This window comes from Antechinus flavipes, chromosome 4, assembly GCF_016432865.1.
Source record: "Antechinus flavipes isolate AdamAnt ecotype Samford, QLD, Australia chromosome 4, AdamAnt_v2, whole genome shotgun sequence".
NCBI lineage: Eukaryota > Metazoa > Chordata > Mammalia > Dasyuromorphia > Dasyuridae > Antechinus > Antechinus flavipes.
Genome location: NC_067401.1, coordinates 185,435,281 through 185,542,159, shown reverse-complemented (window position 1 = coordinate 185,542,159; position 106,879 = coordinate 185,435,281). Strand labels below are relative to the sequence as shown.

At 40.9% G+C, this 106,879-nt stretch overlaps 8 protein-coding genes and 1 long non-coding RNA gene across 19 annotated transcripts; 7 read left to right on the top strand and 2 right to left on the bottom strand.

Annotated features, from left to right (window-relative positions):
- Positions 1–23,869: 23,869 nt before the first annotated feature.
- On the top strand, positions 23,870–26,453 carry SPEM2 (SPEM family member 2). 6 transcript variants are annotated; one of them, XM_051995821.1, is made up of 4 exons: positions 23,878–24,544; positions 24,770–24,827; positions 25,061–26,281; positions 26,352–26,453. In XM_051995821.1, the coding sequence occupies exons 1-4, from the start codon at positions 24,353–24,355 to the stop codon at positions 26,369–26,371; spliced, it is 1,491 nt and encodes a 496-aa protein (XP_051851781.1). In that variant the 5' UTR covers positions 23,878–24,352; the 3' UTR covers positions 26,372–26,453. The 6 variants fall into 6 exon arrangements, with proteins under 6 accessions (XP_051851784.1, XP_051851780.1, XP_051851781.1 ...); XM_051995824.1 differs by having other exon boundaries at positions 23,870–24,544; positions 25,370–26,453; XM_051995820.1 differs by having other exon boundaries at positions 23,877–24,532; positions 25,061–26,453.
- A 937-nt stretch (positions 26,454–27,390) lies between these two features.
- On the top strand, positions 27,391–31,732 carry LOC127560887 (spermatid maturation protein 1-like). The gene is made up of 3 exons (XM_051995828.1): positions 27,391–27,608; positions 27,871–27,928; positions 28,077–31,732. The coding sequence occupies exons 1-3, from the start codon at positions 27,417–27,419 to the stop codon at positions 29,237–29,239; spliced, it is 1,413 nt and encodes a 470-aa protein (XP_051851788.1). The 5' UTR covers positions 27,391–27,416; the 3' UTR covers positions 29,240–31,732.
- Positions 31,733–32,633: 901 nt separating this feature from the next.
- TMEM102 (transmembrane protein 102) lies at positions 32,634–35,862 on the top strand. 2 transcript variants are annotated; one of them, XM_051995825.1, is made up of 3 exons: positions 32,634–33,702; positions 34,027–34,252; positions 34,355–35,862. In XM_051995825.1, exons 2-3 carry the CDS (start codon positions 34,039–34,041, stop codon positions 35,662–35,664), a joined length of 1,524 nt encoding a protein of 507 aa, XP_051851785.1. In that variant the 5' UTR covers positions 32,634–33,702; positions 34,027–34,038; the 3' UTR covers positions 35,665–35,862. The 2 variants fall into 2 exon arrangements, with proteins under 2 accessions (XP_051851785.1, XP_051851786.1); XM_051995826.1 differs by lacking the exon at positions 32,634–33,702 and having other exon boundaries at positions 33,720–34,252.
- Positions 35,687–40,043, bottom strand: LOC127560891 (uncharacterized). Its single transcript, XR_007953420.1, has 2 exons — positions 39,375–40,043; positions 35,687–35,799 (listed from the first exon to the last, which is right to left on the bottom strand). It is a non-coding gene; the product is annotated as an uncharacterized LOC127560891 (long non-coding RNA).
- Positions 36,415–45,237, top strand: FGF11 (fibroblast growth factor 11). Of its 2 annotated transcripts, XM_051995832.1 has the most exons (6): positions 36,416–37,956; positions 38,062–38,107; positions 40,050–40,160; positions 40,528–40,631; positions 42,769–42,967; positions 43,654–45,237. In XM_051995832.1, exons 1-6 carry the CDS (start codon positions 37,915–37,917, stop codon positions 43,746–43,748), a joined length of 597 nt encoding a protein of 198 aa, XP_051851792.1. In that variant the 5' UTR covers positions 36,416–37,914; the 3' UTR covers positions 43,749–45,237. The 2 variants fall into 2 exon arrangements, with proteins under 2 accessions (XP_051851791.1, XP_051851792.1); XM_051995831.1 differs by having other exon boundaries at positions 36,415–38,107.
- Positions 45,238–45,328: 91 nt separating this feature from the next.
- Positions 45,329–52,849, top strand: CHRNB1 (cholinergic receptor nicotinic beta 1 subunit). Its single transcript, XM_051995827.1, has 11 exons — positions 45,329–45,568; positions 45,676–45,815; positions 46,174–46,218; positions 46,978–47,087; positions 47,236–47,344; positions 47,690–47,837; positions 48,066–48,275; positions 48,757–48,980; positions 49,803–49,978; positions 50,321–50,471; positions 50,931–52,849. The coding sequence occupies exons 1-11, from the start codon at positions 45,514–45,516 to the stop codon at positions 51,069–51,071; spliced, it is 1,509 nt and encodes a 502-aa protein (XP_051851787.1). The 5' UTR covers positions 45,329–45,513; the 3' UTR covers positions 51,072–52,849.
- Positions 52,371–73,572, bottom strand: ZBTB4 (zinc finger and BTB domain containing 4). Of its 4 annotated transcripts, none has more exons than XM_051995818.1 (4): positions 73,552–73,572; positions 59,522–59,580; positions 57,470–58,566; positions 52,371–56,962 (listed from the first exon to the last, which is right to left on the bottom strand). In XM_051995818.1, the coding sequence occupies exons 3-4, from the start codon at positions 58,555–58,557 to the stop codon at positions 55,003–55,005; spliced, it is 3,048 nt and encodes a 1,015-aa protein (XP_051851778.1). In that variant the 5' UTR covers positions 58,558–58,566; positions 59,522–59,580; positions 73,552–73,572; the 3' UTR covers positions 52,371–55,002. The 4 variants fall into 4 exon arrangements, with proteins under 4 accessions (XP_051851778.1, XP_051851775.1, XP_051851776.1 ...); XM_051995815.1 differs by lacking the exon at positions 73,552–73,572 and adding an exon at positions 71,491–71,512; XM_051995816.1 differs by lacking the exon at positions 73,552–73,572 and adding an exon at positions 71,141–71,180.
- SLC35G6 (solute carrier family 35 member G6) lies at positions 72,666–74,978 on the top strand. Its single transcript, XM_051995830.1, has 2 exons — positions 72,666–72,821; positions 73,458–74,978. The coding sequence occupies exons 1-2, from the start codon at positions 72,819–72,821 to the stop codon at positions 74,493–74,495; spliced, it is 1,041 nt and encodes a 346-aa protein (XP_051851790.1). The 5' UTR covers positions 72,666–72,818; the 3' UTR covers positions 74,496–74,978.
- Positions 74,979–75,834: 856 nt separating this feature from the next.
- POLR2A (RNA polymerase II subunit A) lies at positions 75,835–100,398 on the top strand. Its single transcript, XM_051995814.1, has 29 exons — positions 75,835–76,397; positions 85,098–85,230; positions 85,394–85,530; positions 85,620–85,793; positions 86,038–86,319; positions 86,426–86,587; positions 86,771–86,991; positions 87,286–87,418; positions 87,712–87,836; positions 87,949–88,159; positions 88,418–88,627; positions 88,715–88,883; positions 89,117–89,211; positions 89,431–89,634; positions 89,944–90,166; positions 90,570–90,753; positions 92,417–92,588; positions 92,730–92,835; positions 92,960–93,165; positions 94,904–95,128; positions 95,365–95,611; positions 96,124–96,224; positions 96,382–96,486; positions 96,566–96,748; positions 97,456–97,659; positions 97,874–98,060; positions 98,175–98,288; positions 98,546–98,695; positions 98,793–100,398. The coding sequence occupies exons 1-29, from the start codon at positions 76,305–76,307 to the stop codon at positions 99,947–99,949; spliced, it is 5,913 nt and encodes a 1,970-aa protein (XP_051851774.1). The 5' UTR covers positions 75,835–76,304; the 3' UTR covers positions 99,950–100,398.
- Positions 100,399–106,879: the final 6,481 nt, after the last annotated feature.

The window sequence follows — 106,879 nt, the reverse complement described above, 5'->3', positions numbered from 1 at the left end:
AAAGTCATCAGTCTCATTATCTCTTCTAGAGTTCTTGAAATTCAGTGACAGGACAGAAGTCAAAATGACTGGTGATGGCTTGGGATACAATCGATAATCTTGACATCTTCAATGTCTGACCAGGCGCTAAGCGTTATATAGCACCTGCTTCAATACCATTGGAACAAAATGCTCTCATCTGCCCATTCCACCAGAGCAGACTTCCCTTGGTTGGGGTAGATATCTCCCTAACTCACCAATGAGTTTGAGGTCTGTCAGTTTCCTTCAACCTTGTTTAGTCTTCTACTGAGACAGTATGTATAGGGTATTGAAAGAGGTCTAGCATCTCCAGTGTGAAGACTTGCTGAGTGAGCCCTTCTTCAGGGCTGCTCATCCCTCTTTGATGTTTGCCTCTTACTAACTCCTCTGTGATTCCAAAAAGCTGTCCAGCAGCCAGACCTTGTGGAATAGTTTTGGGAAAGACCCAGATGATTCCAGGCACAATCTGGACTAAACTTCTTATTATCTAAGAAGGAACCCCAGAGTTTTATTTGGGTTTTAGAGAATCCATATTCCCCACCTGAATATGCTGATGACCACCATTTCCCACATCTGCCTCTTTCAAGTTGGGACAAATAATAGCTCTCTAAGACCTAAAGTAGGTGAGGCAGCACTGGCCCTAAAGTCAGGAAGACCTGAATTTAGCCTCAGATACTTTTTTTTTTTTTTCTTCTGAGGCAATTGGGGTGACACAGGGTCACACAGCTAGGAAGTGTTAAGTGTCTGAAGTCACATTTGAACTCAAGTCCTCTTGACTTCAGGGCTGGTGCTCTATGCACTGTGGCATCTAGCTGCCCCTCAGATACTTTACATTTAACTAGCTATGTGTCCCTGAGTAAGTCACTTCTCTCTCCTTGGGTTCTCATTTATCTAGAGATATCTATCCACAAAGATCAGACTGAATAGTCTCTTTAGCAGACACCAAAAAAATCAGAATGAGCAGCCTTTAGGCTTCTACGTTGCAATTCACCAAAAAGGCCACTTACCATACAGTTTTTGAAAAACAGTTGCTAAGTGCTTCTGAACAGATAACCCAAGATCATACAACCATCTTTTGTCCAGAGTTGCCTATTACAGGTTGAATGGTGCAAGAAAATTCCTTTAACAAGTCTGGTAGGTCACAGGGGGCTTCTAGCCTTAAATGGAAATGGTACATTCAAAATCATATTTACCTGTGTTCTTCCAGTGTTAGTGCCATTCATGGAGAAGTGATTTATGTCAGACATAGAGACCTCCAGTACAGACCTTGGAATCCTGCTTCCTTCTCTGTTTTAATGGCCTCCTACTGATGAGGTTTAGGTTTTGGGGTTCCCTTTTGTAGAGGGTGATAAGGTCTAGATTTAGGGAACTAAAATGAGATTAAGGTTTCTGGTGGTCAGGAATTTAAATGAGATGGAGAGAAAGTATCATGCAAATAACTGATATGAACTTCTAGGGATAGTAGAGGATATGAACTTTAATTGAATAGGATTGGAATTCTTTTGCTCAGGACTGAACTGACCCCACCTAGATAACAGAATGAAACTGTTTGTCTTGTTTCCCTCTGGCGGGGTCCCTCACAGAAGAGTTGAAGGAAATTTTCTCCTTCAAAGAGTTTGAGTTTTGGGGACCCTTCTTCACCACTAGAAGTGTTCTGAATCTCAAATATTATATAAAGTGCTCTGCAAGCCTTAAAGTTCTTTCTCATAGATTGCACTCCTGGAATTCATTGTGGTCTCCAGAAACTCATCATTCTGCAGGATAATATCAACTCTGAAACTTAGGTGTTTTCAATACCCAGTAATACTGGGGATCATCTGATTGGAGAAGGTAAAGGGTGAATACCAGAGAGTTCTTTCTAGATCTGCCATTTAGGAAGGGCACCCCATGGCAGCTATCTCATCATTTCTCACTCAGACTGCAACTTGTCTAGATTTTATCACAATTCTACCAAGTTAGGCCTGGAGTCAAGAAGACTCAATTTCCCAAGTTAAAATCCGATTACTAGATAGGTAATCCTGTGCAAGTCATATAATCTATAAAATGAGCTAGACAAAAAAAGTGGTAAACTGTTCCAGTATCTTTAATAAGAAAACCCCAAAAGCAGTTGTGAAGAGTCAGAAACAACTAAACAACAAAAACAAGGAAGTTCCACCATCTTTGCTATATTTTTGATGTTGCTAGTGTCACTCCCACTTAAGTTTACTTTTTAAAAATACTATTAATGGCAAAGATTTGACATTACCCATTATATGGATTTCTCATTTAGACACAGGATGCAGACATCACCAGATTTCAGGCAGATTCAATCATCTTTAGGGAGCTGTTCCAATTGTTGGGTTTGTTTTGTTTTTGCTGTTACATCCATCTTAGTTTCTCTTTCTTCTTTAGTACTTTCTATGAGGCTTCAGTGAGTACTAGGAGGTACTGTTGGCAGACTACTGGAAATGTTAGGGCTATAAGAAATTTTCAAGAACAAATTGTTAAATTTTCAGTGTGAACATTTTACACCTTAAATTGACATTGCTACAAATCAATGCTTAATTTATTGTTTTGTTGATTGTCTGGATTTAAGAAAATGTTCACAATGTAGATGAAATTTAAATGTTAGTAGGAGGCCCAAGGAATGAAGTTATCACTAGACATAATAACAATAAACATTTATGTAGCACTTTAAAGTTGGCAAAATGTTTTACATGTATTTCCTAATTTATTAAGCTCACTATATTTCTGTGGAAAATCCTCTAGAAAACAGTGTCAAACATAAATAAAGATGGGGGCCACTAGATACATATAAATATAGATGGGTCCCTATGAACTATATTGACTGAGAAAACCACATGTATGTTATAGTATTTTTATTTTGTTAAATATTTCCCAATTCATTTTAATCTGGTTTATGCATTGAATCAAAGTTCAGTAGAATATTGTGAATTTGCATGTGGTTTGTTGGAGCATTTTAACCTCAATACTCTGGAGTACCTTAAGGACCTTACCAACAAGGACTAAAGTATGGTAAGAACAATATTCTAAGATCTTTCCTTGTGCAAGTTTAACAAATTTTTCTTTTAAAAGTATTGAAACCCAAAACAAAACAACAACCAGATTCAGATGGAAACATTTAGCAAATATAAATTAAAATGTATACATTAAAAAAAAAATATATTGAAACTATCCCCAGAATTTGATTGCTTCAAGGGACTGAAGGTTCATCCTATTGACACCACTTCCTGATTATTATTTGTGTTCAGTCCTTCAGTCATATTTGACTCTGGATCCAAGCATGCTAGGCCCTTCTTATCCTCTACTATCCCTAGAAGTTCATATCAGTTATTTGCATGATACTTTCTCTCCATATCATTCTCTGCACCCCCCTTTCCTTCAATCTTTTCCACCATCAGGGTCTTTCCCAATAGGTCCTATCTCCTCATTATGTAGCTATGCTTTAGTGTTTGAATTTCTAGTGAATATCCTGAATTAACTTCTTTTGGTATTAACTGATTTGATCTCTTTAATATTCAAGGGATTCTCAAAAGTCTTCTCCTGCACCACAATTCAAAAATGTTGATTCTGAGCTGTTCCTACAGAAAAAAACAGTTTTGACTCTATGAGCTTTAGTTAGCAAAGTGATATCTCTGCTTTGTAGTATGCTATTCAAATTTGTCAGTTTTCCTTCTAAGGAGCAAACATCTTTTAATTTCATGACCACAGTCACCATCTGCAGTGATCTTTGAGACCAAGAACATAAAATCTGACACTGTTTTCATTTCTTCTCCTTCTATTTGCCAGGGAAGTGATGGGACCAGTTGCCAAGATCTTAGCATTTTGTTTTTGTTTTTTTGATGTTAAGCTTCAAGCCAGCTTTGTAAACTCTCCTTTTTCTTCCCCATTAAGAGACTTCTTAATTCTCTTCACTTTCACAATATCTTCTGCATATCTGAGATTATTGATATTTCTCCTAGCAACCTTAATTCCAGCTTTTGATTCATCCAGCCTGGAATTTCACATGATGTGATAAGTTAAATAAATAAGGGGACAATAGACAGCTTTATCATATTCTTTTTCAAATTTTAATCAGTTGTTCCATGTTTGGTTCTTATTTTTTGGCCCATATACTGGTTTCTCAGGCCCATATACAGGTGCTCCCATCTCTTTGAAGATTAGCCATATTTTGTTGGGATCCACAGAGTCAGGCTTTCCTCTAGTCAATGAATCAAAAATAGATGTTTTTCTGGAACTCTCTTGTCAGCAAATGTAGGCAATTTGGTCTCTTATTCTCTACCTCTTCAAAAAACGGCCTGCTTTTCTAGTAATTCTCTGTTGCTGAGATCTGGTTTACAGAATCTTAAGCATAACCTTGCTGGCATATGAAATAAGCATAATTATTCAATAAATGGATCTTTTTCAATATAGTGATCACTGTTGTGTTTTCCAAATTTGCTGGCATATTGAATGCAAGTGCATTAACAACATCTTTCAGTGTTGTTTTTTGTTTGTTTGTTTGTTTGTTTTGCAGAGGCAATTGACTTGCCCAGGGTCACGTAGCTAGGAAGTGTCTAAGGCCAGATTTGAACTTTAGGGCTGGTACTCTATCCACTGTGCCACCTAGTTGCCCCCATCTTTTAATGTTTTAAATAGCTCAGCTGGAATTCTAGTCTAGCTTTATTGTTAACAATGCTTTTTAAGCCACTTGACTTTATTCACTAGAACATCTGACTCTAGATAAGTACCCACACTATCATGGTTATTGATGTTAAGATGTTTCTCATGAGGGCAGCTAGGTGGCGCAGTGGATAGAGCACTAGTCCTGAAGTCAGGAGGACCAGAGTTCAAATCCAGCCTCAGACTCTTAACACTTCCTAGCTGTGTGACCCTAGGCAAGTCACTTAACCCCAACTGCCTCAGGAAAAAAAAAAAAAAAGATCTTTCTTATGTAGGTATTTTGTATATTCTTATCACATCTTCTTAATCTTTTCTTCTTCTGTTAAATTCCTACTATTCCTGATTTTTATCATGCCCAGTATTTCTTTGATAGCTCTAATTTTCTTGAACAGATCTCTTGTTTTTCTCATTCTAGTGTTTTCTTCTACTTCTTTGCATTATTTATTTATGAAAATCTTATTTCTCCTTGCTGTTCTGTGGAATTCTGCAATTTAGTTAGGTATATCTTCCCTTTTCTCATTTTCCTTTCTTCAACTATTTGTAAAGCTCATCAGGCAGCCATTTGCTTTCTTGCTCTTTTTCTTTGGAATGTATTTGTTGTTATACTCTATAATTTTTTAGGCAGTCTATCTAGCAGATCTAATCCCTTAAATCTATCCATCATCTCCACTTTATATTCATAAGGGATGTTATTTAAGTCATGCCTATATATACCATATCTATATAATAGATTTTCCCTACGGTCTTCATTTTAAGTCTGAATTTTACTACAAGTTCATGATTTTACTATTTTCTCTTCTTTTCCCCCTTTCTTGTGATTTTCCCCTTTTGTTTTGAGTCTTCTTTCATAGCATGACTAATGTGTAAATATATTTTAACATGATTACACATGTATAATTATAATGTATAATATATACATGAATAATGATTCAGATTGCTTGCTATCTTGGGGAAGAGGGAAGGAAGGAAAAGAGGGAGAAAAATTTGGAGCTTAAAATCTTACAAAGATGAATGCTGAAAATTATTTTACATGTAATTGGGGGAAAATAAAATTCTATTAAGGAAAAATAAAACCAAAAGATTGTGGAAATAAGAAAGAGGAAGAGAAGAGAGAGAAGGAGAATGAAAAGAAGAAAGAAGAAGAGGAGCAGCAGGAGGAGGAGGAGGAGAAGTGGTTGCTCATGATCTGAGCCACAGGCAGTCCCAGCTCTTGTTTTAACTGACTATATAGAACTTTTCCACTTTAAGCTGAAAAGTATATAATCAATCTGATTTCTATATTGATCATCTAATGATAGTCACATATTTTTGGGTGGTTGAGTTATCTTAACAGAGCTCTGTTAGTTTCTGCCCTATTTCATTTTGTATTCTAAGGCCAAGCTTGCTTGTTATTCCAATTTGATTTCTAACTTTAGCATTCCAATCCCCTACCATGGATGTTGTTATAGGCCAGAATTCTCTACTTGAAGCAAAGATTCTTATGAGGTGTTAAGTCAGTGGAATTGATAAGACAATGGTCATGTAGTTTAGCATAGTTCAGTACATGTACTTAGTATTTAATATAGTTCTACAAGATTCACACCTATGACATATTTTGATGGAAGTGGATGTCTTTGACAAAGAGACCTGAGTTTCAATTGATAAATGACGGACAAAAGGAGCTACACCCAAAGAAAGAACACTGGGAAACGAATGTGAACTATCTGCATTTTTGTTTTTCTTCCCGGATTATTTATACCTTCTGAATCCAATTCTCCCTACGCAACAAGAGAACTGTTCGGTTCTGCAAACATATATTGTATCTAGGATATACTGCAACATATCCAACATATAAAGGACTGCTTGCCATCTAGGGGAGGGGGTGGAGGGAGGGAGGGGAAAAAAATCGGAACAGAAATGAGTGTCAATATAATGTAATTATTAAATAAAAAATTAAAAAAAAAAAAAAAAGATTCACACCTATGATAATGTAATTAAAATAGAGCATATCAGTGGGACAGACTCAGAGACAGATTCACTTTATCTCATACCACCTGGTATGAGAGGCTGGCCTCCTGCACTTCCCCTACTGAGACCAAGGCTGGTCTGCAAGGCTCTCAAGAAAGCTAATCTAGGTCTAAGGCAAGAAGACAATAAAGAATTTGGACTTTGGGCTTTAACACCTGGCTATTCTCGTGGTGATTACTTGGCTGAAATGAAGGCTGCTCCAAGACCTCCAGAAAACCAATAAGAACATTACAGAATGTGACATCTTTTTTGATGTTGTTTCTAGAAAATGTATATCTTCAAGAACTTATAAATTTTAGCGTCTTTGACATCAGTGGTTGATTTATGTTATTCTGATATTGATTTATGTTATTGTGATATTGAACAGCCCTGAACTTGAACAGGTTTAATTTGGCCATTTTTGAGATTATATCCCAATACTACTTTTCTCATTCTTTTATGAGGGTTAACTTATTTCTTCTAAGGAATTCTTGCCCACAGAAATGTATGTAGTGATCATTTGAATTAAAGTCATCCATTCTCATTCATTTTGGTTCACTGATACCCAATATGTTTACATTTCATTTTTCATCTCTTCTTTGAGCATATCCACAGTTTACCTTGGTTTATAGATTTTATATTCCAAGTTCCTATGCAATACTAATTTTTACAGTATCAGATTTTCCTTTCATCACCAGGCACATACACAGTTCAATCTCCTTTTGGCTTTGGCTCAGTCTCTTCATTGGCACTGAAGCTGCTTGTAGTTATCTTCTACTCTTCCCCAGCAGCATATTGGACATATTTCTAGCTGAGGGACTCATCTTCTGATGTCCTCTACAATTTTAGTATTGTCCACTGGTTTTCTTGGCAAAAATACGAATGAAGTGGTTTGCCATTTTCTTCTCCAGTGATTCACATTTTGTCAGAAGTCTGCATTATGAACTGTCCATCTTGGGTAATTCTGCATGGCATAGTTTATGGTTTCATTGAGTTACACAAGGCACTCTGTCATGAGAAGGCAGTGATTCAGGAAGGGACTTCCTGGTCATCCAAGTACAAAACAGTCATGAATTTCAGGTATTCACTCTTATGATTGGTTGGTGGGAAATAATGGGTAACTCAGAAAAAAGAATTTTGCTCAATTGAATCATTTTGATAATTTTTCTAAGATTATGGCTGAAAAAGGTAGGGTATTTGAATAATAGTTTCTGGGGATGTTAGCAACTAATGAATTTTTTTTAAGAAGGAGACTTAGTAATGTTTGAAGGTGATAGGAAAGGAACTAGTAGATAAAAAGAGATTGATGACTGAGGTTGTAATAATATGCTGGAGAAAGGAATGGAGAGGATATATACAGATTGGCCTTGGCAAATTAAATAAAAGAGCTACCTTATTTTCAGAGACTAGATGAAAAGAGAAGAGATAGATGATGTTAAAGGTAAGAACCTTGCCTCATACTTAACTGAAAAAAATTAAGGCATTGCATAGAGAGCTCCCTGTCTCATATCACACAGATGCCTTCTGCTACCAACTTCTTCTCACACCTATCACACATAATGAGGTTGCCCTTCTCCTTGCTAAAACAAATCCTTCTACCTAAACTACTTATCTCATTCCATCCCACCAGATTGCCTGTTCTAACATTCATATTTTCTCATTAATTCTTCCGTTTTTCCTTGGCTGTTTTCCTATTGCCTACAAACATGCTCATGTTTCTCCCAACATCCAAAAACCCTCAATTGACTCACAAATCCCCACTAGCTATCTTCTCACATCTTTCCTCTCTTTTTTCCCACTAAATAACTTGAGAAGGCAGTTTACAATAGATGCCTCCATTTCCTTTCCTCTCATTCCCTTATTCTCTTCTGTTTGATTTCCAATACATTATTTATTTATTTATTTTTAATAACTTTTTATTGACAGAACCAATGCCAGGGTAATTTTTTTACAGCATTCCTGTATAATATATATATATATATTATATATATATATATATATATATATATATATAGTGTGTGTATGTGTGTGTATGTGTATATATATATTTATAATATATATTATTATAGAGTATAAGGGGTTTCTTTGTGTTTGCCCTTCTTTTTAAACCTATATAAGAGAGTCAAGAAGACCTGGGTTCTCCAATGATCCTTTTAATTCTTTAGGGATTTGCTATGGAGAGCTGGTGCTGACCTCCACTAGGTCAGTGAGTTTCCTCATCCAGGTATTCCCTACACCAATTAAAGCATAGGACCAGACCTAATCCTTTTGTTGCTTTTTTCTTCAACAAAATGATTTCTCCACCAAGAATAAACACATTAAAAAAAAAAGATAAAACCGTGAAAAATAGATGGTAATTTTAATGAACTAAACATAAGCTTGATGTCAGAAAAAAATTTTTTTCCTAGCAATTAGTGTTGTTAAAAAGTAGAATGGGAGGTGGTGAATTCTCCCTCATTTAAGGTCGTTGAGTAGATAACTCCTGGATAACTCCTGGTCAGGTATGTTATAGAGAAGATTCCTTTTGTTTATGGGCTAAATTAGATGGCTCTGAATTCAGGGATTCTGTATGAGCCCTCACCAAGAACTACTTGTTTGGGGTATGCTTATGAAGTGTTAAAAGGGTACCACACTAAAAGAATTTTGCACTTTGCTATTGACTCTGATGTGATTTAGGATTCTGGGGAAGGTATTCAGAAAAGAGAACAAATATAAACCTATATGCCTTTTTGAAACTTGGGTGCTTCCCCATATAGCTAAAGAAATACCTGGGATGGAGGCAGCTAGCTGGTGTAGTAGGTAGAGCACCAGTCCTGAAATTCATATTCTGGTCTCAGATACTTAACACACTTCCTAGCTGTGTGACCTTGGGCAAATCATTTAGCCCCAATTGCCTCAGGGAGAAAAAAAAAGACACCTAGGAGTTATGAACTGGTCCAACCATTCTGGAGAGGATTATGGAACTATACCCAAAGGGCTATCAAACTGGGAATATCTTTCCATCCATCAGTGTCTCTATTGGGCTTGTATCCCAAAGAAATCATAAAAAAAGGGAAAAGGACCCACATGTGCAAAAAAGTTTATAGCAGCCCTTTCTGTAGTGTAAAGGAATTGGAAACTGAATGGATACCCATCATCTAGAGAATGGCTGAAAAAATTATGGTAAATGAATGTTATAGAATATTATTGTTTTATTACAAATTTATCAGCAGGATGATTTCAGAAAGGCCTGGAGAGACTTATATGTACTAATACTAAGTGAAATGAGCAGAACCAAAAGAATATTGTACATAGCAACAAGAAGATTATGCGATGATCAACTGTGATAGGCCTCTTTTCAACAGTGAGGTGATTCAGGCTAATTCCAATAGGACTTACAATGAAGAGAGCCATCTGTATCTAGAAAGAGGGCTGTGGGGACTGAATATGGATCACAACATAGTATTTTCATAGTTTTTTTTTGTTTGCTTCTTTCCTTTTTTCCTTTTTGAGCTGATTTTTCTTCTGCAGCATGACAAATGTAGAAATGTGTATAGAAAAATTGCATATGTTTAACATATATTAGAATTACTTGCTATCTAGGGTAGCGGGTAGAGGAAAGGAAGGGAGAAAATTTTGGAACACAAGGTTTTGCAAGGGTGAATGTTGAAAACTATCTATGCATGTATTTTGAAAATAAAAAGCTGTTATTTTTTAAAAATAAAGAAATTGCCATGCACCTCAGCCTCCAATAACCATCATCCTAATTAGTCAGCAGCCATCAATATCATGGAAAGACCCTCTACCAGCATAAAGATTACATCTTGCTGAAGGTTCAGATAATGATTAACATTTTTAGCAATAAGATATTTTAAATTTTAAAAAAAGAAATAACTGGAAAATGGGGCACTTTGAAATTAATTACTAATTCTTCCTTTTCTGATCATTTCTGATGTCAGTCCAAGAGAATGCAGGATGGATTGTGGATTATGAAAGATCCTGCTAGGGAATGTAATACTCTCTCATTCAAATGTCTGATACCAGCTGAGGTTTAGTCTCAGCCTTTGAGTCATGCTAACAATCAAGCAGTACAATCCAAGTGTGTCCACTACAAAAAAATGATTATTTTCAAGGGGAAGGATACATTTGGTACCTGACTCAAATTACCACTAGATATGAAGCAGGGATGGCTAAGAGGATCAAGTGATTAGAGAACTTGAGGGGATCTGTCTTTAAGACTACATAGCTACCCGGCAATACAATATTGCAAATGACAATATTAGAATGTTCACAATTGTTGAATTAAACAATTTGGTACTTCTAATAGTATAAAGAGCATGTATCATTGTGAATCTATTCACAAGACAAAGAGAATCTCTCTAACTTTGTACTAAGATCAGATAAGTTGTTCCAGAGACCACTGACCAAACATGGAGTATATAAATTACAAAAAATTGACCCAAGGGATTAGGAATTAGATATTTTAAATTTCAAACTACAACTATTCCACCATTAGCTTCAGGAACTCCCAGGTCCTACAACTTGATCAGGTTGAATGGGAAAGGAAATATGAAAGAATGACTTGAGAGAACACTCAAAGGTGAATGAGATAGATAATCAGTGGCCCAAAGCAACCCCCTCTACAATAAGCTACTTAGACCAAAACAGCTGTTAACTCAGATCAAACAGATCTCATGGAAGGAGCCAAGGAATCTGGGAATCAAATTGTTGTTCAAAGTGACAGCTTATAAAAGGACAAGAGAGAGATCTAGTTTTAGAGGCAGGGGCCACCTAATTTAGAAACCAAATAAAAGATATGTTCTCAAATAGAATAGTAATATTGCTACAATTATAGACAAGATTCTCATGCATGTTAGATTTATTCAAAATCAGATTTGTTTGCTAGATGGTTACCAAAATATATCAGAACAGAGGATTTGGACACCAGACTCCTAAAAAATCTCTGCCCATAAATCTTTCCTTGTTCCTTTCCAACTGGACTGATAGGCCTCTGTGTACCAATGGATTGAAAGCATTGACAGCTTGATGTACTTGACACTGGATCCCAAGGTAACAATTCTATTCCAGTTGTTTTATGAAGATTACTGGAGACATTTCTAGCACTCGTGTAAGGATATGGTCTGTCTATATTTGAGTTACATATTGTATATCTGGAGTTTCCTAATGGGGTTCTACATAACAAGAGAGAAGTAGAATCTATTTATGTGTAGAGCCAGGAAATCCATTTGGTATTTTTGTCTTTTATTTGGAATAATTCTACTAGTATTAGTTCTAGTAGAATGGTTTTGTATGTGAGCGAGGTCTCAACATTTAATATTTATATAGCCTTTCTATTCACTGCAGAGAATAGCAAGAATAATGGACACTAAGAAAATATGAAATCCTTTATTGCAGGGTTGGATCAGGGAAGATCCACTTTGGAGATTTTATAATATCAAAAGAATACAAGACACATCTGAAGATGCAAATTAATCAATTATTCAACAAGTATTTATTAACTATGTGTCTGGCATTTTTTAGGCAAAGAAAGAATAAAGAATCCCTGCTTTAAAGCAGTGGTGTCAAATTCAGATAGAAGAAATAGATCCCTGTTGATAGCATATTAACTTGGAAAATAACAAATTAATAACTCTCACACACTCTTTTCAATTTTTTAATGTTTTGTCTTTGATTAGAATATAATCTTCTTGAAAATAGAATTTTTTTAAATTTGTATTTCCAACATTTAGCATAATACCTGGTACAGAGTAAGCACTTAACAATAATTTATCTTTATGTAGGAAGAGTAAAGTCTATGATAACTACAAGCAGAGAATCAAATGGAAAATAATGGGTTTTCCCTACTTAGACAACATGAAGCAAGAGATTTAAAAAGTGAAATAAAATTTCTAGAAGAATTAGGAGAATAAATAACTTTGAAAAAAATGGCAAACCTTACCCTTAAAAAAGTAAAACAGAACAAATATAAATGATGCATAATATGGCCAAAAAAATTAAAACAAAAAAAATCAAAGATAAAAAAAAAAAAGAAAATTTAAGATAGCTACCATCAGAAGCAACTGACTTAAAAATACTTCTGGGAGAAAATATTTAAATCAAAAGACTCCCTTAAAAAAACATAATATTTTTTTAAAAGTCTTTACCAAAAAAAAATCATAAACAAAAATTAATCAGATCTTTTAGAATCAGAGAGGAAAGCTAAAATAGAAAGAATGTTCTGATCAACTCCTTTAAAAAGTCCCCCCCCCCCAACAAAGTTCTAGGAATATCTTCCAAAGCTTTTGTGTCAAAAAGAAATGCTACAAAATAGGCAAAAAGAAAAAGCTGAAGTACCAAGGAGTTAGCTAAGTCAGGATTCACATAAGGCTTAGAAGCTTTGGCTATAAAGAAGAAATCTTGGAATATATTTCAAAAAGCCACTGACTAGAGGAAAAAACCAGAGCAGAGAAAGAATTTTGAAATGCTAACACAAAAATCAAGAGAAACTTAGGAAGGTAAATTTATTTCAGCATTTGGAAGGAACTGTATTATGAAGAAAGGCTCATATTCTAATAGAAGAAAAAAATATATTCCTTCACATCCTTAATGTCTTCAAGGAAGTTAAGATAAACAGGATCTGAAAGTGGGTTAGGTCTACTGTGAGGGTTTTGAGAAAATAAAGTGGAGAGTAAAAAATGGATGCAGTGGTGTAGAGAGAAGGAAGGGATGAAATTTACCATTCTCTTAATTGAGGTGGGTGAGAATTTTATAAACACTGAGAAGGAAGTGATTGGAAGAACATCAAATAGCCCATTCTTACCTGAACTGGGACAATAGTATGTTAAACACACACACACACACACACACACACACACACACACACACACACACACACACACCCCTAAAAAGAGTTTGGTATATAAATATATCAGACTTAACAGGGAAACAGGTAGGGATAGGGAGAGTTGGATTTAAGAAAGAAAATACTGTTAATGGCAGTGACAAGCCAAACAAACTTTCTGATCCTTAAGAAATAAAAAAGAAAAGAAAAAAGAAGAAAATAACTAGAAATTAAAGGGGCATCCATTAATTGAGGAATAAATATGTGAAATAAATATATGGACAAGTTATATTTTTGAATGTAGTAGAATATTATTGTACTCTAATAAATGATGAACCTTCTGGGAAGTATGAATTAAAGAGTAAAGTGAGAATAATAATTTACATAATGGCATTACAAAGAAAAATATTTAGTTCAATAGTATTTTATTTTCTGGTTGCATGTAGCAATAGTTTTCAACATTCACTTTTGTGAGATTTTGAGTTCCAAATTTTTTTTTTTATCCTTCCCTCCCTCCCCAATCTCCCCACAGCTCTCCAAGATAGAAAGCAATCTAATATAGGTTATATATATACATCATTTTAAACATATTTCCATTTTAGTCAAGTTGTGAAAGGAAATCAGAACAAAAGGGAAAAAACCATAAAGGAAAAAAAAAGCAGAGAAAAAAAGGTGAAAAAATATGCTTCATTCTTTCAGTCTCTATGGTTCTCTCTCCAGATGTCAATGGCATTTTCTATCCCAATTCTATTGGAATTGGCTTGGATCACTGTAAATCTAAGAAGAGCTAAGACTTTCATGGTAGATCATCACATAAACCTGCTGTTACTCTGTACAGTGTTTTTCTGATTCTGTTCAATTCACTCAGCAACAGTTTTTTTAAGTTTCTCCGGGCTAAGAAAAGTAATTTTCAAAGACTTAAAAAACTGTGATCAACATCTTGACAGAGGTGTAATGGATTCTAGGTATGAAGGAAAACATATATTTTTGGATGTTTTCTATATGCATGTTTTACTAAATTACTCATCATACATGGTTTTTCACCTGTTTTTAATTGGGAGACAATGGAGGATAGTAATGAGGGAGCTCCAAAACTCTTTTTTTTCTCTCTCTGACTTTGGGGGGAACACTAAGCTCTCCCCTGAGTGACCTACCCCAGGAAATTAAGATAAAATGGTTTCATTCTGTTATCTGGGTGGGACAGGTTGAGTCCAGGACTATTCCTACTTAGCCTGAGCTAGCCCAGAGACACTCATTCAATTCCAAGATTTTCTATTCTGATTCCAGCTCAAACTGCTCCCAGCCCTCACCCAAGAGCTGCTCATAAAACAAGTTTCCTTTAATCCATCTCCTTGCAGAAGACCTAATATGCCATTCCAAGGAACCTCCTTCTCCCCTTAGCATGGCAGCAACCCTTTGCCCGCTGAAATGACATTCTTTTTCAGTGTTACTCCATCTTTATCTTTCTCACCTATTTCCCTAACAGGACTATGCCCTCTTTACCTTCCTGCCGGGATTTCTCAGCTAGGATAGGATTTTTCCACTAGAAACTTTATATCCCTCTGTCAGAACCTTGCCACCAGGGAATTCAGTCTTTCTAGCAAAGTCTGACTTCCCAATGCCAATAATAAACCTTTTTTGCCAGTTTAACTTTTTGGGTTAAATTCATTTATGAAGGAACTGCGCTGCCCAAAAGGGGGTTCCCACAACTTCCTGCCATGCACTGAATCTCAACAATGATACCAAAAGAAAAAAATAAATATTTCAAAAATTTAAGCATATAGAGAAATAGAGAAGATAGGGAAAAAAGCACAGAGAAACAAGACCATTTTATTTTTTTACTATTAATTTTTATTTTTTCTCAAGTGTAAAGAATTTAAAAATATTCCTCTTTTAAATTTTTAGTTCCATATTTTCTTTTACCTCCCCATTCTTCGAGAAGGCAAACAATTTTATTTATTTTTTATTCTAACTTTTTATTGATAGTATGTATGAGCATGGGTAATTTTTTTACAACATTATCCCTTGCACTCACTTATGTTCCCATTTTTCCCTTCCCTCCACCCCCTCCCCTAGCTGCCAGGCAGTCTTATACATGTTAAATATGTTATAGTATATGAAGGTAAACAATTTAATATAGATTATGTATGTGCAATCCTGAATAACATATTTCTAAATTAATCATGATGCAAAAGAAAACAAAGATCAAAAAACCCCCAAGAATAATAAAGCAAAAAATAAAATAAAATAAGCCTCCATCTGTATTCAGATTCCATCAGTCCTTTCTCTGATGGATAGCACTGGAGTAGCTAAATAGAGGAAGACCTGAATTCAAATCCAGCCTCAGACACTTATTTCCTAGTTGTGTGACCCTGTGGGGCAAGTCACTCAATCCCTTTGCCTCACCAAAAAAAAAAATTGATAAAGATGGATGACATTTTTCATTATGAGCCTTTCAGAATTGTCTTGTATCATTGTATTGCTGAGAATAGCTAAGTCATTCACAGCTGATCATTGTACATTTTTGCTGTTACTGTGTAGTCTCCTGCTCTTCTCATTTCACTTTTCATCAGTTCATATGGCTTCATGATTTTCTGAAAGTATTAAGTGGGAGCATTTAAAAAGATGATCAATTATCTTTTTTAAGAGCAAGCAATATCTAATATAGAAATTCCAAGCAAAGGGCATCAGAGCTTGTCTTGCTGATACAATTTCCCACATGTGGAAATACTGTTTCTGGGACATGGAGATACATTGAACTAACATTGGAGCATAGGTAGAGAGTACCACTACATCAGAAAGGTGTAGACATCAAGTTAAATGGATTTGAGGGAGAAAAGGAGGACTAATGCAAAGTCACCTGCCTTGCTTTCTCCTCTGGAAGCACTTGGTTCCAGTGACAGATATAGATCAAGATGACTTGAGAAGGTCCTGGATGCAGTGGGGGAACCTTGGCCTTTTTAAGCTAAGGTTTTTAACAGGTCTGTTTGATTGAGGCAACCACCCATTCAGTGATTAAGGCTAAGTATGAAAGAAAAGAGGTGAAGAATGAACTTTTTCACCTAGTTCTCCTTTCCCCCACTCAAAAGTAAAAAAGGGAATCATTTTGAGAGGGGAAGACCCTCTGGGCTTTTTTTTTTTTCATCAAAATAACAATTGTATTACTTTTATATTTATATTCACTCTGAGACACTCAGGGCCCAAAACAATGACCAAGTGAGTTGTGCCTGGGACCTTTTGTTGGTCAATCAATGAAGAAATCTAGACCATGACCAGTAGGCAGGAAGGCCAGATTCAGGTTGGCTTATACCTTGAGTGAATGGCAGTCTCTTTAATTGACTTCAGAACAATACTTAGGCCTTAAGCTACTTTTCTAATTGGATCTCTGCCTGAATTGTTACTCTTTCATTGATGGCCCCGGGTAAAGGTAGCCTGCCTAGCTCATATGCCCCCAGCATATATAACCAATGACTCATCTAACAAGAGATTTTTGAAATAAACTTGATGAGGATCAATGAACTCCCTCTCCCTAGAGACTGAAGTGATATAGGAGAGAGTATTGTCCTTATATTGCAGGGGAAATATTTAGACTTCTGTTTTTGCTAGGTCTTCAAAATAAATATCCATTTGTAAAAGCTATGATGCCTATGAGTTAAATGGAACTGGGACTTTAGCAATTAGCTAACAGTGATAGAACACATTAGGTGGCGTTTGCGCTGATGACCTTAAAGAAGTGATATCCTAGAACTCTGAGGGAGCCTTCCCTCAGTGAGCCAAAGCATACTCACCCCACCTTCTTTTAGGTCTTTGAGGCACATGTTAAACAATATAGAACTGTGGATAAATCCCTAGGGGCATTCTATCTCCTTCTAAGTTGATATACATCCATTAAAAAGGCGTGACACATGAAGAGTCCAGGGTTTAGAGTCCAGGATTTTGCCTCAGGACATGAACATTTAGAGGATTCTATGGGAAAAGTGAGGGACTTAAAGATGCAAAAGGAAATATACATTTTTAGACATGGCCACGGGTATTTGGTTTGCTTGACTATATATATTTGTTTTTAAGGAGAAGAGTGGAAAGAAACTGGGTTCCTCTCTTCCCATAAGAGAAAAGTCAAGAGGAATCACAAAAAAGTAGAAATACTCTGAAAGTTATGTTAAATTTATTGCATATTTAAAAAGAAAAAGCAAACTATAGGTAAGAGACCTACCATTTCACAAATGATCCTAGTGTTTAAATACAGAATTAAAACCAAAATTACATGAATATTTTAAAATAACAATTAGCTATGAAGCTGGAAAAACTGATGCTTCAGGGATTTCGGAATTAAAATAGAGTGAGTTTATAAAAGGGATGACATACCTTTCTTTTTTAAATTATTTTTAGTAGCTTTTTATTTACAAGTTATATGCATGGGTAATTTTACGGCATTGACAATTGCCAAATCTTTTGTTCCAATTTTTCCCCTTTTTCCTCCCACATCCTCCCCCAGGTGGCAGGTTGACCAATACATATTAAATATGCTAAAGTATAAATTAAATACAAAATAAGTATACATGGATGACATACCTTTCAATAGTCTTTTTCCTTTGAATTGGTGAGAAGTGTAAAACCACATTGAGCTGCTTTCTAGCCTAGAATCAGGGAAGAGAAAGGTGTTTGCTCTGAATGCCCCCAGACAATGATGATCATGAATACAGGTCTGTCCCTATCTCTTTAGTATTTCTTCTTTGAGATGACCAAGCAGCAATTTCAAGGTATGCATAGCCAGGCAACACCTTTTTTTTTTATTGAAAGGATGGGAGGTGTGTTCCATTGAATCTAAATGGCAATATTGGCAGTGACTACCAGAATGGTACTGACTAACAGTAGTGAAAGTAGCTGCAGCAAAACCAACAAGACTATTGAAGATGAACAGCTCTAAACATCAAAGAATGCTACTCCTCATGGCAGAAAGAAATATTGACCCTGAACTCTAGAAAGTCCTGGGAGGCAGGTATGTAGCAAGTAGAAAGCTACTCCTAAGGGACACTTCATGAGGAGTCCATATAGAAAAGAACTTCCAGGTCCAGGGATTGGAAGACATGTCACATGTATTCTCTATGAATGTGCATCATTACCATTGTACTCTTAAGTTTGACTGCATTTTCCCCATGGTCACTGTGTATACTTGTGGGAGATTGTGCCTCAGGTTTTAGGGGAAATGTTCTATAACATTTACTTACTCTCTTCCTTGTAAATATCTTTTTAAAATGAGCTAATTAACTTTAGCTGGATAAATGGGAATCACACCAGTTGGGAGTCATGAGCAATAGTACTAGAAACCCAAAACTTCTGGGTGCCCCCAGAACTCAGTAAGTGGCCTCCAAACCAAAGATTGTAAATGCAGATTAGAGAAATGGCTTTAAAGGAGGAGGGGGCTACACTAGGAATTTTAAGAGGTGAGAGTGAGAAGACTAGGCTTTTGTGTTAAGGGACAGGTCAATTCTCTGAGAGCCTCCACAACTGTGAATCATAACATCTGAAGGAGCTGCAGAGCAGCTTCTGCTGACACAGGTATTATGGACTGGGAATGAAATAAACTGGAGGCAGAGGGAAGAGGAGAGAGGTCAGACAATGTAACAGCCTCTCAGTCAGAGAGGTCAGAGAACAGCAACTGCCTCTCAGTCTCCTTGTATCCTCCTCTCATAAGAGATCCATTCTGCAGCTCTGGGTTGGATCTACAGCAGTCACTTGTCAGATGGCTCCTGTGTATTTCCAACAGCTCCCGGTATTACAACATATGGCACCTGAACGTGAGGCAAAAGAAGTATAAGAATTACAAGAACCAGAGCTGTTCATGAGAAGGATCCTTCCAGAGTTCCTTCGGTAACCCTCGGGGAAGGAAAGGAAAAAAGAGTCCTGGTAAGACTTTTTTAGTCAGGGTAATCAAATGGGCCAGTATACCAAAGGGCAGAGCCAGAAGACTGATGAGAAACTTAATTGCCTGTTCTGACTACAATCCTCTTCTCCCTTTGAAAATTTGTCTCCATGATAAGATCAATACCTGCTACAACCATCCAGAGGTGATAGGGCTGCTTGTATTTCTCAGTGTGCGGACCATGCTGGGGTGGGGGAGGGGAAGAGGAGGGAGGAATAACAGCAAAAAACAAAAAACGGGCATAGGGATAGGTCAATTCTCCTAAAGCCTCCACAGCTGTGGATCATAACATCTGAAGGAGCTGCAGGGCACCCTTTACCAACACATGTGTTGCAGACTGGGATTGAGATAAATTGGAGGCAGAGGGAAGAGGAGAGAGTTCAAACAACACAACAGCCTCTCAGTACACTTGTATCTATCATCCTTTCACAAGAGGAGATCCATTCTGCAGGTCTGGGTTGGATCGCCAGCAGCCACTGTCAGGTGGCTCCCGTGTATTTCCAACAACTCTTGATATTACAACACTTTTGCAATCCAGTTTGGCAGCCATTATTGTCAGGGATGAAGGGAGATCTTTTCCAGAATTGTATTATGGAAACAGATATAGCATGTGTAGAAAGAGGGCCCCTCCATGTGGTAAGGCCTGTGTAATGAGGGCTTTTTTCCCTACCTGCAGCACAGGGTGATGTATTGCTATGTCGTTCAAAAAAAGGCTCTTTGATCTTAAAGAAAAGAAAGGGACCCTCGTGGGCAAAAATGTTTGTGGCAGCACTTTTCATAGTGGCAAAAAACTGGAAACGGAGTGGATGCTCATCAGTTGGAGAATTGACTTACACAGTCAATGTGACTATGGAATACTATTGAAGAAACGATCAGGAGGATGATTTTAGAGAGACCTGGACTTACATGAACATGATTTCAAGTGAAATGAGCAGAACCAGGATATCATTATACAAGGGCAATCGCCATTATACAACGATCAATTCTGATGAACGTGATTGTTTCCAACAATGAGATGACTGATGTCAGTTCCAATGATTTTTTAATGAAGAGAGCCATGTACACCTAGAGAGGACTGTGGGAACTAAATGTAGATCACAACATAACATTCTCACTCTTTTTGTTGATGTTCTCTTGCATTTTGTTTTCTTACTCCTTTATTTTCCTTTTTGATCTGATTTTTTCTTGTGCAGCAAGAGAATTGTATAAATATGTTTATACATATTGGATTTAACATATATTTTAACATGTATAACATATATTGGATTGCTTGCCATCTAGGGGAAAGGGTGGGAGGGGAAGATGGGGAAATCTGAAACATAAGGCTATGCAAGGATTGCATAGGTCAATGTTGAAAGATTATCTGTACATATGTTTTGAAAATAAAAAGCTTTAAAAAGAAAAAAAATATAAAGTGCTAAAATTTAAACAAAATAACAACAACAAAAGAAGGCTTTTTCTCCCACCTTTCTTCAAGGGAGATTTTAATTTCTACTAGGAGAGAAGTCAGAAGTTGGGGCTGGAAGCTACCAACAAAGATGTGTACCTAATGAATATTAAAGACACCTATTTATTAATTGGTAGCAAAACAGAAATCAGAAAAAAGTATACATAGGAGAATAAATACCAGGCAATACAGAGTGAAGTTCTTCCATTGGGAGCAAGGTAATTAAGTTCAACCAAGAGAAAGTGTCCTGGATCTCACCCAAGGGAAAGCTCTCTGATTTCTAATGTGGCAAGTTGGGGACAAGGACATAATAGGAACTTCCAGTCTCTCCTATTTCTTCTCAAAATCTTTTCCTTCCACAAAATGAAATAAGATTGGCATCTTACATCTTCTTGAAGCTGGATGCCAGAAATGCCCAACATGAGTAAGAGCTGGAAGAGTTCCAAAGACCACTAGAGAAGGCTAAATCTCCTCCATTCTAATTCCACACTTCCATCTCTTGTAGGGTGTGAATATTCATTGCCATTAATGAGAAGAGTTCTATATCAATGGGCTTTGGGACAGGGCTTACATTCCTCCTCTGAACCAAAACTCTACAATTCCTTGCAAGGATCAACTGGAGCAGGTCCAAAACCTGTAAATAAAAATATAGTATAAACACCAACATGAGTATTTTAAAACAATAAGAATAATTTTCTTGGTATCCCAGGTAACCATCCTTCAGTATCATTGAAACTAAAACTACATTAACAGTAAATGCAATAGACACAGTTATACAGACCATCATCTAGGAGGATATTAAAGTGACAACATGCCTCACTACCAACAGACTATATAACATAGGCCTATCAATCATTCAAAATCAATAAGCATGGCAAAATAACAAAAAAAAAGCTAACTGTAGCAATAACTTATCAATAGGCCCATATATGAAGTATAACTTATCTCTGGGCATTAGCATATATGGACAATTATTAACAAACACAATGCTATAGCATGAAAATGACACAAAACACAGTCAAATGAACAATATAGCAGCAAAATAAGAAAAACAAATATACAGATGTTAGATGCAAGAAGAAAAGGAGAAATCTTTTAAGTGATTCTAATTTTGGTACCTGGGAAGATGGTAGTGCTACTTCCCTGAGGAGAAGGATAATGATGCTCAAGATTAATGGGAAGAGATGGAAAGATTTATCAAGGCACCTACAGGAGATACCATAAGACAAATAAATAAACAAGTGAAAGTGAAATGGACAAATCCCTCCTTTCCAACTTTCTCTTTCCCTCTAGCTACATACTTAAACAATCTCCTTAAAGAACTTTCCTACTCAGATGCTCCTTTAGTATAGTAGTAGAAGACAGTGAGGGTTGGGTGGCTCCCTCCCCCACCTCTTTACCTACTCCCAAAAGTCTTTCACCTTCCTTAAACCATGCAAACCTCTAATTGCCCCTACAAATCAGTCCTTCCCGAATCATCTGCATTTCTTCAAAAACCTGTAAGATTCACACTATAGTGAATAACCCAAACCTCCATAAAAACCCATACATGTCCAGCAGAGCTGGATTTAAAGTATAACTTATGTTAACAAATAACTCAATATATTCCAGAAGGTAACAAACTGAATCAAACTAATACAGCTGTCTTTAAAAAGTTTTTTTTTCTTTTCTACCACATTTCTTTTAACAGCTATTAGCATCTTATCTTCAGAGCTTTTTATTGCCCTTTACTCTAGTAGGCTTTTCCTTAAAAAAAATTTAAAATCACAAGCAAATTTTCCTTAATCATTGTTCTTAAAACTTAACAAAGCTCTTAAATCAGCAAACAGACTAGGAGCTGTTTCCAAGACCTCCACCCCCAGAGAGAGAAGTTTAATTCCCTTTTCCCCTTTCAGAATCCAAAAGGGGTTTCTGTGAACTTCCAAACCCATTTAGTGCTTTTCTCTGCCTTCACAGAGAATGCCTAGATATTCCATTCAAACTTCTTTCCTTTAAAATGTTAGCACACTGCTCTTCTCTCTCTCTCTCTCTCTCTCTCTCTCTCTCTCTCTCTCTCTCTCTCTCTCTCTCTCTCTCTCTCTCTCTCTCTATATATATATATATATATATATATATATATATATATATATATATATATATATATTAACTTTCCGAACTTTCAGATCCCTTTCAATCTATTTTTTTTTAATTTCCTTTTTATTTCTTCCTTTCTCCCCCCTTTCCCACAGGCTGCTGCAGTCAGCCAGAGACAGAGAGGGAGAGAGAAAGATTTTGCAAACTTCTGGATATTTTCTAAGTCTGCAACACAGAGGCTGAATTCTTATCTTTTACAAGCTTGCTAACTTTTAACACAGACACACGTGGAGCTCCAATTCACTAAGCACAGTTGCAACGTTGTTCTTAAAATTTTTCCAACCAACAACATAACAAACAAATCACACAGAACATAGAATACACATCACACAGACTACACAGTTAACATATAACCATGACCAGAACCAGAACCAGATGGTACCCCAAAAGGTACTCAGACAGACTTACTCTTCTAAATGCTGAAACTAACAAAGCTTTTAGACAGACAAATCATACAGAACACACAGAACACCAGTCAAATCACACACAGAACATACAGACTAGTCTTCCAGAACCAGGTCAGGACTCTCACGGTGGCGTCCCACGAAGAGTCAGTGGGAGGGCTGTAAACACTGCGTCCAGCTGAGCCACCACCCACACAGAATCCGGAGTACTCAAACAGACAGGCAACTGCAGATGCAGCTGCAGGGGCCCCTCAGAATCAGAATGCTTTATGCCAATTTTGGACCGAATTCAAAATTTGGGTCTCACTCTCCTGGTTCGCAGAAGAGAGATTACTGGACACCAGGGGCCGAGAAAGATCTCTCGGTGGCCACCCCCTAGGATCCGTAATCCCCTTTGCCCTCCAGGGAGAGGGACTGGCCATCAGACTGAGCCAAAGGCTTATCTCGGTAGGACCTCCAAATGAAATAGACCAGGCAATAAAATTCAAGACAGCCGCAATGAGGAAGATTTAGGATTTATTTGGTACGGAGCTCAGGACGGAATGGTCAAAATTCCGTACCTTCACAGCACTAAGGACAGCTTTTATAAACGTTTTTTTCTGTTCGGCTATGTTACATTGGAATCTGTGATTAGCATTTTACAACAGGGTTCGAGCAGATATTAGATCAATCTTGAGCACCACCCGAGCACCACCCACCTGGAACAGATAACCTTAAGGGCATTGTTGAGCCGGTCTTTTGAAATACAAAAGAGATCCCCAATCTAACTAAGCAAACTTTCTTCTTCTGGCCCAAAGGGGAAAGGAGGGATTTGTCCATTTCAAAAGGATCAGAGCCCTCAGCAGCTTACTCTTCATTGTGACCCCCACTGCCTATCCCTATTATGACCCAACCCTACCTCCTTCAGGAACCACATCTGCCTTCACACAGGAATACTAGCCTCCTAGCTCTTGGCATGTATGAGCTGTGGGCAGGGCCCCGGGTGGGGCAAGGTGACCCCGGGACCCCCCACCATGGCCGAGAAGGCCCAGCATGGGCCACAGATGCACTCTGGCCATAGGCCGACAAGAAATCTTGATCCTGTAGACTTGATCCTTCTACTCCTAAGCCTCATCATCCTGCTCAACCTTGGAATCAATGTGATGATTCTGGTCAGGGATGGGCCCTGGTCAGATGCTACCTGGGCTTCTAAACAAGGGTGGATACTGGGAGAGTGGGATAGAATAGCTGTGGGAGCTTGATGATTGGGAGAGGGAGGAGAGGAGACAGGGAGGGAACAGGGGCCTGGGTCTTTATTAAACAATAATAGCCTTAGCAAAATACGCTTTTACACCCATTATCTTCTTTGATCCCCCACCCCCACCACTATCCCTCAGATCTGGCGCAGTCTCATGAGGTCCCTACACCGAACATTTGATTTCTTTCAACCTAAAGGTGAGTGTGGGGTCTGGGAAGAGACTCTGATTTCCTTCCTCTGACATTATATCCTCTGACATTCCCAGTCCTTGTCACCTGCCTGCTTTCTGAAAGCATTCTCAAAGGGACTTGAGAATCTGGCCCTTTGGCCCCCAACATCCCACACAATGACCACAATTATTTCCCACAAGGGACTTGTGTATTTAGCTATCCAATCCCTCTCCCCAAATTCACTGCCCTACTCCCAATAGGTAAGATTCCCATGAAGCCCCAGCCTTCCATTAAGAAGCCACCAGGGGTCCCAACTCTGTGCATCCACTGCACCTTGGACCCCGTGGCTCTAAATGTGACCCACCCTGCATCCAAGCGACATCGCTGCCGTCATCAACACTCAGGAAGTTGCCATGGCAGTTATTGGGGAAGCCAACAGGCATGTCGCCGCAGTCGCCGAAATCGTGGCCGCCAACGCCATCTTCAATATCACCACCACCCTCGAACATCCTTGCCCCCACCCCCTCCTCCCTCACCTGCAAACTCACCCAATTCCTTCTGTCACCAAGAAACCTGGGACACAGACTTAGATGACAATAAAGAGGCCTGGAACCAACAGTCCAACTACCAGCAGACAACTTCTCATCCTGGAAATATCAGGCATTACAGGGGATACTGGAGCAGTTACTGTCCAAGAGGACCCAATCTCTCTCCTCAAGACCAGAAGGCTCCCAGAAGGGTGGAAGCAAAGTCTGAGTTGAGGCTAAAGACTTATTATCAGTCACCTCCAAATAGCTGGCCTCAAAACCTAAAGGAGAACACGGAACCAGGACCGAATCCCACTTCACCACAATTCAGACACAGGTTCCCTCCCAATCCATCTTGGATGCCTGGCACTTACAAACCCCTTCCTCAAAGTGGCCAGATTTTTTATGATGGTTGGGAGTTGAGGCAAAGGGCCCGCGATGGAGGTAGGGGGACCAGTGTCTCCAAGACTCCCCAGTCTGTACCTCGAAGCCCTGAGCTCCAAAGCTATGCTGAGAATGTTGTGCCGAGACAGTCAGTGCGGCGTGCCACAGTGCCCCTCATCCCAGCACACAACCCCCTGAATCGGACCCATGTCTCAGCAGGACATTTGCCCTTTAGCAGCCGGGAGAGGTCAGAGATAAAACGATGGGATGGAGAGCATAGAGAGCCATTGCCTCCCCGGATCACACTAGGCTCATCCCCTTCCTTCACCAGACTCCCCATCCATGAAACACAAAACCAGTGCTCTGCCCCAAATGAGAATCTGATACCTGAGGTCTCTCAACCCCTGTCCTATGTCTCAGCCTGTGTGACAGCCAGAACTCCAGCCCCCGATCCAGGCCGAGTACCTGCCTTCATCCCGCTTAGTAGGAACCCAGGGGGTTTTACTAACTATCAAGTGTATGATAGCCAGGAGCTGAAGCGACAAATTCAGGAAGGACTTGGGCGCCGAGGTGAGGCCATTTCCTGCTCTCCTACCAAACCCCGCATGGGTCCCTCCTCATCCTGGCACTCTCTACACAGAACCAAGGCTGGGAGGTTGAAGTGAAAACTTTGAGGACAGCTGATCCATGTCGGGAGAGACACTGACAGAGATGGAGTGGGGAATAAAGAGGCCAACAGGGATTTCATGCTTCCATCTTTGGTAGGGAAGGTCAGGAGACCCTGGCTTGGGAAGTCTGGTAGGTGTTATACCCAAGACTTGATTCTTTGACCATTACCCAGTCCACAAGTTTCCATCCTTCTAGCCATGGTTACTAAGTCAAGTGATAGGAAGGCAAGCAAGGCAATGTCCCCTGCCAATAAGACTTAATAATTTCTTACCTGATCATCCGAACTGGCCAAGAATGATACCCTAGGATCCTATCACCCTTCCCTTCCTCCTTGGATTTTATCCTCCAATGTATTTAGAGGACCCCATCAACTCTCTGCTCCTTTCCTCTGCCTCTATTAGGGATTATATTTATCTATTGGGGTTGTAGAAGATGATGTTCCCAAGTCCCAGTATTCTCCTATAGGGAGACCTGAGGCCTAGATGCTTCAAGGTTAAGATATAGCAAACTAGGAGACTTTTCTCTGCTGTCTCCACCCCCCAAAAAACCCCCCAAAACTATCAGCTGACTCTGGAGCCCAAACCTGAGTAAGCCACCAAAATATCTACTATTGGTTTAAAAACTTAGGGCAGCATAGCTTCAAGAATGCAAATGGATGGTCAGGTTTCTGATCTCAGCTCTGCCACTAGGAATTATGACTTTTAGCAAGCCACTGGACCTTAGTTCTCCTCACCTGTAAATTGAAGGAGTTGAACTAAATAGTGCCTCAAGTCCCTTCCACCTCTGATATTCTATGTTCTGTGGTTCTATAATTGGTTATTTGAATGAATGAGTCAGCCCAGAAGCCCTGGTAGAAGCTGCTGCTTTTGGAACTGGCTGCTAAGGAACAGGAGGCCCTAAGGGGCCTAAAACTGAGGGAGACCTGATGTGAGCTCCCTTTATTCATCTCCCACCCTCATTGTGACCTTTCTTCCTTTTCCCATTGTGACCCGGATACCTTCCCATCTCCTGCCACAGGAACCTCAACTCCCAGGGTATGCGGGCAGGGGTGGGGGCTGGGGCACCCCAGGAAGCTCTGGGACCCCCAACATGGGCAAGCAAGTCCTGCAAATGGGCCCAAGTACACTCAAGACCCAACCCCAGGAAGTGCCAGGACCTGGGGGACTCGATCCTGTTACTCCTGGGGAGCGTGATCCTGTTGAATGTTGGAATGAATGCGGTGATGCTGGTCAGGGAAGGCTGAGGCCTAGTGTCCCTGTAGATACAGCAAGGGATGGGGGGAGGTAGGGATTAAGGAGAGGGAAAACAGGGAGATTGGGTACTGAGGGAGGCAGGATATTTTGGATCCTTGAGGGGAGGGAGGGGGTAGAAGTGGGGCTAACAAAAATGGGAACTAGAAGACACATAGTTATTTGAGCCTGGAGGTTCAGTCACCTGGATTTACCCTTGTTCACTCTATCCTCTATCCTCTCTTCTCCCTAAACCCCCAGCTCTGGCGTCATTTGAAAGCCTCCCTCCGAATACTGTTCCATCACTTTTGGGAAAAATGTGAGTGTGGGGCCTAGGGAGGCAACTTGAATCTATTCCCTTGTCCTCTATCCTTCTCCTCCTCCCCTTTCCTATAATGAACCAAATTTCCCTTAAAACTAAGGTTTCTCCTTCCCTAGCCCCAACTTCTCCCTTCTCCCTCTCTCAGACCGGCAACGATGCCACCCAACCTGCATCTGCTGCACCATGGATCCCAAGAGCCTAATCCCTCGGGGCTCTCCCCATACCCATCAGCATCAAACCTGCCTGGTGGACCCTTCTCACAGCCTGGACTGGGCCCCAGACACAGATGATGAGAAGGTCTCAAAGTGCCGATGGCTGCCACCACAATGTGGCCACTCTGGAGACCCAAAGATCTCCCGTGGACTATGGAAGCAGGGGAAAGGGTTGGTGCCCAAGGCAGAAAAGTTTACCCATTCTCAGTCTGCTGGAGTGAGTACTACCCCACTCCTGCGCCCTGAGACCCTTTTCTACCCTGGCCAAAAGCCTCAAAGCTCAAGGAACAGTGAGGAAATAGAGTCCCAATCTGCCAGATGCATTCAGAAGCCATGCCAGGTTTTCCTCTCCTCCTCTGTTCCTCATCCCCCAGCTGGCCATGTGGTATATGATGCCAGAAAGATGAAAGGCCCAAACTGCCAGTTGGGGGGATTTGTGGAAGCTTTGTCCCTTTCCACAGGCGGAGGCTCTCTTCGAGAGCTCAGTGAGAAGGGCCAAAACCCAGTCTCCCAGACCCCGGAGAGGCCCTCCAATCCGCCCACTTTCCCTGTTGACGACCCTGTGGAGCACATAGAATATAGGAAGCAGAGAGCCAGCTTTCCTGAAGGAAGGAACAAGGGCACACTCTCCTGTAACTCCAAGTCCCGTACTGATAAAGGTTATTCTGAGAGGAAGATTCTGCATTCCCCAAATTCTGCCTGTTTACAGTCTTCTGACTACCCCACTTTTTCCTGCCATACTCCTTCCCGGTCACCCTGTTCTTCTGAAATCCTCCTACCTGGCCAGATTCATTTGTACCAAAAACAGCCTTCAAAGGTTTTTGTAGAAACTATTGAGGTTTCAAAGGGTGATAAGGCTTGTGATATGCAGAAATTACCAGAGGTCTCCACTGTCACTCAGATCCATTGCCCCCAAAGATGGAACCAAAACTGGGGGTACAAGTCTATGGAAATGCCCATGCAGAATCGGTCATCCCTCCATCAGATGCCTCTGAGCAAGGGATCTGGTTTGGCGACAGGCCATGTGGTCTTTGATGCCAGGCAACTCAGACTAAACAAGGAACAAGCCAGAAGCTATGTCCCCAGGGTTTCCTAAGGCCCTGAAACCCCTTTGACTGTTCCAAGGAAAGGCAGAAGGAAGACTGGGGATACCAGTCCATGACGAAGACTTGGGAGAAAAGCACAGCAATAAAGGGACAGGTATAAAAAGGAAACAGATTTGCATGGTGGTATTCAGGTGCAGTGAAACCCCAAACCTGATTAGTGTCTATAATCAGAGAATTGTCTGGACCAGATCTTTGAGGTAACTGCCCTTTCTTACACCTCTATCTTATTCGGATCCTATTATGCAGCCAAATGGCCTCTATGGGGCTGAGGGAGGGAGGTGGCACAGAGGTGGAACACATAGGACGATAGGATTTGGAGCTAGAGAGGACTTACAGATAATCTGATGGAACTTCACGATTTCAAAGTGAGGACTTGCCTAAGGTCACCCATGTAAGTAGCAGAGCCAGAATTTGAAGGTGGCTCTATTGATCTCAAATTTAAATCAATTGGGTTGAACTAAATGGCCAATGAAGTCTTTTCCAGCTCTCAAATTCTGTGATTGTGTAAAATACAATGCTCTTTCAACTGCATAGATTATCCTACAATAAGGCCCAGTGAACTGAGCTCTGGGGTTGCTCTACTATTAAAAATACAGCACAGAGACCACCCTAAACGTAGATTCTATCAGTCCCTTCACCTGTCAAGGTCCAAGACTTTCTCTTCCCTTTCCCAATTCTGGGCTCCATCTGCTTCCTTTGAGAAGACAGAATCCTCCAGCTGCCATCCACATTTCCTTAGGGCCTCTAGTTTAGTTCCGAGACAGAGAGGAGAAGAGTTGGGGAAAGAGCTCTGTGACCCTTCATTAGAGGTCAGCTATGGGGCTCAGTGGATAAAAGTACTGGGCCAAGAGTCAGTAAGACCTAAGTTCAAATTTGAACTTAGATCTTTACTAGCTATATGGCCATGATCAAGTCATTTGACGTCTCTGTCAGCTTATTTTGCAAAATGGGGATGATAACCTACCTCATAGGGTTGTAGGGAGAACCAAATGAGATTTGCAAAGCACTAAGCAGAGCACCTGGCAACACTGTAGGTGCTTAATAAGTGATTGTTCCCTTCCCCCTTTTCTCTTCCTCCAAGACAGCAAAATATTTATCTGGATACTTAGACCCACAACATAAGTCTTTAATCTTGACTGAAGTGCCTATTTAATTCTCAGCTGCCTCTTCTCTATGAGGCATAGTACAAAAATCCCTGGATTCTGGAACCAGAAGACCTGAGTTAAAATCCAGTCTCTGGTTCAACTTTAGGCAAGTCATTTTCCCTACTTGTAAAAGAGAGATTATGGTCCATTTTGTCTCTTGCCTATTATAAATCTTATGACCCATAACAGAGAACCAAAGCCAGCCAAAGGATTTTGCTCAAAGCTAGTAGGTGGTTTCTACCTGGAGTCCTTTGAATATAAAAGGACAGGAAAATCAAGTCTTGTTCCTTGTCAAGTCTTTTGTTAACCATTAAGTGTCAGGCACTCAGCTAAGTTCTAGGAATGCAAAAAAAGGCAAAGCTATTTTGCCATCAAAAAGCATCCATTCTAGGGGCAGCTAGGTGGCACAGTGGACAGAGTACCAGCCCCGAAGTCAGGAAGACCTGAGATCAAATTTGACCTCAGACACTTAACACTTCCTGTGTGACCCTGGGCAAGTCACTTAACCCCAATTGCTTCAGGGGGAGGGGAAGGCATCCATTCTAGTGCAGAGACAAGACATAAATAACCAGGTACATACAAGAGCTGTACAGGGTAAAGGTAATCTGGGTAGAGAAAGTACTACCAGCGGGGCACCACACCACTACCACAAAAAGCAAGTGGGATTTGAACTTTCCCTGAAGACAACAGTGATTTTCCTTTGTTGGGGGGTTCCCTTCGTTCTGTCCTTGTTTTCCCATTTGCTGAGTTTCTGCTATCATCCTTCCATTTTCTCAGTTCCAGTAGCCTATCCCTTTACAAGCATTGTCTCTTAGATCTGTCTGTGATACTAATTTGGATGGTTTACTCGGACTTCTGGTCATCAATGGTGAACATCAATTTCTGTTTCAGTAGCCTGATTCTGCCTACCACTACTCTGCTTCTAATAATATCCTAATCTTTATGTTCTCATTACAATTCACAGAGAGCTGTGTCTAGATTAAAGAGTACCTATTTGGAGCCCTGAACTCAGGCTGACCTTATCCTCTCCTCTGAGCACATTATGGTCCTGACCTTTCCCATCTGGTTTAGCTAGTTTACCACAAACACTTGCTTTTCTGTCAAAGCATTGAATTTAAAGGGACCTTTCTAGTGTGCCAATTTTCTCTTATCAATAAAGACAACTTTCTATAATTTAAAACTCTTGGAAAATTGCTTGGGACACTCAGAAATTTTGACTTACCCATGACCACACATTTTGAGAAGCATTTGAACCTGATTCCAGGTTTGGTTCTCTAGATCCAAAGAGGGAAACTGAGGCTGAGAAGTTTTCCTAGTTCTGACCATGATTATAATAGGGAAACCAGGGAACTGAGCTAGTCAGTGATATCTTAAACTGTAGAAAAGGGGAGAGCTGCAGAAAGAGGGCATATATATGTGAGATGGAGAGGTATAAGCTGGTAGTTATATCAACAGATAGATTCAATGCTGGTTCAGGAATAAGACTTAGTCATTAATAGTTTCTATAATCTTTAGCAGTAAGTCAACAGTGAAATGCCCTAGAGATATATGTTTAATATTTTTATCAATCCAAGGATGGATGACATGTTTACCAAATTTATAGATGACAGAGATCTGAAAGGATTACATATTGAATGATAGTCAAGACTCTTAATAGGTTAAGCCTCGGTTCAATCTAACTGATAAATATTTAATCAACCAATTAAACAAATACTAGCAGTTTGTCAGAAAAAAATTTGATGGGAATGGGATTTATTGAATTGTAAAATCCCTCATTGTGGGGTGTGGAGACTTTATGGATTGTAAAATGAGTGTGATAAATTAGCATACAAACAAAAAATATATATATTCTGGGATCTTAGGGTTCATTAAGGCAAGAGTTTCCAAGAATAAAAGTCACCCTGATTAGACATTGCCTATTGTGTTCGATTAGGAAGGATATTGATGAGATAGAGGGAATTAGAAGCAACAAGGTAGCACAATGGATATAGCACAAGATAGTCAAGATAAATGTGATTTGAAATATGAGTGCAAATACTTTTGGTTGTGACCCATACTAAATCATTTAACCTCTGGCTCTCTATTTTTCTCACCTGCAAAATGAAGATACAAATAGCTACCTCTAAAATTGTTCTAATAAGCTAACTTTCAGGGTTATTCTGATAAAATGTAAAAGTACAAAGTGATTTGGAAACCTTAAAGCATATATATAAATATTATAAGTTTATTATTACTATAATGATCCAAAGAAAGGCAACCAACATGGGGAAGGATACTTTGAGCTAATAATCAGTAAAAGGAACTGGGGATGTTTAAACCTGGAAAAGAGATGATTAGTTGTGTTTGGCTTTACAGGGCAGAATCAAGATCAATGGATGGAAGTTTCAAAGGTACTTTATAAAAATGCTTAATGTCAGGAAAAAAAACAAACCTCCCTAATTGTCTAGTCATTTGAAAGTCTTTGTGACCCCCTTTTGGATGTGTATATATTTTTGGCTGAAGGATCAGAAATACTGGAGTGGTTTTCCAGTTCATTTTGAGTAATTTTGAGGCAAGCAGAATTAAATGACTTGTTCACGGTCACACAATAAGTGTTTGAGGCTGAATTTGGAGTCTTCCTGACTTTGAGGCCCAGTATTCTATCCACTGTGCCACCAAGGAGCTCTTCCTATTAAGAGCAGTCTAAAATTGGAATGGACTACCTGGACTACTACTTCCTCATAAGAAGTCTTAAAAGCAAAACCTATAAGATGATTGTACAATATTTTTATAATGAGAACTACATTTGAGGTTAGGGTTGGACTTGATGGCTTCGGAGGTCCCTGGAAACTATAAAATTCAGTTTATCTGTCTTATATGTTTATACGCCATCACTACCGTAACACCACAGTAGGGAGCAGCAGAGGACCAACTGGCCTAAAAAGAGATCTCCCAGGCATGGCTTAAGTACACAGAATTCTTCTAGCATGCACCCCTAGCCTTCCTATAAAGTGAATTCTGAACACAATATTTACTGGGAAAAACTGGATGAATAGTAGGTAAGGATGATGACAGACTTTCTTGGACGACTCAAAAATGTCTTTGGATCCAGTAGCTAGGGAAGAGGAACCAAGGAACGGGGTGGGGCCAGAACTTTCCGAGTGAACAGTCCAAGCAAAGAAGGGTGTAACCTCAGGTAAAAGGGGCGTGTCCAAGTGGAGACAAGGAAGTTACCCATAAGATTTTCTCCAAAGCTTTCTCCAGCTTTCTTTTTCCTCCGGGCGGTCTCCTGAGGTCTTTTGCCATCAACCCCTCCCCACCCAAAGCCGGTAAGCTAAGGGAACAGATAGGCAGATTAAAAAAAAAAAAAAAAAATGTGTCTGGCTCTGGACTGCAGTGAATCCGGGGCTGAAGTTGGGGTAGGGGCGGGAAGAAAAACAGCTTTAAAAAAACCCAAAACTACTTGTCAGGTCTAACTGCTACTTAGAGGACTAGAGAGTTTGCATGTTGGGGGAGGGTAATATTTGCACTTTACATTTAAATAAAGACCTGGGCGTAGGAGTTTCTAGTAATTAGGTTGACGAGGAAGGAGTTCTAGAATGAACTGAGCCCCATTTTCCCTTCTCTCCCCCCCCTCCCGGCCGTGTCCCCAGCCTCAGCCCCATATGGCTTCCGCGGTCTGGGGGAGTACCCCCTGGTGGGGTCCGCCACCCCCAGCCCCTGCTCGTCCTGTCACGGACCTAGACTTCTGCTCTGGAGCTCAGCTGCAGGAGCTCACTCAACTGATCCAAGAGCTCGAGGTTCAAGAGAGCTGGCACAGCGGGCCAAAGCCCGGGGCCGACCTCCTCCGGGCTAAGGACTTTGTCTTCTCTCTGCTCGGTAAGTGTCACCTTTGGGCCCTCCTATCCTCTTTCCAGTAGTTCCATACTTGGTTTCTATCCTATAGAGAGTCTCTACTGACCCTCTACCCCTTATACTCAGGTCTCATCCACCGCCGGGACCCCCGGGTTCCTGAGCGAACAGAGCTTCTGCTCCTCCGCGGCGGAGTCCGCGAGGGCTCTCTTGATCTGGGGCCTGGATCCCTGGGCCCCTACGTCCGGGGACCCCACTACGATGCTGGCTTCACGCTCCTGATACCGTTGCTTTGGCTGGATTGTAAAGGAGTGAGGCCCTACCTTGAGCTGGAGTCAGGCAGTGCGTGGCTCCGCCTTCAAGCGCCAGTGGGCGGGGCCTCAGTCCTGGAGGCGTGGCACGACTGCCTAAAGCCCTTCGCCCCAGAGGGGCTGGGCGGGAAGGGGACTGTAAAAGAGGCGTGCCCATTGGAGAAACTTCCGTGTGATGTCACAATGTCCGAGACTGCGGCGGCGGCGTTCCCGCCGTTGCTGGAAGACTTTGATCCCAAGTCGCCAGCGGAGGAGCGGCGCGGTGACTTGAGGGATTCGGAAAAAATAGACTTATTGAAGGATCCGCACAGTGACGTCACAGAGCAACTCCCTGGACAGCCAGTCCAAGAGCCTGAGGGGCGGGGCGCTCAAGAAAACTGGCCCGCTTTATGCCCCACCCAAGTAGCTTCCTGGTTTTTTTCTTTGCTGTCTGCTGTAGCTGTCTCCTTGAACCCGGACCCCGGTTCCCTGCGCCTGGTCCATGCCTCCCGCCATGCGGGAGTCACTACTATCCTTCTGTCTACACCGGGCCCTCCCTCTCGGCTCTTACTCTTTGACTTGGTGCCAGGGGTCTCCGTGGCCGGTTGGCCGGGGAAAACCCGGACGTACACCTGGATGGGTTCCGTGGCCGCTGGCCCTACCGCCTACTACCTTGTGCCGGGCTACAGAGCCAAAAAGGATGGGCTCCACTGGCGGATTTGCTTTGCCCGCCAGGAACTGGCGCTCAAGGCCCGTATCCCTCAACCTCTGCTCCAAGCACACGCAGCTGCCCAGGCCTTGCTGCGCCCCCTGGTGGCCGGGGCCGGCTGCGCGGCTCCCTACCTTCTGCGGACTCTGCTCTACTGGGCTTGCGAGAGACTTCCAGCCCTCTATTTGGGGCGGCCGGAGAATACCGGGGCCTGTTGTCTGGGGCTGCTTGACGAATTAAGCCGCGGGCTCGAGGCTGGGGCACTGCCCCACTACTTTCTGGAAGGAGAGGAACTGGCGGTCGGGGAAAGGGCCACAGAGCTAGCCGGGGCTCTCGCCCGACTCCGGGGGGACCCTGTGGGGGCTCTCCGAACTGCGGTGGAGGAGGCCAAGACTGCGCGGAAAGGGGGTGGGGTGGTGGGCGGGGGGTCATTAAAATAAATGCGGCTGGATGGAGACAGAATCTTGGTTCTTTTTCAACCTTCATTCCCGTCTCTCTCTAACCGGTGACATAACTCATTCCGGGAGACCTAGTCCTCGAATTTTCCGAGTCTGCTGGATGTCTTGGTTCTGCCCCTGAAAAAAAAAAAAGATGTTTAATCCCGTCCTCACTACCACCACCTCCACCCCAAAATGTATACATCTGCTATCAAAACCCTGATCCAGGGACTCCTCATTCCTTCCTTGTCTATCTTACCCTCTCACAACCTCTTAGAATTTCTCTAATTACGACCCTAGGTGGAAGCCAAGTAAAAGGGTGAAGGGGAGATGCTGACACAGCATGAGAGAGGAAAGATGGAGCTTGGCCAATTGGTTAGGTTGGAAATAGAACAGTTTGCCACTCCCTGGCAATGGGTCCCTTCCCCATCTCTGCTCCACATGCACTCCCCGCCCCCAGCTAAAAAGCTCTATCTTCAGCTAGCCCCTACCCCTTTTCTCATGCAGACCTAGACATTTGTCTCTTTTCTCCCCCCGAGTCAAAGCTCTGCACCTAGTTCCCCCTCCTGGGAGTTATGACTAGCTTCCCACCACCAGCTTGTTTGTTCCCTCCCTATATCCCCAACCACTTATATTTCCAGGTCCTCTAACAGATCCAGGAGTCCCTTTCCACCGCCCCCCTCCCTTTTTTTTAATGCTGTCTCCGCCCCCTGTCCCGCCCTCGGGTAGGGTTCTTAGGCTGAGGTGGGGGAGCAGGACGCGAGTTTGCGGCTGCCGCTACGGCTGCCGTTACTGCTTCTGCTGCTTGGGTTTGCTTTCCAGTCAATCCTGCTGCTGAGGCCTGGAGCGCCGCCATCGGGGGACTAGGGACTCCCTGTAAACCCACCCCTATTTCCTTGGGGGGAGGGATAGAGAGCGTCGAGGTGAATCGCGCGGGGAACCCTCTGCTGACAGGGGGACAGTGAGGGAGGAGAATGAGAGCCTGAGCCATCCATCACTGCCGGCAGCAGGATCAACAGGACAGGTTTGGGGGTCTCAGGAAAGAAAGTGGGGTGCAAGTAATTGCTTAAGGAACGTGAAAGGGGATCTTGGGGAGTGCAGTACCGCTAGAAAGGAAGTACAAAAGACAAGTTAATCTGGGGAGTACCAAGGAGAAAGTGGGGTACAACACTTTCAAATAGCTAGCTGGAGGTCAAATAGCTCCATATTTTGGAAGACTGCATCAAGACTCCCCAATAATATTTTGTGAGATATCCAGAGTGAAGTTAAAGACTCACTATTTTGGGGTGACAGGATGTAAGAAGGGACCTTCCATACCCACTGCACCTTGATAACCCCTAACGTGCTGGAGCTGGAAGGGCACGTTTTAAAGCGCCAGGGAAGTAGAGGTAAGGATAAGTTTAGAGGATACAGAAACTAGAGTCTTTCGGGGTTTGAGGTGGTAAAGAATGTTGACTTAATGAAAAAGGGGATGATTTGGAAAGAAGCTCAGGACCCTAGCAAATGGAACCTCCCAGAAGTTCTGAGCTATAGGTTTTGAGAGTGATGAGAAGAGGTAGAAGATACATTCCAAATTGGGGAGGCAAAGAGGACCCCCAATTCCCTTTAACCTCACAGCTGCTGCACCAAGTATTGCTGCGATAGATGATTTGGGGATGTTGTAGTCCTCACCCTTTCTAGATTTCTTTATCTGATAAGGTGGAATTGTGAGATTCATTTCTGTCATCTCCTATAGTGAATTAAGGTCTACAAAGTCTGGGCAGCAGAGATTATATGGAGAGGTGCAGAAAAACAAGAACCTTGGAGTTACATCGATTCAAGGCCAGGACTGTGAAGGAAAGGAGAGAAAAGCTGGGGCTATGAGGAAGGGGAACCAAGGGAATTAACTCCAAGAGCTGGACAATTACAAAGCTTCAACCAAGAAGAGTTTAAGGATTCCCTTCAAGTTTAGGGATTACAGGGGGAAAGGGCAATTGAAAGGATCCCTTTTGAGGTATTTAGGAGGGCTTATTGGGGTACTACTACTTGACGGCAAAGAACCCAGGAACGCACAAGGGAGTATCTGGGATAAATTTGGAGGTACACTGTTTTCAATTGTGGGGGAGAACATTCTGGGAGCCAGCTTGAGGATTGTGTCCTATTGAAGAACCTTCATATAGTTTGGGTTGTATATCTCCTTTGTGAGAGTGGCAGAGTTAAGGGACATCATAGGGAGATTCGACTGTCCCCTAAAGGGAGGGAAGGTGGTTGGAGATGGCGGCGCTGGCCAGCAGTCTGATCCGGCAGAAAAGAGAGGTACGAGACCCTGGGACAAGCCGACCGGTGTCAGCCCAACGGCGAGTGTGTCCGAGGGGTACTAAGTCCTTGTGTCAGAAACAGATATTGATTCTGCTCTCCAAGGTCCGTCTCTGTGGGGGGCGACGGGCGCCGCCGGACAGGGCACCGGGTGAGTGATAACAGTTGGGATTTGGGGCTCCTGAGTAGGTTGAGGTGAAAACTAAAATAGAGATCTCGGGGAAGAAAAACTAAATATCTGGAAGAGCAGCTGAGCGAGGAGAACCAGGGAAGACTGGACGAAAATATTTTAGAGAGCCGAGTTGACGGTTGGATAAGATAGACGAAAACTCCCTAATGAGAAATGGGCAATGGGGAGACTACAATTTCAAATTCTCCCTTTCTGCTGATCCTCACTTCCTTTCTCTGCACCCACATAATCCTGAGACTCTACAGCTAAGGGAAATGTGAGGGTTTTAAAAGAGTTTAAACCCCCGATCCTCTTAGGAATTCAAGCATCCAGTTTCCCCATTCCCTCTCAGCATTGCCTGGCCGTATATGTCCATTTCTTCCTGCCTTTTTGCTGCTCTGCTTCAAGCCCCTAACTGAGAGTACCGAGGTCTCAGAACACTTGGGTCATACAACCTGATTTCTTCGATTCTGCGACGCTCTTTTCTCTTCCCCCTGTTTAGCTGGTCACCCCATTCGCCTTCCTCTATTATTTTGTTACCCCAGTTTCTAGCTTGGATCTTTCTCGTTCTGGTTCTGAGACAACCTTCCTAACTCTCCCTAGGGTGTCCTTGCAGATCAGCCCTTCCCCCACCCTTGCCTCCTTGCTTCCTTCCCCGCTTCCCACTCTGCTCTCCCTGTCCGATCTCAGAATTCTACTGTGTCCTCTCCTTTTCCCCTCCTTCACACCCAGGGGACAGAACAAGGAATGTCCTTTGGAATCTCCTCCCCAGTTCTTTTCACAACACCCCTAACTCCTGCTTCCCTCAAGAACACAAAGCCCTGGCACAGCTGGACTGGCTGCCCCTCTCCATAGAACCCAGGTTTCAGAACAGATTGTGGGGGATTAAAGGGATGAGGCGGGGTGGGGGGACACGGACAGGAAAGACTGCTTGGGACTGTACCACTCGCAGCAGAGCAGGGGGTATACATGAAATACCCCTTGAGGACTTATACTATGAGAAAAAGGGGTGAAGAAGAGACCACCATGTCTCAAAAAGCGGAGCTTTCCCTGTCTTCCCTTACCTATTTTTTCCAAATTAATTACAGAGAGTCAACAACCTCCACCCCAAGTTCTCGTTTAATTATTCCTCTTCCCACCCACTCTGCCTTTTTCTGTGGTACAGTCCAGAGCCCACCCTTTGGAAATGTCCCTTTTGCCCTTCTATTCCACACCCCTCTAGCCCTTACACACATACACACACACTTACACTCGGTCCTTCAGTTACACGCATCCTTTGTGTGCACTACTATAATCTTTCCTCCCCAGTTTGGAAGTCCGGGGTCCTTAATGCTAATAAGGACTGGAGAAGGAGAAGGACTGGAGTCCCCTGATTTCTGGTTCCCCAGAAAGACAGGCTTGTGGCAGTCTGATTAGTGGCACAGATGACCAGGCAGACACGGCAGAGGCCCAAGCCAGGCTGGGCAGCATCAGGTGCTGAGTCAGCGAGCCTAATTCCAGCAGAGTCAACTCCCTCCCCCCATAGCTTACGTAGCCCCCTTCCCCCAACGTACAATCTGTGATTACCCACTACAAAAACTAGTGGTTCTGGTTCCCTTTGTCACTGTCTTTTCCTCTTATCATAAATTCTTCCCCTCCCCCTCCAACTCAGCTATTGAGTAGGAACTAAACTACTCATAAATTTCAATAAATTAAACTAAGAGCCAATGATGGGGGCAGGGACAGGGTGCAGAATTCCTCAGGAGACTGAGAGGCCAGAGCTAAAGGGTTATATTCAGTGGGTCTGTGAAAGAGCAGTTGACCTTAGTTCTCCCTAATTACTTTCCCCACTTTCCTCACCCCCCCCCCCCATTTCTAGGATCAAACTTGGAAAGAAAAAACTATCAAAATTAATGTCAAGTTCTTCCTATCTCTTTCTCCTTAGAACCCCAGCTCAAAGGCATCATCACAAAGCTTTTCTGCCGTCAAGGTTTCTATCTGCAGGCTAATCCAGATGGGAGCATCAATGGGACACAAGAGGATACCAGCTCTTTCAGTGAGGGGGAGAAGGGAATTTGGGGGATGGGGAGAGTTAGAAAGGAGAAAAGAAGTGCTTAGGGCTTCTCTTCTCTCGCTGTACTCTAAGGCACTGGCAACTGGGCCCCTGAAGGAATAGCTTATTTCCTGTCTACCTAGTAACTTTCCAATCCTGTTTCTGTTATTGATATCCATGAGTGAGGATGGGCCAGAGTAGAGTAGCTGTCCCTGGAGTAGAACTGATGGTAGGGTGAAATAATGAGAGGCTCAGGGTTTTATTGTTTGGTTGGTTGAGTTTTTTTGAGGAAGTGGGCACAAGACATCCTAAAGATTGAGGGATCAGGGGTTAGATGCCTTGGCTCTCTAACTCTCATTCTACCCTCCAGCTCAGTTTAACCTGATCCCAGTGGGTCTCCGAGTCGTCACTATCCAGAGCACCAAGTTGGGGCACTATGTAGCCATGAATGCTGAGGGGCTACTCTACAGTTCGGTGAGATTCTCTTCACTTTCTTCTGTCCTGGTGAAAGACCTAGCTGGGACCGATTTCTCAGTCACTTTCCCTGGTAATCCCACAATTGACCCTTTTCTCAATCCTTTAGATCCTTTAGACCCTTTAGACACACTCTACAGCAGAGTCATCAGTCTCAAAATAATTTCCCTTTCTGAATTCCCTAATTTTTTCTTAAGATTTTCCTTGCCATATCCTACCAAAGCCACTTTTGAGTTCTCTTCTCAATAATCTTACAATATCTTCATCATATCCATTCACTACACAAGAGGTTCTTGATAGAGATAATTTCCAGATTCCTCTAGTCTTTGCAAAGGACATCCTCACAACCACATGCCTAGGACCCCATGTGGCTTGCCTTCTCTGAATATCTCTCTATATGCCCAGAGCTAGTTATGACTAGGATAGCCAGATAGGGCATGTGAAAGAAAGATCTGAGTTCTTCCATAACTCTGCCAGTAATGCATTCTTTGACCAAATAATTTCACTAATCAACAAAAAGAGAAGTTGGACTAAAATATCATAGAATCCTAGAATTCAAGCCAGAGGCTTCTTTAGCATCCATATGTCCCATTCCTCTCCTTTTACAGGTGAAGAAACTGAGGACTAGGGAAGTTAGCTGATTTGTCCAAAGATTTCTTTATTTCCTATTGTTCCCCTCCAGTTTACAGCTGGGAATCCACTAGATTACAAATTGTCAAACTTTTTGCTTCTATTTTACAATTTTAAAAGTTTCTGTTAATAAGGCAAAGAGTTTTTGTTTGTGTGGGCTACATCAGTATATATTTAAGATACTAAAAATGAAAACATAAGTTTTAAAAGATATTTATTAATTCATTTAAAATAGCAAAACTAAACCTAGGACATGTTAACCATGTTAGAACAGCTAGGTGGGTAAGTGGATAAAGCACCAGGCCTGAGATCTGATTTTACAGGATTTATCTTTCTGAATTAAAATTAGACCTCAGATATTTACTAGTTCTGTGACCTTGGGCAAGTCACTTCATCCTGTTTGCCTCAGTTTTCTCATCTGTAAAATGAGTTGGAGAAGGAAATGACAAGCCACTCCAATATCTTTGCCAAGAAAACTTTAAATAGGGTCATGAAGAGTCTGACATGATGAATATCAAAAATATGTTAACCAATACAGCATATTTTTTTGAAAAATAACTACATTATTCAAAACATAAAGAACTTAGTGAGAAAAATAGCATTATTTTACATATTTTTGCAAATCTCTTTACTGTCTGACTTAATAGAAAAAAACTAGATTCTCTTATATACTTTTGTATTCAATTTGCTATGATATGTTTTTTGGTTAAACTATAATGGGGGTGGGCAGCTAAGTGGCACAGTGGATAGAGCACTAGTCCTGGAATCAGAATGACCTGAGTTCATATTTGGCCTCAGATACTTGACATTTACTATATGTATGACCTTGGGCAAGTCACAAAACCCTCACCAAACAACAAAGCCTCACCAAAAAGAATAAAAATAAACTATATGCAGATAATATATCCTCACATGGATATGAAATTGAAAAATCAAGGAGTATTTTAATAGTCAAATAATATTTTAATATTATTATAAAAATAGTTTGGAACTTGAGTACTCTTTCTCACTGGAGGACTCCCAAGGATCTGCAGACCACACTTAAAGAACTACTATAGTGGAGAAAAAGCTATACTGCAACATATCCAACATATAAAGGACTGCTTGCCATCTAGGGGAGGGGGTGGAGGGAGGGAGGGGAAAAAAAAATCGGAACAGAAATGAGTGTCAATATAATGTAATTATTAAATAAAAAATTAAAAAAAAAAAAAGAGAAAAAGGAAGGGATTAGAGTGAAAGGGATAGGAGTCAGGTTGGATAATTAGATATAGGAATACACAGAAATCCACCCTCAAATCTATAGGCATCTGGGCTCAAAGAGCTCATCTTTATTTCATCCCCTCAGCACTTAGAGGATTTGATTCCATATGTAGATTTTATGTATCATTTCTCAAAGGGGGAAGGGGAGGCTCAAGTCTGAGGAATATCAGCCTCTTGCCCAATAATATCAATTTCTCTTTCTTCCTCTCTACCTTTGTTTTTTTCTTTCTGTGACCTTATCCTCAAGCCACACTTTACAGCAGAGTGTCGCTTTAAGGAGTGCGTCTTTGAGAACTATTATGTCCTCTATGCCTCTGCCCTCTACCGCCAGCGTCGTTCAGGCCGAGCCTGGTATTTGGGTTTGGACAAGGAGGGCCATGTCATGAAGGGAAATAGAGTCAAGAAGACCAAAGCGGCTGCCCACTTTGTGCCTAAGCTCCTCGAAGGTATGAACATCTCAGAGATGAGAGGGTCTGTCATGTCAAATACATTTCCACTACCACAGAAAAGATCCTGTCTATTTTCACATCCTATGAGGGTTATATAGCAAATATTTCAAACTAGGTCATAACAAAAGGAAGTCTTGCCATGATAGGGAAGCATATCTTTTCTTACTATGTATGGCAAGGCTTCTGCTTTTGTTTGCGTGTGTTTTTTTTTTTTTTTCCCACTGAAAACACTTTATATTGTGACAGAAAAGTTGTATAATGATAGTAGAACAACAGACAGACTCTGTTGGGGCAGGAGTGAGGAGGGCTGATCTATAAATACTGAATGCTTTTAAAATGGGGTATATAAGATAAGGAAAGGGGAAAGGAATTGAACGAGATTATCTCAGAATTCTAAGACATGCTCTATCCAGGGGCCACTTGGAGGGAGGAGGGAAATTAATAGAAATATAGGTTAACAGTAGCAACACAGAAAGAAATCAAACAAGTATCAAAACAGTGACATCTTCATAGAACCAGAAAATTATAACTTTTAAAATTAGAAAGGTCCTTAAAGATCACCTATCTATCATTTTGATCAAGAGAGGCTATAGTAATATCTTTCTTTATATTTCTCCACTGCTTATTTCTGTGTTTCTTAATCCCTGACTATTTCTCTTTCTCTGTTTCCATCCTCCTCACAGTGGCCATGTACCGGGAGCCTTCCCTGCACAATGTACCTGAGACATCTCCTGCAAATGACAAGCCTCCTCCAGCCTCTTTGCCTCCTGAAACATAACCCTGATGTCTGGGACCATCACAGACATTGTCTTGGTCTTCACTGAACTCCATTGTAAACTACCACTGTCCTAACTTCTGGCCTGCAGGGACCTAGTTCTAGAATCTGTTCTACTGACTATTGTGGGTTCTAGCTTATAGCTGAAATCATCCCTTTTCCTTAGATGGAGCTAGAGTCTGAATAGCCACATGCTTGCACTAGGAGACATTTTAGACAATGGATCACACTTCTTCCATAAATGCTACTTGTGGTCCAGAAAGATTACATTATATATGGACCAAAACCCATGTCCTTTATTGTCTGTAGAAAATTTTCTAAAAATCTTATTCTTCCATATAGGGAAAAAGCCCAAATCCATCCTCTTTTTAAAAGCACTTTCTAAAGCTTAGGATTCAATCTCTCCCTAAACATAGCTAGTTGCAGGGCAGTAGGATTGGGGAGTCTAAAGTTAAAGAAATAGCCAAATTCCTGTTTAATGAACTTTCAGGGTGAAGGCACAGAGACCCAGATATGGTGGGTGAGAGGGAGGAAAACATCTGGGGGTGAAGACTATGGGAACAAATTCTGAATTATATGGAAAAATGAATACTTAGCTACCTCACTAGGGACTTCTTAGGGGTCCTCCATAAATATAATGAAATTGTCACCAACTGTGATGGAAAGAGGATAATGAACCAACTGGTACAAGCTGTGCATGAGAGAACAAATGAGTTACCATCTAAATCAGCCATAACATTCTTATCTGGTCAAGCAATGTTAGGGAACTTTGGTTCTAGGTCTCACTTCCCCCAGATTTTAAATCAAAATAGAATAACCCTGGGTTTTCTAAGAATTTTGCTAGGGAATCAAAATCTCTGGAAGGTCTTAACCAACCTAGAAAGGCTTCAGGTATGCCCCAGACACAGCCTGTTGTCCAAATTGTCAAGTTGTATTCAAGATGATGAAGTTTGCAGGTAAGGCCAGTTTCAAAAGCTATTTGCTAAACTGCAAGAAGGTTTGTAATCTATATTTATAGAGAAGTGCTCAAACTGATGAGATCACAAATCCTTGAAATAATGGGAAAAATACTGAAATATTGAATGTGGTTGTAAATCACACTTCAACTAGGTTGAACCAAAGAAAGGGACACATGGCAGATGGAATAAATAAGACTAAAATAAGACTAAAATGAGACTAGAACGAATCAGTTGAGGAGTACAAGGCAATAAGGGAGTTGTACTCCAACACCCTAGAAACATCAGGAAGAAACTAAGGCAATGATGGCAACAAGCAGGAACCACTAGAAGAAAGAATATTGAACTGGTGTCAGAATGAAGGATTATCTCTTAGAATCTATTTCAACCTACCCAGATTGTTACATGATTGATGAAACTGCAATCCCATCCAATGCCCTACTATCACAGACACCAACTGCCCATGAATCCTCTTGCTCCAAGAACAAGGGTCTTTCTCTTGCTCATTTCCTCTATTAAAGGCAATTTGTACATTCTCTATGTCTGTTCTGAAATTGGGAAAACTGGGAGTTTCAAATGGGAGAGGGTAGCTGAGCAGGAGATAAAATTACTTTTAAGTGTTAAGAGCAGGGGACAAAAGACAGGACAGAAAAAGGGAGAGAAGACACGGGTTTTAGAACTAGGGTCCCAGCAGCTGCAGGCATTTGAACAGGTGCACATTCCTAAACTCCTAGTCATTTCCTCTGCCACCGGATCCCAGCTTACTTGGGTTGTGAAGCCAGTTTAGGGAGAGCAGAGAGAGAGTGAAAAGCATGAGCCCAGGAGTGTGGTTGCTGGGAACCCTAGGGGTCCTGTTCTTCATGGACGGTAAATATGGGAACTTCGGGTACTGGGGTGAGTTCCTTAGGTTACTGAGAGGGGAGACTGGCAGGGATGTGTGATTGACTGGGGGGACTTCGTGATCCTGTTCTTAGGGGCAAGCGGCACTTCGGGCGAGGGTCAGCTCCTGGAAAAGCTTTTCTCGGGTTACGATAGCTCTGTGAGGCCCGCCCGGGACCCTGGAGACCGCGTGCCCGTCAGCATCGGCCTAACCCTAGCGCAGATCATCAGCTTGGTGAGCTAGAGGTATCGGGCTAGGGTTGGAGGTGGGGTAAAAGCAGAAGAAGGTACTCAGCCCAAAGAGGGAAAGATTTGGATTTAGAAACAGAACGCAGGAGTTCATGGGGGAAGGGAAATCAGGAGGAGGAGCTTAAGGATCATTTCTAAATATACGTAGAAGGGGTGGAGTCTGAAGCTGGCGTGACCAGTGATAAGAGGTGAGGCTATCTATGAAATGGGCGGTGCTATCGAGGCGGTTGGGGAATGGAAAAGTTGAGTGGTCAAGTGGAAAATAAACAAGGGGATTCTAAGAAGTTCTGAAGTTCGCCTTTATTGGTTCTCTTCTTTAGTCCATTCATCTCCTTCCCTTACAGAACGAGAAAGACGAGGAGTTAATCACCAAAGTGTATGTGGACTTGGTACGGAGTTAGACCGAAGAGGAAGGAAGGTTTTGGGAATTGACATAGTAGGGGGAGGAGGGCCTGTCCAATATCTCAATCGCCTCTTTATTAGCTTAGAGGTGGGACTCTTAACCTGTAGTCCACAAACATGGGGGTCCGTAGAGATATCTCAGATTATTCATAAAATTTTTTTTAAAAAATCATCTTCATTTTCACTGACCTTCAAATGAAATTGAAAATTACTAATGTAGGTAGCAAACATTAATCTGTGAAGGGGTCCATAGGCTTTACCGTACTGCCAATGGAGTCCATGATACAAAACAAGGTTAAGAACTTCTGCACTAGAATAGTCCAAGCATCCGACAGCTCCCCTTCTCTCTCCACCCCCACCAGGCCATTCATTCAACAGATATTTATTAAGCACTTAGTGGGCAATAGTCTTATTTATAGTCAGGAAATCTGAATCCAAATTCTGGCTCTGACACTAGTTGTGTCACTACATATTCAGCAACACTTCACTTCATCATCTCTGGGCCTGTTTTCTTTAAAAAGCGGATAATAATAGTACTTTCTAGCTAGCAGGATTGTTGTGAGGAATGGGCTTCATGAACCTTCAAGCTCCATATAAATGCGAGTTGTTAAAAATTACAGTGTGCAAAGTACTATACCTGAAGTTAGAGGAGACACAAAATATAGGTCCCTGTCTCCAAAAACCTTACAGTCTGACATAAATTGATTTCCCAACAAGCGCTAAACCATCATGCTTCACATCTCTAGGTATGGACTGATTACAGACTAAGCTGGAACCCTGAAGAACATGAGGGAATAGAATCATTGAGGATTGCATCGGATTCCGTGTGGCTTCCAGATATAGTGCTCATGAACAAGTAGAAGAAGGGGGTGGGGTGGAGTTGGGGGGGGGGCATATGATCACTTGGAAGTGAGGGGATGGGAACCCAAGAGACAGGGCAGGTGGGAGGGTCCCAGAGTAAAGACTATAAAAACATACCTGCTTGATCTGGCCTCATCCCTCAGCAATGATGGAAACTTCGATGTCTCTCTAAACATTCATGTGTTGGTGACTTCAGATGGCTCCGTGCACTGGCTGCCTCCTGCCATTTACCACAGCAGCTGTAGTATCCAGGTTCTTGACCTCTGGCCCCTTCTTCATTGAGTTAAACAATGATTCAGTAATAAATCTTCGATCCCTTCCAACTGACCTTCCCCATCAAATTGTAGTCTCCCCCTACTAACTTCAAGCCTTTCCCAAGGGCTATCTCCAATGAAGTCCTTTAGTAACCAAGCTCCCTGTCCCTCCCAATGATAGTCACAGTGATCTTCCCTAGTGCTTTACTTCTCTTCTTCCAAGTGACCCTTCTTGATGGCCCCTAGTCTCAGTGACCCAACCACCTCTCTTAGTAACTTGTACTTTTCCTCCTGACCAGTAGCTGGGGAATATCTCTTTGATACTTCTTCCCTCACTCTTCAGGTCACCTACTTCCCCTTCGATTGGCAGAATTGCACTATGGTCTTCAGTTCTTATAGTTATGACAGCTCTCAGCTCAACCTAAGCCCGGGGCTTGGTCTGGATGGACAGCAGAGGAGCGAGATCTACATTCATGAGGGAAATTTCATCGGTTTGTGCTTGGCAGAGATAATTAGGGAGGGATACAGTGGTACATGTACTGGGTACATGTATCACATATGCATGTGCATGGCCCATATGAAGGTACAACTATGATTTTCCTACTTAAATGAAACAGCTAGAACACACATGTTGGTGGGAGAAATCTAGGACACATGTTATGAAGTTATACAATTAAACCAGTTGTCATGGATAAATCTTTACCTTCTCCCTTCTCCAGAGAATGGCCAGTGGGAAATAATCCATAAATCTTCAAGACTGAATGGTCCCTCAGGAGAGGGGCAAAGAGGGAAGGAAGGAGAGCACCAGGATGTCACCTTCTATCTCATCATCCGACGAAAACCACTCTTTTACCTGGTCAATGTCATAATTCCCTGTGTACTCATCACTCTCCTTGCCATTTTTGTCTTCTACCTACCCCCAGATGCTGGTAAGAGGAATCTAGGAGTTGGGAGGAAGAGAAGAGATAGAAAAGAGTATTCGTGGTCATCTTGTCATATGTCACACTCCAGATTCTCCCCTTTTCCCAAATCAACCTTTCTCTCTCAAGTCTGTTCAAGGATCCTCTTTCTATACTCCAAACTCACAAATACTGTTTTCCCTCCCACTGGGTCAGCTTCTCCCACTTTGAATGTCCCAATGCCTCTCCACCATACTACCACTATTGGGCCTTATTATAGGACTCCACAGTTCTCATATTCCCTGTGAGACCAATGTTGCTTTCTTCCTCCCAGCTCTCTCAAAATCCCCTTCATTAGCATCCTTAGCCCAAGAAAGAGAAGGGAGAGAAGAGAGAGCTTTGAGTTCTTTTATATTGAAAATTCTTTTTTCCTTCTGGAAAATTACATAATTTCCTTGGGATGGAGTAGCCTAACCCAATTAATTGATTCCATCTCCCACTCACAAACTAGGGGAGAAGATGACACTCTCTATCTTTGCCTTGCTGACCTTGACGGTTTTCCTGCTGCTGCTGGCCAGTAAGGTTCCTGAGACATCCCTGGCTGTTCCTATCATTGTCAAGTACCTCATGTTCACAATGATTCTGGTCACCTTCTCAGTCATACTCAGTGTTGTTGTCCTCAACTTGCATCACCGGTCCCCTCACACCCACCAAATGCCCCTCTGGGTTCATCAGGTAAAGGGGACTCTTCCTCAGAGACAAAAAGTTACATCCTTAGGATTTAGCCATCCTCCTCCTCAATTTGTGTGAAGCCATGCAAGACAGTATAAGGACAGGAGGGCATCAAAGTCCAGCATCCAATTAATTTAAACAAGTAATCATTTTTACGCCTTTTGTTAGATAACAGAGGAGCTAAGATTTTTAAAATGACAAAATCCCTGCTCCCAAGGAGTTTATAATCAATCAGCAATCCATTTATTAAGCAACTCTGTCAAGCAGAGAGTGTCTGTGTCTAGGTGTTGAGAATACAAAACCAAAAACGAAATAACTCCTGTTTTTAAGTAGCTTACATTCTATATAGAATGTTAGAAAATAAATGGATGGATGGGGGAGTTAAATCATGTGGCATAAGGAATTTATGCTGGATGTAGGGGAAAAAGCATTGACCTGGGTTCAGATTCCACTTCTTGTCATGAACTATTCATGTGACTATTATATAAACTCCAATTCCTCATCTACAAAGTGAGGGGTTGGATTAAATAACCTTTGAGGGTTCTTCAGCTTTAAATATAGGCTATGATGATAAGAGATTTGGAAATGGGCCTTAGAAGAGTAAATTTTTAAAGGCAAGAGGTGAGAAGAGGGAGTTTTTTCAGGAATGGTGATAGAAGTAGAATAAGATTGGCTAGAATATGGAGTGGCTTGTCACTATGGTCAAGATCCTACTGTTCCTTCTGTTCCTCTCCCTCCACCCTATGAATCTTTGCCTTCAAAGTACAGAAAACAGCTTGGAATAGGCTGCCCTGGGGTTGGTTCTCACCCTCTATCCCTTTTTAGATCTTCATCCACAAACTCCCCTGGTATTTGGGTCTGAAGAGGCCCAAGGTAGAGCGAACATTGAAGCCAGAACCTCCTATCCTGGCACTCAGGGATTCTCAAGGCAGTGGCTGGGATCGAGCCACTGATGAATATTTCATCCGGAAGCCTCCAGGGGATTTCTCAAAAAGTAACAGGTGAGCCCTGTCCTGACTCAGACTTGGCAAAAGATGCTTAAAGTAGTTCATTAGAATCTGTCCGGAGAACCAATGCCACTGCCGCATGAAATCGTGGGTGTTGTAGTTTTTCGTGTAGGAAGGGCTGGCAAAAAGCTTTCTATTTCTTTTCATCCTCTTCGGACCTTTTGGGATGTCCAGAGCTCCTCGGCGAGAAAGTGGAAGGTCATTACAGGGATCGCATGGGTTGCTGAAATAGATCTCCAAAGAAGCGGGAAAAAGAGGCAGGGGCTGGGAAACTTCAGAAGGAGCTGGGTTTTGGGCAGCTGTCCAAATTAACTATACATACTTCCACGTCCCCAGGTTTCAACCTGAGCTCTCCCCTCCCGACCTTCGGCGTTTTATCAACGGGGCTCCAAGTGAGAGTCCAAAGCTGCCCTTGGAACTGCGGGACGTTGTGACCTCCATAAACTACATCGCTCGTCAATTACAAGATCAAGAAGACTACGAAGACGTACGTCTAGGAGGAAAAAGGGGATGGGGAGAATAGGGGATGCCGTGTTTCGTTGGTTTTAGCTCCTTACAATTTGATGCAGGGGAATTGGAACCAGAAAGTACTGGGCGCTTAGATATTTACTAGCAGTGTGACCCAAGTTAAGTCCTTTAACTTCTCTGTTCCTTAGTTTCCATCCGTAAAAAAAAAAAAAAAGATTTGGCGTCAAGTCCCTTTGAGTTCTCAATCCCCGGATTTCCTTTTCCGCGCCCCCCTCTCCTAGCAGCCCCCGCTGCTGACTTCTGATTCGCCCTCCGCTTGTCCCGAGGTCCCGCCCCTCCGGGGGGCTGGATTGTAACTGTAGGGGGCGGGGGAGGGGGAGGTTCCTTGCGGGTTGCTTCACCCGAGTTGGTAATCTGCGTCTGTGGTTGACTTTTCTTGTTTCCTCCCTCCCCCCCATCACCTGCTCCCGTCCCCCAGCTGAGGGAGGATTGGCAATATGTGGCTATGGTGGTGGACCGACTCTTCTTGTGGACTTTCATTATATTCACCAGCGTGGGGACACTCATTATTTTCCTGGATGCTTCCTACCACCTACCCCCTTCCGACCCTTTTCCCTAACGTTTCCTCTGAGCCCTCGAGAGTAGCTGGTGTGGAATCTTCCGCAGAAACCCAGTACCTGGATTGTCTTCTTTCTCCGTTTCCTTTGTCGTGATACAAAACTCCAATTTAAAATTCCTTACTGGGAAGTGTCCCAGCTTTTTATTTTCCCTTTTAAATCTTGTATGCTCTGATTGCAATATATAACTTTTATCAGATTGCCATTTAGACTTGTCTTGAGGAGAGTGGAGGACTGGGAGGGAGGGAGAAAAATTTGGAACTCACAATCTTATAAAAATGAATGTTGAAAACTATCTTTACATATAATTGGGAAAAATAAAATATTGGCCAAAAGAAAAAAAAATCTCATGCTCCCAGCCCAATTCCAGACTCTCTGCAGTTTTTCTTAATAAATGTTTGTTATATATCGTAAAACAAATGAATCTTAAAAAAAAAAAAAAAAAAAAAAACCTTTCCAAGCTAGACTGCTTTGGGAATGGATGATTTAAGCAAGTACCTACTTATCAGATGACTTTGAGTAGCACACAAAATTTTATTACATCCAGCTATGCCTGAAAATTTGCCATCATAGGCTTAGTCTTTTCGTTCTTGAAAGCTTTTCCTAGGTTAGAATTCTCTATTTACTATGGGCTCAGGTTAGGTGACACTAGATGGAGAGCTGGTGACAAAATGTAGGAGGGAATCCTAAGCCTTCTGGTGACAAAATGTAGGAGGGAATCTTAATCCTTTTTCAGTCTCATTTCTGAGGCTAGGATGAGGGACATTTACAGGTGAGAAGTAGGGAGATACAGACAAAATCAAACAGGGAGAAACATGGGAGAGAATAGGGTGGATCCTCAGACTAGGGGAAATTGAACCCAATTTCTTTTCAAAAAAGAGAAGATGATCCAAATACCAAAGTTAGATTACAGAGGTATAAGGGAAGTCCAGAGAATTGGAAGAGGGTGTTTTTTAATCCCATTTCAGAACCACTTTTCAGACGCAGCTAGGACTTCCCAATTCCCAGCGGTTTTAGAGACTGCAATGGTGAGCGGTATTTTGTCATCAAGAGCTGCTAGGAGTTGGCTGCAGTCAGCAATTTACTCAAGGTCTAGGTATGAAGGACCTGCATGGGAAGGACCCACAAACCCCTAGGAAAGAAATGGTATGGGGAGGCATTTTTACAGAGCAATCAGTTTTCCATTTCCAAGTAACTCCTAGGATTAGTGGGAAGTGTGGCATCTTCCATCTTCTGTAAACCCTAAATCCCCAGTCCCCCTCATCCCTTCCAATGGAAATAAGTGCAAGAGGCATCCCTAATACAGAGCACAGTCCATTTTGTCTGTTTATTCACCTAGAAGGTAGAGAATTGGACACACACAGATGTGGAAAGATAAATATAATCAGTTTTTCTAAGTCTGTTTCCTTAAAAATATAAAGCTAAAAAGTTTGTATTATCTTAAATCTTTCCTTTCTCTTCGCAGCACTGATCCAAAAGCCTTCCCCCTCTTTACAATGGCTTCCCTCTCAGTGAGGGAATAAAAGGGCTTGGCACAACAGGGATCACAATCATTTTCAATCTAAAATTTACAATATGTTATTTCCACAATTGCAAGATGCCTCATTCTAAAGAAAGCCCTTCCAATTTCCTATGATCTTTGTTAAAGTTTCAAAATCCTAGAAACTGGATTTTCTCAAATAGTAACATTGCCAAACCTTTAAATTCTTGTACTTTTAATTCTTCCATAATCTCTGTTTGGAATGTCAATCTATTTTGAAATAAAAATTATCTGATCGTTTCTCAAGAGTCCCGAATTCTCTTTTTTCTCCCCTCCTTTCTCTGGAGAAGGGTAAATATAAAAGTGGAGAAGGGAGGGAGAGGCCCTTAGTGCATCTCCTCTCTGCCTCCAGGCATTCTTCAGTCTCTTGTGATTCCCATATATACTTATACACACATACATTATATATATATACACACACATTATATGTATATTTGTGTGTAGATATATATTTTATTATGTAGTTTCCCACAGTTTTTCTCTAAAGTGCCAAAAACAAGATCTTTTGGGGGGAGGGGAGAGGGGAATGTTTTGATGTATTTTTTGTTTTTTCCTTAAACATTGGGACTTGGTACATTCAGGAGGAAACTCTTTTCTTGGGTTTTGGTCTAGACCAAAAAAAAGTGCAGAGAGAGAGGAATGATATTCAATATAAGGGAGTGAGGCAGGCCTTCTCTCCTACCCCAATGCCCCTGATCATTTTGCTGTAAGGGAATAACAAGCAGTTTGGGAACTGGGGGAAGAATTCCCATACTCCAAATTTACCTGCCTCTAGGAGTCATTTTGACTTTCGCATTTGAGTATGCTATTATTATTATCACTATTTTCATATAATCACTATTATTGTCACTATTATCGTGACCCCTGATCAGTTATTGGTGGTTGGGAAAAATTCTTGCCATTTTAAGTAGAAAGAAGCTTTTGCTTTTTTCAAATTACTTCACACCCATCAAACTTACTCCCCTATCTGACTCTCCTTGTTTTGTTTTCATTTAGACATGGGTAGGGGGAAGTTATCTTTCACCTAATCTTAAGACAGGGGAGGCTCAATTTGAGAGGTGAACAGAAAGAGGGTTTTAGCTCCAGTTCCCTAGCATGGAGATGAAATTTAGAAGATTATTTTTCATGGGCTCAAGGGATTAGGAAATAGTACCCATTTTCCCTACTGAGAAGGAATAGGGCACCCCTCAATGGGGTATCACTAGTGCAAATTAGAAGTTTGGGGGCTACTTGGAGGTCCCTTGTTCCCCCCATCCCTTAAGGGTAAGGTGCTCTTTTGGATGGAAAGGGATCTCCATATATTGGAGTTGGAGGGGGTGCTTTAATATACAACCTGGGAAATAAAAGACAGTTCCATTTGGATCCATACCAGTGTTTGTGGATATAACATTAGGAGAAATAGAGTTGAAAGGGCAGGCGGGTATGTGCAAATTTTAGTACCTCCCATACCCCAACATTACTCCAATAGTTTTCGATATTTGTTCTGATCTGGGTGAAACCATCACCCCCCAAAAATGGAAGTGATTTCTATTATTCCCCGCTCCCCCCAATCTGGCTGAGCAGAGAGAGCCTCCTATATAACCCAACCAGCAACCAATTCTTTTCACTTGAGTATAGGAATGACCAACATTAAAGTTGGGGGACAGAAGAACATGACTGTTGTTCTGGATAGGGAGAAAACATTGCCCAGCAGCACAGGAGTTATTTCAGAAGGTCCCTAGGTGTGTAGATGATGGGTATTACAATGGTTCTGGTGTTGAGCCATACTACCCCGTCAGCTGTACTGGAGTGGGGAGGGGAGAGGTAATGGAATGTGCTGGGGAAAAGTTTTTTTTTTTTTTTTTTTTTTTTTTTTGTAGTGGTAGGAAGGAAACAGTACAGGGAAAGTAGGTTACAAGGTAAGAGGTGGTATTCCCCCCTAGATCTAGAAACCACAAGTGGCATTTCTGAGGAGGAATATATGTGTGCGCACACACACACACGTCTATGTACACACACATGTATCTATGTCACTCCAGGAGCTAGGGAGCTGGGTAACTACATTAATACTGAAAGATACCCTTCCCATAGGGACTACCCTGGGCTGATATGGTAAAGCAGGTGGGGTGGGGGAGGATTTGGAAAAGAGGAAAAGAGGTGGTGAGACTCACCAATCATCACTTTTCTTGAAATGGGAAAATTGCTATAAGCCCCAAATCAGTTTCAACCCAAGAGATCTCAGGAATCTTTTCCCCTGCATTCCTCTCATATTAGCAGTTATAGCACAGAGGCTACTAGAGATCTCCAGGGGACTTGGGGGACAAGCTAGGGACAGAAGGCCAGGAGCAGAAAGAAAGAGGGTAGGTAGAAAGCAAGGGTGGTTTCTGGTGGAAGGGGCTAACCAAGTAATGAGTTCATCCTACATCTCCTTTCTGGGCCCTCTCAATTCCTCCTCCACCCCCATCTCCCTTGGGGGGAACTGGTGAAGGCATCGACTGAGGAAGAGGGGGGGTGGGGGGTGCTGCCCGAGGATTCACAGCATAGCTGAAGACCCCAGGTAGGAAGGGTAGAGCACCACCACCCTTCTCATCAGGCAGAACCATGTTGAGGGCAACTGGGAGTGCAGCAAGGTTACTGAAGTTGTAAGGATAGGCAGCAAGGAGTTGAGGACCATATACCAGTGGGTAAGATTCAGGGTAGAAAGTGACTTTGGCAGGTGCAGTCCCTTCTACACCCTCCCCAATCAATCCCTCAGCTCCAGTCTTCTCCCCCCGACCTGAAACTTGCTGCTTATCTTCAACCAGGGCCAAGGGGAACTCTTGCACTGGAGGATAGCTCCCATCTCCCACTCCTGGGGGTTCTTCTCCTCCTGAGATAACAGGATCCTGGAGAGAGGCAGCCTCAAGGCCCCCACCACCAATTCCCCCTCCTCCACCAGCTTCCCCACTGGATGATGACACCTGCATTTCCTGAGGGGCCTCTTCCTTTACCCCACTGTCACCTAATCCCAGTCCTGACCCAGTCCCACTTCCTCCACTGCTCTTAGAATAGGCAATAACAGGTGTCGGGGTACCCCCTGGCTGCTCCCCAGTGTGCCTCTGCCCATGGCGGCTCAGGGCAGCTGCTGTCTTACACACCTTTGGACAATGAGAACAGGCAAAACGGGTCAAAGGTTTCCGGCCAGCCCGGGGTCCCTGGGTGCCCCCATTACCATGGGCTTCCTGGTGTTTGTGCAGCTTCCTTAGAGCTGAGAAAGCTTTGCCACAGTCTCCACACTGATGTTTCCACTCACTGCTGGTCTGTTCAGAGGGGCTTTCAGTGGATCTGGACTCCTCCCAGGCTCGTCTTTCAAACTTCCTTCTCCATCGAGAGCGGCGGCATTTGGAGGTCCCACTACTGCTGCTGGTCCCGCTACTCCCCCCACCAGTGCCAACCAATTTCCGTTTAGGTTTATAGGAATAGTATGGCCGCCAGAGTTGGTCCTCACTCCCAGCCTCAGTCTCTTCTTCCTCCTCTTCTTCCTCCTCTTCCTCCTCCTCCTCCTCTTCACTGTCCTCTCCTTCTTCAAGGCCACTAGCTTCTCCAGGATGGAGGTCAGTTTCAGAAATTCTTCGAGTGACAATAGCTTCCTCACCTATTCGAACTGTGATCTGGCACAGTGGTGGTGGGGGCTGGGGTTGGGAAGAGTCTCCACCCCAGTTGAGCCCCCCAGAAGGTCCCATCCCCCCCCCACCAGCTGGTTTGGCTGTGTATGTCAGAGTCTTTCCTGCCCGGAGATTCCTACCCTTGTTCTCTTCTGCAGTAGCCCCTGGTGTGGTTGTAGCTGGGGTGGATGGTGTTGCTGTGACCACCGCTACTGCTGGCTGGGGTGGAGGGGGATGGTATTCACGTTTCTTAGGAGGCCTTGGCGGAGCTGTATAGGCAATCACTGAGGCAGCCTGAGCTCCAGTTGTGCCAGTCGTGCTACTTCCTGTGCTGCTGCCCCCATGTACAATTACTGAAGGGGCTGGATGGGCAAAGGCAATGACAGAAGGTAGGGGGGCAGGGGTGGGAGGTGGAGGAGGGACAGGTGGGGGTGGGGGTGTTGTGGGGAGGATGGGGGGGATAGCCGATGCAGATGGAGTGGGTTCTGGTGACAAAGGGGCAGAAGCAGGGGTAGAGGGTGCTCCTTGGCTATAAGTTTTGTAGGGTCGCTTGGCAGACCGCATGGGGAGAAGGCGATATAGCTTGAGAGTATTCAGCTTGGGTTTGTAGCCACCATTGGGGGTCTTCTCACTGGCCAAGAGGCCTGGGCTGATACCATGAAAAGCTCGCTGGTGAGTCTTCAAGTTGTAATAGGTGACAAATGTCTCCCAGCAGAAGATACACTGGTACCTAGATAGAGGCAACAGGTCAACAGGAAACAGTGTTACATGGAAAACAGGTTCAGGTCATTTAACCCCAGAGGTTAGGATTTCGGATTTCATTTTTGTCTGAGCATACTTCTAGCTGTGTGGAACATTATCTCATGTGGAACATTATCTCACAGGGTTATCAGATTCTAAAATCAGAAGGGACCTTGGAGACCCCCTTTATGTCCAATTCTTTCATTTTATAAAATACATACACATACACACACACACACACACACACACACATCCCTAAGGCTTTGAATCCAGGTCTTCTAAATCCAAAAAAGGCTCTCTTTAAAAAATAGAATCTTAAAAAAACAGAACCCCCAGGATCTCAGAATTCCTGATTAGAGAACTATAACCTCTGAGCTGGAAAGTAATCTCATGGTTATATAGGCTGAGCCTCTGTCCTGGAAGTAGAAATATAGACAGCTTCAGGTTTCTTTTCCCTAGCTCCCACCCCCAAGATCTGAGGTTCCAGGTAACTCACCTCCGTTCACCTGTGTGCCACACCTCATGCTTGGTCCGATATTCAGCCAGGGCAAACACCTTTTCACAGTAGCGGCAGGGATATTTCCTCCTCCATGAGTGCACATTACTATGCCGCTTCAGACTTGAGAGTGTCACATAGGAGCGTTCACAAGCCCCACAGACATACAACACATGACCACCCACTACCTTCACCACATGCTCTGGACCCCCTCGAAAACTTGTGCTGGAGGAAGCAGATGAATTTCGGATTGTTTCTGGGCTCTCTTCCTGGGAGCCTCCATCCCCTTGCCCACCTGCTGTTCCCCGAGCCCCTGTCCCTCGCCTACACTGGGCTTCATGTGTCTGCAGCCGTTTAGCATGGATAAAATTTTTCCCACAGCGAGGGCAGGGAAGAGACCGCCGGGGAAGGGAAGTCTGTGATGTAGGGACTTCACTTCCACTCCCCTGCCACTCCTTTGAAGGACCAGTGGCAAAACTATTAATCTCAGGTGGAGCTGGGGGTGGTGGAGCAGGAGGAACCCAAGCATCCCCATTTTCACTGAGTCCCTGAAGTCGTGAGATCCCTAGGCGCCGTCCCAAAGCCCCAATTTCTGCCATAGCTGCCCCGTCCCCACCACCTCCAGGCAGCGCCAGTCGGGCACTGTAAATGAAATTGAGGACGTCGGAGAAGGCGGCTGCTGGGACTCCTGGCAATTCTAGAACCCGGGGTGGGTGTGAAGCTGTAGGGGAGGAGGATGGTGGAGGTGGAGAGGAGGAGGAAGAAGAAGAGGAAAAGGAAGAGGAAGAAGAAGAAGAGGAAGAGGAGGAAGAGGAGGAGGAAGAGGAAGAGGAGGCGGAAGCAGAAGAAGCAGAAGGGTTTGGGGCAGGATCCCTTGTCACAGGTGGCAGTGGTGATGGAGCTTGAGCTAGCAAGGCCTCTCTGAAGAAGGGGCTGGAGGCAGCCAGGACGCTTCGATGAGCAGGGAATTTGGTGTCTCCAGCAATGAGGGTGACGTCACAGAAGAGGCCACGGAGACGCTGTTCATTGAGTTGGTGCAGCACAGCTGGGGCATGGGACGGGTCTGTCACCTCTGCAGGAGGGGGCATGGCGCCAGCCTGCAGAGGGAAGAGGGAAGGGCAAAGAAGATTCAATCTAGGGTTGAAGGAAGCTGTCCAGAAGGTTTTGGGACAATGAGTGAGAGGATGAGTTAAACCAGAGAGGGACAGGATACCAGGGGATCCAGGAATGGAGCCAAGGGTGAGGAGATAGCAATCAATTGTAATAAACTGGGGAAATTAAATGTCAAGAAGAAAGAAAGGTCAAATTTAATGGAAAAATAAATTGGGAAAGGTCAAATGTTGTGGATCAAAGGGCAAATGGGAGAGGGGAGAAAGTTCCCTGAAGTATCTAGTCAAAGGTGAAGAATCAAATTTCCAACATTGGGGGGTCCAAGAAACCAAAGTAGACAGGCTGATGGTTACATGAAAGTCAAAGGTTAAAATGCAGGAGAAATATGATTTTAGGATTTAGAGCTGAAATAGGGACTTGGAGATCTAGTCTAACTCCCTTATCTTATAGAAGAAGCTCAAAGAAGTTAAATAGTTTGCCCCTGATCACACAGTTAGCAAGCGGCAAAAACAGGATTTGAACTCAGGACTTTTGACAAATCCAGTATTCTTTAAATATTTAAAATATTTAAATGCAGTTATTAAGATGTTTGGTCAGAAAGAGAGGGTTTAGAGAGGCTAAGTAGTTGAAATAGTCAAGAGTTCATGAAGTCACAAAGGATGAGGGTTCAAGGAGGGCAATGACAATCAAAAGCCATGGAGGTCATAGAATAAGGGAAAATCTGAATACCTGAAATCACAATTATTTGGTGACAGAAATAAATAAGAAGTTTCAGTGACCCTCCTCATTTTGTATAACTCTCTAATCCTTAGACAAAATACTCATTTGCCCATTTGGCACAGTGTTCCTTGCCTAAATCAATTCCCTATCCAAATTCTAGATCTTATACCAGGATTATATGCCCACTTCTTTATCTTGAAACTCCCCCATCATAGCCTTTACCTGAGGGAGAGGTCAACATGGAGTGAAGGGGGTAGTTCCTTCAGCCTGGTCTCAATTTTCTGTGGAAAAATAAACAGATGAAAAATCAATGGAATCTTATGGAAGATGACAGGGGAGCAGAGAATGAAAGAGCAGAAGCTACAGAATGGTGAGGGGAAGAGGTGGTCAAAGTAGACAGGCTGGTTCATTTGTGAACTTTCATTTCTACAAAGGTAGCTCCAGCCAGGTCATTTGCATAGCGCAGTTTTATTGGCTCCAAAGAAATAAGACAATTAATTTGTAGAGTCTCATTATTAATCCAAAGTTTTGAAGACAGTTCCTTTGCATTCTGTAAAATTACTGGTCTAAAGAAGTCTAGTCAATTAATTCACATATTACCATCTCATTGCCCTATAATGATTCACCTATACAGCCCAAATTGAAATTTGATTTTCACAATGCTAACAAGTATTAAAGATGCCTTTAATATAACAGGTTCCTTTAAACATCAAAGATGATTGATAATCTTTTCCATAGGTCCCTTCCAGTTCTAGAATTTTATGGTTCCAGATTTCACTTGACTGATGTTTCTCAATACCCAATTATGAGATTTAAACCTGCTGTCCACATAGACCACAACGCTAGAAGCTTTTTCCACCATAAAGATTTTCCTAATAGGGCAATCAGTAAATTTCAGTTTAGGTCACTAGTTATCTTCTACTCTTCCCAAAGGTACAATTTCAAGACTGATACAAGCCTGGTTCTTACTCCATTATCAAATACTCTGATAGATTTCACACACATGCAAGCCTATACTCTTTATTTCATAGAGATATAGGAGAGGAACATCAGAGTAGAAATTATAAGATTTTGGGTTCTAATCTTGGATCTGTCACTTATAACATATTATTATGTTTATATAGTGCTATAAGTTTTGTAAAGTGTTTGCTTAAAACAACTGAGAGGTGAGTAGTGCAAAACATCATTCCTATTATACAGATGATAAATCTGGAGCCCAAAATGGTTAAACGAGTCCTCCAAGTCCACACTTAAGACTGCACCAAGGTCCTCTGACAGGAATTTTAACTTTTCTTTTGATAAACAGCTATATGACGTTGACTATACAAAATGAAATAAAATCTGCCCTTACTACATCAAGATTCCATGAAAACTTAGATTCTGTGAAACTTAGAGCACTACATAAACTTGAAACATAATGATTCCTTAATGTGCTATAACACTTAGTATGAAAAATGCTTTCATACAAATGATCTTATTCAATCCTCACAAAGAAGGTTATTATGTCCATTTTACATATAATCAAACTGAGGCCTCCAGGATCACATACCTATTAATTGGTAGAATTCTGGGCTAGAATTCAGTCCAGAGCGCACACACACACACACACACACACACTCTCTCTCTCTCTCTTTCACACACACACACACACACACACACACACACACACAGACTCTAATACATACCACCTTTATACAAATATCTTTTGGAGGTCTTTTAGACATCCTCATATACAACTTCTCTAATATACATATACACACTTAAAACACTCCCTGAATACAGTGGCTTGCAGTTTTTTTTTTTTTGCACATTTGTTAAATTAAATATTAAAAATGAGAAACTCCTTATAAAACATACACACACACACACACACACTCTTTCTCACACACACTCTTTCTCTCTCTCTCTCTCTCTCTCTCTCACATCTTCTCATAAACAGCCTAGTCTTCCCTGCAAAAACATACAACTTTCAAGAGAGACATATCACTTTTAGATGGGAAAAGAGACAGAGATGCAGTGAAAGAACAGGACAAGAAAGAACAAGCCCTATATTAGTAGAGTAACAGCTAGAGACAGAAGCACTTAGGTATATCAATATTAGATAATATCTTTGCAGGCAAAGATTGCATATTATATACCTTTATATTTCTCTTAGTGCCTAGAACAGCTTAAGCTCTACACATCACATACTTCAAAAATGTTTATTGAATAAATGCTATATTGACTTGGAGATTCTTATGTTACAAAATGTTCCATTTGACCTTCACTAACAATTCTGTGAGACAAAAGTAGTACATTATTAAACCCCATTTTACAGATTAGGAAACTAACAACTGGATAAATTAAATGACTTGGCCAAGGTCACAGATCTGGTACATGTTAGAGCCATGACTAAAATCCAAGTCTAAATCTAAATACAGTAGGGGAGTTTTTCACAGAAAAAGAATGTGTGAGTGCTTATCAAGTCTATCTTCTCTATATTCCTTTGGAAGCAGATATTACCCAGATTTCCACCTTATTTAAATAGCCATCATCATCTTCACATATTTTGATAGATATGCAATGTGTTAATGGGGACAGGAATACCACTTTTCCTATCTTTGAGCAAATTGAGTTTTTGTGGGCCTGAGTATAATTTTCTTCACCTGAAAAATACTCACACTATCTGTCAGGCAGAGTAGAGAGGGGAAAGCAATTAATAGGTCTCAAACTCTTCAGTGTGTCTGGGACCTCATCAAAAGTGGATACTCCTTTAAGTATAAAATATAACTCACCCATGTTTTTTCATTTCTGGTCCATGTAGTTCATGTAAATCTACCACAAAAGACCTATTCAATATATTGGAGGTATTCAATCTTTCAACCTTCCATAGGTACTAGCGTAGCATTAGGTTTCCTGTTTATAACTCCTCAGTCATTCCACGACTATCCCCCTTCTTTTTCCCCCCTCACATGTTCAATAATTGTATATTTCTTGTGCACAAGAATTGCTGATAATATGAAATAGCCTACTTATCTCATCATGTATCTCTTCACTGATCTTAGAGTCAACTCAAATTTTGATTCTTCAGAGATTTCCCATTATTTACATATATTATCACTAGAAAAACATGGGTCTTAAAAAAAGATATGATTTAATGTGCAATTTGGAAGTATTAAAAATTGTTCCAGCTATTCTCAACTTTCAGTTCCCCCATTAGAATGTGAGGTCCCAGAAAGCAGGGACTGCTTTTTTCCTTTGTATCCCAAATGCTCAGCACAATACCTGGCAAATAGAAGATGCTTAGTTTACTGGTGACTATTCAATATTGCCCTGTTTCTCTGAGATATATGAACTAATGGACTAACTGAATAGAATTCAAGTATATATCATAAATAGGTATTCTTCACCCACTTGGCTTTTCCTATGTAGTTTGTTAGGCCATCTTTAAATCTTAATAGGAAGCTCTTTAGTGTAGAGGGCCAGAACTCTGAAAAGGTGTACTTGAATCTAGGTCAGCATGATACTTATAGTTAAGCATATACTTAGTACTTAGTATGGTGATGTAATTGTGCACGCTCAATGTACTGTAGTGATGTAATCATATTGAGGTATTTAAGGGAGTCTCAGACACAGAAGATTCACTCTCAGCCACAGCTCTTAGCCATAGACACAAGACTCCAGATTCCATCTTTGACCAGCTTCGTAGTGGCTATCCTGACTCCACTCCCCCACTAAAACCAAGGACTCGAGCTGATCCCGAGCTCCTCCAGAGAACTAGCCTGGACATTACACACTAGCATTTTGGGACATGATACAATCAGTACAATGTCATTTGTAAACAGAAACATCTGGAGGACCTTACCATCTATAAGGAATCCCTCCTCTTCCATTTGAATTCTTCCCAGAATATCCTCCATAATCGACAAACAACTTTAGCAAGTACACATTTTCCTTCTTTATCTCTTGATTGTATAATCAAGACCCGTATAATCAAAGGAACATTCATCTCCGTTTCATCTATCTTGTATCATCTTAATATATACATGAAAAACAATTTTTGGAGTAGAGCATCAAGGATGCAATTTGCTGTGCCATGTAAAATATGTTCTCATAAGAAAAAATAAATACAATGAGGTCTTTGTTCTATCTTTGTGTGGTTATGAAAATGTCATCTTAACCCTAAGAGCTCTACATATTTTTCCTGCTTTTAAAAATGGTTTATTTTTATTTTTTCAATAAGTGATAATTTTATAATTTTAATCTGTTTCTTCTACTGTCCCCAAGTGAATGTTTCTTTTTAAAAAGGTTCCAGAATAAGAATACAAACTTAAAGAACTTATTAAAAAGCTATACAATTTATCAAAACAAAGTCTTACATTAGCCAATGTCTGAAAATGTTTGCCTCTTTCTGATTTTAAATTCATGACCTCTCTCTCAGGTGAAAGTTGTGTTTTATCTTCATTCTTTTTGGCCTCATAGTTCATCACTTCATTGATCAGAGTTCTAAATTCTTTCAAAGAACAATATTATCACCATATAAATTGTTCTCCTAGTTCTTCTTCCTTCACTCTATATCCATAGAGTTCTTTACATTGTCCTCTAAATTTGTCCATCTCATCATTTCATACAGCACAATAATATTCTATTACATTCATATCCAATTCAACAAAATTAGATATTCCCTCTTGGTGGACATTCTTTTAATTTCCAAGTAATTGGTTACCATGAAGAAAACTACTGTAAATGTTTTTGTATATTTATTTTTCCTCTTTAATGTTTTTGTGGTATAAGCACAGTAGTGATAGAGATGTTTCAAAAGATGTGCAGAGTTTAGTAATTTTAGGGGGGCTTCCAAATTGTTAAAGCCCTACATAAATATATTTGTATTAATTCTTATTGTGCCACTAACTTGCTGTGTAACCTTGAACAAATTACCTCCACTCTCTAAGGCTCAATTCATTTGTAAAAGAGATTAGACTAATGATTTCTAAATTTTCTTCCAGCTGTAAATCTACTAGGAAACTGAATTTCTTCAACCTAATTTATCATATGGATCTGTGATTAATCATATCCTACTTGGGCTTTCCTTTTCTATCTTCTAATATCCATGCTTACCAGCCTGCTTCTTGACTCTCTACCAGAGGAAATTGCATGAGGAAGAAAAATTTTAACTGTTCTCTCATCATAGGCAAAAAGCAGGAGAGGGGAGGGGGAATATGTGGAACTGGGAGTAGAATGTAATATATGGAATGATATTGGCTTAAAAGTAGTTTTGTATTATCTATAGCTTTCAATATTTCAAGTTCCTTTAGCCTTCTCCCTGTTTCCATCCCCACTTTTCCCAAGTAAGGTATATGAGAGAAAAACACCACACAAAAGGCATTAAAATAATTGCTCCTGACATTTAGCTCAAATGCTGGTTCATGTAACCTTGAGTCAAGTCACTGTGTGTGAGCCTTAGTTTCGTCATCTGTAAAAGTAGAGGAATGTGACTAGATGGTAGCTATATTCCATGATATAATACTTTACAAATAACATTCTCCTTGCAATAGGCAGTATAAGCATTACAGCCATTTTGTGGAGGAGAAAATAAACTAGTGTTCTTGTCATGGTATGAAGCCATTTTGCTAGTTTCACCAGAATTTAGCAGTGCCTTATAAGGCATAGAGTGAAGTCTCCCAAAGAGATAACTAAGATTAGTGAATTTTAAAGGAGGCAGAGGTGAAAATACTGGAAAACTAGAAGGGTATTCATATTGGAGCCACCAGGGAAGAATTGGTATAGAAGCTTTGTGCAGCTATGTGCAGAGAGGGATAGGATAAATTGCTAACTTCAAGCCAGCTCAATTTGTATCTATTTGCCACTTTTCCTTATGATAGTATCTATTATTTGGTGCCTACTTATCTCCCTTACCATAAACAAAAACCTACTGAGCACCTACTGTGCTTAGGGTACCATTAATATTCTGAAAATACAAATATGAAGACTGGGAGTAGTCAAAGTTTTGTAGAAGAGATGGTACTAAAATTAGATCTTGAAGGGTAGGATTAAGACTAAGAGGTGAGGAAAGCGGGCTACATTGCTGGCAGAGGCTCCAAAGCTCTTCCAAACTTGGCTCTATCCTACTTTTTGAGCAAGCCTTATTACTCTACACCATGCACTTACAATCCAGCTAAATCTGATCTCATCCTGTTTCTCACAAATGAGTCATGTTCTCCCATCTCTGTCTTTCCACTATGTCCCTATGCCTGAAATGTATCTTTCTCCCACCTGTGTCTTAAAATTCTTATCTCCCTTCAAAGTTCTGCTCAAATGCTACTTCCTATACAACACCTTTCTTGACTTTCCCAGCTAACGTACTTGTGTAATTCTGATTTAGTTACAGACACTTCGGATATTGTTAAAATAGGAAATAGGATCTTGTTGGGGAGTTACATTTTAAGTGTCATTTAGAGTTAACTGTTATATCTGAGAGAGACTGAGAGTTACCAAGAGAGAAATCTTTCTTGAAAGATTGAGTTAGCCAATATTTTTGTGGAAAATTGTAGAAACATTTTGAGAGAATTTTGTTTAACTCATTCTGTGAAGATACCCTGCCCTTTTGGGAGAGCTGAATGGTGGGACTATGTTTCCAATGTCAGTAGAAAAGCCAGCAGCTACAGATGATTATATTTTCTTAGAGCAGAATATATTGTTGTAAAATCTAAATATGTGTTTTTCATTATTAATCACTTAATAAATTGAATAGGCAATAGCACTGATATTAAGCAAGCCTATGAGAGAAGGAAAGAGAGAACGAGAAAAGGAAGAGAAGGGGAGGAAAGGGGAAGAGAAGGAAAGTTTATGGGAAAAGAGTTTTATCCAGTTTATAAAATTTTGGTAGAAGTTCAGACAGAATTAATGATATTATGCATTTCTATTAATTTATAAGCAAGGTGCAGCTAGTTGGTGTAGTGGATAGAGCACCAGCCCTGAAGTCAGGGAGACCTGAGTTCAAATATGGCCAAAGATATATAATACTTCCTAGTTGTGTGACCCTGGGCAAGTCACTTAACCCCAATTGCTTCATGGGAAAAAATTATAAGCAAATAATTCTTTGATTGCCTTAGAGAGTAAAGAAATGAGTCAGTAGTAGTTACTAGTATGGTAGTTGATAACCACATCATAATGTAAATGTATCACAAAGCCAATCTAACTTCACTTGGACTATCCAAAAGTTGTTACACCTAAATCTTATTATTTTTTTATTTGTTTTGCATATATTTTGTTTATACTTATATTTACACATATTTTATCTCCTCATAGAATGTATTGTTGGGCCCTTGGCATAATATTATGCTCCCTAAGGGAAGTAAATGATTTCTTTTCATTTGTGTATACCCATAGTGTCTAGTATTTAATGTGCTGATTTACTGATTGAAAGCATGCTTTGTAGAAGAGAATTTTTAAAATTGATCCTTAAAGGACAGAGAGCACTTAAAACTGGGAGAGATGGTAATGATAATAAGAAAGAACCAAAGATAAAAGAAAATGATTAAGAAAGCAAAGATTTATTATAAGCAAAGTCTCTGATGACATTTTGCAGTTTTCTTCCTAAGATAGGGATTCCTGAACGGGGATTGGTGCTATTAGTGCAGGAATAAGGACAGATCCAGACTAAGGCACATACCTTCATGTGTAAGTAAAATCTTAGACTTATATAATATTTAAAACATTACAAGACCTTTTCATAATCTTTTATCTCATTTCACCTTCACAAAAACTTTTCTGCAGTTGGTAAGGCTTTATTATCCCTATTTTACAAATGGGGAAATTGCAACACATAGGGTAAGTGGCTTTTTCATAGTTAAACAGCTACCAAGTAAGAACTAAGTCTCCTGAGTCAGTGCAAGTCCTGTGCTTTTCCCCTTATACACTACATTGGTTCATACAGCTGTTCACATTCAAGATACTCTTCTCCTATAGGCATACCAAGTACACATTCATACTCATATCAGATTTGCCTCAACATATTCTCTCCAACATCTGTCCCAAGATACATGTAGTATACCATTATCCACAGAGACACATCAAGTGTGTCTAAACCCAGATATCACCACATACACTTGCATACAAGCCTTTCAGGACCCTTCACACACACACACACACACACACACACACACACACACACACACAGTCATGCATATAAACCACTCCCACACTATATATATATACACATATAAAATGATATGAGGAAAACCAATCCAAAGACCTGAATACATACTCTAATCAGGAATTAAATTCTCTTTCCTGTCCCTAAATGCTCAAGATTATGGCTCATTATTTTTCAGAAAAGACTTTAGAGACACAAAGAAAGATAGTCACAGGACAAAAGGAACTAGAAAACTTCAATTCTGTGTCTTCCACTTTGGTGAAAACTGCATATGCTTATGAACCCAGAGGCCTACAAATACTAACATACACACATACATGCACACATATACCCCATCCCTCTCCCTTACCCCAACCCCAGACTTCCTGTCCAATTTTCTTTCTCCAAAATCCACTGGTCTTCACCAGCTGAGAGGCCCGAATATATATAACAGTCCCAATAGTATGTACACAGGTAAGTTTTGGAGCACTTTATATACAAAAGTAATACTAGTCACATGGATAACACAGCTCTATTTCATTATTTCCCTTATACACATATCTTACGTTTGAATAGCATTCTTTACACACACACACACACACACACACACACACACACACACACACACACACACCAAAAGGAAAGAATACTACAAGAGAGGTAAATACAAAACTTAGCCAAAGAAGCACACACCCAAACCAACCTAATCACTTTCCTTCTCCAAATGAATATCTATCAACCAACAAGCATTTATTAAGTTCCTATTCTGTATCAGAAACTGCTGTAGCACCTACCTCCACAATGGAGATATAAAGATAAAAAGTTTACTTTAATAGGAGGAGATACTATACCCATATATAACATATACAAAATAAAGGGGGGGAGGGGAAGTACAAGTTAATTTCTCACTTTTGGCTGAAAAACATTCTTCTAGGGTAATCAGATGAGAAATATGAAGGTGGTACTTGAATTGAGTTTTGAAACAAATTAAGAATTGAAGCATCAGAAATGAGGAAGGAGTGAATTAAAAGCATATAAGGGGTTAAGTGGCACTCTAAGCAGAAAAGCTCCAGATCTATATTTCTAATACTAGTCTCTTTTCTGAACTCTAATTTTATGCCAATAACTTCTGGATATTTCAAAGTGAATGTTATGTAGACATCTCAAATGCAACACAGCTTCTTCAGAAGCTGGTTTTATGAAAGACAAGGTATAATGGTAGAGTACTGGACCTGAAGTCAGGAAAACTTGGATTCAAATCTTACTTCAACTATCTCTAAGCTCTGTGACCCTGTGAGAACTCTTGCTTCAGTCTTTCATCTGTAAAATGAAAGGGGTTGGTTTTAGTGGCCTCATAGATTCTTCTAGCTCTCTATCTATGACGCTAAGTCCAAAATTGAACTCATAATCTTCCAAGTCCCCATTCTGAACTTCACAATTTTGTTGAAGACATTATCCTTCCAGTCATTCAGATAGGCAACCTCACTGTCCAACTTCTTACTCTTATTCACTTCACATATCCAAAATGTTGCAAAGAATGATTGTGTTATCACAATATCTCTCCCATTATATTTTCTCTCCACTCCCAAAGCCACCACCCTAGTCCAGGCCCTTATCAAATGTCTCCTGAACTACTATAATCACTTTCTAGCCAGACTATTTGCTTTAAGATTCTTCCCATTCACATACAATTTTTCCAGTCCTATTATTTCCCTCCACAAATCCTAAAGTATAGCTAAACTGATTTTGCTGTCCCATACCCACAAGATATTTCCTTTCTTTATGAATTTTTATTATCCCCTTTGTTCAAAATGCATTCTCTGCCTCACTTCTCCCACTTCTTAGAATCTCTAGTTTCAAAATTCATTTCAAATGCCACCTTCTGCTCAATGAATCTACTTCTGACTCTCTAGTTGCTAATTTTCTTGTTTATATATATTTTATATGTACTTATACAAACATACATATTATCTCTTCTCTTAGGTCCTTGATGGCAGACTGGCTTTTTTTTTCTCTCTACCCAGAGGATAGTGCCTATTTGCTTAGCACATATAGTTAATAAATGTTTCTTGAGTTGGTAAAATGAAATAAAGTCACTGGGTAAGTCACCTCTCTGAACTTCAGTTTCCTTATCTATAAATTGGGAATAACCCTTTTACACATCTCATTAAATTTCTGAGAAGCTCAAATGAGATAATATATATTATCTCACTTGGCAAACCATAAAGTTATGTGTACCTGGAAACCATTATTTTCATCCTAGGTATGATATCAATTATACTGCAAGGGGACATCTATCATAGGAACACACAAACAACAAATAATATATGCATACTTCCCAGGAGCACAGAATCACAACACATCTATCTCATCACAAGGAATATCACACGACATAATCCAACATTCCAAAGTGGTTCACATATTACCTTGCTCAAGTTATTCAATTTCCTGATTACAATATGTAAGATTTATATTTACATATAAATAACACAGGAGACACTGAGCAAGGAGGAAAATCATATAGTGCCAGGAAAAGAACTATGGTGGAATTAAAGGAAGTTGTTTGAATATTGGTTGATTTATTTCCTGATCCTGGACAACTTACTTGAATCAATAAACCTTTATTAAATGCCAGATACTGTACTTAACCTCTCTAAGTCAAGATATCCTCATTTGTAAAATTATTGAGTTAGGCTAGATGACCTCTAAAGTCCCTTCTAACTGTAGATCCTTGATCTTATGTACTTATGTACTCACGGAGGGATAAATCAAACAAGGCATACATGCAGTCAGTCAAACACGTAGATATGAGACATACATATATACACATAGTAAAATAGGAACATCATAATCTATCTGTATAACAAACTATGTTTGGTAATGTCACTTATACTGACACACGTAATATAGCCACGAAGCACTCTACATCACTTCACCCTCCCCACACGTAGCAAGAGGTAGGAAAGAGACTGAATAAATAGACCCCCAACCCCTAACCTATTTCTCTTCCCAATCCAAACAAATCTTAAGAGCCCAGAAGAAAACAATTCTCAGAGTCACCGTACATTCCCAGCCACCATATATCCTTAACATCCCAAGCCAAAAGATCCCCACAGCTTACTCTATTTAGCCTTTTAGCCCCCTACATCACAACTCCATTCGCAGGCTCTTAACTCTGCATCCCCTCCCTCCCTCTCGGATACTACGCCATCACACTCCCAGCAGAAAGCAGAGCCTAGAGTCGGCCCCGCCCCACCCCCACCCTATCCCCTTTGGAGGAGGGGGACGAAAGAGGGAGGAGAGAGACTAGGTTGCATAATTAACCCTTACTCAGCCAACCCCCCCTTATTGAGTGGAAGGGCCAGTAGCCCCCCCACGACCTAGGCACAAAGCCATCCCTGCAGTTCGTTCCCAGTGGAGAGGTTGCCCACCAGATGCCACTAATTCGGGGTCTACGTTGGCAGTGCCCCGGAAGGGAGGCGGGTGCTCTCAGCGGGCTCGCAGCAAGAGTTCTGCGCCGCCCTGGGCGGAGCCTGGAGGGGGTCGCGGGGTCTTCCCCGCCTGGACCCCCCCTAATCTGGGGCCCACAATCCTTCAGCGCCCCGGCCTTGAGGCTAGGGAAGGGCCGGCCGTGCGCGTCCGCGTCCGAGGAACAAGGCCCAGGCCGGTCGGGGTAAGGTGAGGCGGGACGTGGGAAAGGGGCCCAGGCGTCCCTGGCTCCGGCCCACCTGACTGTGATGGCGCCTCGTCCGCCAGGCCCAGTTCATCGCCTTGGCCGTTCCCGGCCACTCCGGCTAAGGCCACTTCTCGCTTCTGCTCCGGCTCCTGCTCTGACTTCGGTTCCGGCCCAACCCCCCCACCCCCCCACCCCACCCCCCCCAGTGCCCGGCCCGGCCCCGGCCCTGCCGCCGCTGCCGCCACCGCCGCCGCTGACATCATCGGTCCCCCTCCCCCCGGAAACACCCCCCCCAGCACCCCCCTCAGACACACCGTCCCCCACCGCCGACACTGCTGCCTGGCCTGGAGAGAGAGGATGGGGGGGGGGGGGGCGCTGAGCATACACAACCCACACACTCACCCCAGCGAGCTGGGTCAGCAACAACAAGCACAGGGACACAGTGCTACAACTGGGAGGAAAATGTAACATGTTACTCGTGGTGACAGACAGCTGTGCCCCTAACAACATTACACAGCAATACCCACAGTAACTGCTCTCCACCAGGCTAGGCCAGTAGGCAAAGGATACATGTACCAGGCAGCACTTGTGTGGATGCAAAACAAATACAGTTCTGTATTGAAAGGGGGCCACATTACAGCATAAGGAAGGGGGTGGCTGACAGAAGAAAGAATACATAACACAAGGTTCATATAATGCACCACCAGCAGGAATGTAAATACAACCATGCCAGGGAGACAAAATGCACAAAAAAGAAGATGCATGGAGTAGCAATGCAGTCACATACACACACACAAACAGTATAGGAGACACCATAATCAACTCTATTCTAGAAATATACATATCACTACTGAGGAACACTGATATCCAATCCACAGAAAATAAATGAGGACTCTTAAGAATGCTTCACAGGCCATTGCAGAAAAACACAATAGGAATAGGAAATAACTCCCACATCTTGGGGGGTGGAGGAGGGAATTGGAGAAGATTGGACCAAGACCCTTATATATTCCTCCTAACACCAGGACATAGTGAGATTCCCAACAACTTGCTGCCATTCAGCCAAAGCACAAAATATAAGATTCACATGTGTGTCTACACACAACATATACCAGCATAAATATCCATACATATGATTGATCATACTAGATGACAGAGAAACTCAAAATACACAGATACCCAAGCCCCCCCCCCAAAAAAAAAATCAACTTATACAAATGTAAAAATTATGGCACAGAAAGATGAGAGGGTCAGAAGCTGAAAAACAATATTAAGTAAAAGACTCAATGGTACTCTTCAAAAGACAGGTAATAACACTCGTTCTTCCAGAAACTTGGAAACAGCAGTAAATGACTTAAAGAAGCAGCACTGTTGACTGATGAAGTCTAAAGGAGAAAGACAGCGAATAGAGATCTATAACATTTAGAGTTCAGAAATGACAATATACAAGAGATGAGAAGTCAGGTTCAGAAATTCTGATACAAAAAGAGATAGTCACAATTAGAAACAAACCTGATAAAAACACAAGAAATATTAGGAAATAGAGCAGAGTTAAAGAGAGACAAAAGATACCTTGTCTCTCAGGGATGACACCCCCAACCCCCACTCCAAGGAGATTCCATGGGAGAATCTGATCCCCACCTTGAGGTCATAATGGCTAATGGCTGGAGCTCTGAGAAGCCAGGAAGAGCAGCAGAAGGCAGAAAGCAAACTATGGTGTCTAGAGAGCCATGGTGAGTCTGAGGGCCCAGTAGGGTGCATGCTAACATCTAATCTCCACCTTTGGGGTTGCTTTCCCTCTTCCCCCAGTCCTAAGTTCTTCCACTATTTAAGACTCCAATATAATATACATATCCCTGAATCAGATTGTACACAGCCACAAGATGTCCCTGGAACACATACGACATCACAGATACACATGTGACATCCAGACCCCTCCTATACCAAGAAAGCAAAATATTGAATAATGCCACTCATTTTAGGAAGCAAAATGCACTATCATTTTTGACCATCCTTTTCATTTTCTTCAAGATAATAATCAGAATCATTTAGCATCACAAGGCCTTTAGATTCTTCCTACTCTGAGTCCCCCAGGATACCAAACTTTATCCCATCCCCATTCCAACCCTTAGTGCTTTCATAATACAACAGTTACAGCATTACTGCCATATAAAACCTTGGAGAATTTGGGGGTGGGGAAGAGAAGGGAAGAATTCATCCATTAGAAGCACCTATTGCCCTCCTTGGTTTCTCCATGTCCAAAATGTCTTAACTCTAACCATTTCCATGTACTCCAAGGAACTTTTCTATTGCCTCTCTCCATCCTTCCTGCTCTCTCCTGTCTCCCCTCCATTCCCCCTTTCCCACAGGTTGCCATGTGCCCCTCCTCTCTGACACTGGATGACTTCACCCAACCATCACCATCCCCCTCTCCACCAGGGGAAGAAAGGAACAAAAGCCTACCTTGGCACCAACGATGCCGCCCCACAGATGCCACCAAGGGGCTACTTGTGGCATTGCTGGGTGGAGGCCTTCCTGCAGGCTTTGTGGGGCCCTTCTCCAGAATGGCCTATCAAGCTTCCCATCTACCCTCCCTTGAGCTTCTTCTTTGCCGATGCCTTTTCCACCTTCCCATCGCCTTTCTTCTCAAACTGCGAGGCTGTCCACTGCTGGGGCCTGCAGGTAATCGACAGAGAGCCTGGCTCCATGCCCTCCTCAACGTCCTCAGCATTGGTTGTGCCTACACCTCTGTCCTGGTTGTGCCTGCTGGCAATGCAGCCACTGTCCGAAAAGGCTCCTCCACCGTCTGTTCTACACTCCTTGCCCTGTGTATGGAGAGTCAGCGACTCAGTAGCTATGACTGGTGTGGCCTGGTTGGCAGCACGCTGGGCTTACTTATCATTGTGGGCCCAGGGTTGGGCACTCTACAGAAGGGATCAGAAGGGGTCTACACAGCCCTCGGCTATGTATTAGCTGTCTTGGGTGGCCTTGCCCTTGCCCTGGGGCTGTTGGTTTACAGATCCTTGGACTTCCCTTCCTCCCTACTGACTGTGGCATTTCTGTTTGGTGTAGTAGGGTTGATGGGGGCCTTGCCGGGGCTTTTCCTGTTGCAGACTCCTGTGATACCCCATGACCCACTGAGTTGGAGCTGTGTTTGGGCTGTTGGGGTTCTGGCCCTTGTTTCATTTGTATGTGCCAGCTATGCTGTCACCATGGCCCACCCAGCACTGGTGTGTGCTGTGCTACATTCTGAGGTGGTGGTGGCACTGATGCTGCAATACTATGTACTCTGTGAGGCTGTGACACCATTTGACATCATGGGGGCAGGCGTTGTATTAGGTAGCATTGCCATCATCACTGCTCAGAATCTCAGTTGTGATCGGGAAGGAGAGGGTCTTAAAGAATGAGGCTGTGTGTGTGTGTGTGTGTGTGTGTGTGTGTGTGTTGGGGGGTACAAAGTTGGGGCTTAGGACTCAATGTAGAGGAGAAAGTAACTCTCAATTATACTAGTAATTGGGAGTCAAAGAACAAGACGATGTTGGAAACTTGATTGAAATTGCTGAAAACCAAAGACTGGCTCTGGAGGACCTTCGGAAGAGAGGTTTTAAAGGATATAAGGGACAAAGCAAACCTGGATTGGGAGGTAAATAGGAAGGATCTTAGAAGGCAAGTATAAGTTGGGTTTTCCAGATAGGATAAGAGATGAAGGGCACACTTTCTATAATGAAAATAGGCAGGTGATTTCCAATGAGGCTGGAGAAGGGAGAACCCAAAAGGAAAATGACAGGTCATGGTGGGGAATGTGTGATAGGGAGTTGCTACGAATTGACCTGGAAAACTCGTGGGGGAGAGACACAATGTTGACCTCAAATTAGGAAAAATCTAAGTGAGCTCTTGGTGTCATCTCTGCTTTGGGGTTGTGGGGGGTGGGAGGGATCAGCCAGCCCCTCTCCAAGTGATCCTGATTATTTGTGGATCGCAAATCCATCGCTGTCTCCTAAAAATAAAATTTATTAGTGACAGAAGGGAGCCCCCTGGGGTATCTCCATCACATAATAGTCTTCAGGATTCTTATACTGCTATGGGAAAGGACATTTGGTAGAATAGGCCTGGACTCCTCGGTGTGGAACAGGCCTCAGAGCCGCGGGCCTTTCCTGGTGTCGTAAGGGGTTGGGAGATCCGGCTCGGCGCGCGCGTCTCCAGGCGAAACCGAGGTAGCGATGGCTCGCTTGTCCTCCGAGGCCCCTACGCCAAAGCCGCCAACTTCCGGACTTGCCGAATCAACCCAGCCATCTCGGGCAAAACATCTACCGAATCATTAAATATTCATTAGCGTGAGGTGGGCGGGGCAATGGGAAGAGAGGCGACAACAGCCTTCCTGGCCATTTTTTATCTGGGTGGAGTTTGAGTGGGGCCGCGCCTACTTTAGCGCTCACGGAATAGACCAATTTCGGTCCTGATGGTGAGAGGAAGTAGGTGCGATTCAATGAAGATAAAACAGTGCTCCAGAGTAGGAAAAAAATGGTATCCATTGGTCTTTTATATTGTAAATATGGAAGGTTAACTATTAATTGGAAGAAGAAGCAGGGACGGGGGTAGAGGTAGCCACAATGAAACTACAAAAAGTTCTTTCCTCCCCCTTCAATTTAATATTATCCAGAAGGAAGACGAGTGGCCCGGAAAGAGAGGCTTAACGTCCAAAGCACGTGCCCCCTACGTATCAGCGCTTACGGCCTCCTGGCGCAAAGGAGGGCGGGAAGGGAAGGGGCGGGGGAAGTAAGGGGCCGAGTCTATAAAGGATGGTGCTCTGGGGCGCTCTCTTCAGAAGCGCTGAGAGCGCGGCTGGGACGGTTGGTGAGGAATGGTCTCCCGGAAGGCGAAGAGACAAACTGCTGTCGCTTCGGCCGTTAAGGAGCCCGGTTACTTATTTAATATTTCCTTTTTCTGTCCCAAGGATTTTTCTTTAGCCCCTTAAAAGCATTTTTTTGGGGGAGGGAGGTAAAAGCCCTGGAAAAGGGAAGGAGAGAAGGTTCCTTTTGCTTTTTTTCGTACTTCCTAGGTCCTTTTCGTCCTCCTTCCCTCGCCTGCTGGCATTTCCTCGCGACCCCAGGAGGTCTTACCCGGTGGCTGCCCCAGCGGGTACTGGGCGCCGAGGCAGAGGCAGCGCCGGGTTTTTGTAGGGAGGTTTGCGCCTGCGCGGCGGGCCTGCCTCAGCCATGCACGGTGGGGGACCTCCCTCTGGGGATAGCGCATGCCCACTACGAACTATCAAGCGCGTGCAATTCGGAGTCCTCAGTCCAGATGAACTGGTAAGCAACACCTCTTACTCGGGACCTAGCCTCGGGTTGTGGCGGGGCATATGTTGAAACATGTTATTGCCTTTTATGGAAACCCTAATATATTTGCTGCAAAGCACGGGAGTTGCCATAAAAGTAGTTTTATTTCAGCCCAGGAAATATTGCATCAAAGACTTGATCAAGTTGAAGGGCTGCGCAGTTCTTCTAAAGTTGGTTGGTGGGATGAAATGTGCTTGTAAAGTTAACTGTTAAATTGGGAAACATATTCTCAGAACTGAGTGTCTGGGTTGCAATGAGTCTCATGCCGCATCTGTTAGTATTACTTGATTAGCTTTTGGAGAAAGGGGTTGTCGTGTGTTGAAGTTAGTAAGTTGGGGTTTGAAAAAATGATGGAGATTTGAATCCATAAAATTGCTGTAACTGCTGTCATGGGCTGAGTTGGTACTTGGAGCAGAGCCCCCAAAAGATCAAGGAGACAACATTGGTCCTGTTTAATAAGAGACTTCTATAAGAGAAGAATGTCTTCAAATTGATAGTGGAGAATTGTGTCTTTGAGATGTTTGAGAGTTTAAAAGAGAAGCATTCTAGGTCTATATCTTCTTCAGGCATTAATAAAGTTTTTTCCAAGAATCCAGATTGCCCAGAATCCCATGTCTTGGATGATTTCTCTAAAATGGGAATAAAACTGTGGTTTGGTTTGGTTTTTTCCCTCTTGAGAGGCAGTATTACCTAGAAGGCTAGCTTTGGAGTCAAGAATCAGTTCCTTTAGCCCTAATAATTGCCACTAACACTGTTCTGGGGTCAGGGCAATCTCTGAACTACAATGTAATTCAAAAAGACACCTCATAAGCCCTGCCTCTTTAAACTAACTGTGATAATGGACAAGTCAATTATCTAACTTCAGAATCTCAAGCAAATTTTTAAGATACAGGTTGTAATAGAGTTGATATTATGGGTAGATATTCTATTTACTGAAGGATTGTTGCAAGAATGAGATGCTAAAGAATATGAAGCATTTTTTAAATCTTAAAACTCTGTAAAATCTATTCTAGTTTTCACTAGAAATAATTGGCTGTATGACTTGGGAATTCTCTAGGAATCAGAAGACAAAGGGGAAGCGTGTGGTCCTTAGTCCTCTATTCAAGCATTTACTTAACATCCTACTCTGTGCTATTAGAGTAATAGATAGCAAAAAAAAAAAAAAAAAAAAAAAAAATCCCTGCTCTCAAGGAGCCTACATTCTAATAGGGGAGACAAGTCTATGTGTAAGAATGTGGCACATAAAGATGGTTAAAAAGAGAAGGACAGGTAATTAGGAAATGCTTCATGCTTGAACTTCATATCTTGAGTGGGGATTTTTCTGAGATTTAAATTGAGAGACAGATTACATACCAGGTATGAGGATGGGCAGTCCAAAATATGGAGGAAAGAAATGATGACCTTTGGGGTCAGAATGCCAGATTGTTGGATTGAAGAGTTCGGGAGAAAAGGAATAACTAGAAAGCTGGAAATAGATGGGGACCAGATTTGAAGATTTTAAAAAGCAGAACAGAAATTTTTACTTTTTGATCCTTGAAATTAAGAGAACCATTGGAGTTTTTGAAGTATAGGGAAATGACATGATCAAATCTTAATTATCTATTTATTTAGATAATTATTTAACTGTTCTGGCTTAGTTTCTTCATTGTAAAATGAGGTCTAGGTGCCCTCTGATGTGCCCTTTTATCTCTTAATCTAGACTGTTTTGTGTGGCCCAATTGCAGGATCTCAGATTCTGGTACCCTCATAACGTCACAAGCTCAAATTAATGGAAAGATAAGTGTTGTACAAGGATGGGCAGATCTGCATAACTGATAACTGTGTGAATTGATGATGAGGAATCCATTTCAGCTTGAATTCAAACTTCTGTTCACACTCCCTTCTCTTTTTCCATTTCACACTCCCTTCTCTTTTTCCATTCACTCTTCTCTCCTTAAAGCGTCAGCATCTTTCTGGTGAAAAACACCTCATCCTTAAGTGTCTTCTTACTTCTCTCCAGTATTCAAATGTTTTTCATGCACCTCCAGTTTATTTACAAGTTTAGTCACTAATCTGTTTTGGAGATGGAGGGAGGCCATGTTCTCATAGATAGGAAAAGAGGAAAGTCTAGAACCCTTCACTCTAACTAGAAACCCTCAAAGATCCTTAAAAACACTAAACACAGTTTCCAAAAAAATGTAATTCTTTCCAGTCTCTTAGAAAAAGGGACACTTAAACTGAAGCTGGGGAAAAGAGGGGGCAGGTAAGGACAGGGCAGCACACCTAGACCATGTTAGCCTACCAGGACCAGGGATTTGTGAGTTGGCACCATTTATCATTGATTCTTATTCTTCATGGTATCTCTTCTCTGGGAACAAAGGATTAATCATTAATTTCTAGTTCCTTCTATGTGCTAGATTTTGGGGATACAAAAATAAAAAAATGGTTCCCTCAAGAGTTTATATGCTGTTGGAGACACAATATGTGTATTTATATATTGCTGGATTTTATAAATTAAAGTATCTGTTATATAAGAATTGTGGATGGAGCAGAGTTGTCTGTGAGGGAGATTTAAAATTTAGGTAAGGCAAGATCTGAGAAGCACAGGAAAACCTGGATTCAAATTCTGCTTCTGACACAGGCTTTATAATCATAGGCAGATCACTTAATCTCCAAGCTACTATTTAGTAATAAAGGAACTGATGCTCTTCAGAGAAAAAGATGCCTATTAGAGTTCCTCACACTAATGAAATCACAGATTTGGAACTTATACTCCTGTGAAGGAATCACAAAAATCTTACCTCTATGTAGGAATTTCTAGAATATAAAATATTCAGCAAAAGTACTAATTATGGTTGGGAAATTTAGTGTGGGGATGAGGATCAGGGAAGGCTTCATGGGCGATGTGGATTAAAGTAGGATTTCAGTCACGGAAGAAGGAAAATAAGAACATTTCAGTTCTAGTGAACATGGAGGCAGGGAAGCCGCATATAAATACAATTTAATGATATCAAAAGTAGACAACCTAAGAATTTACATAGCTGCTTAATTTTCAATTAGTGATTATGCTTAAAGTAGCCTACTCACCTCTGTTACCTTTTTAGGTCTCCCCTTTTTAATTCTTTGGACCTGTCCCAATCATACATTCTATCACCATCTTATTTTTTAAAAGATAGACACTGGTTTCAGGGAGGAGTTTGGAGAAGAACTGCAATTTCTGTTAATTTCTAGCCCAACTTGCTATGTGTACTAAGCAATTCTTTTGTTTTTTCCTATTTATGAACAGGTAGGGTGAACTTTTTGAATTGTGGATCATCTCATTTAGAAAATATTTCCACAATTAGCACAATGTCATCAGCAAACAGAAACATCTGTATGACCTCATAGTGTATAGAGAGACTCCCTCTTCCTTTTGGATTCTTCTGCGTATATAGGTCAAGGGTAATTAATCTCTATCACATTCTTTTGGTAACAAGACCTCAGATCATTTTCTAAGCCTTTTGGTATCTAATTTTTGCTTGAGTGTTGATCTTCAACTCTGAATTGTATTCTTCCTATTCTGAGTATACTCAGTCTCCAGGCTAAGTGTTCTTCCTAACTTTTTTTTGTTAGTATCCTTCCTCTTCCTTAAGCAGAAGTGTTGAAGGTAGTGATTATATTAAGTCTTGGACCCAGGTTCTTCGATGAAAAAAATAGTTTATTATAAAAATCTTTATAGCTCTTTCCCATTTAAAAAAATAAACTTTTCTTCTAGTTTTTCATTCAATATTGCCCCTAAAATATTTTTTCTGCATTGGTTCTCTAAACTTTCTGTAAACTTTTTCCCCTCCACTGATTCTTGTAGTTTTATGAAACGATACTACTTAACAACCTTCCTCCATGGAATCTTAAAATGTTTTTATTGGGAGCCAATGTTACTCTTGTTTCTGCATGGCAAGGAAATCAAATGTTTGTTATCTGATTCAATTTCTAGGCTCTTTTGTGCTAATTGATTTACATTGGTTAAACTTAGCAATATCTGTTCTTCCCATTTTTCTTAACAGAAAAATATGTTAAATTAAAATCAGCTCAGCTTCACCTGTTTTTATTCTTGAATTTTAGAATTTATTTTACTTGTCTTTTTTATTCATGAACTTTAGAATGGATTTTAATCTTTGCTCTAATAAATTGATGGTCCAACTCTACAAAGATAGCTAATAGGAAATAATTCTCATATCAGTAACTAATTATTTGTCAAGATTTAATCTGTTTTCATTTTTTGTGATGATATTTGGTGTTCATCCATGCCTAGCACCTTCCAATTATCTTCTCAAAGATATCATAGTATATAGGCATGGATCTATATTCCTTCTCTATCATCTAGAAACTTTTGACCTCTTTGATTTCTTATTCCTTAACTTTTCCCTCATATTTTTGATAGTCTTGCTTTTGAATGAAGTCACTATTAGAAAACGTGTTGACTTAATTTAGAGGTTCTAATTAAATTTCTCAAAAAATTTCTCCACCTCCTTATTTCTCATGTGTTGTCATCTTCAGATATTTTCATGATGGTTTTTCTATAAATGTTCCTTACAAGATGACCAAAAAAATATTTTCAGGAGAGAGGAAAAACTATACAAACGTTTTAGTTACAACTGCTTCATTTCTGATAGTGAAAAACTATGAATATATATAGGCTTATATATTCATTCAGTGATTGTAGAAGTAAATTTTGAACAGGTCAAGGTTGTGGGATACCATTGTGCCATTAAAAAAGTGGCCAATGTGAAGGATACAACAAAATGTGGGGAAAGAGTTATAGAAAGTAATTTATAGCAATGATAGCAGAATTATCAGACAATATACACATTGACTGTAATTATATAAAATGATTAATGGCAATAAAGTTATAAGTAAACAGAATAAATTATTCTGTCAAAATTATATTTGTTCTCTAATCAAAAGTAATTTGGATAATGTTCAATTTGTTGTATATTATATTTTATAATTAAAAATTGTTTATTTAGGAATTATGAGAAGATGGCAGGATGTTAGGATATCCCTAATCTCCTATAAATAATCCAATAAAGATTATATAAAGGGACAGTGGATAGAGCACTGACTGTGGTGTCAGGAGGACCTGAATTCAAATGTGACCTCAGACACATTACACTAGCTATATAGCCTTGGGCAAGTCACTTAAGTTCCATTGTTTACAAAAAATTTTTTTTTCAAAATGTACCTGAAAGAATAATGATAAAATCAAAGAGGAGGTATTGTGGGAAAGAGACCACTGTACTGCCTACCTGCATTGTATACATCATACACATCCCAATCCCATTAAAGCTTTAAAAAGATACCAATTTGTGCACATGTTTAACCTATATGAAACTATTTGCTGTCATAGAAAGAGGGAAGGCAAGGGAGGGAGAAAGAAAAATTTGGAACACAAAGTTTTACAAAAATGGATATTGAAAAATATCTTTACATGTATTTGGAAAATAAATTTTTTTTTTTTAAGCACTAATTTGAAAAAGAATAATTACCTCTACACTTCACTTAGCATGCATGGAAAAATGGCAGAGATCAATCATCCTGGGGTGAAGTGAACTGTTAGGTAGAAACTCAACATGGAGGAGGTTGGGGCAAGAGGGAAGTCCAGAGCATAACCAAGCTTGGGAACAATCCTTGAGACACTTTCTTAGCAAAAGGAAAAAAAAAAAAGATGCACTATAGTTGATCCTTGTGAGGGAGACACCCTAAGTCCTATAGTAATAGATGAGGGGTCCCTCTTAAAACAGATGTATAGCCTGGGAGTTCTTACAGCAGCAGGGAAATTACAGTGGCTACCAGGAAACCCCTGAGGAACCTAAGTGGCATCCAGGGGACCTGGGCCTACACACCAGGAGACAAGGCCAAATAGTTACTACAGAAGGAGGGACAGTTCTGGTCTTAGCTACCACATTCAGGAACAACCAGAGATTGTCCTTGCCATTCAGTGGAGCAGAAAGCTAATTCCCCTAATCTAGATACTGAGGTTGTTGAGATTAGTGAATCACTTAAAACCTAGATTTCTGTTTGGAAATCCCTTGGACTAAAATATCCAGGGGGTAAACTTTGAGGAGTAACAACCCCACAATTCCCGGTAGAACCTCTAAGAAAAAAAAAAAAAAAAACACCTGACCATGAAGATTATAACAGTACCCAGAAGAGAGGAAAGGAGGAAAATTGACACCTTAGTGGTAGGAAAACTTTAGACTTGAATACATTGAAAATAGAGTGGACCAAAACGACTTAGTAAGACCAAAACAAAGGAAGAAAAAAAAGAGAGAATCTCAAACATAATACAATATTTTTAAAAACAACTGATCTGGACTCCAGGCCAAGGAAAGAAAATTGAACACCTTTAAAGAAAGGATTTCCAAACATTCCTGATGAAGAAGTTAGAACTGAGTAAGTACATAGTAGCCAAGAGAAACATACTTTTTTTTTCATTGGGAGGGGCTATGCAAGAATGAGTTGTTTATATGCTATTAGAGGGTTAAGAAACAAATGTCTACAAAAAATCATACTATATAAAGAGATCATAGAAAAAGGAAACTACTAGAAGCTAGAAATGGGAAGGATATGAGATTATTTAATCTAGGGGGGAAAATATAACAAGTACATGAGAGAGTACTGAACACAATTAAGTCATTCCCTCCCTCTCACCCCCCATCATCACTCTACCATACATGTAAAGATCTTAATATAGAAATATGTTAAACTTAAAAATAGGAGAGAACAGGAGAAAGGTGTAGAATAACAGGGCAAGATTTTCAAGGGAATAGTATTCATTGACAAAAGAAACTAGTGTTATAGAGGAGTGTTAAGGGATAGGTGTCAAGGATAGAAAATAAAAACCTGGGATCAGGGTCAAGCCAAAAGAAAAAGAGCTACAGTAGACCAAGAAAGAGCCAACTGACTTAAAAGCTCAAGTATCAGACAAATTCTGTTGCCACCTTCTTTGTGGAAAAAAAGGGTAGGAGTAAAAAGAAAAACACAAGTGAACTGAATGGAAGAAATAGACTACAACAATCAAAACCATTTATGGTATCTTGGACTTTAATCTTGATAATGTATTTATAAAACATATTTGGAAAAAATTCATATATAGTTAAAATGAGCTACTGAAACAAAATCATTTCATGTTTTAACTGAACTAAAATTAAAAAAAAAACAGGTAATCATGATTTCAGATAAGGCTTGGCAAAAAGATCTGCTTTTTTTGCTTAAGGCACCATAAATAATGAATCTATATCAGTACTTAAAATACTAATAAGATCTAAGTACCTAAAGGAAAAATTAATGGAATTGGAAGAAGTATAACTATAGTAGAGGGGAAACTTACTGTATCTCTTTATAAATTTCAAAAAACCTAACTACAAAATTAACCTGACTCTTATGTTGGAAAAATTAGAAATTGTAAGTCTCTAAGATTTAAAAGGAATTTAAAATAAAAATTAACATTCTAAAGAATTTGTGGGTCAAAAAAAATTAATAAAAACAAGAAAATGTCATGAAGAAAATAACAATAGATGTCATACCAAAACATAATAAATACAGCTAAAAAACATTTTTTAGGACAAATCTTGTATTTAAATGTTTCATTTAGAAAAGAGGAAGAATAAATCAATGATTTGGACAAAATTTTAAAAACCTGAACAAATCAGCTCCCCTATACACATCTCAACTAAGAATTAAAATTCTGCAAATTAAAGAAATAATAAAATTGATAGCAAAAAAAAAAACCCCACAGAATTGATTTTTTTTTTTTAAAGGAGTTTTTAGGGATGAGGAATGGAACCTAATAAAGTAGATTAAATTAATCTGATTGTTTAACAGAGGGGGAAAGCAAATTATAATGTGACAAAGAGAATTCACAACAAGTGAAAAGGAAATAAAATTGTCAAACTATTTTGCTCAGTTACATGCTAACAAAACAGATAATTCAAGGGAAATGAATGCATGCTTATAAAAATTTAAGAAAAATACTCAGATAAAGGAAAGAAGTCTACTATTTAAAGAAAAATTGGACAAGCTACAAGTCAAGTCCCAAAGGGGGCGAAACTTCAGGACTACATGGATTTACAAAAATAGTCTGTTGGGCATTCTAAAAAGAATTCCAGTTATTAAAGTCTTTGCTGTAATAGTTTCTTTATACCGAAACCAATGAGAGACAAAATAAAATCTTAACAATAATCCTAATGTGCATTATTAGCACAAAAATTTTAAATATTAGCAAATAGACTAAAACAACTATATTAGTACAATATGATTAGGTTGCATATAAACAAGGAATTCAGAGTTGGTTCAACATAAGGACAATAAATGTGTAAAGATTGATGTGTTCAAGTCCTTAGGTTTAATGGTGACTAATAGTTTCTGACTATTGTATTTTATTGAGACTTTCCTAGATAACTCTCTCTCACCTAAAGAGAAGGGGCTAAGGCTTGGCCTTTTTTTTTTTTTTTTAACCAGTTTTTATCCTTTTTATGTACCTTGCAATTAGTGAGTGCTTAATCAGTGCTTTATTCGTTTCTCTCAGGTCCCAGGTCCCATTTACTTTAAAGAACCTAATACAGAAATTGTGTATTGATACATCTGTCCGCCCTTACTTCAGGAATTCCAGAACTCCAGATATCCTAATTAATTAATTTTCTATCTTCCCCCCAGAAACGAATGTCTGTGACAGAAGGTGGCATCAAGTATCCTGAGACAACAGAGGGGGGACGCCCCAAACTTGGGGGACTGATGGATCCCAGACAAGGAGTGATTGAGCGGACAGGACGTTGTCAGACATGTGCAGGCAAGTTGTGGGAAATCAGGAACTGAGTGTTTAAAAGAAAAGGGATCTTACTAGGCTGTGTATGTATATAGGTTGTTGGGGGAAAAATGAAGGCTGAGGATTTTCAAAGGCCTTTGGTAAAACTAAAGTGAATTGAAAAGGCTGAGTTTATCTGGTTCTACAGGAAATATGACAGAATGTCCAGGCCACTTTGGGCACATTGAGCTGGCTAAACCTGTTTTCCATGTGGGTTTCTTGGTGAAGACAATGAAAGTTCTGCGCTGTGTCTGTTTCTTCTGTTCCAAGTTGCTTGTGGACTCAGTGAGTAGGGGAGTGGGCTCAAAGGCGGCAAGGGTGGAGAAGGTTGATGACAATGCAGTCCCTTGACCACCTTGCTCTTTCAATCTTAGAACAATCCAAAAATCAAAGATATATTGGGTAAATCAAAAGGACAACCAAAGAAAAGACTCACGCATGTCTATGACCTCTGCAAAGGCAAGAATATCTGCGAGGGAGGCGAGGAAATGGACAATAAATTTGGAGTAGAACAGCCTGAAGGTGATGAAGATCTGACCAAAGAGAAGGTAACAGCTATTTTCTGAGGACCCTGAAGGAAGAAAGGGCTTTGGGAAAAGAGAAGAGACGGGATGTAGCTAACTGTATATGGAGGAAGAAAATAATGAGGAATAGGGGAAGGACAAATCCAGAGAGAAAGGGGGAAAATAGTGAGACTGGTGAATAACAAAACAGGATAGTCATAGGCCCAGAAGAAAAGATAGGTTAGTGTCACTTGTATCTAGCCCATTTTAATGCTCCTTCCCCCTGCAGGGCCACGGTGGATGTGGGAGATACCAACCTCGAATTCGGCGCACTGGATTGGAGCTGTATGCAGAATGGAAGCATGTCAATGAGGACTCACAGGAAAAGAAAATCCTCCTCAGTCCTGAGCGTGTACATGAAATTTTCAAGCGAATTTCAGATGAAGAATGTTTCGTTTTAGGAATGGAACCACGTTATGCTCGACCCGAATGGATGATTGTTACCGTTCTCCCTGTTCCCCCTCTCTCAGTGCGGCCTGCTGTCGTTATGCAGGGCTCTGCCCGTAACCAGGTTAGAATGTTATAGGAAAGGAGGAGCAGGGAGAAAAAAAAGTGGTAAGAGAGCCTATTAATGCCTGAGTCCCCTTAAGCCTTAAGCCTGTACTTCTTCTCTCTAGGATGATCTGACACACAAGTTGGCTGACATTGTGAAGATCAACAATCAGTTGAGGCGGAATGAACAGAATGGAGCAGCAGCTCATGTGATTGCTGAGGATGTGAAATTGCTGCAATTTCACGTGGCCACCATGGTGGACAATGAGCTGCCTGGCCTGCCTAGAGTGAGTAAAGCACATCACCTTGGGAGACTATACAAAAGGAATTTAGAAATGACTGGATGAAGTCGGCAAAGAGCTTAATTACTGAGGAAGGAAGCACAGAACATAGGACTTCTAAGACATAGGAACTGAGAGATAATAAGGATTGCTATATTCATTCTCCCTACTTTGATCTCTTCCTTCCAGGCAATGCAGAAGTCAGGTAGGCCCCTGAAATCCCTGAAACAACGCTTGAAGGGCAAAGAAGGTCGAGTCCGTGGTAATCTGATGGGCAAACGAGTGGACTTCTCAGCTCGAACAGTCATCACGCCTGATCCTAACCTTTCCATTGACCAAGTAGGCGTACCTCGTTCTATTGCTGCCAACATGACCTTTGCAGAAATTGTCACCCCCTTCAACATTGACAGGTGTGATCATAGGAGTTATGGAAGATTAGGATCATGGGTCTTTAAAATAAATGCTCAAGAACATGTTAAGAATCTTGTCAATGTCCAATGTGACTTAAGTCGTGTGTTTTTTTAGGGGCAAAGACAAGGATGGATCTGGTACTAGGGACAGAGATAGAGACAAAAGCATATGGAATTAGGGAGGTGTTAGTGGTATTCTTTTAGACAATGGGGGTATCCTTAGGAAAGGGAAATCTTATTTGATAGAGAGCAGAGAGGCATTTAGATCTGAGCCATATCTCCCCCTATTCTCAGACTTCAAGAGCTGGTACGGAGGGGAAACAGCCAGTACCCTGGAGCCAAATATATCATCCGAGATAATGGTGACCGCATTGATCTGCGCTTCCACCCCAAGCCTAGTGACCTTCACCTGCAAACTGGCTACAAGGTACTTGGATGCCTCTGTCATTTTCCTCAACTTAACTGGAATGCTTTATAGAAATGGCCCTATTTCCCATAGTTCATAGTGCTAGAAAGTTATTGAGAATTACTTTGTGTCACCTAGTGACATGTTAAGCATATTAGGAAATTCTAGGGTTAGACAGTCGTTATGAGTAATAGGTGATAGAGATGAAGGAGACAGAACTGAATGAATGAAGTACAATGAAGGAAAAAGCATGAGTCTATAGGGATATTAGAATGATGCTGTTTTATTGACAAATTTCCCACCTTCTTCCTCAGGTAGAGCGTCATATGTGTGATGGGGACATTGTCATCTTCAACCGGCAGCCAACACTGCACAAGATGTCTATGATGGGTCATAGGGTCCGCATCTTACCTTGGTCCACGTTTCGCCTGAATCTCAGGTCAGTCCAAGGATCAGACATTTATATCCAGTAGAGAAATTAGGAATGGTGAAAAATGTTAGAGTACTTTGCTTAGGGCCTAATCTAAATATTTAATCCGTGTTTTCCCCAGTGTGACAACGCCCTACAATGCAGACTTTGATGGGGATGAGATGAATCTACACTTACCACAGTCTCTAGAGACAAGAGCAGAGATCCAGGAACTGGCCATGGTGCCCCGAATGATTGTTACACCTCAGAGCAACCGACCTGTCATGGGCATTGTACAAGATACCCTTACAGCAGTGCGAAAGTTCACCAAGAGAGATGTCTTCCTAGAGAGGGTGAGCTGCCTTGAAAATAAAAGGCCTGAACTTAAAAGAATTGAATCGATCTTGAGCTTAAAACGATCACTACTTCTTCTTTCCCTTCTTGTTTGGCTTTTTGTCAGCAGACAGTTATTAATTTTGATTACTGCCCTTGTTCAGATTGCCTATTTTTGATATAATTGAAAAGCCCAGAAATTTGGGGTAAAGCTTGTGGGTTCTAGACCTGTGGATTAAAACCTTAGATAATTCTTGGATCTTACTCTTCTCTCACAGGGAGAAGTGATGAACCTTTTAATGTTCCTTTCAACATGGGATGGAAAGGTACCCCAACCAGCCATCCTAAAACCCCGACCTTTGTGGACAGGAAAACAGATATTCTCCCTTATAGTGCCTGGGCACATCAATTGTATCCGAACCCACAGCACTCATCCTGATGATGAAGACAGTGGCCCTTACAAGCACATCTCTCCTGGGGACACTAAGGTGAGACCAAGTATACTGTGATTCATGAAAAGTATGGGGCTTGAAAATGTAGGAGACCAAATTGTTAAGTGACTGGTTTGTTCCTAGGTGGTAGTGGAGAATGGAGAGCTCATCATGGGTATTCTGTGCAAGAAATCTCTGGGCACATCAGCTGGCTCACTTGTCCACATCTCGTACCTAGAGATGGGCCATGACACTACCCGTCTTTTTTATTCCAACATTCAGACAGTCATCAATAACTGGCTTCTTATAGAAGGTAAGGATGGAGAGCAGGAGGCAGTACCCCAACCAGTGCTTTTTTTATCTAATGCTATCTTTCCCACTCCTTGCTATTAGTTCTCTTTATATACCTCTTTCTTCTCAGCTTCTTCCTGGGTTCCATACCCATCTGAAGTCTTAAAAGAATCCTTCATACTGACTCCTCAGACTGTATAGCTCATATCTGCCCCATGTGGGGAAACTGTTTCTGATATTACTCATGAACCTTAGGTCATACCATTGGCATTGGGGACTCCATCGCTGATGCCAAGACCTACCAGGACATTCAAAACACCATCAAGAAAGCCAAGCAAGATGTGATAGAGGTAAGAGAAGAGGAGAAAGAAGTGAGTCTATGGAAATGACGGGGATGTCAAGCATTAGAGTCAGGTTAAAGGAGAAAAATGAGGGAGGAAAAGATAAATGGAGAAGTGGGGTGTTGTGGGGTTTTTTTGTTTTGTTTTGTTTTGAAAGCCAGGGCATCTCTTCATATCCCTAATTCCCTGTCTTTCTTATTTCCAAAATCCTAAAAAAAATTTCCTCAGGTGATCGAGAAGGCACATAATAATGAACTAGAACCAACACCAGGAAACACTCTTCGACAAACATTTGAAAATCAGGTGAACCGAATCCTTAATGATGCAAGAGATAAGACTGGCTCCTCTGCCCAGAAGTCCCTGTCCGAGTACAATAATTTCAAGTCCATGGTTGTATCAGGAGCAAAGGGTTCCAAAATCAATATCTCCCAGGTGAGGAAATACTTTTTCTCTTCCTAAGTAACAGAACTGTATTGATATAAGGTAGAGAGACAAAACACAGGCAGCTGGAGGAAAAGGGAAAAACTTGGGATTAAAGATGGAAGTGGAACATCCTTATTCTTTTTTTTTTTTTAATTTTTTATTTAATAATTACTTTATATTGACACTCGTTTCTGTTCCGATTTTTTTTTCCCCCTCCCTCCCTCCCTCCACCCCCTCCCCTAGATGGCAAGCAGTCCTTTATAGAACATCCTTATTCTTAAAAGAAGGTAACCTCTTTTTTTTTTACTCAATACTCAGGTTATTGCAGTAGTGGGACAGCAGAATGTAGAAGGCAAGCGGATTCCATTTGGCTTCAAACATCGGACCCTTCCCCACTTCATCAAAGATGATTATGGTCCTGAGAGCCGAGGCTTTGTTGAGAACTCCTATTTGGCTGGTCTCACACCCACCGAGTTCTTCTTTCATGCTATGGGTGGGCGTGAAGGGCTTATTGACACTGCTGTCAAGACAGCTGAAACTGGTGAGCCCTTCAATTAATCCAGAAATCTTGAGGCAGACTGAAGTTCCCCAATTTTTTTTCCACCCAGGGACTCCCAGCAGTCCTTTTTCATGGACTTTTCAGAGGTGACTTGAACCTTTTGCTTAACTGTGGATTTCATATAACAACATAGAACAAAAATATGCCCTTTTTGTTGCTTTGGGGAGGCTTGAGGATGAATTATTCTATTCTAATCTCAGCCTAATGGAAAGATGTAATAGAAACACTATCATACTTGGTTATGGTTAATTGAGTCCCTAAGCACATAGGCTGGTTCTGCCTTTGGCCTATTTTATCAACAACAACAACAAAATACAGATTCAGTCACCAACAGTTCCCTACATTCCTAAGCAGTAGTCAAGAAGAAAAATCTCTTCTTTACCAGGCTACATCCAGAGACGTCTGATCAAATCAATGGAGTCTGTAATGGTGAAATATGATGCAACAGTACGCAACTCTATCAACCAAGTGGTACAGTTACGTTATGGTGAAGATGGACTGGCTGGTGAAAGTGTTGAGTTCCAGAATCTGGCAACCCTCAAGCCTTCCAATAAGGCTTTTGAAAAAAAGTGAGTAAATGAAGGTCTTAGTGGTAACAGGATTCTAATGTTCCTGACATTGGAATGGCATGGAATGAAGTAATACTTTATTTTAGAGTGCCTTTTGTGTTTTTTTTGTTGTTTTGCTTTTATTTTGAATTTAAACAAACATGATGAACATTTTAATGTACAAAGTCCAGGAGAAAAGAGGATTATATATGAAACAACTTGTTTTAACACCCATTTTAAAAAGTTATTATTACAGCTTTTTATTGACAAAACATATGCATAGGTAATTTTTCAACATTGACCCTTGCAAACAACTTCTGTTTCAACTTTTTCCCTCCTTCCCTAGATGGCAGGCAGTCCCATCCATTTTAAACATGTTAAAGTATATGTTAAATACAATATGTGTATATATATTTATACATTTATCTTGTACAAGAAAAATCAGATTTAGAAAGAAGGCAAAAATAACTTCGGAAGAACAACAGAAAGAGTACAAATGCTATGTTGTGGTCCACACTCATTTCCCAGTGTTCTTTTGCTGGGTGTAGCTCGTTCTGTTCATCACTAATCAATTGGAACTGATTTGGATCCTCTCATTGCTGACGATAGCCATTTCCATCAGAATTGATCTTCATATAGTATTGGATTTTTTTAAATAGCCTTTTATTTACAAGATATATGCATGGGTAGTTTTTCAACATTGACTCTTGCAAAACCTTCTATTCCAACTTTTACCCTCCTTCCCTCCACCTGCTCAGCCAGATGGCAGGTAGACCAGACCAATACATATTAAATATGTTAGTCTCGTATAGTATTGTTGTTGAAGTAACATCCACTTTTTTAAAGGTATTTTAACAATATTAACAAAATTCCTGCGTGTTTATCTCTTTATGAATAATTTCTCAACTCGCGTACACTTTTTAAATGTGTCACTATCATTCTTTCATTGGAGACAGCATGGTGTAGTGTACCTCTACCATTATGTAGGGACTGGACTGAGTCACTTAACCTTAGTGGCAACTCTTTGAGAACCTAAGTGGTAGAGGAGATTTTCTCACCCAGATGCTCCCTTTAACAACAAAATACAGGTTCAGTCACAAACAATTCCCCACATTCCTTTGTAATAAGTAGTAGTCAAGAAGAAAAGGAATACATTGGGTTATGTCTGAAGGTGTATCTCATTTCATATCTCTAGTCTTATTACCTCTTTTCTAGATAGCATGAAACATGATTCATTATCAGCTTTTTGAAGTGAAGATTGACTATTTATTAACCAGAGTTCTGAAGTGTTACAGTTGATTTCCTTTATATTGATGTATGACCAGGTGGTCATCCTGATTCTGTTCATTCTCTCTAAAGAGCATTTTAAAATTTCTTTTAGTGTCATCTGTGTCTTTAACCTCCTCTTTGGGGGATGTGCCTCCTTATGGAATCCTAAGTCATTATGCCTTATAGTTTACAGCTCACTTAGCATAAGGATAATTCCAGTTTGTCATGCCATTACTATGCAGTAGGAAGATGTTGGACAAATAAACTTTTATTCATATGGGCAGAGTAATTTGCTAAGTGAATGCTCAGGGTATCGATAATGCCAGTTTCCCCAAAATCTTTTAGGGTGGTCTGCCCTGTAACTCCTTGAGGGCTAGGATACATCAGTCTCTTTGTATTTGATTTTACCCCACAGGTTCCGTTTTGACTATACCAATGAGCGAGCACTGCGACGTACTTTGCAAGAAGAATTAGTGAAGGATGTGCTGAGCAATGCCCACATCCAGAATGAGCTAGAGCGTGAATTTGAGCGAATGCGTGAGGACAGGGAAGTACTGAGAGTCATCTTCCCTACTGGAGACAGCAAGGTAAGATGTGGCTTCATGGCACATTTGGTGAGAGCAGAGGTTGAAATGGGGAAATATGGCATGAAGGAATCTGGCTGAGGGCTAGCAAACTAATCTTAGCTCAATTCGTTGACAATCTTGCCACCACCCTTTTCTCCATAGGTGGTTCTTCCATGTAACTTACTGCGGATGATTTGGAATGCCCAGAAAATCTTCCACATCAACCCCCGCCTGCCCTCGGATCTGCACCCAATCAAGGTTGTTGATGGTGAGTGGTGAAACCAGATGTCTAGACTCATGAAAAGAAATGGGGATATTAGAGTAGAGATAAATAAGTTGAGCTGGGGTTCAGTGTCCCAGTCTTGATCTTCTACTTTTTTCTTAAACTTCAGGTGTGAAGGAGTTGAGTAAGAAATTGGTGATTGTCAATGGAGAAGACCCTCTGAGTCGTCAGGCACAGGAAAATGCCACACTGCTCTTCAATATTCACTTGCGTTCTACTCTGTGCTCAAGGCGCATGGCAGAAGAGTTCAGACTCAGCGGGGAAGCTTTTGACTGGTTACTAGGGGAGATTGAATCCAAATTCAACCAGGCTATTGTGAGTGCTACCCTTCTTCTCAGTCAAGTCCTTTGGGATTTCTAGAACAAAGCTTTCCTTTAACCACATTTTAAGGGGTTTTTTAAAAGTTGAGATCCTTTGTTTTTATTTTATCTTCATATCCCAATATACTCCTCTTTCTTCCCTCAACCAAAGTAGGGATTGATACATATGTGGAATAGTACATATGCTGTTTGATTTGGATAATATGTTGGGTCACTTTTGTTGGACTGCTTTTAAAAAAAAAAAAATCTTGGATGATCAAAGATATTCCAAAATAAGTGTACATATATGACTAACAATAAAGGTGGTTTCATTTTTATTGGACTTTTTTGCTCTACTAAGGAAAATGACCATTTATAAGGGAAATGACAAAATAAAAATGTCTATGTCGACAACCAAAATAAACAAGGAGTAAGAATACACAGCAATATTTAAACCAAATGAAGGACATCTTACAGTACTTAAGGAATGTAAATGAAATTGCTAAATAGCTGTCAGTAATATTTGAAAGAGCATGGAAAACTAGAGAGGTATATCACAAGACTGGCAAAGGACATGTGTTCTAATTTCCAAAATGGGGAAGAGAACAGAGTAAACTAGATTTACTGAGAAAATTCTAGAATAGATAACTAACAAGAAGGTCAGCAAACATCCTAAAAAGGAAGGAAGCAATGACTACAAAAAACAGCTTCATCAAGAGCAGTTCATGACAACATAAAATTATTTCCTTTTTTAAGAGGGATTTTGTTTTGTTTTGTTTTGAATACTAAATTTGGTTAGGTAAGGAAAATACTGTTGGCAGCCTGTAGGCGAAGCCCAAATCTGACCCATCACCTATTATTGTATGGTCCGTGGTACAATTTTTATTTTAAAATGGAAAACCCTTTAAAACCAACTTGAGGGCTGTCCAAAAATAGGTGGTAGGCCAGAGTGGGATATAGTTTGCTGACCCATATTGTAAATCAATTGCATCAAACTCAGAAAGAAAATTAATCCATAAGGATCCCTGCAGGCCACATATTGACTTAGTTTTAAAATGTAATATTTTCTGTGTTTTACTGTGTTGGTTGTTTTTTTTTGTTGTTGTTGTTAAATATTTCCAGTTATATCTTAAGCTGGTTCTGGTATGTGTTTGCTGGAGATATAGGTAACAGCAAAACTTTGTGGAGAAGAGAGGTGTTGATTAGATGAAATTACAGTTGAATGGCTTTAGAATTGGTCACCTCAAAAGTAGTTTTTATTGATTCATTGTTAATATGGCAGATGGTCTCCAGTGGAGTACCCTGTACATTGTTATTTAAAAAAAAAAAGGTATGCTCAGGCATATTTCTCAAATTTACAAATCATGCTAAGCTAGGAGTGATAGTGTGTTAAAGTGTGTTAACTAAGTGACAGGATCTAAAAAGATAAGTTAAAGCATGGGGTTGAACTTGTTTATATGATATTCAGTGGGCCTACATGTAAAGTTTTACAATTGGGTATCAAACAACTTCACAAGTGAAGGTTTGTTTAGAAAAGATCATGTGCTAAAAATGTGCTGTCAATGCTTGGGGAACACACTATGAAGGCTTTCATTTGTTAAGCCCTTCACTTTTTCTGTTCTATCCCAGCTTCTTGAAGAATTTGGGGAAGAGGGAGTGAAGAGCTACATCCTCTTGCTTCACTTGATAATGAGATATGAAGGAAGGATTAGTTTATTTAATCCTGTTCACACTGATTTTTTCTCATCCATCAGGCCCATCCTGGAGAAATGGTGGGAGCTCTGGCAGCCCAGTCCCTGGGGGAACCAGCCACCCAGATGACTTTGAACACTTTTCACTATGCTGGTGTGTCTGCCAAGAATGTAACATTGGGTGTGCCCCGACTCAAGGAACTTATCAACATTTCTAAGAAGCCTAAGACACCCTCACTCACTGTGTTCTTGTTGGGTCAATCTGCCCGTGATGCTGAGAGAGCCAAGGTAGGATTGGGAATCTAGGGATGGCAAAATCCAACTGCTGTGAAAGGCATTTGGAATTCCTTCCAACAATGGTGGCCATTGTAGAACTTATCAAATATGATGTTGGCTTCACTCATGGGTTCTGTGTAATAACATTTCTAGGCTTTGAGTATCTCGTTCTTTTTCCACATTGGTGGTAGGTAACTGGGTTCCATGATTCTGTTATGTAGTCATCCATGTGCCTACACTTTATCCAGGATATCTTGTGCCGACTGGAACATACAACTTTGAGGAAGGTGACAGCGAACACTGCCATCTACTACGATCCTAATCCCCAAAGCACAGTAGTAGCAGAGGATCAGGAATGGGTCAATGTCTACTATGAGATGCCTGACTTTGATGTTGCTCGAATTTCACCTTGGTTGCTTCGAGTAGAGCTGGACCGTAAACACATGACAGATCGAAAATTGACTATGGAGCAGATTGCAGAGAAAATAAATGCAGGTAAACATAGAAAGCAGTGGTCAAGTCAACCCTGTTACCTTTCAAAGTTAGAGCTGCTGACATCTGAAATCTGGTTAGACCCATCCAAGTAGAAGACAGTATCCTTATCTTTGAGATCCTGGAGCTTTGTTTGCATTGACTTCTAGTCTGAAAGAGGATGTTTAATCTTTCTGTTTAATTTTACAAGTCCTGCTTATGGAATTGAAATGTTAGTTTTATCTTCTTCCTTAGCTCTTTTTCAGATAGTTTCTTCTACTCTTTAGTTTCTTCCTCTTTATTTCAGTTTTTTGCCCCATTCCAATTTTCTCCACAATTAGTTATTCATTTCATTTGATATGGGATTCTAGAAAGTAAAAGAAAACCTAATTTTATATGTGCTCTGTGAAAAAAGAGGGACAGGAAGAGGAGTGAAAAAAGTCACTTAAGAAATTCTAGAGACAAAGAGTTCTATTGGTAAAAGCAAATAGGAGAAGCAAATTGGAGGTAAACCCCAAACATCTTTATATTAACAGGTTTTGGTGATGACTTAAACTGTATCTTCAATGATGACAATGCAGAGAAGCTGGTACTCAGAATTCGAATCATGAACAGTGATGAGAACAAGATGCAAGAGGTAACAAGGATTGAGGAAACTCTAGGTTTCTGAGTAGAGTAAGGGTTCTGTGGGCCTGCATGGAGATTTTAGAAAGTTGGGTATCAGGATTGAAGTTTAGAATAACACCAGAACATTTGGATCTAACTTAACCTTTTTTTTTTTATACTTTCCATAGGAAGAAGAAGTGGTGGATAAGATGGATGATGACGTCTTTCTGCGTTGCATTGAGTCCAATATGTTGACAGATATGACTTTGCAGGGCATCGAACAAATCAGCAAGGTTCTACCTTAGGCATATACTTCTTATTGTTATTTTTTCCTTGCTGATCACCTTTTAATCTCATGCCCTCTTTCTCTAGGTATACATGCACTTGCCTCAGACAGACAATAAGAAGAAGATCATTATTACAGAAGATGGAGAGTTCAAAGCACTTCAGGAATGGATTCTAGAAACAGATGGAGTGAGTCTGATGCGTGTATTGAGTGAGAAGGACGTGGACCCTGTACGCACCACATCCAACGATATTGTGGAGATCTTCACGGTGAGGACGTTCTGTTGGGATTGGCTTGAATCTTTGACGATTAAGGAACTTTCAGGAAAGATATGATTATGGTTTCTTTCAAACTATGTCATTACATTAGAAAATTATCCCAAAGTCTAATCTTCCTCCTTGCCATGACTGAAACTTTTTTTTTCTCCTATTACGAATGGTTTTCATGCTCTCGTTTCTCTTCCTCCTTTATTTCATACTTCCCCATTCTCCTGCCTCAGGGATGCCTTATCTTCATGATAAGAAGAGAAGAGGTAGGAAATAGGTGTTGTCTCTTTTTCACTCCTGTGACTACTCAGTATTCCAATTGTCATTTATTGATATTTACATAGGAGTCTCTTTTTAGTTTTGAGTCTCTTGTTACCACTTTGGAAGGAGGGCAAGACAGAGCCAGGTAACTGATCAGTCAACAAGCATTTATTAAATGGCCTACTGTATGCTGGGCACTGTACTAGATAATGGGGACATAAAGATACAAGTGAAATGGTAAATTGTGAAGATATATAATTGGGGGGGGAGGGCTAAGGCAGTTGGGGTTAAGTGATTTGCCCAAGGTCACACAGCTAGGAAGTGTTTAGTGTCTTAGGCCAAATTTGAACTCAAGTTCTCCTGACTTCAGGGCTGGTGCTCTATCTACTATACTAATTAGCTGCCCCAAGATGATTAATTCTTAATCCTAACTATCTGTCTCCTAACAGGTGCTAGGCATTGAGGCTGTGAGGAAGGCATTAGAGCGGGAACTCTATCATGTGATTTCCTTTGATGGGTCATATGTCAATTATCGCCATTTGGCCCTACTTTGTGATACCATGACCTGCCGTGGGCATTTGATGGCCATTACCCGGCATGGCGTCAACCGACAAGATACAGGACCCCTCATGAAGTGTTCCTTTGAAGAGACGGTAATGGCTTATACTTTTGGGGAAAGGTGGAATGATGGGTGGGCAGGAAGTCTTGAAAGTAGTGAGAGAGTTGTGAAAAGGGAAGAAGAGAGATCATAGGACAGCCAGTCTCTTTAGTGTCTAGAGTTGATGATTGGACTTGGGACCTCTTAGGCTGCTTTGTGACAGTCCTGGCAGTCCTGTGTTTTTAACCTTCTCTTTGCCCTTTTGTCAGGTGGATGTGCTGATGGAGGCTGCAGCCCATGGAGAGAGTGACCCCATGAAAGGTGTGTCTGAGAATATCATGCTTGGCCAGCTGGCCCCTGCTGGAACAGGCTGCTTTGACCTTTTACTGGATGCTGAGAAATGCAAATATGGCATGGAGATCCCCACTAACATTCCTGGCCTGGGAGCCGCTGGACGTGAGTATTGGGGATACTCTATTGGGGGTACCATAAGACACTTGAATTTGGGTCAGAAGGCCGAAATGACATCAGGCCTTCAGAACCTGACATTTTTATTCTGTTTCTTACCAGCTACTGGCATGTTCTTTGGCTCAGCCCCCAGCCCTATGGGGGGGATGTCTCCTGCCATGACTCCCTGGAACCAGGGGGCCACCCCTGCTTATGGAGCCTGGTCCCCTAGTGTTGGTGAGTAACTTTAACCCAGAGAAAGGATTGAATGAATTTCTCTAGGCTGTGCACAACCCAATAGAACAGATCCCCATATAAAATATCATCTAATTTTGAATGAATTAGGAAAGTGATAATAATGGGGGAGAGGTAATTGTGAGAGGAAAGAGGCCTGGGAGCAGTGGTTGATGGATGAATTTGTGGAATTTACTTTGTTTGGCTCTAACCTCAGTTTTTTTTTGGGGGGGTGGCGGTGTGTTTCCTTCTGAATGCAGGGAGTGGGATGACTCCTGGAGCTGCTGGCTTCTCCCCTAGTGCTGCATCAGATGCTAGTGGCTTTAGCCCTGGGTATTCCCCAGCCTGGTCCCCTACACCTGGCTCCCCAGGATCTCCAGGCCCTTCAAGCCCTTATATCCCTTCACCAGGTGAGTGTGCACATCAGGATCTAAGATTATATCTTTAAATACCCATTCTGGGTCAACATTTTGTTTATGCTCATCTGTCTTGTTTCCTTTCCCACAGGTGGAGCCATGTCTCCCAGCTATTCACCAACATCTCCAGCTTATGAGCCCCGGTCTCCAGGGGGTTATACCCCTCAGAGTCCTTCCTATTCTCCCACTTCTCCCTCCTACTCACCCACTTCTCCCAGCTATTCTCCAACTAGCCCCAATTATAGCCCCACCTCTCCCAGCTATTCCCCCACTTCTCCCAGCTACTCTCCCACCTCGCCTAGCTATTCTCCCACCTCTCCCAGCTACTCTCCCACCTCTCCCAGCTACTCCCCCACCTCTCCCAGCTACTCCCCCACTTCTCCCAGCTACTCTCCCACCTCTCCCAGCTACTCTCCCACCTCTCCCAGCTACTCTCCCACCTCTCCCAGCTACTCTCCCACCTCTCCCAGCTACTCTCCCACCTCTCCCAGCTACTCCCCCACTTCTCCCAGTTACTCTCCCACCTCTCCCAGCTACTCCCCCACCTCTCCCAGCTACTCCCCCACCTCCCCTAATTATTCACCTACCAGCCCCAACTATACCCCAACATCACCCAGCTATAGTCCAACTTCTCCTAGCTACTCACCCACCAGCCCTAACTATACCCCTACAAGCCCTAACTATAGTCCTACCTCCCCCAGCTACTCTCCTACTTCCCCCAGCTACTCTCCAACCTCACCTAGCTATTCTCCCTCAAGTCCACGCTATACACCACAGTCCCCAACCTATACTCCAAGCTCTCCTAGTTACAGTCCCAGCTCCCCTAGCTATAGCCCTACTTCACCTAAGTATACCCCAACTAGTCCTTCCTATAGCCCCAGTTCTCCAGAGTATACACCAACTTCCCCAAAGTACTCGCCCACCAGCCCCAAGTACTCGCCCACCAGTCCCAAGTATTCACCTACAAGCCCTACTTACTCTCCTACCACCCCAAAATATTCACCTACATCTCCTACTTACTCACCAACCTCACCAGTCTATACTCCAACCTCCCCAAAGTATTCCCCTACCTCCCCCACCTATTCACCAACCTCCCCCAAATATTCGCCAACCAGCCCAACTTATTCACCCACCTCTCCCAAGGGTTCTACCTACTCTCCCACCTCACCTGGCTATTCTCCAACTAGTCCTACCTATAGCCTTACCAGCCCAGCCATCAGCCCCGACGACAGTGATGAGGAAAACTGAGGGGGTGTTGGAGATGCTGGAAGCTGGAAGGTGGGAGAGTTCAAAACCAAGTTATTTTCATTCTTTCCCTGCCACTTCCAAGATGACCCCCAATGACCTTCCAGTTCCTACCCTGATTTTTAATCTCATTCTAGATGGGTATTTTTTCCATTTGGTTTTTTGATTGTGCTTTCTTGGTATCATCTATTTGTTCTGACCTTCCCCACACCCGGCTCCTTAGAGACTGAGGGTGGAAAGAGTGACCCAGGACTCGCCCCTAGCCCTGTCCCCAGGAGGGCCCTAAGGTTGTTTGGTAGAAGTGGGGAAAGAAGAGAGGTTGTAAAACCTGAAGAGGAGGGGATCTTACTTGTCCATGGGGTCACATGCTCTTTTCAGGCAGCATGAAGCTGCCTTTTGTCTGTTTATTTTATTAAAGTTTAAATAAAAGTTTTACTAATTTTGACCAAAAATATGTGGAAACATTTCTTTGATGACAGGAAATGAGTAGGAATTTTTAAAAATTGAGGATAGTATCTTCACTGCCTAAAAAGGAATAATACTTACTTTCCTCCCTAGGATTTTACTGACATCTAGTGGTTAAGTAGTAATAGTCTAGAAGAGGTGGGAAGAATTTGGACTAGAAAAAAAGAAAAATTAATATTAAAATTTCATTGGACAGTCAATAATTTTATTTTCCCGGATCTTAACTGGAACACATTTCAAAAGTCATCTCATCCAAGCCTCTTTGTTTCACCTCAAACTTTTTATCAATAAAATAACAAATCCAGAGAAGACTTAATTCTTTCAAGGCTAGAGTTATGTGGTAGAATTAGTGGTAGAGCTACTATTTGTTACCGTTATTGAATTATTTCAGTCATGTCTGACCCTGTGGCCCTGTTTGGGTTTTCTTGGATACTGGAATGGTTTTCCATTTCCTTCTGTCGCTCATTTCATAGATGAGGAAAATGAGACAAATAGGGTAACTTGTCCAGGGTCATACAGCTAGCAAATATCCAAGGCTGGATTGGAGCTCATAGATTCTTAACTCCAGGCCTGACAATATATCCACTTATGCCACCTTGTTTCCCAGAATTGGAACTATTGATCAAGTTTCTCAATTCCTAGTATTCAATATTTGAAATACAAAATCAATTGGCAGTCTTTTGCAGATCCCATAAACCTGGATACCCAGAGTGGCTTGCAGTGCTGGGAAAGACTGTTCTGATCTAGTTTCAGACACAATAGCTGTATGACCCTATGCAAGTCTCTTTGCCCCAGTTTCCTCATCTGTAAAATAAGCTGGAGAAGTCACTCCAGTATCTGCCAAGAAATCCTCAAATGGGGTCATTAAGAGTCGAAAACAACTGAACAGCAACATAAATGTTTTAACTTTTTAATTTAATCATTTGAATAAAAGTGAGTTCTTGGCTGTTTGACTTCCATATCTTATCTGTTAATCTTAGAGTTTTTTCTTGCCTAGCACATTCCCCAAAGGTTTACTTCATGCCAACATCTCAGAAATGCAAACTCATGTTAATGTTAAACCTAATACTTTTGACATTAAAATTTGTGCTCAGATTAAATAATGCATTTCAAGGTAAAATTTAAAAGAGAGGGAGGTTATCGTCTAGAATGATTTCTAGGTCTTCTCTATCGGCAGAAATAATAAAACTATCAGTTTATCATCTCTACCTCACTCCAGTTGTTTCATTCAAGAGATCTTCCTAAAGCATAAATGTGACCATGTCACTCCACTTAGTAAATTCCATTGGCTCCTTGTTAAGACAGGATTACATACAAAAAACCTTTGCTTGACTTTAAAAACCTTCCTAACCTGATTCCTTCCTACTTTTTTAAGGCTTCTTAACATCTCCCACATCAATAAACATCTATTAAAGCATCTATGTGCCAAGTCCCAAGAGTACAGATATGAAAAATGTAAGCTTCTTGCCCAAAGAAGCTTCCAATCAACACACCAAAGGGATCTGAATGAAGGGGTGCTGAGATGGGGGAGTACCTGATAGAGATTCCAAATCAGGAAGCGACTTGGTTGGCACGGGGAGAAGGGGGGGGAGAAAAGAGTCCTGATGAGGTGTTGGTTCCAGGGCCAACCTGATCTTGCAAGGTGAAGTGTTGGCCATGAAGGAAAAATACTGAGACGTGCAGACAGTTGGGAAATGAAAGAGATGGCTGGTGGTCCCCTCAAATAGAGGATCTGAGGAGAAGCTCGATCCTCCAAGCTCTACTTTCCATACTCTGATCCAATGGTACTATCCTTGCTGTTCTTGACATGTTTCATCTCCTTACACAAATATAGTTTCCTTGGTGGTTTCCCAAGTCATATGATATGCTCCTTATTTCTGCCTCCTGGTTCCCTGTTAAAATCTCACCACTTAAAAAAAATACAGGCTGGCTAAATTGAAGCTAATTTTATAGGGATTTTTCCCTATAAAATTAGCTTCAACTTAGCCTATAAATTTTATAATATTTGTACCTAGTTGTTTGCATGTTGTCCCCTTTCCCCTGTGAAATAGCTCCTTGAGGACAGCAGACTATTTTTTTTTTTCTTTTTATCCTTAGTTCTTTGCACAAATAGTAATGCATATTATAAATGATTTGTTTACTTGACATCATCATTCAGATAAATAACTACTTTTCAAAGATCATTTGCAAGGTTTTAGTTTTTTAAATTATTTCATATCAGTGACAGCATAGTAGAGTGAACTCTCTGTCTCTTGCTACCATTGAAAGGCACTGAATGGTTCCATAAGAAGCCTCTGACAAAATGATGTAGGGCTGACTTACCAAAAACTGGTGTTTTTTAGTTAGTTGTGTGCCCGTTGCCTTTTTAGACCTTTGAACCACCTATTTGGCCTAAAGGAGACATGCCTGCATTACAGAACTTGAGCTTGTACCTAACTCAGACTGATGAGAGCAAAACTCTGACCTGAGACAGCCCTGTAAAGTTATGTAAAATCACCAACAAAAAGTTATACAAACTCAAATGGTCTCACAACCTCTAGAAACAGGAAGATGAGTCTCCAGAAAATGTCTCTTTTAGAGATAGATTTCTGTATAAAATAGGCCTTCAGAAAATACCCTTTGCAAAATCACTTCTCTCTTGAGAATGATATTACTGGTCAAGAAAGCCTTTATCTTGGTGTCTCTTTAACAATAAAAGCCTTTTTTAATCACAGATTTTGAATAAGCGAATTTCCTTCACTGCAAATCCATGCCTTGGAGAACAAGGATCATCCATTCTTGCCACATCTCCCCTTCCTTATCCTGCCCTCATCAAGGCTGGCTACTAGCATCCTCAAATACAATGTGCTTTGCCTTTGTATGCTCTAGAGTCCCTCACAATAGAAGCACCAGGCAGAAAAGGAGGCATTTTTGGAGTCAACACTCTCCTGTAAAAACTAAATTCTTTCATTTTGAGGTAAAGTAAGTATAGTATAATATGGTTCCTTTTTTTTTTCTTTTTAAGAAAATATTTAACATCTCTTATTTTTGCATCTTTTTTTTTCCATTTTCTTTTTTAAAAAGTGTTAGTGATGAGGTGCAAGAATGGAGGGTAAGTGATTCCCTAACAGCAATGGGATCCCTTTGGCCAATGACAGGCTTTTCAAAAGAATTCACAAACCCCAATGACAGGTTTGTGGCAAAGAGTGGTATTTATTTACATCAAGAAGACAGCTTGCTAGGAAGACAGCCTTCTTGTGGGCAAGGTCCTGTTAGGAATATAACACTGAGGAAAAAAATAGCTTCAAAAATGAGCAAGCTCCCGTTAGGACTTCTGCAAAGATTCAGGGTTCAGAGTTGTCTTTTATTAGTAGTCTGAGGCTTGGGGCTTCAATTCAATTCAAAATTGAATGAGATTACTTAACTGGAAGTTTGAGCCACTGTTTGTGATGATTATGCCCCTGGCCAAGATCTCCCCTCCAAGAGGTTGGGAGAATTTGAGACTCAGGCATTCTCCCCCAAAGGGAGATGAAGTTTCAGGGCCCCCCAAAGATTAAAGGGGGACACAATTTATGTCATTAATATCTTGGTTTTCTTATGATCAAAGTTATCTAAAATTTTCCTCCTTCTGCCTCTCCCAGACAGCCTCCATAGAAAAATATTTTTTAGAGAAGAAAAAGAGGTAGCATGACTACTTAATACATAGAAAAAGTCTAAAAATATATGTAATGTGTAACACCTATGAACTTCTCACTTCCATAGAAAGATAGATTAAGGGTGTCCTCTCTGCATTTTCGTGATGTTTTCTTAATATGAAATAACCTTTTGAACTACTGCTTGGCTCATATAGTCTCTATAGCAGTCTTTTCTCCTCAAAATTTGATTAATGAACTGTCCATCACTTCTTTCTTTCTAATGTACTGACTTATTACTGCCTCTAAGATCCTAAGATCTAACTGCAGCCTACCGCCTACCTTTCCCATATCATTACACATTTTTTTTTTCTTTTTGTGCACACTAAGATCCAAACTGGCCAACACCTTAGTTAGAGTTAAATATTGGGACAACAGGGTAGCTAGATGGCACAGTAGATAGAGCACTAGCCCTGAAATCAGGAGTTCAAATCTTTAACACTTTCTAGCTGTGTGACCCTGGGCAAGTCCATTTGACCCCAATTGCCTGGGGGGGAGGGAATACATATATGTATATATGTATGTATGTATGTATATGACAACATGACACTGAACATTTAATAAAGGATTTCTTAGTCCTAACACAGAAAGAATGTTACAACAAAAATACAGAAATATTTACCTTTTAGTAGCTAGTTGGTGTAGAAGATAAAAGTGCTGGGCCTGGAGGACTTGAATTCAAATATGGCCTCCTATACTTAACTAGCTGTGTGACTCTGGGGAAGTCACTTCACCCTATTTGCCTTAGTTCCTCCTCTATAAAATGAGCTGGAAAAAGAAATGGCAAACCACTCATAATGCCAGAAAACTAACTGGAAAATAATATGTGAGAAACCTGGCATAGACCTACATCTTACACATCATACCAGATTTGGTACATGATTTGGGAATAACAAGTGACCATAAGCAAATTAGGAGAACAAGGGATAATTTTACATATCAGATCATTAGAGAAGGGAGGGATTTATGGCCAATGAAGAACTAGAGAACATTATGAAATGCAAAATGAATAACTGTGATTACATTAAAGTAAAAACTTTTTGCACAGACAAAACCAACACAAATTAAAAGTAAAAAGGAAGTATACACCATGGAAAAAATTTTAATAGCTAATGTTTCTGATAAAGGCCTCATTTCTAAAATATACATATAAGTATTGTGTCAATTTTATAAGAATTCAAATCATTCCCCAATTGAGAAATGGTCAAAGGATATGAACAGACAATTTTCATATGAAGAAATTAAAGCTATCTATAGTCATATGAAAAATGCCCTAAATCACTATTGATAGAGAAATGTGAATTAAAACAATTCTGAGATACCACCTCAGACTTCTCAGATTAGATAAGATGACAGAAAAAAATAATGATAAATGTTGGAGGGGATGTGAGAAAACTGGAATACTAATGCATTGTTGGTGAAGTTGTGAAATGATCCAAACCATTCTGGAGAGCAATTTGGAACTATGCCTAAAAGCATAACATAAAAACTATGCCTACATTTTGACCCAGCAGTGCCATTACTGGTTGTGGTTCCCAAGAAAATCATAGAAGAGGGAAAAGGATCCACATGTGCAAAAATGTTTGTATTAGCTCTGTTTGTAGTGGCAAAGAATTGGAAATGAGTAGATGCCCATCAATTGAGGAATGGCTGAATAAGTTATAGAACATGAAAGTAATGGCATATTACTATAAAAAATTATGAGCAAGCTGATTTTAGAAAGGCCGGGAAAGATTTACATAAGCTTGATGCTATGGGAAACAAGCAGAACCAAGAATACATTCTGCACTGTAATAGCAAGGTTGTGTGTTGATCAATTATGAAAGACTTGGTTCTTCTCAGCAATTCAGTGATCCAAGGCAATGCCAATAAACTTTGGATGGAAAACACCATCTGGATCGAAAGAGAGAACTGTGGAGACGGACTATAAATCAACACATTCTATGATCAATTTTTTCTTCTTTTTCTTCTGATTTTTTTCTCTCATTTTTTTTTTGTTCTTATTTTTCTCTACCCCCATGATTCATAAGGAAATGTGTTTAAAATAAAATGTACATGTTAACTGGTTTAAAAAAAATTAAGAAAAAAAAAAAAGAAATCAGAGTAAAAGGATTTATATGTACAAAAATATTTATAACAGCTGTTTCCCTGGTGGCCAAAAATTGGAAACCTAGGATGTGACCTATTGGATAAAAGGTAGATAAATTGTAGTGTTATGTGAATGTATTGAGCTGTAAGAGATGATAAAAATGAACAGTTTCAGAAGAAACCAGAAAGAACACTATAAATTAATGCTCAGCAAAGAGAACTTCAGAAACAGAACAATGTGTACAATGTTAACAATATTATAAAGAAAAATAATTTTTAAAGACTTTAGAATTCTGATTAATGAAGTAATAAACTATGCATCCAAAAAAATAAAGATGAAATATACCACTTACCTTCTGATAGCAACATAATAGATCTAATGGCAAAAAGAAACATTTTCAGACATGGCTATTGTGGTAATTAGTTTTGCCAGACCATCCTGATAAGCAATATTGTAATAAGTATAAATATATCCTGATAGATGTATTATAATAAATATAAAGTTTAAAAGTACTTTATATTTTATTGTTATTTTTAATTTGCTGGTGGGCAGGAGATAAGGGACAAATTAATTTTCAAATGTATGTTTATTTGAAAAATTAAAATGATAGATTATAAGAAAGCAAAAACAAAAACAACAACAAAAAAAAATTCAACCTCTTTTATAAAAGTCAACTATTGGGTCAGTGAGGTGATGCACTGGATAGAG

Excerpts from the sequence above, each read along its gene's own strand:
- SPEM2 (XM_051995819.1), top strand. The coding sequence starts at position 24,353 with ATGAGCTGTGGGCAGGGCCCCGGGTGGGGCAAGGTGACCCCGGGACCC. Across the intron at positions 24,545-24,769 it reads GAATCAATGTGATGATTCTG|ATCTGGCGCAGTCTCATGAG; the intron begins GTCAGGGATGGG and ends ACTATCCCTCAG. Across the intron at positions 24,828-25,060 it reads TGATTTCTTTCAACCTAAAG|GTAAGATTCCCATGAAGCCC; the intron begins GTGAGTGTGGGG and ends TACTCCCAATAG.
- LOC127560887 (XM_051995828.1), top strand. The coding sequence starts at position 27,417 with ATGCGGGCAGGGGTGGGGGCTGGGGCACCCCAGGAAGCTCTGGGACCC. Across the intron at positions 27,609-27,870 it reads GAATGAATGCGGTGATGCTG|CTCTGGCGTCATTTGAAAGC; the intron begins GTCAGGGAAGGC and ends CTAAACCCCCAG. Across the intron at positions 27,929-28,076 it reads CCATCACTTTTGGGAAAAAT|ACCGGCAACGATGCCACCCA; the intron begins GTGAGTGTGGGG and ends TCCCTCTCTCAG.
- POLR2A (XM_051995814.1), top strand. The coding sequence starts at position 76,305 with ATGCACGGTGGGGGACCTCCCTCTGGGGATAGCGCATGCCCACTACGA. Across the intron at positions 86,588-86,770 it reads AGCTGCCTGGCCTGCCTAGA|GCAATGCAGAAGTCAGGTAG; the intron begins GTGAGTAAAGCA and ends TCTTCCTTCCAG. Across the intron at positions 98,289-98,545 it reads AGCCTGGTCCCCTAGTGTTG|GGAGTGGGATGACTCCTGGA; the intron begins GTGAGTAACTTT and ends TTCTGAATGCAG.
- TMEM102 (XM_051995825.1), top strand. The coding sequence starts at position 34,039 with ATGGCTTCCGCGGTCTGGGGGAGTACCCCCTGGTGGGGTCCGCCACCC. Across the intron at positions 34,253-34,354 it reads CTTTGTCTTCTCTCTGCTCG|GTCTCATCCACCGCCGGGAC; the intron begins GTAAGTGTCACC and ends CCTTATACTCAG.
- CHRNB1 (XM_051995827.1), top strand. The coding sequence starts at position 45,514 with ATGAGCCCAGGAGTGTGGTTGCTGGGAACCCTAGGGGTCCTGTTCTTC. Across the intron at positions 47,088-47,235 it reads GATATAGTGCTCATGAACAA|CAATGATGGAAACTTCGATG; the intron begins GTAGAAGAAGGG and ends CTCATCCCTCAG. Across the intron at positions 49,979-50,320 it reads GATTTCTCAAAAAGTAACAG|GTTTCAACCTGAGCTCTCCC; the intron begins GTGAGCCCTGTC and ends CCACGTCCCCAG.
- FGF11 (XM_051995831.1), top strand. The coding sequence starts at position 37,915 with ATGGCGGCGCTGGCCAGCAGTCTGATCCGGCAGAAAAGAGAGGTACGA. Across the intron at positions 40,632-42,768 it reads AGGGGCTACTCTACAGTTCG|CCACACTTTACAGCAGAGTG; the intron begins GTGAGATTCTCT and ends CTTATCCTCAAG. Across the intron at positions 42,968-43,653 it reads TGTGCCTAAGCTCCTCGAAG|TGGCCATGTACCGGGAGCCT; the intron begins GTATGAACATCT and ends TCCTCCTCACAG.
- ZBTB4 (XM_051995818.1), bottom strand. The coding sequence starts at position 58,557 with ATGCCCCCTCCTGCAGAGGTGACAGACCCGTCCCATGCCCCAGCTGTG. Across the intron at positions 56,963-57,469 it reads TGGCACACAGGTGAACGGAG|GTACCAGTGTATCTTCTGCT; the intron begins GTGAGTTACCTG and ends GCCTCTATCTAG.